Source organism: Theobroma cacao, chromosome 6, assembly GCF_053813885.1.
Source record: "Theobroma cacao isolate CCN51 chromosome 6, ASM5381388v1, whole genome shotgun sequence".
Classification (NCBI taxonomy): domain Eukaryota; kingdom Viridiplantae; phylum Streptophyta; class Magnoliopsida; order Malvales; family Malvaceae; genus Theobroma; species Theobroma cacao.
Genome location: NC_142644.1, coordinates 25,068,316 through 25,209,585, shown reverse-complemented (window position 1 = coordinate 25,209,585; position 141,270 = coordinate 25,068,316). Strand labels below are relative to the sequence as shown.

Here is a 141,270-nt window from a genome sequence, read left to right as displayed (position 1 = left end):
GAGGGATCCCAAAACTGGACAATGGCTCGGAGCATCTGGTCATCGACCGGTACATATAGGAGCCATGCAATGTGTCCATACTTGTTCTGAAAATTGTCTCGGTGAGCACGTCTCCATTGTTCCCAAATTCCTATCATCTCTGTAAAGTCATTCTGCTGAAGATCCAAGTGAACTCTCTCGGGTAAATTTGAGATATGTCCTTGGGTCAAACAGTCTCCTTTTTCCTGTTGAATCTGCCTCATCTGTAACTCTATCTCATAGTCATTTCTGTATATGTTGAGCGGGCCGGTTGATGACGATGCCATGGATACAACTCGGATCTCTTAGGTTGAATGTTGTGTAGCCAATATTCCTCCTATATGCAATTACGATGTATGCAAATGAACATGTAACATGCGCATGACAAGCAAAATAAACTTGAGTTAGTATGGTAAAAAGAAATAATGTGGTGTTAAAAATAATAAGAGAATAACAAGCAATATCATGGGTATTATTGTCTACTCCACGATACTTTATTATCTCGGGGCATAATTTAAAATAGAGGGAGTGGAATAAATTCCTTCATGTGTACCTATTTATAAGGTATGTTCTCACGGGTATGGCTCTTTCTAAGGTTAAGCTGCTCTCGGTACTCTATATGCTGAGCGGGGTTTATAAACAGAGCTAAGGTTCCCAAATCGTTCCTCACTGTTGTCCACATGGACTAGTAAGGCACCCCGGTCCTCACCCATTACAGGCTTCAAACGGACTAGGTTCGATTTGAGTGGGAGTCTTCACTAGCCCGTGCGGAGGTTATCACCTCACGAGAGCGTAGCTACTAAACTCCCTCCTAAAAAGGACATGACCCGGGTGGAGGGTTTATGCATGAATGTAAAATGTGCTGTGTGTGTGAAGGAAATCATTAATTCAAAGTAACAATCTCACATCCCTCTACCTTAAATCCCCACAAGTATTAGAAGCAATAAAGTAATAAATGCGAAATAAACTAATGTACCAAACAAAGTATGCAGTACAAATCATTAATATTAAGAATACAGTGAATTATTTAAAGCCTTGGATAACCTATTTTTTTATGGCTCGACTCTCTAGGGTCCCCAGTGGAGTCGCCAGCTGTCGTAACGTGCGGGTCCGGGAACCCGACCGCTAGACGTGAATGTGAAAACTCACTAAAAATTAAACTAGGAGTCGCCACCAATCTTTTTTTTACTAGGTGTGATTGGCCACCTATTGACTCGATTCTAATTGATGAAAACTTAAATTAATTTTAAGCCCACCGAAAAGAACCTTAAACCGGTCTACAATTTTCTGGATCTAGGTTCGGGAGTACGGTTACGCCCGGGGAAGGATTAGCACCCCTCGGACGCCCGTTCCATGAACGGTACCATTTTTAGATTATCCTATTGGGCTTTAATTTTTAATTTCACTAGATTTCCTTAATTATTATTTTTTTATCTCCTATTTAACCTAAAATGGAATGCAAATGGGTGGTGAGATGAAATGCATGGCGTGAGATAAAAATGCCGGACAAATAACCTTTTATCGAGGATATTTTCCGAATCCGCCCATCATACTGGTGGGACTCGGGATATTCTCTCACCTAAGGAATTATCCGAGAAACTTGCCTTCGCAAATTCGACGAATAATTCCCGTCATCGGGGTCATCGTACGTTTTCTTTTTAAAATAATATTTTGTGCATAATGAACCTAATTCGAGCAAAAGCCTTTTATTAAAGATGGTTCTCGAGCCCTCCCATCATACTGGTGGGACTCGGGGACATCTTTTCACCTAAGGAACTTTTCGAGAAATACCCGCCTTCGCAGGATCCCCGAAAGATCCCATCATCGGGGCTTAGACTCGAAAACAGAAATATTTATGTGCTATGATATGTATGATGCAATACATATATGCTATGCTAATGCAATTATTTATTTTTTATTATCATTAATTATTTTTGTTTTATTATATATTTTATTATCCTATTTCCTATTCTTATTTCTTATTACTATTATTATTATTTTTATACTTTACATTTTTATAGTTTATGCCACTTAATACTCAATGCTTAATTTTAAATTAGTTATTAATTTATTTATTTACTTATTTAATGTCATATATATTGTATTTTCGCAAATTAATTATTTATTATATATTTGAATTGTTATCACTTCATCATCATTTTATTACTTATTATTTATTTTTATCAAGTAATTTTATCAAGTAATAATTTTTGTGGTATAATCAGGCTCTTTATTTATTAAGGATTTCGGGATCTTAAAAACGAGGCCCTCCCATCATACTGGTGGAGCCTTGGTTTGAATTCTGAGCCTAGGGAACATAAACTCGAGATTGCGACTTCTCGCATCTCGATCGATTATCCCATCATCAGCATGTTATACTTATAGCTAACATTATAGTATTTTGTATTTATCTTATTATTCATTATCTTTTTTTATTGAAGAGTTAATTATTTTTTAGATTGATTCCCATATCTATTTTATCATAATTATTTTGATACTTAACATAATATATTTATTTATATTTATTTACATTTATTCATCTATCTCTATTCACTATATATATATATATATATTTTAATGTACATAAATATTTCCCATGCTCTTTTATATATTTTATTTAAGAATACCTCACTAATAGCCTAATAATTTTCAATTTCACTTACTTATTCTATATGTAGCTCTTTAACTTACTATTTATTTCATTCACTTATATATATTTATTTAGCAATCTATTTTTATGTTTTGCATATTTACTTCTCTCACCCTTGCTAAACATTCTCCTACCTTTAAATTTTTTTATTAGCTATATGTATATATTTTTATTTTTATATTGTATTTTTATATATAGATTTATATCTCTCTATGTATATTATCTTCTTTGTCCTAAAAATAGTATCTAAAAGATTTTTGAACCTTATGCTAAAGTAAACCAATCCTAATCTTGAAAGACATTCTTCAAAAATTTCTAGGGGATTGTATTAAAATATTTTCAGATTAATCATATGAAGCTTAAATTGAATTTTATAGATTAAATCCAAACAAATCAAACCATAATAACCTAAGCTATTAAATCATTATGAATCAATTAGGCAAAGGAGTGAAGCTTTCCTTACCTGATCCCACTAAATTAGTTCAATCTGGAGCACCAAACGACGTCGTACGGCTCAGGGGAGACGGACTCCCTTTTCTTATTTTTCTCTCCTCACTTTTCAACTTTCTTTCTTCTCTCTATGCCGGTGGTACCTTCTCTTTTTCTTTAAAAATGCTGCCTTTCTCTTCTCTTCTCAAATCATTACCCACCGGCGGCTAACACTCCAGCTACTACTCCTCTCACCGGCGGCAAACCCTCCCAAGCTGTTACTCCTCTCTCCGGCAGCAAACCTCCAAGCTTTCACTCCTCCTACCGGCAGCAAACACTCCAGATTTCAGTCTTCCTACCGGCGGCCAACCTCCAAGCTGTTGCTCCTCTCTAAACGGCGGCAAACCTCCAAGCTGTTGCTCCTCCTACCGGCGGCAAACCAGCCCAGATTTCTCTCCTCCTACCGGCAGCAAACACTCCTCCCCTCTTTCTCTATTTTTTCTTCTGCCCAGCTCTCCTTGCCGGCAGCAGAACGACTCTCCCTCCTTCTCTATTTTTCTGCTCCTTGGTTGCTCTCCATTGCTTAGAAAAGCTCCCCCCCTCTGCTGCAGGTTCTCCCCCCTCCCATTTATACCCGATTTCTGGGCTTTGGAGGGGGCGCTCCACTACCCTGCCAGACGCGAAAAATTCGCGTCTGGCAGGTGAGAGAGGTGCCTGGCAGGGTGCGTCCGCACCCTGCCAGTCGTACCTCTCTCCTTTTTTCCTTCTTTCATTTTTTTCATTTTTCATTATATTTTTCACTCTGTTTTTTTATTTGTAATTTTGTGTCTACAAGTAGCATTAACAAATTCAAAAGATTTGAAGGAACACTCTAGGACTTCTTCTGTCGCCTTTACATAGGGGGTGGATGAGGGTTGAATGGCCAGTATGTCTTCCTCATCAGATACATTTATCAGTTGGCCCTCAGCTATGAATTTAACTTTTTGATGAAGGGAAGATGGTATGGCTCCTGCCATATGAATCCATGGACGTCCTAATAAGCAATTGTAAAACGGGACAATGTCCATGACTTGAAATTGGACCTAAAAAATGCAAGGGCTAATTTTTATCGGTAGTTCAATGTCCCTTACCACCTCCCTTGTAGTCCCGTCGAAGGCCCTTACAACCATGTGGCTGGTTCTCATATAAGATACATCAACTGGCAACTTGGTTAAGGTAGAGCGAGGCATGACATTTAAAGCTGAACCATTATCGACCAAGACCCTAGGTACGGCATGGTCCTTGCATTTGATGTAATGTGCACAGCTTTGTTACTTCCCCGACCACCTGATGGAATTTTTTCATCATTAAAGGCAATGAAGTTCCCCACTATAATGTTTCCCACGATGTGGTCCAACTTTTCCACTGATATATCTTGTACCACATAAGCTTGGTTCAAGACTTTAAGTAGCGCGTTCCTATGTGCTTCCGAATTCAAAAGCAAGGACAAAAGTGAGATGCGAGCAGGCATTTTGGTTAATTGTTCTACCACACTGTACTCACTGTGTTTGATAAATTTGAGAAATTCAGTCGCTTCTTTCTCGATAACAGGTCTTTCGACCTCATTGTTCGGAGCAACTACAGGTTCGACAACTTGGTCCTTAGAAAAGGTATTTGCTTCCTTCAAGCCTCCTTCTCCTTGTGCGAGTTTCCCTTTTCCAACTCTTTTCGCTATCTCAGGGGAATAACATCGCCCACTTCGCTTTATACCCCCCACACCAGTTATATCTTCAGAAGACGCTTGGGGGGCGGATGAAGTTGTGCCCAAAATATTACACTCATAATTCCACGAGACAGCCTTATCGCTTTTGTAAGGGAACGAGCTGAGGACTTCGATGGTGATACCACTTCTGATCATAGTAGGGGATGTATCATTCATCGGGCTTTTGTTTTCTTCATAGAAGATGGTGAGAGGTTTAGGTTTGTTCACCCTAAATGAACTTGATGCCACTTCAGCTGGGTGTCTTCATTTATGGTTCCGACCAAATTCTCTTTGGCTTCTTCATAAAACTCAATTACCGACAAATCCATTAATTCTTGCAACTTACAGAGAAAGCCATCACAATTTTGAATGGAATGCCCAACTGCCCCCATATGAAATTTGCAAGAATGAGTGAGATCATACCCCAATTCTTTTATGTCTATGGGTTCTGGAGTTATGGCATTTATTTCGATCAACGCTTCAAACACTTTATTCATTGGCATTTGAATCTCATCAATACTTTTTTTCACCCTTCGAATCATCTCTTCATGTATGACGTTCACTGTCGGTCTTCCATGGTTAGGTAAAGGATTCCCATCAACACTTGAACTGTCCTTTTTGGCAAAATTTAAAAGTCTTGCCTTAATAAGCGCTTGAACTTTATGTTTTAAAGAAGTACAATTCTCGGTGGAGTGCCCTTGAATTCCAAAATGGTAATCACAATGCGCATTCGGGTCATACCATTTCGAGAAAGGTGGTCGGAGTGGTTCTAAAGGGGTTCAAGCAAAGAGTCAATTTTCTATGAGTTGTGGCAACAATATAGTGTAAGGGACTGGAATAGGATCAAACTTTGGTTTTTCTAAGGTAGTTTTAGGTCCTCTTTGAACATTGTCAGAATTATTGGTTGAAGCTACCGGTCTTGGTGGTGGAGCTTGTGGGAGAACATTGGTCTGAAACGTTGGTTGTGGGGTAGGTTGGTATACATATGGGTTTTGTGCTATGTTGCCTATGTTCAGATAGAAGGGTTGGTATGGGGGGTACGGGTAATATGGGTTAAAGTTGTGGGTCTGTTGTCTGTCATAGGCCACTACTTGTACATCTCCTTCTTTTCTCTTGGGCATACTCCTTTTCTTTGAGCTAGCAACCTCCTGCCATTCAATTTTTCCACTTTTGATAGCTTCTTCTATTATTTCTCCAGATAAGACAAAATCCGTAAAGTTTTTCGTGGCGTTGCCAATCAAGCATTCGTAAAATAGAGCTCGGAGTGTGTTTATGAACAACACAATCATTTCCTTATCAGTGAGAGGTGGCTGAAGTTGCGCTGCTGTATCCCTCCACCTTTGGGCATATTCCTTGAAGCTCTCACTTTGCTTCTTTTCCATAGTCTGCAATGACAATCGATTATGGGTTAATTCAGCCACATGCTTGTATTGGGCTATGAAGGCTCTTGCTAGATCTTTCCAAGTCTTAATACGATTTCGATCTAGCTGTACGTACCATCGAGCAGCTGACCCAGTCAAGCTATCTTGGAAAAAAATGGATTAGTAGCTTGTCATCATGAGATTGTGCAACCATTTTTCGACAATACATAGTAATATGTGCCATGGGACACTTTATTCGATCATATTTTTTAAATTTCAGAACTTTGAACTTGGTTGGGATCAGTACATCAGGCACTAAGAATAGTTCGGTTGCATCCATGGTACCGAACCTATCAACTCCTTCGATAGCACGAAGACGCTCTTCCAATAAATCGTACTTTTTCTTATCTTTTTCATTCCTATTTGTGATGACTCTTTTCTTAGTTTCTCTTGCTCTTTTGGATCGTCTAAATCCAGGACGTGTATTTGTTCAGCAGGATTTATCCCAGAATACGACCTAAATTGCCCATGAGTTGGTTGATGGCCCATCGGGGGTGGTACATTGTAATAAACAGATGGCATTGCTTAAGGGTGGACCCTTTGAAAGGTTTGGGCATGTGATGGAGTGAACCCTGGGGGATAAGGTGGATCATCCCTTTGGTTTTCAGTGTCTTGAGCTGATGGATTTTCTGACGGAGCTGACTCTTTCGCAACTCTTTTTCCTTTACTTAAGCTTATCATCAATTCCATCATCTTTGCTAATTGTTCTCTCATTTCTTCTTGAGCTCTTTTCATTCTATCCATTCACTCTTTTTGTTCTTCTTCCATGATTCTTGCTCGTCGACACGTATTATGGACACGTTGGTCACTTGGCTTAGGTGATTGAGCTATTTTTGGAACCTTATTGTAATCATAAACATGAATTAGATGCATATTCGATGCATGAATGAAATGAAGAACTGAACCCATTATCTTTATTTTTAGGTGAAAATACTTATTGTCATGAAATGATGATTTATGCATGTATGAATGATTATGCACTAAAAGTATTTGTCACATGACACCCAACAACAAAGTCATCCATTGCATAAGATATTGTCTTTGATTACAACTCAAGAGTCATCTAGAAATATTCACCAATTTTATTATAATGGTTATACACCTCATCTAAATACTTAATCAACTGTTGCTCTTGTTTTTCAACTGGAAAGACCTGGCTCCTTAATATGTTTGTCTTCCAAGCCATGCTTCTCGCCTTGTAAGCCACCTCTCTCATTTGCTAAACCAAGTAATCCATCTGGTCGTGTTTCTCTATGTAAGCTTGTCTGTAGGATTCACCCCATTCTTGAATTTTGGTGCTCTGTTGCTTGAGGCGTTCATATTCCTGTTGATAAGTCATCATGGCCCCTTCAAACTTTTCATACTCCTATCTTAGTAATTGGATGGACTCTTGTTGGAATCGCACTTGATTTCTTAGTCCATCATTGTACACTTGAAGTTCATTGCCTCGATTTTCTCTCACTTGTATTTCCCTTTAAAGTTCACTAGTTGTGGCAGAAAACTTATTATTCAGGCTCTCATACTTCCCTTCTCAATTACTATCTATTTTTCGAACCTTCTTTCTTTGTTCAATTACTTTTTTCTTTATATTCTCACACTCTTTTTAGAGGTCTTCATACCGTTGCTTCCACCTGGCATTTTCAGCTTCGAACTTCTTTCGAGCCAACTCAGTTTCGAGCAAAGCATCTCGTGGTTCCGGATCAACTGGGCCACGCAGTGCATTTTCCTTCAGATATACCACATCTTTAACTCGTTGCTCATGCCATATCTGATATCCGGTAGTTACTTCATCGGTGTACCTCCCTTGGTCAACTCGGCTGGTTTTCTTCCAAGCTTGCACAATCTCCTCAATCTTTTTCAGAAAACCTGGCTCTCCATAAGCAAACTCTAAAGTATTAAGTCAGTGTGTCATTGGTACAAATTACTCTGACCCAAATTGTCTTATCACCATGATTGACGTGTAGCTAATTACTCCCCATGGCCCCATTAACGGCACCCAAGGTTCATCTCCGCATTTGTACGAGATCGGGCAATGAGGCATCCATGGAGCTCTCCACGTTACTTCCACACTTATGAGTTTTCGAAGCCTTGAGATCCATTGTTCCTTAGTCCTATTTTTTGGCCATTCACTCTCACAAAATTCTCTGATAGGGCACTTTGCGGATGAAATGACTTTCTGAACTTATCTACCTTGCATTCAAAGTGACTTACTATCCAAATGGAAAAAAGCTGTGCACATCCCACAAATCGTCCTTCCCCCTTTCTTCGACAATAATTCAGTGATCTGAGAGTTTTTGCTAGAATAGAAGGTGAAGGGTTGGCCTTGTTGATGACTTGCTCGAAGAAATCTATAATTTCGACCTTTATATAACCCAAGACTTTGGGAAAGATCACTAGCCCATAAATTCTCAAGGCCATCACAAGTTGTCTTTGCTCGGTGTCCCAATGCTTCATGATATAACTACGTAGAAAACTCCATGGGATACATTCATTGTCCCCCTTTTTCCTTAAGTTTTTGTCAACTTCCGCCGAGGTAATACCCATAATCTTGGCTAACTTTCGCCTGTGTTCGGTCTTTTGTCCTCTCCAATATATCTTGTCCGGATTATCAAGATCGATTTGTAGAAGAGTCGAGTACTCTTCGATTGTGGGAACCATATCCACTTCATTAAACATGAAGCACCTGTATGACGGATCCCAAAATTACACAATGGCCTTCAATAACTGTTCATCAATCTGGACCTTAAGAAGTCGGGCTATGTGGTCATATTTCTTATCGAAACTTGCTCGAGTGGTGGCCCTCCATCTATCCCATATGTCAAGCAGATCGGTGAAATCATTCTATTTAAAATCAATGTGGACCCTATCAGGTAGTGATGAGAAGTGATCTTTTGACAAGCAATCTCCCTCACTTTGTTGGGCACTCGCCATGTGCTGAGTCACTTCGTATATTTCATCGTAACTTGAAGATGGCCATGATGACTCCATGTATGCAATTGGATCTACTCTGTCAATGGTTGTCAGGTGACAAATACTTTTCCTATATGCAAAATTATTATGCAAATATGCATATGACAAAAAGTTTAAGTCAATACCTAGACCTGGCAATTCGTGTTTTCGTGTCTTAAACGTGTTAGACACGTTTAGACACGAAACATGTTAAGGCTAAACACAAATACGACACGTTTAATATTCGTGTCTTAAATTTAAAACACGTACACGTATACGTTTAATACACGTGTAACACGACACGACATGATTAACACATTTTACACGTTTATTAAACGTGTCAATATACGACACGACACTATTAATAATACGTTTAACACGATTAACACGATTAAATAAAAAATTTTATAATTAAATATAATTTTATTATTTAAATTTAAAATCTATAATTATAAAAATAATTATAATAAAAAAATAATAATAACATCAAATATAATAAAATTTAATATAAATAACATATATAAAATTCATTATCATATATAAAGTTAAAATACACATCAAATAATTATTAAAAATTATTTATATAAGGTTAAAATAGTTTTTAACTATTAATGTTTAATAGGTTAATAAACGTGTCATGTATACACGTATACACGATTAAATGAACGTGTTTAAACGTGTTTTAAACGTGTTTGTCGTGTTTGACATGTTAAAACACGAAAATTTTCATGTCTTAACGTGTCAGACACGATTAGACACGAAAATTTTCGTGTCTTAACGTGTCAAACACGATTAGACACGAAACACGTTAAGGGTAAACCCAAAACTTTTTTAACCCGTGTTTTCTCGTGTCGTGTTAACGAGTCGTATCCAAAATTGCCAAGTCTATCAGTACCATAAACAAGAATTTCAAAAGATGAATAATTAATAACATGATACCTTTATTACTTCACGGAGAAGAATTTAGAACAAGGGGATTATGAAAATTCCTTCATGTGTACCTAGTCAAAAGGTATATTCTCACGGGTGAAGCTCTACCTAAGCAAAGACGACTCTTGGTATTTTACATGCTGAGTTTGGGTTGAAAATGGAATTAAAAGTTCTCAAATCGCTCCTCACTATCGTCCATACGGACTAGTAAGGCACCCCGATCCTCACCCATTACAGGCTTCAAACAGACTAGGTTTGATCTGAGTGAGAGTATTCACTAGCCCATGCGGAGGTTATCACCTCACGAGAGCGTAGCTACTTAACTCTCTCTTAATTAAAGACAAAGCCCAAGTGGAAGGCTTATGCATGAATGCAATATGTGTAGTGTGTGAGAAGAAATATACTGAAATTTCACACTCCCTTTATCCTAAATTTCTCATAATTATTAAAAACAGTGAAGTAATAATAGCAAAATAAATGAATGCATTAAACAAAAATATGCAAAATTGATCCTAGAGAAGACAACAAATTATTTAAGGCTTAAGATAACTTATGATTAATTAATGGCTTGACTCTCGATTTTCCTAGTGGAATCGCCATCTGTCGTAACGTACGGGTCAGGAAACCCAACCGCCAGACGTCGAAGAAAATTAAATAGTTTAGGAGTCGCTACCAATCTTTTTTATCTAGGTGTGATTGGTCATCTATTAATCCGATTCTAATCGACGAAGTCCTAAATTAATTTTAGGTCCGTCGAAAGAACGAGAACTAATCCACGTCTTTTTTAGAGATGGATTCGGAAGTGCGGTTACGCACGAAGAAGAGTTAGCACCTCCGTGGTGCCCGTTCTACGAACAGTACCATTTAATCTTAAGTTATCCTATTATAGCCTACTTTTGATTTAATCACTGCTTATTAACTAATTCTTTATTAAATTGGCTGACTGAATTTTATATTTGGTTTTACGTATGCACATGATGCAAGCATAAAATGATGTCATGACTTGTTTATTTTAAATAATGGGGTCGACAATCTTTTATTGAAAAATCATTCGAAGACCATCCCAACGCTTTAGTGAAATCTCGAAATTTTCCTCACTTAGAGATATCTCCGGAAGAACTCGTCTCTACAAGCTTTTCGAGGAAATCCCATCATCGGAACTCCCACACCATTTGCAAGATAAACGTGGCATGCTATGACAGGATAAAATGATGATATCTACATGCACGTGTTTATTAACTTAGGTGGTTCATAATTCACCCAATTATGTGTTTAACAATTTATCACTTTGTTTATATGTTTATTATTATTTGTTATTTTTCTTCATGGATTATTTTTTTTTATATTTTTTTGTTTTCTATTTTTATCCATATCCTTTAATTAACGTTGTTGATTAATGTTTTACTCGATTATATAGCTTATCAAATAATTAATTAATTAATTTTTAAATGATTAAATTAACTTTATTTAATAATATTTATTTAAGCTAATTAACTAATTATATTAATTTAAATTCAAATGCAACATTATGTAAATTTATTTTTTAATATGTTATTTTTTTAACAACAATTATTTGACTTAGCGGGTGTTGGAGTTTAGAGTTCGAATTTATCTCGACGCTTTGGTGAAAATCTGTCTCGAACTCTGCACCTAAGTAACCCACTCGAAAGAGGCAACTCTTTACCCTTTTTAGGAGAAATCACTCAAATAACCATTTCATTTTTTATAATATTTGTATTTACATCATGTTATTTTATTTTATTTTTATTTCTATTTATTTATTGATTTTTTAGACCAACCCTAGGAACTCTCCTAAATATTAATATTGATCCCAATTATATATATATTTACTGTTACAACCATTATCGTCTCTTTTTATTATTATTCTTATTTTTTGTTCAAATATTTGTTTATATCTATTTTTTATCAAATATTTACCCATCTTTTAATTTACCACTTTATATTTTTTTGTTGTTATTTTTCTACTTTAAAACATCACATAACTTTCATATTATATTTTATTTTATCCTAAACTAAATTTTAAACACTAAACCTTCTTGGATTACAAATGGACAGGCCCTAATAAACACAATTAGACCCTACAACAAGGATAAGGCTTAACCTGATTTGGGCTTGGACTAGCCCAAGAACGCTTGGCTTGTGAAGGGCCACAGTGACTCACCTTAGCCCCAGCAAACTTCCTTCAAAACGCACAGCTTGGTGCTCCTTCTAAATGACGTCGTTTTGATACACTCTTCTTCAAAATCTTTATCTATGAAACGACACCGTTTTGAAACCCAAAACCTAGGTATTTAACCCCTTTTTCTCTCTTTCTCTCTTCATTTTCATTTCTCACTTTCTCTCTCTAGCAGCGGCACTCTCCACTTTCTCTCTAGCTTCAACCGCCCCCCTTCTTTTCTTTCTCTCACTCCGTCGTCGTCGCTTCCACCATTTTTTCTCTCTCCCTTAAGTCGGCGGCTTCCCCTCTCTCTGATTAGTAATTAGTGGCCCAAAAGTCTTCCCCGTCGACCTCTCTCTTCCTCCTCCCTCATCGCTATCCAGATCGGTCCCCTTTCCCTTGTCGGTGATTGGTATACCGGCCTCGAAAAGCTTGGCTTCCATTCTCCTTTAGCCGGCATTCCAAAGATCCAGCCCTTTCCTAAACGCTCACCAATCTCCCTCACTCAAACGAACCCGAATCCAAATCCTAGCCCACTGCTGTCTCTCTCATTTTTTTGTTTTTGTATATATATTCTTGTACTTTATTTTTTGGTTGTTGTGGTGGTTATGCCAGCTGCTAGAACACTGAGGTTTGTTTGTTTGTTTTTTGGGTCTGATTTTGTGGTTTTTTCCTTTGGTTTGAATCTGTTTTTTTTTTTTTAGATTAGCTCCCTATTTTTTGAATCATTTTTTTTTCTTTTTTTGGCTTTTTGGTTTCTGGTTCTTGCTCTCTGATTTCGGCTTTTTCATTTTCGTTTTGTAGGTTCCATCTTTAAAAGCTGGGTTGTCCAAAAATTTGGACAACCCAGCAATGGGGTTCTAGCACCAAGGAGTTGGTAGCTAGAGCCCCATCACTCATGGTGGTTGGGGAAGGGATGGCTGGGCATACGCCCAGCCATTCTTCTTTTTTATTATTATTATATATATTATTTTATTTTATATTTTATTTTATTAGATTCTTTATTTTTTAAGGTGTCTACAATATGACATCATCATTATTGTCATAGCCTAATTTTTGGGTCATGACCGGCGCAAGGACCCAATAGGCATAACCCACTAAGCCCTAGCAAGCCTTCCTGTATGAACTTATACATTAGTCCATGTATCATCCATACTCCCTTTTTAAGATCTATAAATCATAATATTCAAATAATAACTACATTGAAATCAATTCATAAAATCCAAGTATATACTCATAATGGTATTCATTAATCGGAATATACATAAATAGTTTGTCAAACGATTCCTAGCAAGTTACATCCAGTTTACATGTACACATTTAAAGACTCTAACCGTCAGTGGAGTGACTTTGGGTGGGGGTGCTAACACTTAGTATCATGACAAACTTACCGAACAATGAATAGGGAAGAGCACCTCATCCTAGGATCCAGTCACCTTTAATTCAGATAACCTAAAACATGAAGTTTAAAAATGTGAGTATAAACTCAGTGAGTGAACATAGGAAGGGAACAAGCAATAACAAGGAATGGATTAGAAAACATGATGCACTTGTTTAAAAATAATGCCATTTAGTTCAAGTTCTTATTAAAATTCCTCCATTAAACCTTTGGTTTTAAAATCATTTAATGATGAAATAATCGCATTCAGCATGAAATTAGAAAAAAGGGAAATTTTTAGCAATTATCCAAGTAAGGTAGTATAAACAGAATGTTTCTCGTTGCAATAAAATCAATTTGCAAGTAACGATAAATTTTCAAGATTCATCATGTGCATCTCACACAACTTATGTGCATCCCACCACATCGTGTACATAACTGGACATCCCATCTCACCTAGCTCATGTGCATCCCACCACATCGTGTACATAGCTGTACATCCCATCTCACCCAGCTCATGTGCATCCCACCACATTGTGCATATAGCTGGATAGTATCACTATCCATCTCCCTCACCATCGTCATCACCGGCAAGTGCACACTCACCCCGCACATGCACGGCTATATTTGTCACATAATGGTATCATTTATGACATAGTGTATATATATGTATATCAACATTATACAAAAACATATGGATTAATCCTTTTACACATTTGACATTTCACAACATCAAAATTTTATCAAGGGCTTGTTCCTGGGCAATTTTAAAGCAAAAATTGATTAAATTCCCCAATGATTCATTGAAACACGTAAACATTTTCCTAAAACATTTTGAAATGCAAATTCACTCACAGGTATTTGTTGAACCTTTAATTGACTCTAACCTCCCTAATGGTTCAAATGGGGCTGAGGGGCCTTTTTGGAACCTATCACGCACAAAAACATCACACCCAATCCAATTTACATTAATATCACTCCAAAAGCTATTTCCCAAATCAAGCTTCAATAGTCCTTCCTATCTATCTTCCAATTACCATTTGATTGGCTATTTTGTTTCTCTACTTTAATAACATTAGAAATAGATAAACAATTTCAGCAAATAACACAACTCATAACTCTAATTACTAGCCATCATCAACAACTTAAAATTAGTCCTAATTCATCACTCACCTTGGTGATTATAATGAAATTTCTTCCCAAGAGTCCTCAAGCTAACATGAAACCTCTCTTTCTCTCTCTACAAAGTTCAGCTAGTTAGAGAAAGTATTGAAGAAAGACTTTTAAGGGTTTGTTTAAGGTGAAGGAGTAAAAGAGTATGAAAAACCTTACAACAAGGTGTGTAAAGCATGAAAATTAAGGTTAGTTTGAGAGAGTGATGGAAGCTTGAGACAAGCTTTCATGGAAGATGAGAGAAACGTGAGATGGGAGGAGGAAGAAGAAGAAGTTGTTGGAGAAATGTAGAAACTGCTAGAAAAGATGAGATCTTTGTGGTTAAAGCTTATATAATTTCTTATGCAATTATAATAATGCCCTTAACAAGGCCACTTGTCTTCTTCATTTGCTTGTGCAATCTTGTTACTCTTTTGACACTGGGAAAAGGTCCAAAATCCTCTGAAAAAGATCCCTTAAATAGCCCTCAAAAGCTCTAGCTTCAAAAATCCCATAAACTTATTATTTGTGAAAATTACAGTGAGGGTCGTGGCTCTCAATTTCTAGTGCCGCGGCTCTTAAATGTTTTGCCAAATTCTATTCCTCTAATACAGTACTTTCACTTCAATAAAGATTTTGACTACCTTCTCGCCAGAATTGAGCAAAGTGGTAAACATCAAAGTTGTAGCCCTGCCTCTTAATTTCTAATGGTTTAAAAATCGTTGCATTTGGACTTGTGTGGTGGGAGATATACTTGAAAAACCGAAACATATGCAAACAGAGTAACAGTCCATTGTGCACCTTTCTGCACCAATTGAAATTACTTTTGATCCGACTCCTATAAAAACATAAAATAAATATAAATATCATAAAACTAGTATTGTTAGCCACCATATCAAGGTACGTGGTACTACAATTATTATTAATATGCATTTTTTGTATATCCAATGTCTTGTAAATTTTATTTAATTTTTATATGAGTGATAATTGAATTGTATATAAAATTCTCTTTGACTGTTTTATGTCTTTTTTTGTTTAGCCCCCCTTAAAAATGCTCTAACTCCGGCCCTAATTGTAAGAAATAAAAAATGTTTGATATTTGATTGTTACAATTGAAACGTTTAGCCTTAAATTAACAAAAATTCAAAGATTTTAGCCTCAAATTGAGTATTTAGTCAAATTTAGGTGTTCATCTAAAGTTATGATGGTAAGAGGAGTAATTATTTTAATTTGGTCTTAATCATTTAGTTTTCTAATTTTTCTTAAATAACATTGATCAACACAATATTTTATCACGAGAACAAAATATGCTACCATTTGACTTTTCATGAAATAGTCAGATTAATTTATGGCTTTAACATCACAATAGGTAATTTGTACTTTATAATTTTATAAATTGAATATGGTTATGTGCGACAACATCCTTTTTATATTTATATTTTTAACATTAAATTGTCATACACATATATATTGTCACGAGTCTACATTTCTAATCCAAAAGACATATTTAATAGGTGGTGGAAGATCCATTTTTACTTAAAACCTACCTCATCTCACCCATCTCTTACTGATGTGGGTTCTGTTACATTCTGACCCACCCAATTGTACAATACCCTCGTTGCATTAGTTTTTTACCCATGGAGGAGAAAGATTCTTACACTAGTTTAGGTTTACCTTAATTCTTGTATCTCTCATAGGACTCCACATCAATGAAGATTCGAGTCTACTTTGATACTACTTGTCAAAAGCTTACGTTTCTAATCCAAAAAATATGTTTTTATACTCAAAACCCATTTTATCTCTTACTGATGTGGAATTCATATTTAGTATGATAATTAGAACTTTTTATCGAATACAATCTTAAAATTACACCATTAAAAAGTGAAACATGAGTAATTTATTTCAAAAATAGAAAGAATGCATTCAAAATTTTTAACATTAATTTCCAATCAAACATATTCATCCACATTGCATAAGATAATTGCCTTTTTATCAAAGATTATGCATTTTTATATATTTATATTAGACTAAAAATAATAATTCATACACGTTGCATAAGATTACATAAACTACAATGGTTTATTGACTATTTTACTTTTTTTTTCAATCATAAAAAAGATTTTTTAGCATAATCTTTCTAATTAATTCACTAACTTTTGTTTATAAATCTAAATCGTATTTAATATAATTAATAGTCTTTCACTATATTCTCCACAACTTACTTTATACAACGATAATTGCGTTGAACTACATAACAACTCAACAAAAAATACATGTATATAGTCTGTGTATGTGTATTTATTTATGTTTGTTGTAAAATTCAAACTTGCAAAATAAGATATAAATTCAAAAGATTATTATTCTAAATATCGATAATGAAGTTTTTAAACTCAAAATTAGATGAAAGATAGTTACATAATAGTTCATTAACAGATTAATTTTCATAAATATATACTAATAAGATAAAATATTAACCTCTTTATTAGTAGAATTTACATGTTAACCCTTTAATTGTGTTAAAGTGTCTGTTTGGTTTAATTTTTTATCAGCTTATCTACATTTTAAAAGTAGAAATAAGGTCAAACAAGACTTTTGGGAAGCTCTTAAAAACAACAACTATTTTTCAAAGAATAAAATTAAAAAAAATTTAAAGAAAAGCTCCAAAAAGAGCTTTCTCTTCTCTTCTTTTAAAATTATATCAACTTTTAAAAAAATATCATTTTTTTCTCCATCAATCTTCCTATCCTTTCTCTTATTTTGCAAATCATCATTTTTCAACGTAAAATTGCGATCTCTCTTTCCTCTACCTCTCTCTACAAAGATTACTAAAAAGAAAAGACTTAGCAACAGAATAATCAAATTTAAGATTTTTTTATTCTTATAAAAATTAAAAGAAAAAAACTCAAAATTCAAAACTGTATTCAAGTACTATTTAAAGTTTTTTTTATCTTTTTCATCAAAAAATATAATATTATTACTACTATACAAGTTTGAGAATTGTCTCTTTTGCTAAGAATTTTTTTAATTTTAACATTTAAAATCTATAAAACTTTAAACAGATTTATTCCGTTTTGATTTAGAAGATATCATAAATATCATTTATGATAATTTTAATCAAAATTAAAGTTTATATAATTTATTTTATTAAATAATTTATTAAATAATTTTAACCTAATTTTAAAAATTTTTAAAAAATTAAACCAAATAGAGTTTGAGTATAAGAAAAATTTTCAGCAATCAATGAAAAATATGATAGCATATCAATTATCAAATCAACAATACTATTCCCGCCATACTAAACGGCAGACCCCGAAGTCCAATCCAAAACGGTGTCAAATTAAAGCGTCATTAGATATTTATATATTTTTATATTTATATATATATATTTCTGTGTCTGACAAGATTCGAACCTTAGACTCTACTCCCATCGACTGCTTTCTACCTGCACTCTCAACGACCCCGCCGCTCTCCCTTCCCGCCAACACCTCCATGTCCACCATTTGAATAAAAAAAAATAAAAGAAGAGCGTTTCGACCGTTCCATTCAAACGGAAACCAAGCCGATCAATGGACGCGATCATATCCTCTGCTCTCGAAGAAATCTGCGAACAAGGGCGACATGGCCTCGCCCTATCCTCCCTTTGCTCGAAGCTCGGTCTGAGCGTCGAGCTTAAACGAGCCTTGTGGACCAACCTACTCAAAATCCCAACCGTTCAGTTTCAAGTTCCAAATCGTGTTTACGATCCCGATGACCCTTCGATTCGATGCTTCGAGGATGCGGAAAAGCTGGATTTGATCATTGTTGCTAGGGAGAAACTCCGTGATAACTTTTTAGGCATTTACGATTTCTCTTTGGGAGCTGATGAGAAAGATTTTCGTCGACAACGTCTCGTTCTTGAACGCATTGACAGTGCTAGGTTAATGAACACTGCTTGTTCTTTCTTTTCCTTTTTTTTTTGTGTGCGCGCGCGCTAAGATTTAGCATAATTTCAGTTCAGTTTGTTTAACGAGAAATTCTTTATTGTCTAGGAAATTGTTGATGAATGTCTTTTTTATTTTAATTGTTTGCTTGTAGAACAAATGGGATAACTCAAAGCCAGCTAAGCAAGGAATTTGGAATGGAAGGCAATAAAACTTTCTATATGGTAAGGAATCTTGAGAAAAGAGGCTTAATTGTAAGGCAAGAAGCAGTTGAGAGAACAAGAGGGGCAGACAATCAAGGGCAGTCCACAAGGTTAATTCATTTACACCGTTATGCAAAGCATTTGGGATCTCAACAAAAATTTGAGATTACCAAAGAGGAAGAGGCCGCGGGCAATCAGGATCCTAACATAGAACATATTAAAGAGGGCGTGCTTGTAAAAGATTATGTACCATCAATGAAAGCTATATGTGATAAGCTTGCAGAAGCTGATTCCAAGGTCAGTTATATTATAAACATTAATTGATAGACATATATATATATATATATATATATATATATACTTTCTTTTGAGCATTTTTGCTGATGTTGTTATCTGAATTCTCTTTTTTTATTGATAGGTTCTCGTCATTTCTGATATTAAACATGATCTTGGCTACAGTGGGTCGCGGTCAAAGCGTAGAGATTGGGAAAATGTAAGTACTTTTATTGGTTTTTCTTTTTCTTGAAACTGCCAATTGCATTGAATCTCTTCTTTTCTTTTTCTTTGTATTCTCTCGGTGGTTTATTCTGAATCGGTTTCATCTTATTGCTTACTTTGCAATCTGCTGTTAGATATGTGGCAGATTGAAAAATGCTGGTGTAGTAGAGGAGACTTATGTAAAAGTGAACAGGAAGGTTAGTTTGACAACTTCTGCAACCAATGTTTCTGCTCATTGATTTCACATTTCCCATCTCCATTTTCTTTATACATTTATGTTTACCGTGGAATCCAAGAGCATTCATTTTATGGATTTATAGTATTCCTGTTGTTTGGTTTATACATTATTTTGTTTTCAGTTCATAATCTTCTCTTTTTTCTCTCATTTCAGTCATTATTGCTAAATATGTTTTTTGGCATTGATTATATTTAACTTCAGAAAGAAGCCATTTGGCTTTAACTGGATGGGCCAAAATTCAATCCAACTAATAATCTCGTTTCTTCTTTCTGCTGCATTACTTACCCAACCCCATTTAACTGTTTTTTTTTTTTTTATAAGCCAAACCTTGCATTCCTTCGTTTATGTCGTCATTTTTAAAATTAACAGGAGGTTAATTTCCTAAATATAAATGATCAAATAAATACAATCATAATAGAATTTTGGAGACTATATGCATATGATATCTTTGTGAGATAGCTTTGTTTAAGGTGTTGAACTTCCTTCAAGCAAGTGGAACAAATTTTTTGCTATTTCATGAAGGTGTCTATATTGCTGAAAAGTATGCCTTAGCATTTTCCTACTTTACACAGGATGAGCGCTGCCTACATTTGCTAAAAAAGTTTTCCCTCGTGGATTTTGAGCAAAAACCAATCAAGCATGTTGAAGGCAAAGAGCTGAAATTTGGAAGATGTCAAATAGCTAACCAGCTTGTGGAGCTTCCCATTGTGCATCAGATTTATGACGAAATTGATGCTGCAGGAGTTAAGGGGATGCTTATTAAAGAGGTTTTCCCAAGAGTCTTACATTTACTTTTCTGTACATCCCAATAATGATTAAAAAGTTTCGTTCTTGAGCATCTTCATAATAGAGTTTTACATATTTTTAAATGTTTGGCACTGCACCTTCCTCAAGTAAACGGAAAGGTGGGGGCTGGGGGGATGTGGAAGGAAGAAGTTACATGTTTTTATCTTAATATTACGCACTTTAGCAGCATTATTTAAGTTCTGACTCTCTATGCATATTTTCTTCCTAGAAATTTTAAGGAACCTATCCTAATGCATAATACCTTTTTAATATTCTTCTCAAGTCTAAAATGTCTTATTTTGACTAGTTGGGAACTTGGGGTATATCAAATGGATCTGCCTTTTTCTTTTGAGCAGTCGTGTTTATGCTAAAATAATTTTAGTTGTATTCCAAATATAACTTCCATGAAGGGTTCTGGATTTGTGAAATGTTAGACCTTGATACTGCATTTGGAGAATTTTTCAAAATCAAGGACAGGTTAAGACCCGATGCAAGGCTATCTCAAGGAAAGAATATAGTAATAAGTAAATCTAGCATTTGCATCTGAGTATTTGGTTGTTTAGTTGGTAAATGATCATTTACTTAAAAAGTACGATTCGAATCCCTTCTCCCCAATAAAAATAAATAAATAAATAAATAAATCTAGCACCTTAACTGGGCAGCCCATCTCTTCTGTGGAGCTGATTCTCGAGTGAGCGAAGTTATATTTTTCTGCCTCTTTCCAACTTTGGCAGTACACACACTTAAAAAGGAATGGAAAATTGGCAGAGAAATTTAGTCTTTGGCTGAAATGTGAAAACTGCAGGTGGGGCATTCATAATTCTTTCTGGCTGGTGAGAAATAGGCGCAAGTAGAGGTCTTCAGAAGTAACTGCATTGTTATATTGATAAGAGAGAAAGGCTCATAGCGGGCAATTTCGTAGGAAGTTTGATAGAGTTCTAGTTTTATCTTTGCATTGACAAGTTTATTTTAAAGTTGGTTGAGATTGGAGATGTTTGTGGCCTTTCTTAAGATGCTATTCTCGACTTAACCATCTGAGTCAAGACAGGTCATAAAAGCCGTACACTAGTTTCATGGTTATATTACCTTGTTTAAACTACATTGTTGCTCTTGAAATGCTAAAAAAATTCACATTTTGAACACAAAGAAGAAGAAGGTGGCTGTGTTATACATGTAATACTAGTTTTGTGAAGGGAAAGTTAGAACTCAGTACATAGTGTCAAATGAGCAATGATTAAGTAAATGCATGGTTGGCTTGGTGCACATTGGGGGCCACCTTGAATAACAGTACACCTGAGACCTGAATTATTTCAAGATGATAGGCAGAATCAATATTCTTTGAAATGTTTATGTATATTGCAATTTCCCTTTGTCAGTCTGTTCTGTCACAATTATAGTCCTTTCTAGATCTTGGGAATGCGCATTTCTACAAATGTATAACGCTTCATTCCAAATCTAGATGTCCCTTTTCCATCTCATTCATAGATTTTTCTGTGAAACAGGTCAGCCAGAGGTTTGGAGTCGATATGAAGACAAATTACAAAAACTGTTGTATTATGAGCAATAAGTTTGGGATGCCTATGCAGAGGGAACTTCATAACAAAAACTGTGAATACAGAATTCGGACAGCCAAGAACTGTGAATCATCGGATGCGATTCCAAGTAGATCAAAAGACCTTTTCAGCAAAAATTCTAGTTTGGGTGTTGTCAATCCTGGGTTTTCAGACGGGTCAGCCCAAATTTTAGACCTTTTGAATTCTGAAAGTGATACCCTGGGGAAGACAAACAACAGGGAAACTGAAATAGAGCTTTCGTGTTGCTCTACCAGAGGTAGTGAGGCAGGCGATAGTATCTCCAATACTTGCAAATCACAAGAGTTAATCCATGAAACCAAAAAAGTTGTTTCCGACACAGGACTCCATACAGTGAACAGTCAAACAATGCCACTTAAACCCCGTCAGTATTTGACAGTTGATAACACCCGGAGGGAGCAGAGAATAGTTGAATGGTTACAGGTCTTTGCCTCATCCACTTCACTTGAGACAGGAAATAACTCTTTTTTTTTTTTTTTTTGCTTTCAATAATTTGATTACTCATGAACTACTGTCTTCTGTGTGTTTGTGTGTAAGCCAATGCAGGTTGAAAAGATTGTCTTGAGAGCAGAGCTATATAGGTGGCTTGTGAATCTTGAGAAGGACAAAAGCACAACAATGGGCAGGAAATGTGTAGACCGAATTTTGGACAAGCTTGATAACCAAGGGCAATGCAAATGTGTACACCTACCTGTACATGAGATTATGAATACTGATGCTAACCGTAAAGTCAAGGTGGTTCTGCACCCATCTATTCAAAGTTTATCTTCTGAAGTACTAGGTAGAATCCGTTATAGACTCATGTCTTTCGAGAAGCAAACTCATGGCCAGGGCTCATTTAAGAAAAAGAACATTAACTCAGTTCTTGTATTGGATGGCGTACAAAGAACTCACACTCAAGCTGGTTCGGATGCCCTAGCTCTTAGAATGGCAGCCATGCGTGCTAATGGATTCATATCGGGAAAAATGGTGCGTGCAAAGCTGTTGCATATTTTTCTCTGGGATTATGCATGTAGTTCACCTGCTAGGGATGGTGTCTTCTCATATGGGAGACAAGATCATGATCTACAGAATCCTTATGTCACTCACAATCTGTTTGATGTGAAAGCTGCTATCGAGGGCATTCCACTTGAGCTATTCCTTCAAGTTGTGGGTTCCACTGTTCAAGTTGACAACATGATAGAGAAGTTTAGGAAGGGAGTCCGTTTATGTGATCTTTCCATTCGGGAGTATAAGGATCTAAATGTCACTCCAGCAATTAGGAGACTGTCATCGATTCTATCTATTTTACAGCGGTTGAAGGTAAAATTTCTTGCTCACATTTTAAATTAAATTTATCCTGTGAATATAGGCTTCTAGATTTTTTCATGTACGATATCATTTGAACTGAGCTGATTCAGTTTTCTGAATGTTTGAGTGTCATGCTATATTACTATTAGATTGGTATCTATTGGTGTAGATACCAATCTCTTAAAAAGAGGGCTTGAGTCATCATAAGCCTGATTGGCTTTCTAATAATTTAACCTTGGCCGGGCAGTGAATCAAACTTAGAAACGATCATGACTGGCGCAGTTACAGCTATATACCACCATGGATAATACATTGTTACATACTGCATGCATGCTGCTTATCTTCGATCTTGAAGCATAAATTATCATTTATTTCTGAAGTTTTTTTCTGTCAATTGCTCTGGATGCTCTTACTTTATACATTCCTAGTATCAAGACTAAAATTGACACTTGTACATAGTTGATTCGTCCGGTAACTAGTGAAAGCTCTGAAGATGGAGTCATTGTCCCACATGCCAGTCCTATGTATGTCCTGGAGCTTAAGCCTTGTATAGAGGAACCGCCATTAATTGCAACATGTTCAAGTTCTGGATGTCTTGATTGTTGCCCAGACAGAGATGCCGTTGATGAGATTTGTCAGACATGATTTTATCCTCTCAAACAGAGATGCTATTGATGAATACTGGCGAGTTTTGGAATATATTTATGCAGTGGCTGATCCGAAAGCTGCTTTGCATGCATTCCCTGGATCTACAGTTCATGAGGTATGCGTGCATATTATTTTTCCACTTATGCACAAATGGTAGGATTTCAGAAATCTTTACATGAGAAAATATTTATGCATTGATCATCTATGTGGAAATAGAAATCTTCTATATGTTAATTAGTATGTTTGTTAATTTTGTCCATAACCGTTAAGATTGCCTTGTTTTAGTTCCCATCCAAGATGGAAGGTAATCACGAATAAAACTTTTACAGATTTTTGGTCACAAGTCATGGGCCTCAGGTCGAGGAATGACGGCCAGTCAGCGAGCCAAGGTACTCAAACTTATAGTGAACAGTAACTTCAATCAAAAACTTCCATACAAAGAATGTAAGGAGATCGCGAAGAATCTAAATCTCACCTTGGAGCAGGTTAGATCATGTTTCAGTTTCCAAATGGTTTTTCACTTTTTTCTTTATTAACAAAAATATTGGCCTGAGTCTGGACCAAGGGAAAAGCTTGACATCTTAAAATTTCATTGCTCAATGGTTTTCATTAATTTGTTGAATTAATGTTCATAGTTTACCTAACTTTCACAGAATTAATTTGTTGTTAAGGATATCTCTCCCTTGAAATGTTGCAGGTGCTTCGTGTGTGTTTTGCTAAGCTCCGACATCGTAGTAAAATTCAGGATAATTTAGATGCTGTAGGGGCAGAATGCCAACCAATGAACAGCAGTTCTTTTTCTCGGAAAAGGAACTGCAGAAGCTAGAGCTTTAAAGCTTGGAAAAGTTGATAATGAAACTGGACCATTTTGTCAGCACAGCCTTCCTAGATCAGCTGGCGGTGATGAAGATTTCATGGGGGAAGAAAATCTTATGTTAGCCTCTCCTCGCGAGCATGAAACTCGGGTGCAAGAACATCAAGAGGAAGATCATTGGAAGACTTCTGAAAAGCCTGGAGTAAATAGAGACAAGTGTGACTCCTATACCAGTCGTTCAGCCTTTTCCAAGATGAAGTCAGCACGTCAAAGAAGGTTTCCGTGGACAGATGAAGCAGACAGGTAATGGAAAATGAATTAATTAATGTGGGACCTATGTTTCCAATGAAGTTTGCATAAAATATTTTCTGTGAAAGTTACTTATGGGGAAACTTTTGGGAAGTTTGCATTTATTTATACATTATTATCTCATGCACTGTGGATAGAGTTTTTTAATTCTATTAACGGAGTTAGAGGGTTGCCACATATTTTATTAAAATATATTTAAGAGTAAATAAACTAATATGATAAATAAAAAACATGTAACAATATTTAACTGGCTTAACTCAATAGACGGTGAACAATATTTATTTCTATGCAATTGTGGCTTGACTATTTTGCTATAGCCGAATAGAGTTGGATTAGTTTTGAAAAATAGAAAAATGATACTGCAGTCTTTTTTTTTTCTCCCTTTTTTGCATTTCCCATGAGAGTATAGTTCATACTAATTGCTTCATTTTGTGTAAATGAATGTTTTTCTTTCAGGCAATTGGTAATTCAATAAGTAAAACACCGCGCAGGAGCGAAATTTTCTGACAAAAGCAGGGCCTCACTTTCTGACCTTCCAGCACCTCCAACAGTTTGCAGAAGAAGAATGTCATTCCTAAAGCAGAATAGAAAGTTCAGAGAATCTTTAATAAGCCTTTGTAATATGCTTAGCCAACATTATGAAAAGCACCTGGAAGAAACGGGGAGCAGGTCAATGGATGATGATGATCGTGGACTACTCATACCATGTTCATCAGGGGCAGGTAATTACAGGAGTTTCTTTGAAGGCATTGGATGCAATCAAACTAGAGGTGTCCAGGAAGAACACTGTGACAATTATAATATGGAAAAGATTAATTTAGCCTTGGAAGAGGTTCTTCGTAGCAGGCCGGTGGCTACACTGGAGGCCCCTGGAAATGTCTGCGACTCTCAATTTCCATCTAATACAGGGAGTAGTGCTGCTAGATTTTCTAGCTGGCTTCGTGCACGTGAAAAAGATTTTCTGAGAGGAGGAATCGATCTCAGTCCAGATTTAACGTGTGGGGAAGTTTTTCATTTGTTTGCGTTAGTTTCTTCAGGTGAACTGTTCATTTCCCCATGTGTTCCAGTCGATGGTGTCGGAGAAGCTGAATATATCAGAAACTTACAACACACCCCCCTTTTCAATGACCCCATGGATTATAGCCGAGAAAAAGGTTTTCCTGGTATCAAGTTATCTGTGCATCGAGCACCAATATCAAGAGCTGTTGCTCTAGAACCATCATTCAAGAATTGGGAGAAGTGTGGTAATGAACATTTTGTTGGTGAAAATTATCTAGGTGGCATTTCTGCAAGTCTTGAAATTGGCAGCAATTCATCACATTCTGAAGTTGTTAACGAAAATGTAAATTTCGGAAGCATTCTCCCTACTCCTGGGTATTCTTGTGACTCGCCTTGGGAACTGATGGTTGGTTATGCTACACTTTTGATGCCATTAACTTCCAATCAAGAACATGTTGGTACTTTGTCTCCCGAAGTCTTTAAAACTGTCTACACTGCCATCCAGAAGGCTGGTGATCAAGGTTTGGCCATTAGAGAAGTTTCCAGAGTTATGGATACATTAGGTATACATGATAATTTTTACTAGGACGGACATATTTAAACATGCATTTCTTTCATTACTAGAAAGACCTACATACATGACGTTAGTGCTTATTTCTTGTTGATCTTTTCAGGAAAAGAAATGGCTGAACTTGTCATTGATGTACTCCAAAAGTTTGGACTAGCAGAAAAGGTAGGTTTGATTCTGTCATTTGACCATATTTATTCCTCAAATTTGGAAAAATTTGTAGGACACCATACCTATGGTATACCATAAATCATGGTGAAACATTGCAAGTTGAAGGCTTGAAGGGATTCTCTTTCTAGCCCCCTTTTGGGTCATCTTCCATTCTGATATTTCATTTATGCCTTACTTCTTGTCCTGGTCAATGCAATTAACTCAATGTTGCGTCACATATTTTTGAACCTATGAAAAGAATTAAAACATTTATTCAAAAACAAAGGGATGGACCCTGTTAGGATTTTCTGACCTGATATTCTAGCATCTTGAGGTCATCTGGTCCTATGTAGAAGACGAGGGAATGATACCCATTACATTATCTTTAACTTTTTCATAGATTCACAAATATTTGGGCTGTTTTATGCTTGAACTGTGGAATTTGAACCAGTTTGTTTGATGTCTTGACAAGTGTACAAGTTAAATTTCCATCCTAACAAATGGTTTCTTGTAATGGTTGATGCTTTTATACAGGTCAGAATTAACGGTTCACTTCGTGTCATTGCTGGATCAACAAAGAAGCCCTCAAGCATACACATGGATTACGATGATGTGCAAAAATTCAACATTCTCAATCGTCATGAGCATGTTGATTCATTGCCTAATAAAACTCACACTGTTGATTTGCATGAGGATTCTATGCGACGCAATGTTGTATTACCAGGAGCAAATAATAGACATGGTCTGCCTGAAGGCTGCAAATGTCATGGTGCAGATAGGATCACCAAGAAGAATATGCATAAGAGGATCATAAGGCAAACCTTTCGTATTGTGATGCAAAATCCAGGAATCCTGGAGGTACATGCTTTTTTTAGTTGCTTTATTTCATTTTAACTGCATTATGACTAGCTTTTGGTACAAAATGGAAAATTAAACAATTAGTGCAAAAGAATAGGGATGAGGGTGTAAAATTACTTAGATATCTTGCTTGCAAATTGCTGCTAATTATAAAAGATTTGATTACTTTTTAGTTTTTCTTTTAGACTCGTAGTGATGGCTGCAAGGGGAAGTTTCTGTAGTTCGTATTGAACAATTTTCCTTTCCTCACATATACTTCTTCGGTACTTGCGAAAGAGATGGGATATTTCAAATAAATGTGGTTGAAGTTGTGGTCTACTTAATTAAATCCCCTGAAAAAAGAATATATTATTTACACAGTTATGACTAATTTCTTTATTATTCATGCGTTTTCTTCTCTATATAAATATAAAAATGAAGCGATTGTTTTCTACATGTTCACCACCTTTAGTTTTTTGTTCTTAGGAGTGTGAAATGGCAATTTAAGTGGTTAATGGCCTATTTAACTGGAAGTTATTCTAGTTTGGGCTGGTCATGTCCAGCTACATAGTGGGACTTGTTTTTGGATGTCACAACACACATTCTCATTCTTTTTCCCCACTGTTTGTGCAGGATAATATTATTCGCAAAATGAATTTGCCAAACCCCCAGGTAAGATGCTATTCAATATATAATTTCAAGATTTATGTACCTCTGCTTATTTTGTTACATTCAGACCATAGATATACACTAAGTTTATCACGTATATCTAGCTTATAGCCCTTTGCTTTCGCTAGATGCAAACAAATAATGTAGCCAACAAAGTAGTAACCAATTCCTAAGGACACTGATTATGTGGGTAGATAAATATATTATATGTATGTATGTATGTATATACGTGTGTGTGAGTGTCGATTATTGATTTATTCTCTCTTATTTTTAAAAGGGGAAAGATATTTGTTAATAGCAAATAAAAAACGTAGGTTTATATGTCCTCTCTGTTGTTTTGCATGGATTATTTGAAATGTTAGAACATAGAACTCATAAGACGGGCTTTAACCTTGATGATAATATGGGGATCACATTCTGCCATAACTAGAATTATAAGCTAAAAACTTATTTACTCTTGCTTTCGTTGGAAATCAATTTTTACACTCTTGCTGTAATCTTTACCATGGTGAACATATTTTTATAGCGGCATTCTCTGTACCCTCCTGGTGTGCATGAACACTAATGGATTCATCTGTATTTCTGATGCAGCACTGTAAGAAGCTATTAAGGTTGATGGTTCGGGACAAACACCTTATCATGAAGAAGATGCATCAAAGTCTACCTAGTGGAGTCCCAAGTATTTTAGGAACCCTCAACATGAAAAAATCAAAATTAATTTACCGCGAGCACTTCTTTTACTCAACCCTATGAGTACCTCTCTACTGTAGGAAAAGTTTATTTAGCTCTAATGTATAATAATAATACTGAATAACATTCTTTGATCTTATGGTTTATTTATGGGAGCCATCACAGTGAAAAGGAATTCTGTAATGACTATGTGACCATGGTGGGAGCAGTTGATTCGTTTCGATTCATTGGTTTAATCTGGTATCAGTATCATTATCATAACATGACGGGGTTGCCATCTTGATAATCATTGAATGAAAAGCTTTTACATTTCTAAGGGATTGGGCGTGCCAAATATGAATGATTTTGTATTCAAGCACAGTTTTCATAGGCATAGCATAAATTAACACAGCAAACCAGTTTCTTCGTATGTGCAACTCTGTGTTTGTAAATAACATTGGCAAGAGCGGACCTCAGTCTGAGTATGGAGGTTCCAATAGAGTTGAAAATTGAAACCTCAATCTTCGCTATCCTCTTCTTATTCTTTCTCCCCCTCCTGTTCATCATCTTTTTCTTCTTTTTTTACATTAATTTCGTGAAGCAAATTATCAACATCAGTCCAATGCATTTTACATGGTTCAAAAGGATAATGAGCTGAAGAACCTGCATTGCTCTGCTGAAGATATGTAACCTTAAATCCAGGCCATGCAGTGCTCTCATTGATGGTATCTAAAGGCCGAGGCTCATTTCCAGTGTATTTCACCCATGCGCAATGGACAGAAGCTACCAAATCTTTGTGATCATGACATGCATCAAGGTTAACAGAACCTACATTTTCTAAATTACTCTCGCCATTAACAAGGTTGATTGAAATAGTATTGTCTTCTTCTTCTTCTTCCCCTTCCTTTGCTAGGATGGAACCAAGCAAATCAGCTATCTCCCCCCAATCCATTACGTTTGGAGTAGGCAGTAGTTTTTCTCCATAGCTATAATATTTGAGGGTATAACCAGGCCATACATTCTCAAAAGAAACATCAGCATCACCTTGACCATGGACCTCCTTTTTTGTATACTTTGCTCATATATTTCAGATAGCTTTTAGCAGATGTCCATGATTGGAACACTGGTGAAGTTTGATTCTACCTACTATTTTTGAAGCAGGATTTTGGCTATCTTTCACTGACACCAAAATGACTGTTCCATCTTCCTCTTTCGCCGTTTTTTCTTCTTCTCCATGCTCTTCCTCTTCTCTTTCTTCTCCTTCTTCCTCCTCCTCCTCTTCTTCTTCTTCTTCTTCTTCTTCCTCAACTTCCTCCTCCTCCTCTTCCTCTTCATCTTCTTCTTCCTCAACTTCCTCCTCCTCCTCTTCATCTTCTTCTTTCTTATTTTCCTCTTTTTCTGCCTCATCTTCTTCCTCCCCTTGCTCTTCTGAAGAATCTGAACCAGTGTCAAAGTCTTTTTCTTCAGCTTCTGCTTGATATTCATCCTCTGAATGATCAGAACCATCAGATCCACTTGCACTTTCAATTTTTCTCACATTTTCTTCCCGAAACAAAGAACAGACAAGACCTCTGTCTTTGACAGTATCTATGGATGAATGTTTAAAAGCTCCACTACTCATGTTCCCCTCCTTCATTTCTCTAAATTTACGAGCACCGTGATCGTTACCACCTTGCTTCATATCACAAGTGTAGAGACTTGAGGTAAACTTAGTGAAGGACTGTGGAAAAAGGAAAAAAGGAAAAAAGGAAAAGACAAATCAATTCGGCATATAATACCATGGAGTGAACCTTACACGAGGGAATGGATTTGGAAATTAGTGTAAGCTCAAAAAGAAGAGGCTGAAGCAAGGACTTGAGTAGTTATCAATCCTCCAGACAGACTCTTTGTTTGTCCAATAAACTTAAGATGGTCGTATCGCCACATCGCTTTTGGTAAGGTGATTTGTCCGAAGAAAACAAAAAGTTGCTGCGATTCAACGTCTTGAAAGGATCCATTGAGGTTCTTCACACACACAGTCAAGGTGAACCTCATCCACCTCTCCTTGGGGCAATTGTTGAACATCTCTGTCTTCACAGCCCTCCCAACAACCCAAGTCTTTGAAGCTGGTTTACCAAATTATATATACATGTCAAAACAAATGATTATCTGTAAGTTTTGAGGAAAATAGTGAGCTAAGATGAACAGGGTTTTACCTGATAGTACTAGTACCTCCATTACCTTCTCCACTTTAGCCAGATTTTGGGCATGCGGAATCATAGTAAACTCAACTTTCACTATCCTGTTGCTCTTCTTATCCCGTCTGGACACATGTTCGAGGAGAAATTAATTGAAACAAATAAATCGATTATTAAAAACAGTTAAAAAAATGAGCTAGTAGAAACTAGTGAAGTGTCGGTCCAGAAGACCTCAGCTAGAGAAGAACAAGGCAACAATTTAGGTTTAAACTAATTAACAAACGGAAAAGAACCCTTTAGATGTAGACATAGCATCATGGACAAATCCGAGACTGGGACTGGCCAGGTTTACTTCCGCTGAGCCAGAGTCCTTCCACATCTTCTGTTTAATTTTCTCTACAGGTCGGTTCTGCTTAACAAAAGATTGATTTGTCCTAAAGGAAAAAGGATATATATATATATATAATACATTAATCCTAACTAAATGTGAAAGTTAGTTCAACGCATAATTTGTGAGGGAATCCCAGTGATTAGAGTACACTTTTTCAGTTTTCATAACTTGGACGTGCCTAGTTCAAAGGGCTTAGAATAGGTTTTTCTGAATTGGTATAGGTGGATCTCCATATATATTACAAATAATTTCTAATTTCTAGTAATTTGGGTGAACAGGCTTTAAAAATGTGAACTCCTTTTTGACTGACTGTTACATTTTTCTCTTGTCATTTACGCTCTGCATTCTTAGAAAAATATAGTTCTAGAGACTTATCAGCTCATTGTAAACACTAGTTTAGTTTACTCCTTCCCTCTTTTAGCTCTATTTGGAGGTTGGTCCCATCAATTTTAACTTTTGAAGTTGCTTTTGGTCCAGGATTTGCTAAGACTAAGTAGTTTGGCCGTGATCCAATATTCCTGCTGCGTGAGCTATGTTTTTGCTTTTTCTAGCTTCTGGTTTCTTCCCTTTGAATGCTATGATAACTAAATGAAGGCGACCACTTAACTTGCTTAAAAGACAGTGTACGTAGTTACTAAAGAGAAGAAACACGAAAAGTTAGTTGAATGCCGGTATTTATTATTTTGTTTACCTTGACATAAACCATTTTTGGCCTTGCCTTTCAACTTGAAGTGCTTCAGCCATGCATCTATATGTAACCGAATGCATATAATTACTACACCAAATTAATGGCAATTTGCTCTCAATTCCCACCCAGAAAAAGAAATTGAATATGAACAAAAAAAAAAAAAAAACAAAGGAGCAAAGTAATTCGTATTCACTTGTCCATAAAAAATGAAAGATACACTTGTGTGGAATATTTAATTAGTACGTGACAAGGTCGAAGTAATTAGTAAGTGAAACAGGGAACTTAATCACTACGCCCACTCGATCTGTGATGAGAAAGGGGCAACAGTATTCAGAAGAAAGCAGCCAAATTTGCCCGCAAATCTTAAAACAAATTAAAAGCCCCTGGCAAAGGAGCTGCTACATTTCATGCATCAATATTCTTACAATTCTGAAAAGCATTGAATCTTGTAAGCAAAATGCTGAAAAACATTGAACCTTGTATACAAAATGACGAGGACCAGATCATTAGATGACTTAACTTGCTTATTGCCAATGGCAAATTTGGTGTCAGCACCATTAAAATGTACCTGCAACTAGCAACAATGCTTTATGGTGAAGTTAGTTTTACCTTTGGGTTTTGGCTTTAAAATTATTGAAGCACTAATATTATTCCGTGAAATATCCAGTCTTGAAATGCTTTAGCAACTTCCTAGATCCCGCTGCACTTCCTTCACTTTGCCTTGCTAAAAAAAACAATCCTTGTAGCTTATTATAGTTGGAGCTAGCATGAAAAAGATATATTCATATCACAGATATTACCAAGAATACCAATGACCTCCCAGACCTCATCGTAAGAAACCTCAAATTCAAATGATTAAGATCATCACAAATTTATAAAAGTTGCCAATTTTTTTTAACGAAACAAATGGTAATATGGTTTATGAACAACAAATTTGTATCTAGCTAAGTTATGAGTTAAGCTTATTTGAAAGAAATACACATTTCCTACATATACACTAAAACAAATCACAGGTAACTGGAAATTACATGATTTTTTTTTTAAAAAAAAGTTAACTTGAAATAACATGATGAATCTCTTAAATCCTTCATCTGAGTCCCTGTACAACCTAAAAAATCCTTCTGCAACCGTCATTAAAAGCAATTGCTAAAGGACTCAATCATTGTTGCATCATTGAAAATAGCAGCTTGCTGCCAATAGCCAACCAAACACAAGCAAAGGCATATATCTATGGAAGTTTATCAATTGTATCCTCAACTTTTAGTTCTCTTGTTTCCAAATTGCACAAAAACAACATATTCATCTATTTGCAAGAACACAACATCCATAATAATATTTTTTCGTACAATTCTTGTGGTAGTGTTGAATAAGTGTTGGTGAGTTCAGGTGAAAAGATGACCAAGTTTATCGATTGCATCCTCAACTTTAGTTCTTTTGTTTCCAAATTGCGTGAAAACAACACATTCATCTACTTGCAAGAACCCAACATTCATAGTAATATTTTTTTCTTACAATTCTTGTGGTAGTGTTGAATAAGCATTAGTGAGTTCAAGTGGCAAGATAACCATTAATAAATAATTGTTGAAGACAAAAAAATATATTAAGATAAAAGTGTTACGGATATAAATATAATATTTTTCATAATTTAAAAATTATCTTGTAATATAATAATTAAGTAAAAAAAAAGTAGATAATTATTTAAGGTAAAGGAGTTAAATTTTAATCCAAATCGTTTAACTTAAAAAGAAAGTATAATTTAAGTATTAAATTTTTTTTGTTATAAGGGAGTGGGAGTTAAATTAATAACATCAGTCGTTATTAGAGTAGCTTCACATCCCAAAAGATAGAAGTTAATGAAGACTGAAACAACAAGGTTATAGCAATACTTTATACATGAGTTGGCATATTTACATCACAATACCAAGATTATAATGCCACAAATCAAAATCTGAAATTGAATTACAAATACTTGAAGGAAAATAACAAAATATGAAATTACAAACAATTGAAGGAAAATTAACAAAATCTCATAAACTGAAGGTAGTTCTTGACTGCAATGGTTTATCAATACTATAGAATATCACACCAAGACTTACTTAATCGAAGTAGGATATGGATTTGGAGGCCGCTGCAGAGAATAGTGAATCCTTTTTTGAATCCTTCACCGTATCCTTCACAGTACCACACTTTCTCAAATCCTCCTTCGAGTGCTCGACTATCATATCCTTCACTGTCACTGTCAGAGAGGGTGGGACAACCTCTTTTGAGTCTTATTTGAAGATTGACGCCTTCACCTTCACTATCGCTACAAAACATTAATAGAATGAATGCGTCAATATTAAATTATTTTCTTTCCAATTTTCACTATATTTTTAGCAATTTTCGTTGAATTTTCGTCAAAAAAGTTTTGACTCTTTGGAAAGACAGATTGAGAGTGGAAGGGAGAGGAGGAGTGGCCACAGTATTTTTTATCCAACTAAGTCTTGAGTTAAGCTTAGAATTAAGACATCTCATACATATAAACTAAACCTAGATAGTATTAATCTTTCTCACAATACTTGTGATAGTATTGAATTGTTGAAGTGGATGATTGTTTAGCAAACAAATTGGCGTGAAATGTTTAAATCAATTTGATAAAGTTGAATAGTCGTGCCTTGCATGTGCTTTTTTAATTCTGTTTGATAGTTACTGTTTTTTGTTTTGTAAAAGCCAAGTGACACTCGTTTATTTGGTTTGTTTGTAAAGGAAACTCACTAGTCTATAGCCATGCACTATCCATTTTGCTTATTTTATGTTATTTGTTGTTTTCGCTTATATTTAAATATTTAATTAATTGTTTTCTTTCTTCCTCGAGCATTTTCTCTCTTTATTGATTTTCTCCATATTTTAAGTTCTCTGGCTTTTTCAATTTTTTAAGTTTATGTTTTGTTTAGTTATTTTTATAAAATTCAACAGGAAAGGAAGTTGGCCAATATGAAAGTTCAAATGAAAAGGCGTATATCTGTGAAAGTTTATTAGTGGTAGCCTCAATTTTTAGTTTTTTTGTTTCCAAATTGCACGAAAACAACATATTCATTAATTTGCAAGAACACAACATCCATACTAATATTTTTTTTTTCTTGCAATTCTTGTGGTAGTGTTGAATGAGTATTAGCCACCATGGGAGTGGTAGTGTTGAATGAGTATTGGCCACCATGGGAGTTAAAATGGAAAGACGTATATCCATAAAAGTTTATTAGTCTATAGTCTCAATTTTTGCTCTTGTTTCCAAATTGCATGATGTTGCTGATTCTACACGCACGCAAGCGTACATGTCGCACAAATAATATACTAGTAAGTAAGTATTATCTCCACAGGGAATTGTATCTAAACTCTTGCTAATTATTAAAATTTAGCACTCTAATTTTATCTAATCAAATCTAATTTTAAAATTAAATTAAAACTTTAAAATCCAAGTTCTTCGCTGGAAGAAAGAACTTGGCTAAAAACTTTTGTGTAAGGTCGTCCCAAGTAATGATGGAGCCGGTGGGAAGAGAGATCAACCAAACTTTTGCCTTGTCTTACAATGAGAAAGAAAACAACTTTAGTCGTATAGCATCGTCGGTGACCCCATTGTGCTTGAATGTGTCGCAGATTTTCAAAAAGTTAACAATATGAGCATTGAGGTCATTGTTGGGGAAGCCTCCAAATTGCACTGATCTTTATATCATTTGGATAATAGCCGGCTTGATCTCAAAGTTGTTAGTTTGAATTGTCGGCCTCCTAATACTTGAATGAAGGCCTTGTACCAATAGAACTCAGTAATCTCTCAAGGATCTATGATCTGCTACTACATGCTCCTGCACACGTTGTTCCTTTTGATTTCTAGACATGTTTTCAACTTGATCACCATCTTGGGGATTTTGTCTTAGTAATCTTTGAAAAGTTTTTCCTATTTCTGGATCATGCAAAACCCATTCCAAACTTCGCACTTTTCTCATATATTGATGGTTTTACGTACTTAAAAATAAAGAAAACTAAAGCTTGAATTAAGATTAGCCTACTTGGTATTAATATTAGAAAAAGAATAGAAAAATAACTCCTCGGTAAAAACTTGTTGCTGATTCTACACACACACAGCGTACGTGTCGCACAAGTAGTGTAATACGATTTTTTCATCAAATATCCCGAATATGTCATAAAGCATGGTTCAATGTCTACTTATGACATTTGATATTAGTTCTCATAATTCATGACTAACATTATGAATTTAGAAAATTAACTTTCCTCAAATTCATCATACTTTGGCCCAAGACTTTATATAAGTTAATCAAGAATTGAAAACAAGTGAGATACATTCCTTCATATTACTTGGGGTGATGAATCCTTTCTTGACCACTCATTCACTTTCGTATGCTTCATGACATATCCAAAAACACCTTGTTTATGTATCTGGTCACCTCCAGACCCGTAAAGGTGAAATTAAAATATGTCATTCCCCATACAAGATGACCTAATGTCTCAAGTATGAGGACTAGTTGCATGACTATCACATGAGAACATATTCCATAGATGCTTGAGTGAAATACCAAATGAAGTTCTCCTAGCAGGTCATGTTCAATGAACTTATTCTTTAACAAGCACCCACCTGTTATCCTCAAGTATCTCATATATTTCAATTTATAAGGTCGATTGCTTACTTCCTAAGTAAAAAAACTTAACATGTATCAGTCTTTAAGCATTGTCAATGCCCTATCTTGACAATACAATGACTAGGAACAATTTTAAAAATATGGCTTTATTGCATAATGATCTCATAATTATAACAACTTTACAATTCTCTTGCAAGGCCTTTATGTTCTATGGACTTTATCCAATTAATACTTAATAACTCTTTATTATTGTACTAACATGAAGAAAAACTTCTATCACTTATTGTTATGCGATTTAATATGAATTAAATGATAATATATATTCTTTGACCAATCTAATTGGCTCAAAGGCATATACTAACATTCTGCAATGACCTACGACCTCCGAATTCAACTTTGACCCAGCTCCGACTCCAACTTCAATTAAGTAAGTTTGAGAAAGTGATATTCCATAGCACTGATGAACCATTGCAGTCAAGAACTATCTTAAGAATTTTTGTTTAAGAGATTTTGATAATTTTCTTTCAAATGACGTGATATGCATAGTTTCCACCTTTGGAAAGTTTTCGAACGGTGACATTGTTGACATAGTTAATTTAAGTATTAAAATTAAAACTGATATAGTATAAAAGATGTACCCTAAGAACTTGTATAAGATAATATACATAATTTATTGTTTTTTCAATTTTTAAGTTTTCAAAGTAATTATAAAAAATATTAAAAAATCATAGTATAAGTGTGTTTCTACACGTTATATTAAAGTAACAAAAGTCTTAATGGATAACTTGCAAGAGAGTTTAATTTAGGCCAAGAGTTGAATGCTTGTCAAAAAAAAAAATTAGGCTAGAGAGTATTTAAACTTTATTACACTTTACATATATATATATATATATATATATATATATATATATATATATATATATATATATGTATATAGATTATAACATATAGTACTATGATTTAATTCTTAATTTCTGCAAAGTAAACGAAAAGTTTTAAGTTTAGTTTTTAATACTTTCAAATATAGTACTAGTACTAACTAATTATCAAAGAAATTAAGGAGATCGAATAGGCTTTGTACAGTGCTGGGGAATAGCCGAATAGGCGTTGGCCACCGTGGAAAGGCAAAGTTTAGCCTGGAGCCAGCCATTACAGGCAATATACCAGGAGTGAACAATTGGTCGCTCCGACTCAAACCTGGCGTCGTTACTGTTTTGGAACTGGTCCACCCTCCAGTCTCAAAAGAAAACACACCTCAGCAACCAAACAATCTTCATGAGCGCACCACCTTGTACCCCACTAAATAATTCCAATATTATTAGCATCGGCATGATGATCCCCTGATTGAGTTTTCTCTGAATAGTGCAAGTCGCAGGAGAGCAGCTCGTAAGACCACACAGTACAATCGTGTTTTGGTGCGCGAGCAGGGACGGTTTGCCATCGCAATTCGCATAGTGAACGGATTGCAGACAAAAAATGGGCCAAGACAACCAGCTGGCATACCATTTATTTATTGATACAGCACAAAACTAAATTATTGCACGAAGCTAGTATGCTAAGAGAGCCAAAAGGAAAATCCCTTAACCATGATTATCCAGCTGATGGGGAGAATATTGAGAAGTGCTTTGGTCCTGTGAAGTGAAGGTGGTCGTCATCACTGTTATTGTAGTGTGAAAACCGCTTCCAACTAAAATAGTGGGTGGAGACCAGGGAGAAGCAGACAGACTTGGAACGGCTGATTGTTTCCGTGCAAGGGATTCGATGGAGATTTCTATCAACAGAGAGCCATCGAGACTATCGATCAACGATGGTACGTACTACGTAGTGATGATGATTGGAGCAGCTGTTTTCCTTTAATGGGAAACATGAAACAAGCCTTCTGGATTCTGGCTGTGCTGGATCCAGCAGATATGTGCTGGTATGCGAAAGAGAAGCAAAGGTTAAAGAGATACAGAGGCAAAATTGGTAGAACACGAAAAAGATCGAGAGACCTATACAGTTTATAGGGTTTAACTCTGGAGTTTTAAACTCGGACGGTCGGACCTGGTAGACTGCAGGAAAATCCACCCAAAAGAAAGAAATCTGGATATTTCATTTTACGGCCCATGAAAGCCTTTTAAATAAAATATCATTTTACAAACGTAAACTTTTAATCCAAGTCAGCTAAAGATTTATGAATATCGTAAATGCATTATGGTTACAAGCATGTCTATATACTATTAATAAACTTTGCATTTCCTGCTAGCCCCTACCACTAAATTTTTTATCTAATTTTGGCTTACATTGATCAATTAAAAGGAGTTAAAAATTATAACATTATCACGTGTCTTTTTATTTCTCAAATTAATTTATTAATTTTTAAATATATTTTAATGGAATGAATCTACTTGTAAATATTAAAATTTTATCAATTATGTATAAGATAATAATCCATATTAACTTACTATCTACTAGTAATTATTTGGTTATAATTTATAATAAAAGGTTTCTCATTTTTTTTATTTTGATTTGATTTATTCTTTTCAAAAAAATCAAAGTGATTCTAAAAAAAATAAAGGATAAATGTCAAGCTCTACTCTATTATATACTTGCCATGTCATTCATGTACTTGATAGCATGTTTGTATACTTGGATGCCTCGGAGAACCGTTAAAAGTCGGTATCGTACCTAGTGGTACAATTAAGTCGATTAAAACCTCGAACTAGTTTGAATAGAGATTTTAGAATGTATTTGAGAGTTATTGAACCATAGAATGTTTTAATATGGTGATTCGGAGTTCGAAAATTAATTTGGAGCTAAATTAGGAATTTTCATAACGTAAGGGCAAAATGGTCATTTTGTCACCTGAGGGTAAAATTGGAATGTTGCACAAAATTTTTGACCAAGATTAACTAATTAGGGCATGATTTGAATTTGAGAATTTAAAAATTTCAATTCAGAGCATAAGGGCAAAACGATCATTTTACTTGCCCATGAGGACATAATTGGAATTTTTAGAATTTTACAGCACCATGACACTTGTCAAGCCCATGAATTTTACCTATTATCATTTTATACTTTGGATAAATGAGACATTATATGTGGTGAGAATGAAATGCTTAATTATTAAGTTTTTAAACATAAACCAATTAAAAGGTGACAAGTGTCAAGCTTTAATATTATTTTAATTGCCTATATAAACTCACTTAAAACCCTCACATTCACACTCTTATAGCCGGCCAAGCAAGGGAACAAAGAGAAAAAGAGAAGAACAAACCCTAGGAAGGAAAAATCTAAGAGAAATTGTTGGATTTCAATGAATCAAGCAAGTAAAGGTAAGATTTTTTTTTTTATTTTAGCTTGTGATCTACCTTTTTCATGTATTTTTTTCATTCTCTATGGCTGAAATTCAAGTTTTTAAGAGAGAACCTTTGCTGGCCAAACCTAGAGAGAGAAGTTTTGGTGATGAATTTTGCTAGATTTCATAATATCCTAGTGTTTTTAGTCATTTTGTGATATTTGGAAGGAAAAACAAGCAAGAAAATCACATGTTCTTCAATCACCCTCATTTGGTCGAATTTTCTATAGGGCATGTTGATGACGGATTTGGTTGTATTTCATGTTATTTAGTTCGTAATTGATGATTTATGGTATCGGATATCGAAATCGGAATGAATTTTGATTACGGTGAATTAAGTCACAATTAAGCTCATTGAGGTACTTTGGTGTATTCAGAATATTGGAAGTGTAATGAAGATATTTGAAGTTGAATTGGATGTTTTGGCTAATTAAACAAGGCATAGTGCGAGTTAGGTCGAATGCCAATTCATTCTGATCATAATTGAACCCACGTAGAACACCGTCTTTAAGTGATTATTCGGACAATTCTCATTCAATGTCATGTATTCATATAGAGCCTGAAATAGTTTTATAACAATTTGGCATAAATATATTGAATTACGTGTTGTGTATTATGTATAGGTGGTGAGCCCTCTGATAAGGGTAAAGATATCGTACCCGAGGATCGAGAATAGGAGTACTTATACCACTCCAAACTCCCTTTATTGTGAGTAATCAGATGTTCATCTTAATTATCTAAAGTGGTTTATACTTGTTTTAAGATTTTAAAGAATAAAGCACTTAATTTACAAATTATTATGTTTTACATTTTAAATGTTGGTTAAATGAATGAGATTTATAAATTATTCTGAAACAAAATGTTGATTTTCGAAATAGAGTAAGTGGAGGCTATACATTTGTATTATATATATACATGATTTGAATTGATGGCTTATGAAATTGTGGTAGCATGAATGGCTGAAATTATGGTTTTGTGAATTATATAAATTGTTTTGTCTTACATTGACAGGTTGGATAGTACTATATTAGTCATGTTATGCTGTCGAAATTTTGTTGATTTGGTAGGTTATGTATTTAGCTTACTGCAGTGGGCCGGTTTTCGTGGACTAGTCTATTGAGGGGCACGGTAAATCCTGTTATATTTATCTTAGTACGAGAGGCGCGAAGGGTATCTCCTAAGGTAAGTTTAGAGTTCACTTCACGTCGAACCACCACGTGAGGATAAAACTCAGCCAACGCTAATGAATTGCTATATTTTAAAAGTAAAAACATGTTTTATGGGTATATGTTGTTTTAACATTCTTGACGGACTCTGTTGGATGCCCGGGCCAAGGTGTCACCGAGTATGAGTTTTGGCACAAGCCAAGTTTTTAAGAGAATCATAAGCCTTGTTGATTATTTTGATAAAATGTAATTGTTTTATGAGAATTGAAATGAGTTTTGAATGTTATGAACTATATTATGATGGGATGATTTAACTGTCTCTATTTACTCGGCTTTAGATGTTATAGATGAATTTTGTTTACACACTGGGTTTATAAAAACTCAAACCCTTCTTCTCACCCATTTCAGGCTCAGGACAGTCTGTAGACGGCCGATTTTGTTTGGATCTGCATCCTTAAAAATCGAAGGTCTACAATCTTGCAAATTTTCGATTATATCGGGGCACACATGTCATTGTAGAATATTTTCGTATATTTGATTTAGTGTGCTATTATATATGTGAATTTATTTTGCTCTTACACTACAAAAATTGTTTATTTAGGATTCTATAAATATTGTTTTATAAGAAAATAAAATATTTTATTTAATATTTTTATTTTGTTTGATTAGCCAAAATTTCATTTTAAATGGATGATTTAGATTACTAAAATTATTTTTAGATAAGAAATGTATATTTTTCGATCATATGCTGTATTTTCACCAGGTTTCAAAATTTTTAAGTAAAAATGACCAAAATACCCCTATGTGGCAAAAATTACTTTTGTTTGTTTTTTATTTAAAAATAGTTTATATTCCCTTAAAACATGATATTAAGTAACTGTTGCTCACAGAGGAGACGTAAAATTGATGTAAGAGCCTTATGAGATTTCGGTTGATATTTCGGGTAATGAACGTCTATCGAGAAATCGCGGCGATTGTCACGAACTCGAAGGGAGTACCAAGTCGTGACAATAAAATACCCCAAACTCTCTAAGGTTTAATCGAAATTATATAGTAGTTTTTTAGTTTTCAAAATGGACATTTTACCCTAAATGTCTAAACAACATTAATATTAAATATGAAATGTCTAAAATACCTTTTTTCTTTTTTTTTTATTTCTTTCTCTTGAGTTGGTCAACAACGTCCTTTACAACGACCGATCACCCATGAAGAGCACTAGAGAGCATCGGAACCTTGATCGGGCTCCCCAAAGGGAACGCTGAAGCTCCCAAGGGAGCACTAGATTTGGTGCTCTCGTAGGAGCCTCGATTCTGTGCTCCCTGAGGGAGCCTGATCGAAGCACTTTTTTTTTTAAATTAATAAAAATATATAATAATAATTTTTAAAATTAATAAAGGGTAAAATTATCTTTTTAATATTACCACGTCATCAAACTAATGGAAACACTAATAGTTGACTAATAGCTAAATTTATGTGTCTAATGAATACTATTTTTTGAATAAAATACCTAACTCCTTAAGTTTTGATCAAAATTACACGGAGTTCAATATTTTTCAAAATGAACACTTCACTACAAAAAAATATATTTCGCTGGACACATAAATCTAACCGTTAGTCAACCATTAATATTTTTCGTCAATTTGCTGACGTGATAAGGATAAAAAAATAATTTTATCTTTAATTAATTTTTATAATTATAATTATATAATTTATTACTTTTTATTTTTTATTAATTAAAAAAAAACTCCCTACTAGGGAGCACTAAGCGAGCCCCAAACAGAACTCCCTAAGATCGGGGCTCCCCTTTTTTGGGGAGCACAGATCTAATGCTCCCCTCCCTTGGCGATGCACCCCCTTTTTTGGAAACACCGATCGATGCTATTTATTTTTTTTATTTTTTAAAAATATAATAATAATTTTTTTAATTAATAAAAAATAAAAAATATTTTTATTTTTTATTATTTTTATTAATAATGTTTGTAATTTTGAGGTGAAGTGTTTATTTTAAAAACTAATAAATTTTTATATAATTTTGATCAGGATAAAATATTTTACCCATTTCTTTTGGAATGGAGCCCAAAAATAAATATAAATACTTCAAATTGTTAAACTATTATATATTAATAATAAAAAAATATTATCCCTTTGTTATAGTAACTGATGAAAAGAAAAAAAAAAAAGGAATGGCCGAAATTGAGGTGAGAATAGGTGGACTTTTGGTAGGCGGGAGCCAAAAACAGGATTTTTTTTTTTTTCCCCTTTTTTTGTCATTCCCTTCCAAAAAGAAAAACCCTCCACAAAATTACAAACAGAGATCTTTAACTCAGCAGCTTCACACCAAAATATAGTTTTTTTTTTCCTTGGTGTTTTAGCGTTGTAGCGAGGGAGATACACAGAGCGAGAAGGGTAGAATGGGAAATCAGAAGCAAAAATGGACGGCGGAAGAAGAGGAGGCGCTTCTCGCCGGAGTCGCCAAACACGGCCCTGGCAAGTGGAAGAACATTCTTAAAGATCCCGACTTTGCCCCTTACCTCACTCACCGCTCCAACATTGACCTCAAGGTTCTCCTTTTTTTTAATAAATAATTTTGTCCTACCGTCTCGAGTTAATTCTTGGATTTCAGTGTAGTTGTAATTTTCCTTAAATCATATTTGCTCTTATTTCTTGTTTGGTTATAGGGTTTATTTTGTGAATTAGTAGTAAATTTTTCTTCTTGATACTGTTTTAATTAAGATGCTATTTACATTAAGAAACCCTAGCTGTGTGATTTTGACTGAAATTGAATTGGTGACAGATTAAATTAAAAGAAATTCTGGAATATTGTCGAATGCACTTGTGTAAACTAGATAACTGTCAACCATAATTTCATGTTAAGCGAGGCTGCATATGATAATTTAAATGCCTCAATGAGAATAAAACTTGTGTCCTAAACGTTGAGGGCGATATGATAAATTTTTAAGCTTTTTAGTTTTTTGGAAGAATTTAACAAGTTGTAGTGGGTTTGTTGATGTGTTAGGCCATATCAGGTGACTGGGGCCTTAGTAATGAAGAAAATTCAATCTAGATAACTGTGGTGAAAGATAAAAGATGTCTGTTAAAACTCAAAACCATTGACAAAATGTTTGTCTAGTACCAGTCATCCATTTTAATATGCTTGATGTTTTATTTCAGTGAATTTTAATTTATCCTTAGCCTGCTCTTTTATGGTTAACTAATATGGTTTTTTCATTTTTACTCTCATTTGCAGGACAAATGGCGAAATTTGAGTGTTAGTACTTCTGCTCAAGGCTCCAGAGATAAATCAAGAGCACCTAAGGTGAAAGCCATTGTTGCTTCCCTTCCCAACACTCCCAGTTCTGCTCCAGCTGCTTCACGTGCTCACATTGTAACTACTGATGCTGTGGTGGGTGATGCTTCAAACAGCTCCTTAGATGGGAAGAATGCTCCTAGGTTTGTATTTCTGTTCTTTCTAGTCCATATTCAATTGAGTAAAGACATCTGTGTTGGTGACTAATCTTCTTGTAAGTATGATGTGAGGATGGGAACAAAGCAGAGGACATCCCAAAAGCTGTTTGGATGTCAAAAGAACTTATTATATTTGATTTCGTTTTACATGGTCAATTAGAAATTTGAAACATCTCATGCTATGAATGAAGGTTTTATATTCTGGTTTGCTTTACATTCCTACTTCCCCTTTTCTATTGATAAAAAAGATTAAGTCGAAGTCTTAGATACTTAAGTTTGATGAATGCAAGTAAGTTTAAGTTGAATTTTCACTTTTGGTTTTACATAATTTCTTGTATTTTCCAATGATGCTGCACTGCCTTAACTTGCAAGTTGACTGGCTCACCATTTTTTGTGATTAGTACATTCTCTTTCATTTTTTTCTCAGATGCAGAGAGTCTCTTTTGCTTTATGTTGGAGTAGCTTGGATAAATATTTTGTTCATAATGTTCTCTTGTCATTGGGTACTTGATGCCATTGTCTCTTCTTTTAATTTTCACTTTACCAGGTATAACACAATGATTTTTGAAGCCCTTTCAACCATTAAAGATACAAACGGGTCTGATATTAGTGCAATTGTAAGCTACATTGAGGTGAGATGGATTTTGTTTCTTTTGTTTTTTTTTTCCCTCTTTTTAGTTGCAAATCATGTGTATTTCTTATGTTTTATCAGGCATGAAATTGCTGCTTGAATAGAATGTTTCTAGCTTTGTTAGAGGACCTCCTTGAGGTCTATTGGTTAGAAGAAAGCCAAATTTGGCTTAACCTAGAAACCAAGAAGATCAGAAGAGATAGTTACAATATCTAAATCCTAGCAAGCAACCATTATTGAGCATCAAAGTTTAGAGCAGGTTTACAACATGTTAAAATTTCCTCATAAATGCTGATTGGTCGCTGAATTTCAATTTATTAGATGATTTCATTGCATGACCTTAGGTAGCGTTTAGTATGAGGGAAGTGGGAGCAAATTCCCTGCAATGTGCTCAATTAAATTACATTATAGTGTTTGTTTTACAACAAATCATTGTAATATTTGCAATGCAATTACATTACAACCAATGGATGTAATTAGACCTGACACTTCGTGTTTTCATGTCTTAAACGTGTTAGACACGATTAGACACGAAACACATTAAGGTTAAACGCGAACACGACACGAATACTATTCGTATCTTAAATCTGAAACACGTACGTGTATATGTTTAATAACCGTGTAACACGACATAACACGTTTAGACACGTTTATTAAACGTGTCAATATATGACACGACATGATTAATAACACGATTAACACGATTAAATAAAAATATTTACAATTCAACATAATTATATTATTTAAATTTAAAATCAATAATTATAAAAACAATTATAATAAAACAAAATAACAAGAACATTAAATATAACAAAACAAAATTTAAAATTAGTATTTGGGCATGACATAATTGCATTATTATCTTTATAAAATTTAAAAATTTTATTAAAATAATTGTTTAAAATTATTTAAGTAAGGCTAAAACAGCTTTTGACTATTAATTTTTAACAAGTTGATAAGTGTGTTATGTATACATATTTAAACACATTAAGGCGATTAAATACGTTTATACGTTTAAACACGATAACACGATTAACACAATTAATTAAACGTGTTACTCGTGCCTGACACGTCAAGATACGAAAATTTTTTTGTTTTAAACGTCAGACACGATTAAACACGAAACACGTTAAGGCTAAACACAAACCTGTTTAACCCCGTGTCTTCTTATGTCGTGTTAACGTGTTGTGTCTAAAATTATCTGATCTAGATATAATGTGATTACAGTCCAAAACCAATGCAATTAGATTGCATTGCACTGTGTAATGTTATTAAAGATATTTTTTCTCTTCAATTTTGTTACTTTGTTAAAGATATTTTGCAATGTTATAATTATATATATATATATATAGATTTCGAGAGATGTCTCTTTGTAACTCTCAGTAGTCATTCTCTATTGGGTGGCGAATGGTGATTGTCAATAAAATTTATATTATCTTTCAAAGAAAAAAGAAATTGAAATAAAATATATAATATAGGAAATTATTTTAAGAAATGAAAATAAAATATATAAGATTATAATAAGAAATAAAAATAAAATATATGACATTAAAAATATTTTTAAAAGATGATATTATATAAAAATTAACAATAAAAAATACTAATATATTAAATTTGCATTTTAATAAATTGGGGTAATTCTGTAAATTGACATTACATTTACAGCAAAGTATTTTTAAACCAAACACTGCAATGTTATCTTCTTTGCATTTTAATCATTACTTTGCTTATGTACCAAACATTGCAATGTTATATTCCCTATAATCACGATGCTTGCAATTTCATTGCTTATAATTACATTGCATTGTAAGGTACCAAACGCCACCTTAATGCTACATGTTAAATGGCAACAACTGTGTATGTCCTATTATTTTAAAATAAAAAATAAGATATACCAATTTTTTTGGTGTATTTTTTCTGCATTTGGGTATTCTGTAGCTTGTAGCGAGTATCAGGTTGTGTTTAGAAATGTTAGAAACATCTTTCTCAATGCTTCATTGTTGCATGGGGATTTCTGAAGAAATGGCATTAATCTTCTAAACACAGAAAATTTTGATAACTGACAAGTGCGATTTCAACGAGACCTTTAATTAAATCCTTCCTTACTCTTTAGGTATTTCTCCTTCTTATATGATAGCTGCATCCTAATAATATGAACTTTGATCTTCAAATGTCAAGTACAGTGTAATAAATCACTTTTACGGGCACATCACATCCTTCTTTCCTTAAAACTATGAAACTGGATATGTGTGTTTTTATCTTGGGGTGCCTTTTGTCTTCTTTGTGTGTGTTACTGTATTTGAACCAGTTATCATTCTCTATTTTTCAATGCATGTTGGGAAATGTTGATGTTAACTGTCTTGATTCACATGCTGCAGCAAAGGCATGAGGTTCCACCAAATTTTAGAAGGTTACTAAGTTCAAGGTTGAGAAGACTTGTTTCTCAAGGCAAACTGGAAAAGGTAATTATGATGCTACTAATGAATAACATACCTTACTTCATGAATGATGGTTTCACCTTTTCTTTTGTCAAACAATCATCTGGAGTATGCTAAACATGATGACAATTGCTTCCAATGGATGATATGTTATTTGAGTTTAGACTTTGAATGCTTTCATGCTGGCATTTTCCATGCTAATCTAAACTGCTGAAATTGCAGGAAACAGCTGAGAACATCATTATATTATTTGAGTTTTATTTTTTCGTGCACGTTCACATTCACGTTAGTTAAACTGAGTAAGAGCGACTACATTGACCTCCAGGATTATCAGCATGACATTTACCACCTTTTCACAGAATCTGTAAATAGATTTTCAATTCTCCAATTTTTTTAAAGTAGACAAAGCTTTTGACTTCACTTTTGAAGCTCTCCTATCATTTATATATTTATAAGATCATTGTATTTTATCAGAGTTCTAGTTAGTCCTTAGCTAAATTCATTTGAATAGCGTCTTTTCATTGTTGCTTATTTAACACCAGCAAAGCCTGGGAGATTGGATCTTGTGTCTCCATTGTAACTACCAAGTGCATACTGGCAAAGCTTGCTGGTGCTTTTCTGATTTTAGGCAACGTTGAATGATGCTTAAAATCTGGATGATGTTTGTTTTCATGCTAACAATGATTTTTAGCAAATCAATCTCTGGGGAGGATTTGCTAGTATGCTGGAACTTAGGAGATGCGATAAGTAGTGATGATATGTGAGAGTCATTGATGTTGTATTACATTATAGAATAAATTAATGAAAAGAGTGATTTTGTGATTGATGTTTTTAAGCTTACATGTCTGATAGCATCTTCTCACCCATGTCAAAACCATCCAATGTAGATACAAAATTGCTACAAGATCAGAAAAGATATCTTGATGGGAACGAAAACACCTACCCCTAAACAAAAAGATATTAGGTTACGGCAGAATTCTGGTGTAGTGAGTTCTGGTGAAACAATGGAAGAAGCAGCAATTACAGCTGCCTATAAAGTTGCTGAAGCAGAAAATAAATCATTTTTGGCTGCTGAAGCAGTTAAGGAGGCAGAAAGAGTATCAAAAATGGCGGAAGATACAGATTCAATGCTACAGCTAGTGAAAGAAATCTATGAACAGTGTATGTGGAATTACACATGCCTACTCTTTTTTGGGCTAATACCTATTTAAATTAGTAGCGTATGTTTTTATTGTATCCTGCTACCTAAATATATTTTTTATTTTGCTGTGTTGTTGCAGGTTCGCGTGGTGAAATTGTTCTTTTGGCTTGAGTCTTAGCTTCCTAGGATGTAACTGATAGGAGTCTTTCCTCTATAATTTTTGGAATCTGTATCTATGTAAATTCATTGATCGTGGGGATAAATGCCTCGGCATTTTATTGAAATGCATGGGAAATTACGCCCATCCAAAGATCAATGATGAATCATATAAAATCAATGTACAATTAGCCCATCATATTGAGAGCGGAAACTAGTTTTGAGTTTTGGAAGCAATGCATTTAGGGGAATGTACATTTTAGAATGATATACTGAATAAACATCTTTAGACCTTGGCTTGGTGCTGCGTAATCAACGGAGAACCTATTTATCATGTAATCGTGAAAAGGTGCTGAAAGGAGAAGCATGCTCCATTTGTAAAAGCAGCCTTTTGCCAGTTTTGTGGCGCACGTTGAACCGACCATTTGTGGGCCGTGGAACATCTCTTGGTAGCTTGAGGGAGAATTGATGGTTGAATGTGGCGAGTAACGTTGTATCAATTCTAACAAGTTAAAAAGTTTGGTGGTCTAACTTTAGTTGTAATTCTTAAAGCAATTGAGGTTTAAAGGTTCAACTCGTTTTCTCTTTATGGCTCCAAGAACAGTCTGACCAGTTGGTTTGGTCAGCAACATTAGCTAAGGACGTGGATGCAAAATACCAACGGTACTACTAACTATGATTCCCAAAACAAGTCATCACTGGATGAATACACGAAAACCGAAAATGACAGATATACCCATCCCCACATATTATATAAATATTAAACTGCACAGACGGCTGCCCCGTTTCCACGCTTTCCACTATTTCCAGATGCTATCTCTCTCTCAAGGCGACGCTTCAGAACTCTCTCTCAGATCTCCTCTTTAATTTTATTCATTTCCAGAAATTTTAGGTAATTATTCCCCTTTTTTTTTTCCTACTTTAGGTAATTATCTTATTTCTGTTTGGTGTCTGGATTTGCATGGTTTTCACTTTCCGGGCCCTTTTCGGTCGATGAGAAAATTAATGTAAATTAGAAAAAGAATTCACATGTGTTTGATTCCAATGTGTCTTTTCTTCACTTCCTAACTGATAATTGTATACAAATTTTTTGTTACGTACTGTTTGGTTGCTGAGAACATTGAGTATAGGAGAAAAATGGAAAAGAAAACTTGATAATTATGTTGTTGTTTGATTTATAAATTACTAATGTATAAGGGAAAAAAGAGTAATTTTAGGGAACTTGGTTGTCCTCTACACTTTTTCTTGATGAATTGGGAATTTGTATTTAAGATTAATCCAGCTTTAAGCTAATTTCTTTGTTCCCCTATTATAATTGGCTTGGCTTTTCCATCTTTTATAGATTCATTTGGTTGCTAAGAAAACTCAGGATAATAAAGAAGATAAGATGTGGAAATATTATGATTTATTTTGTTTTGATGTCTGGGAAATGAAAAGCTTTGTTCTCGTCACTGGGAAAGGTAAAAAAGAACATTGTTTTATTCTTCTTTTGGTCTCCTAGAAAATTCAAAGAACATGATCTTGGAATGGTTTTTCCGGGCAAGTAAAATTATGGTCCTTCCTATCATGTATATGCTTTCATGTTTACTTCCAATTATGAAACAAGAAGAAAGTAGTTTAGTCAATCTTCATTATTTTTCCTATAGGAGAGAAACAAATGCGATATGCACAGTCAGGTGATTGAGAACTTGTAAATTTTGTTACCTTTCAGGCTGCCTTTGAAAATTACTCATAATGGTTGATAGCAATGCATCTTCTGGTTCACCTGAGGATACCCCAAATCCTAATCCTGATGGAAATGCACCTTCCGAGAGCGACCTTGCACTTGATGCACTAGCTCAAAAGGTTCAAGAGTCACTTGGCCTTGAGAGGAGACACAAGTTTTGGGAATCCCAGCCTGTTGGGCAGTTCAAAGACTTGGGAGATTCCAGTTTGCCTGAAGGCCCTATTGAAGCTCCAACACCTTTATCTGAAGTCAAGCAGGAACCATACAATCTTCCAAATATGTATGAGTGGGTCACTTGTGATATTGACTCTGACGAGATGTGCACCGAGGTCTACAAACTTCTGGCAAATAACTATGTTGAAGATGATGAGAACATGTTCAGATTTAATTATTCAAAGGAGTTTCTGCACTGGGCTGTTCGGCCCCCTGGTTATTTCAAGAGCTGGCACATTGGTGTCCGTGTCAAAAGTTCAAAGAAGTTAGTTGCTTTCATTACAGGTGTCCCAGCAAGAATCCGGGTCCGTGATGACGTTGTTAACATGGCAGAGGTCAATTTTCTATGTGTTCATAAAAAGCTCAGATCAAATAGGCTTGCTCCTGTCATGATTAAAGAGGTGACAAGGAGAGTTCACTTGGAGAATATCTGGCAAGCAGCGTATACTGCTGGAATTGTTATTCCAACACCAATAACTTCTTGCCAGTATTGGCATAGATCTTTGAATCCAAAGAAGCTGATTGAAGTTGGGTTTTCTAGACTTGGTGCAAGGATGACTATGAGCCGGACAATTAAGCTTTACAAGTTACCTGAATCGACAGTCACACCAGGGTTCAGGAAAATGGAGCTTCGTGATGTTCCTGCAGTTACAGGACTACTCAGGAATTATCTGAGCCAGTTTGTGGTTGCACCTGATTTCAGTGAACATGATGTGGAGCATTGGCTTCTTCCTACTGAGGGTGTTGTGGATAGTTATATTGTTGAAAGCTCCGAGACCCATGAGATTACTGATTTCTGCAGTTTCTACACACTTCCTTCATTGATCCTTGGAAACCAGAATCATTCAACTCTGAAGGCAGCATATTCATATTATAACATTTCTACAAAGACCCCTCTGCTTCAACTGATGAATGATGCTCTTATTGTGGCAAAACAAAAAGACTTTGATGTTTTCAATGCATTGGATGTCATGCATAATGAATCTTTCTTGAAGGAACTGAAATTTGGGCCAGGCGATGGAAGTCTTCACTATTATCTTTACAATTATAGGATAAGGAATACACTGAAACCATCAGAGCTTGGTCTTGTACTCCATTAGGCTTGTTTTTCTCCTACAAGTTAAATGGAAATTTTGCTGTTGATTGGTTGTAAGGTTGAATCATGGCAACCCTTTGTTAGTCTTTAGACCTCCTCTTACCATTTAAAACAAACAGATGTTTGTGAATTTTCTTTTGCATAGAGGATTTACAGGCATGGATCCTTAAAGCCTCAAACTCTTGGAACAAATTTGCTGTATATTTAAATATTTTGGTCGTTTTTTCATCCATTATTTATGAAATTTAGAAACAGGGTAGTAAAATCAATTACAGCACGTTTGGTAGGGGGAATAGCCTCTATTCCCTTGCCATTCCTCATCCCTTGTTTGGTTGTCAAACAAGGTGAGGAATAGGAATTCCTAAGGAATAGAAATTCCTCATATTTGTCTTTGGGGTGGGAATGGCTAATACCACTCCCTCCCTTGGTATTATCTATTCCGTGAACGGGGAATAAGTTTGAAATATCATTTGACTAAAATACCCTCAATTGATTCATAATATCACGATTATGTCCCATATAAAACCTACTTTGTTTTCTCTCTCTTTCTCCTTCCTCCGTCTTCCTCAGCACTTTCAGCCGCCCTTCCCCCGAAAAGCATCTCCTCTCTCAGCCGACCTTCCCCTGTCTTCATCTACTCTCTCAACCGATCTTCCCCTATCTTTCGTCCTCTCTCAATCGATCTTCTTCCTCTCTCTCAGCCACTATCTCAGCTGTGGGTCTTCCCCTCTCTCTTACCCGTCTTCTCCTCTCTCTCAGCAAGTTTGCAACCGTCCTCCTCCACAATCGCTGTCGTCCTTCGCTGTGGTGGCTCCATTGGCCAGATCGATGCTTCAACGGCTAGATATAGCCAGGGCCAACGCCAAATTAGCTCTCCAACGTTTGAAGAGAAAAAGGAAAGATGAGAAAAAAAATAAAAAGTGAAAATAAAATAAAATAAAAATTATATCAATTAATAAATTATTAATTTTTAATGAAAATAAAAATTAAAAAGATTAAAAAATAAAAAATACAAATAGAGAAAAATACTCAAATAATGAAAGTAAAAATTATATAACTAATTTAATATAAATTATTTAATAATTTAATAATAAATTATTGATTTTTAATGAAAATGTAAATTAAAAGGTTAAGACATGAAAAATACAAATAGAGAAAAATGATTCAAATTGTTAAAATTAAAAATCATACAACTAATTTAATAATAAATTATTGATATCAAAAAACATGATTTTCTATTTCTACTAGTTTTTTCATTTTTTTCCTAATATTTCTTCTCCAATATTTTTTTTAAACACAAGTGTAAATGATTCATAATATATGAAGAATTGGCTAAAAAAAAAATCTATACACAAATTTAATTGATTATTATAGATAAAATATAATATAATTAAATTATATTTTTAAATAATTATCTATTTTATAAAAATATGTGATTAAATTATAATTATTTTTAGTAATTGGGAAAAAATATAATTATGATGGATAATTATCTTTTGGGATAAATGTGTATTTAAATGATAATAAGGATAATTTTATTTTTTTATGAAAATAATTGTTAATATGGTCAAGGGTATTTTTATCTTTTTATCACCTATTCCTTTCTTATTCCAATCTTATTTCTACCAACCAAACACTGTGATAAGTCATAATAGTAATTCCTACTCTATTCCATTCACAATACCAAATAAAGTAATAATTATTTTATTTTATTCTCACATAATAACAATTCTATTCTATTCCTACCTATTTCGCGAACCAAACGTGCTGTTATAGATTAGCTATCTACACTTCACGATGGATTGAGTCCTCATCGTCTGGGTCCTGGGTCCAAGAAAAAGCCCAATCAGCCAAACTCATGGACTGGTTTTGACTTGGTGACAAATGGGCTCAAATAAGCCCACTTGAGGTATTCAATGAAAATATTGTTGGTGCATGTAGCTCCAATGGTAGACAAGATAGAAAATATATATTAATGAAAAAGCATAGTTCTATGTGGTCTGTCACGTTTAATAATAAGCATAATAATAATAGCAATAATAAAATAATATAATGAATGGCCCAAAGCAAAGCGATAAAAACGCTTGGTAGGTCTCCATCTTTTGCTTTCTTCGTTTAGAAGAATCCTCCATTGCTGAGTAATCATATTCCATTAACAAAGCCAAAAATAGTGTAACGTAGTACAAATGTGAAACTTTATAAAAATTATCCATTGCATGTAGACCAAAAAGGTCAACTCAATATCAAAAACCCAATTTAAAAGAGTTTGTGCCTAATAAGTTTTAAAATTAATGCCAAACTCATTTACTTTATTCTTATCTTTTTGAGCAATTACATGTTTTATTGGAATCTTCATAATATGCTCTTCTGTTTTGTTTTATTTTGTTTTTTTTTTTTGTCTCATATGAAGTTGAAATATGCTTGCTTTTTGAAGTCTTGGATTAACTTTGCTTGACTGAATGTGAGATTAGAAGAAAGAATATGCAAAGGGCAAAATGTTTTAGGGGTGTACACTTGCCAACTAAGTTCATACTCCTTCACCTTATTTCCATTAATTTGTCCAATACTTAGGGCCACAAGGTTAAAGTTATCATGTAGGAGACTGTTAGTACAAAGATTATTTTTGAAAAAATTTTTGAATTATTTTTAAAATATTTAAATAAAATTTTATTTTTATATTCATTTAATCAAATTTTTATATTTTTATTTTAGGTTAAGTTGACTCATATGTTCAATAGTTTATTAATTGTTATTAGTTAAAACGTCAATTATTATGTTAATACCTGCATGACGTTATTTTGATGATGCCATAAAAAGTGAAAATGTCATATGATCATGTTATAATATGACATTATAATTTATTATAACATATCAACATATTACGTTAGTGTCATATGATCATAGAATAACAAGTGACATTTTATCTTATAACAATTAATTAACTAATAATTATAAGAGTATACTTGATTCAAAATAAATCGATAAAAGTTTAATTAAATGTAATAAAAAAATAAAATTTTATGAGAAATTTTTAAATAATTTAAAGGCCCTTTTAAGTATTATACTCATTTAAAAATGCATCTTTATATTTTTTGCCAATTAAAACATGCATTACATTTATGTATAAATATATAAAAAAATCACATTAAGGGCTACTTTCATTGAAACAAAATAAATTTAAAAGTTCATTAACTTCAAACAAACAAAGATTAGTACCAATTACTTCCAAATGATGGGAACATTTTCTTTTTTTTTTTTTAAGAATTGAGAGCATTATTTCCAAGTTTTTATTTTTTTTAAACTGTGCATATAACAAAGTAAAAAAAAAAAAAATATATGGGGCAGCCCAATTAAAAGTTACTATTTCATTTTTTTTTTATTTCTATAAAAATCAAAACATTTGCTGAATGAATTTTAGGAGAAGAAATCTTAATTGTAATAAAGGTAGAAAAGGAAGGGCAAAAGGGGGAAATAAGGGGAGAAAGGAAAAGGGTTTTGGGTGGGCGGAAGTAGTAGTAGTAGTCCTAGTAGGCCACGGCCACAAGTAGAAGAGGATATAAAACCTAAACGCAATTCGATACGCAGTTTATTGCTATCAACACTAAACAGCGCTCTCTTCTCTCTTCTCCTCTTTTTTTCCTTTAAACTCCACGGCGCAGATCCGAGGAGTCTGGGAAACCCTAACTCTCTCTCTAAATCTCAACCGAAAAAGCCTCCCGAAAACTACCCCTTTTCACCTCTCTCTCTCTCTCTGTCTATCTCCTCAACAAATCCACCCACTCCCTAAAACACTTTCTTCTTCTCTTGCTCTAGCTATCTTCATCTGCTTCAAGGTTGCTATTTTCTCTCTCTCTATCTTTCTATCTTATCTTTCGTGGGTTTCGTCTTTCTTTTTCTGGGTGTTTGTTTGATTGTTTTCCTTTTGGTTGGATTCGATTTGATGTTTATTGGATTTAGTTTTACTGTTTGGGATCTGGGTTTTGATCTGTTTTCTTGGTATGTTTTTGGGTTTTCGTTTTTGAGATTGATTAGTTCATGTTGAGATTTTTTAGGTTTTCCTTCTATTTTTATTTTCTAAAGTTGATTTTTTTTTAGTTTGAGATTTGGGAAATTAACAAATTTAAGCTTTGCCAGACTAAGCTCTCTTATAACCTTGCTTTATTTATTTCTCAATAAATAAACTTTATTGGAGGTTGAAGCGGAAAAGAAGGAAAAAAAACTGTTTTTAGGGTTTGTATTGTAGATTCCAAGTAGTAGGAATTTTAAGGTTATAGTTATATGAGCTTCTATGGTAGAAAAGTATTGATATGCTGTTCTGATTGTAAACAGATCTTAACTGTCAATGTTGTAACTTCTAACTTGGGCCCAAAGTCTTATAATTAGCTTTTGTTTGGTGGTTATTCTCTGACTAAGCAAATTCTTGGTACTTGGTATTGGAAAAACGTTATGATGGTATATAAAAAAACATAATGATGCTAAAGTGTTTGATGATAGTTTAGTTTTAATGTGTTGCTTCGCTGTAACTCTGAACTTGATAGATGACAAGTTTGGAATTTTTTGGTCTGAGTTGAATGTGTAATCACTGTCACTGGTCAAATGGATGGGAGTTTGTGACCTAGCTTTAGAAGGTAATTCTAGGAATGATTTTGATGCCTTTTCCAACTTTTAGGATTAATTAACTTAGCTAATAGTCAATCATCCATCAACCTGTGTACTCAGCAGGATGAATGTATAATAAACAAAGCAGGTTTGCGTATTTTCCTAGAATATTAAAACCCTTTTGTGAACTACCCAATGGTGATGAGTGATGGTTATGTGTTCCTAAGACAGTTTTATCAGTATGTGTCTTATGTAGTACTATTTAAAGATTTGGTGATAACAATTTGTTAAACTATCTCCTTTGAAGTTCATGGCCCTGGGTGAATTTTGGAGAGATGGGCAATGGTGTCTGGTAAAGGATTCTTGTCCAAAATGACAGATACCAATTTCCCCTTTGTGTATCTTCTCCAGATACTGAATCAGAAGTTAATGCTTGTGCGCCTTGTTCTCTGGTGTGCAAGTTTGGCTCTTCTGTTACATTTTTCTCAATATGAAAAGGCTCTGACTTTTATTTTTTTGAAAATTAACATCTTTCAAACATCAACCGTCAGATTATATTTGCTGGTATTTGTGTATAATGCAACATCTTGATTACCTATGATATCTTTAATCTTAAAGCTATAATCTCCATCTACAGCTGAGCTGAACTTTGCTAACGAAGCTTATTCTTTGTTTCCTCTGCACAGTCATGGCAGGTTTGGCACCAGAAGGATCCCAATTCGATGCTCGTCAATATGATCAGAAAATGACTGAGTTGTAAGTTTTTGTTTGTGGACCACGTGCTTTCCTCCCTTTGCATGTGTCTTTCTTTTAAAGCAAAAAAAGAAAAAAGAAAATACTATTTGCTTTACAACTTGGTGATGCTTATATGTAGTGAAAATTCAAATGGAACAGGCTTCAAACTGATGGAGATGAGTTTTTCACAAGTTATGATGAAGTTTATGACAGTTTTGATTCAATGGGACTTCAAGAGAACCTTTTGAGGGGTATCTATGCATATGGTAGGTGGGACTTTAAAAAGAAAATTATAAGTTCTGTCAGCTTTTATAAATTCTTCAAGTATCCTAGCGTGCTATTTGTTTGGACTTCTATAATTTTTCAATGTTCTAATTTTTACTGAATCCATTGTCCAAAATATTTTCCAAGGTTTTGAGAAGCCTTCTGCAATTCAGCAAAGAGGAATTGTTCCATTCTGCAAGGGTCTTGATGTAATTCAGCAGGCACAGTCTGGAACCGGGAAGACAGCAACTTTCTGCTCTGGAATTCTACAACAACTTGACTATGGTGTAGTCCAATGCCAGGCTCTGGTTTTGGCACCCACTAGGGAGTTGGCGCAACAGATTGAGAAGGTGATGCGGGCACTTGGTGATTACCTTGGTGTGAAGGTCCATGCTTGTGTTGGTGGGACAAGTGTTCGAGAGGATCAACGCATTCTTCAAAGTGGTGTGCATGTTGTTGTTGGCACTCCGGGTCGTGTCTTTGACATGTTGAGAAGGCAGTCACTTCGACCAGATTATATTAAGATGTTTGTCTTGGATGAGGCTGATGAAATGCTTTCTCGTGGTTTTAAGGATCAGGTTTGTTATTTCCATCATGTCCTTTTAATGATTATGAGGTTTGGAAGCTCTGGTTTTGAGATTTTGTGCTCTAATAATGTTGTTATCTCTGTCAGATCTATGATATTTTTCAGCAGCTGCCGGCCAAGATTCAGGTTGGAGTATTTTCTGCCACAATGCCACCAGAAGCCCTTGAGATCACTAGGAAGTTCATGAATAAACCTGTGAGAATTTTGGTTAAGCGTGATGAGCTCACCCTCGAGGGTATCAAGCAGTTTTATGTGAATGTTGAAAAGGAAGAGTGGAAGCTTGAAACTCTATGTGATCTCTATGAGACCCTGGCCATCACCCAGAGTGTCATTTTTGTGAACACCAGGCGCAAGGTTGACTGGCTAACTGACAAGATGCGAAGTCGTGACCACACAGTGTCTGCCACCCATGGAGACATGGACCAGAATACGCGTGACATTATAATGCGTGAATTCCGTTCTGGTTCTTCTCGTGTTCTCATCACTACTGATCTCTTGGCTCGTGGTATTGATGTGCAGCAAGTCTCTCTTGTCATAAACTATGATCTGCCGACTCAACCAGAAAACTACCTCCACCGTATTGGACGAAGTGGAAGGTTTGGAAGAAAAGGTGTTGCCATTAACTTTGTGACTAGGGATGATGAGAGAATGCTGTTTGACATCCAGAAATTCTACAATGTGGTTGTTGAGGAGCTGCCATCAAACGTTGCTGATCTCCTTTGATGAGATTACCCTTTTTGAAGATTGTTGAGGCAAGGGGTTTTGTTGTTTTGCAAGTACTATTTAACGTGCTCCTTTCTTTTTCTTTTCTCATTTAGTGTCTTAAGTTAATGTTGTTCTTAAACATATCTGACCATTTAATGATATGGGTCTTGCACAATTGCTACATAAAGATTGTCCAGTTTTGCCCACTCCGTGATGGTGGGTTTATGTTATTTCAAGTTTTGATGCGGTTAGGTTTTTGGATTGTATGTTGCTATTAGTATTTCATCCTTATATATAAATTATTAAAGGCTGTTACTGGTAGTTGATTGATCCTCAGCTCCCTTTAGTTTTAGTAGCACATTTCTTTGAATGGATGTTCTTGGCTACCGTTGGCCTGATGAGTAATGTATTTCATTGCTTTGGCGAGGGTTGTAACAACTCATAGAAGTATATGTTCTCCTGCATTTTCTGAGAAGTCTGTGAAACTCGTTGTATTGAAAGCTCAGGCAGGCCAAACCGCTTCTATTATGCTTACAGGCATTGAACGCAATGATAGGCTTTTGATTGGATTGGTTCAGTAGGTTGATCGGTTTAACGGATGAGACTTGGCTCCTTTTAACTACATTCAATTAGTGAAGAACGTTGTTTGATTGAAATTATGAGCGGGCCGGGGCCACTTACTCTTTTTTATTCCCTCCCCTTTCTTCGTCTTGTTATTCTTTTTTGCTTTCCCTTGGGCAGGATTTAGTTGGTAGTTTAAGCATGCCTCTTTTGCACTCCAGAGGTGAGATTAGAGTATTCCATGTTTAAAAATTGATTAAATTCGAAAATATAATAGAGATTAGAGTCACAAGGTGGTTAAATAATCATACTAATAGAGCAATTGCGTCACGCGTAAGCATTTATCAAATGAAACTGCTCCCAATTTTGCATTACTTAAATCCTTGGAAGTTTCATATCATTGAATCACTGATCTCTGTCTTTACCTCTACGGTGTTATTTGATGACTTGGGCAGCTTTCCATATGCTACGTGGTCGGTGCCCTTTAAATTCCATATTCAGCTAATCTTGTAAGATATAAGATTAGACAATGTGAAACATGCCATGACCTAGAGGTCCCCTGGAACAGCTGTTTAGATGCCGCCTATGAATTATGATAGTGTATAGCATTTCCCTGGAGAGGCAGATACGATACAACCCTTTTCATCAACTTGGAGAGTTCATAATGGGAAAAAGGTTGGGTTGTAAAACTTCAGATCAACAATTCATATATTCTGGCACTTGTGTCTTGATATGGGTCGGTTCGGTTGTACCAAGATTGTAGCCCCATGTACAAATATATGGTCAACACTCAACATTCCGACCTAATCTTCGTCACTAGCATCTCTAATTTGCAATCTAGTCTTCTGTCTGTCTATTCCGACAACAGAACTTACTTTCACCCTTCACTTTCTTTGGATGTATGTGGTTAAGTTAGGTATCCACCGGTGAAAATTTTGTGGTCTTTGAAGACTAACCTTGACTAATCTCTGAACAAATTATTTCATCTCTTTGAAGACTGGTGTAAATATTTCAGTTCCCTTCTCCAAGAAGATGAGTTCTAGTTTCTGCCCGTTGGTTTGGCCCTTGCTCCGTTTCCAGGAATCCATCATTCTACTCACTTTTCAATGAGGTTATTCTAGAAAAGTGAGGGATTCTAGAAAAGTGAGGGACAGGGTGAGATCTACAAGTAAAATTTGGTACGACCACCATCGATCAGATCTAAGAGGTAAAACATGACAAATTTCACATTGGAACTGTGATGTAATTCTTGCATAATAATTGGCAACTTCTCAGCAGCCTGGACCCACAGCAGCTCTGCAGTCAAAAGCCATCACCAGGGAGAACATTGATGGTTGCAGAAAATTCATAAGATCAAACGGTCCAAAATTTTATGCAATCTAAATTAATTTTCAACATAAAAAAACACCCATTTTTCTCTCCGCCTACTGATCTAGACGCTCCTAATGTATCCAGTTCTGGTTTTTCAATTCATTTTACCAGGTCAAATATTAACCAATACACGTGGCAGATACGCATCAATGACCATTCAAAATAAGCTGCCCCATGCAAAGTGCAACTGCCTTGCTGTGTGAATCTAAAGTAGAAAATGTCACATCTCTCCACAAACTCTACCCAAGGAAAGACTAAAGGCACCCACTTGAGCTCTTTCCCTTACCCCAAAGAAACCCCAATAAAAAAAAAGAAGAAATTCATTTCAATAAATAATACGACTCCATAACATCATCAACAACTCCACAAAAGAAAGGCAAAAACCCAAACGGTATTGATCATCTCCTTCTCCACTCCCACATATTCATCTTCATCCTTGAACACCTTGCAATCGTTGTCTAGAATTCATACAACCTTTTTTCTTATGGAGGATTTTAGATCCAAGTCATATAGGGATGGAGGGATGCAGATGGGGAGTTACTATGGAGGTAGGGAGGGAGGGCCAAGCAACATGCAAGACCTTAGGTGTTACAGTGCAAGTTATGCAAATTCTGTTCAGCCAAATCAGCTTGGCAAAGAGATTAAGATCAAGAAAAGCAAAAGCCCGTTTGGGTCTTCTTCAAAAAGCTGGAGCTTTAATGATCCTGAGCTGCAGAGGAAGAAGAGGGTTGCTAGCTACAAGGTGTATGCAGTTGAAGGCAAGATGAAAGGGTCTTTGAGGAAGAGTTTCAGGTGGATCAAAGACACTTATACCCAAGTAGTCTATGGGTGGAGGTGATCCATAGGTTCTCCCTCTGTTTTTCTTTTTTTGTTTCCTATTTTTGTTTTGGCTTTGGGGAGTTTGTGTTTTGCTTTGTTGGTGAATGTTGGAGGGGGAACTTGGGGAAATTGGGAAGTTTCCCTGTTGTCTAAGAATCTTGAATCTGAAAAATTTCATAATCTTATATAGCATAACATGAATTATCGTTATAGAATTATAATTATGGACTGTCGGTGTACTTATTTGGCATCTAGGCAAATCTAAATATATGAAATGTGGAAATTTATGTTCAGTCGGTTGAGTTTTTGAAGTGGGTGTGATCAAGATCCATAGCAAAAATTGTACATGTCAATGATTTCTCAGGTTGCCTTCCACTTTCAAAATCGGGTCATTCGGCATTGTGACAGTCTGGTGATTGAGTAGTATAAGGTTAAGGGCTAAGTTGAAACTTGGAATCAAGAGTATCTGGTCAAGATTTTCCAAGTTAGACTATTGTGAAAGGAACAGATCTGTCGTTTTATTCCAGCTGCCGTAGCACAAGAGGAAAGAGTTGTTTCCACAATGTCAATTTCAGCTCTAGATTAGAACTGGGAGGTTCAACTTTGTTTAAAGTGATTTCTGATATTTCCTTCACTTAAAACAATCAAAGCCTTTTTGTTTTGTTTTTTTTTTTTTACTAAAGTTATATCTTACTTTCTGGTATTGCCTTCTCCCTTAAGAATCAGTCAGTGGTCAGTATTGCATTAATGTGATTGGCCAGAATGAATGAATGCTTACCAGAAGCCAAAACAGTACAGGACCACAAGCATTAAAGTTCTCCTTGTAATTGAAGTTCTATTAACGTTTTGACAAGAGATACTAGGTTCCATCTTATGTATACAAACCATTGGCTTGGCTGGTGTTTGTAGAATAGAAAAAGATGATAGAGCAACGTTGTCTACCAGTTTCATGTTTTAATGCTGGAGATGGGACCTGTTGAGTCATGTTGGAGATCTCCTTGAGGTATGATGATTGAGGCACAAGCAAGAGCTGAATCCTACACCAACAAGAAATGATAACAAAACAAAGCAATAAATTTTTTTATAAAAAAAGGCGACAACCAACGCAACTAGCTTAGTTCGTTTGGACCGTCTTTTACTAAATTCAAATGGCAATGGTGATAAGCACAGCGTTCAAAATGCAACCACCTAACAATTCCAAAACAATACAAATAGCCTGGCTTTGAATTTTACAATAATACTTACGTCCACATTATGAAAGAACATCCAACTCAAATATTTTAAACTGCATTTAGACAACAGCCTCTTTACCTGGATATTTTTGATACCTAGGTTTGACATCATCGGGCATCCCACTCTTCCTGTTTCTTTCTTTATTGCTACTTACAGTTATGATTCCCATCTTAGCTTGTGCTTCTCATCTCGGATTTTTTAAAACACAACACAAAGACAACATCTTCTCCACTCCGACTGCATTAGAATGTATACCATCTTAACATTTACAGGAGGCAATAATTTCACGTCAGGTGTAGCCTAATAATGTAACCTCTCATCATTGCTAAAATGCAGGCCTTCAATGCCCCTCAGAGCAGACTCTATATTCTTCATATTTGAGGTGTTTCTACCAGAGGATGAGCGCTTCACCTCCGATGATAAAACAGGTGAGCTTCTTTGCCCACTAGAGATTTTTGGCAGTGATCCTGCACTTGTGTCGATGCTGCGAAGGCGAGAGGGTTCAGAGTCACTCCCCATTATTGCTGCATCACGACTGCTAGAGACAGCAGCTCTCCTTGAAGATCCACTTGAGCGCAAGAAATTAGAACCAGACAACTGCACAAGTCAAGCCAGAAACATTAGTTAGAAAGGGCAGTCGAAATCACACACCATCATATGACAATTTTATACCAGAAAAGGAAAAAGACAGGAGAAAGGGAAGAGGGAGAAGCTGGAAGGATGAGATACTTCTAATAGCACGAAGAAAGCAGGTTTATATATCTACTATATCTCACTTTTTGATATCTAACTACTGTGCATTCAAAAAATAAAACTACACTCAGATTGCATTTGAAAATCACCTTTCAGAAACCAAATTAATCCAGGTCACTATGTCAAAAACAGATACTGGACAATGAGAAACAGGCCTAATCCATGGGAGATCTATACGTCAGGGAAAAAAAAAAATTACCATTGCCATAGGATCTTTAGCTAGAGGAGGATCATTTGCTACTGGACTTTTTTGTTTTGCTAAGTTTCCAGAATTTACAATTGGGCCAGAGTGTCTCCTGCGAGTCGGATCTGTTGAAGACCAACCAGAAGGTCTACCATCTTCTCCACCTGTGCACGGTTATCATTTGCTCGAGTTACACAATGGACCATTATCTAGAATACTATCTTACTGATATTATGCATAAACCAAAATCAGAAAGAATCAAATAAAAAGATACTATATATACACACACACACACATATAAGACTTGACAAAATATGAGCCAAACAGATCAAACAAAGGTACCTGATTGCCGATCAGCAATTGCACCTGCAGGAGGTATGCCAGAGCTTGGTCCAGCACCAGGGCCCTGGAAAAAAAAAAATAAAGTAATGCAATATACGATTAATATCTAATTAAAGGTGTGAAGATGCTAGATCCCAATAAAATACCTAGTTTGGTAAACCACTTACAAGAGCACGGGTAGGAGGATTGGCAATCTGTGACTGCTGATACTTTAATATTGTCCAATCAAACACGTAATCAAACTGAAAACCTGAAATAAGAAGAAAAATAACAAACCATGGTCAAACTTTATAAAATAGAGGTTGCTTCATTGCTTATTTAAAGATTTACAATTTCAGTCATGTATAATATCTTCATCTTTGAACCAAAAAAAAAAAAGAACTTGTTCGGTTCTAACCTTCACGAATAAAGAGGTCACGAAAGAGGCGCTTCAGATAAGAATAATCTGGTTTATCATCAAACCGCAAGGACCGGCAGTAATGGAAGTAAGATGCAAATTCAGTAGGATAACCTCGACACAAGGCCTAAGAAGAAATGAGTAAGATTTCCACTCAGTTTAAGTTGATGAAAAGGTATCACAGGCATCAGCTTTAATCAGAAATTGGTTTACCTCAATAGAAGTTGACACTTTCTTTTCACTAATCTTCTCATACTTCTGCTTCTTAGTTCCTGCTTTCAGTCCCTGCCAAGGAAGACTACAACAACATTTGGTTATAACTGAATCATCCCTACTGCTTTGCTCTATGTAAGATAAAAGTGGCGGGCAGTAGTTACCTTCCTCTTAAGAAGTACATAAGAACATATCCAAGTGACTCTAAATCATCCCTACGGCTTTGTTCTACACAAAATGAAAAGAGTTAGTAGTCCAAACTAGTATGAAATATTTATCAATCACTCTCCAGGTTATCTGACAAAGGAAAACGAGGTGGAACATAATGTCCTACCAATTCCAAGGTGAGTATTCATGCTTGCATATCTTGCAGTTCCCGTCAGATTTTTATTTTCTCTGCAATTAATAGAAGCATGTCAAAAAATTTTTAGTCCAAACCAAGCATGTCACAGATTTATAATATACACTATAAGTACACAAAGGTTGTGCCGACACAACCTTTAAGTTCGTTTAACTTTCAATATTTAACAATTAAACAAACCAATAATAATAACTGCATAAGCATCATGCAGTATTTATAGAGAAAAGCTATGACAAAAATTAGAGGGGCTATTAAACCTAAGGGGGGATCTAGTAGAAAAAGGAAACGAACTAAATAATACTCTTAACTAGGATTGGCATGATACGAAAGTGGAAGAAAAATAATGAGAGAAACTAGCTCTTAAAAATTCTAATTCATTCAAAATTCATAACCTCCCATTACAGCTGTAATAAGCAGCCTTAGATAAGCTTATGTCTTAACAGCAAAGATCTTAGAACACCACTAACCTATAACAGTAATAAAGCAACCATGACAGGACCCCGAAGAAAACCAAATCACATAAACAACCTTCTAAGAATATCAAAATACTAAAATCCACATGTACTGACATGACTTCAGATGCAGCATTCAACTTAAACAAATTAATTGAATTCAAGAGTTATGAGCACTCAAGAGGACTGACCGATAAGGAATATGCTGATGAGTTGAAGTATCTCTGTACTTCTTAGCCAGACCAAAATCAATGATGTAGACCTATATGCAATTAAAAATCAAGTAAAAAGTCAGTATATAACATGAAGTTAAAGATCCACCATAAACACAAGTTTTGAGATGATACCTGATTTGCACGCCTTCCTAAGCCCATGAGGAAGTTGTCTGGTTTGATATCTCGATGCAGAAATGATTTTGAATGAACAAATTCAACTCGATTGATCTGATGGAAATACAATAATTACCAAACGAAATTAATGAAACTCAAAGTACACAGTACCAGAATAAATGCACATAATGCAGGAAATCCTACCATCTGATCCGCAAGCATGAGAACAGTTTTAAGTGACAGTTTCCTACTGCAGAAGTTGAATAAATCTTCAAGACTCGGCCCCAGTAAATCCATCACAAGGACATTATAGTCCCCTTCAACACCAAACCATCTTACATTTGGAATTCCAGCTGCCAAAGATAGAGAATAGTAGCATTCACTATTAATATAAGATAAATACGCAGAATAGTGCACTCCGACCCTTCCCATTTCAAATGCACTACAAGCAGGAAAAGTGGTCCTTACTTCCTCCCTGGAGTATTTTATACAACTTCGATTCATACAACAATTGGGGATGCTTTGTCTTCACATTTTCCTGAGTAAAACAAAATTATCAACATTTCTTTGCATAGATATTAGATATAATTGGCGGCACAATCCATGCCACTGACAATAAAGACAAGAAACAAAAGAAAGATGCATGGTAGATCACATCACAATAGTGTTGCTGAATAAAATTGCACTTATCCATGCCTTATATGGGAACATTTTTCAATACACTCAATAGCAAGATTTTAGTCATGCTAGTTGAATTTTTTAAGACAAATGCTATTGTTGAATCATAGTTTCATTATTTAATCTCTGACATGTCAATAAAATTGCTTTAACTTGGACAGCTCAATATGCTATCATGCAATTCAGGTAGTGGCAAGCTGGCTACCAAAACCACTCAAATCATTTTAATTTAAAGACCACGTATGACCAATGCCATGAATCAAGCTCCCATATTTTAATGATCTTCCGAAAATTGCTCCCAATACCCAAAGGCTTTAAGTGAAATGGTGAATTCAAGACACAAACCTAAGCCAAGTGAATCGTTTAACCAACACGAACTATAACCGTAATAGATCTAAAAACATTCAGGGTTATAGAATAAAAACATTCTCCAACTAGACAATAACCATAGTTAATCATCCAGATTCAAAACAATCAGAAGCAATCAATGTAGTTAAGGTCTACTAACCACAACCCCACTTTTCATTGTACACAAATCCTAGCTTAAAACCGGTAAACTAGAAATTACTTAAAATAGAGTAGTATTATCCAACACTGGAGCATTTAAAGCGGTAGAAATTAAAGATGCTCCTCTGCACTATTTTTCAAAAACACAGTTCACTAAGCAGAAAAGGTAAGGCCGGTTTCGTTTTGGACAACCTTTTTCATTTTCCATCAAGGCTTTTATTCTAAACATGGTCAATAAAATAAGGTAAATAACAAAATTTTGAAGTAAATAATACACTTTTTTATACTTTATCAACGAAATCATTACTATACTTGGAAGTAAAATCGCCATTGATAATAACAGCATTACGTGGCGAATTTGTACTGAAATAAATTTCGAAGTAAATAATTGACACTTTCCTACTTTATCAATGAAATCATTACTATACTTGGAAGTAAAATTACCATTGATAAACCTATTTAATAACAGCATTAGCCGGCGAATTTGTACCGAAAAAAACTACCAATCATTGAGCTGGTTAACTAATCATCTTGCAAGTCAAACCATAGCAGATATTTCATTCATCATTCTTCACTTACTAATATAAAACATTTGCAATGAAAATACAAAAATTTAATATAAAAAGGCGCAAACTTCATTAGAAGGAAATTACTTACAAGCTTAATCGCAACCTCCTCATTCGTTTGAATATTAGTACCTAAAATTAAAACAAACGTAACAAAAAGATAAAAATATAATAAATACTTCAAAAAGAAAACAAACATAAAAAAGAAGAAGAAGAGTGAAAAAGCACAAACCGAGATAGATCTCTCCAAATGATCCGCTACCGATCTTTCGACCGAGCCGATACTTGTTCCCAACTCGCGGCTCCATAATAGCCGAATAAACAAAATGAAAATTAAAATCAAATAAAAAAACCTAGTTCTCTTTTTCTCTTTCTCTTTCTGTAACGCTCAATTTAGATTAACATAAACAAAAAAAGGAAAGAAAACCCTAAACCTTAAATACCATTTCACCAAAAGAGAGAAAAAAGGAAAAGGAAAGAAAATAAAAGGAATTTAAGGGCCGTATAAAGAAGGCAGTGCTGGAGTAGAAGGGGGAGGGAGAGGATGTGATGATTGAGCAGGAATCAACGGCGTAGAAGCGTTGTAGGGGTGGGGAGCGGGTACATGGATAGGAATAAAGAGGGGAACTTCCTCTCTCTCTCTAAAAGGGAAGAGAATAACGAAATTAGAGAGAGAGAGAGAGAAAGATAGCATTATTATTATTATTGTTCCTTCTTAGTGTAGCAGGATAACTGATCTTCAGCGTTGATCCAATCGAAAGCCCAAGCTTTTCCGAGGCTCGAATGGAGTATCAAACGCTGTCGTTTCTCCTTTTCCTTACATTTCGGCAGGTGCTCTAACTTTTACTTTTTATTACGAAAGAGGACAGAAATCATGTCTTCAGATGCGAATCTCGAATTTTTTTTAATATTTCTATGTATATCACTTTACATTTTTTATTACTTGTTTTTTCCCTTTTATGTCATCCCATTTTGCTACAGATTAGAATTAAGATTTATAAACCGATTATTTTTTCCTAATATATACATGTCAATTAGGGCAAATTACATTTAATCATTACAAACGAGTGTAAGAAAATTAATATATTCAATTTTGAGTTATGATCCTATATATATATATATATATATTATCACAATGTTTTCTCTTTTTAAGTAAAACTCAAAGATAATGGGATATAAATGAATTAGATATGCTTAGATCCTCATTTCTTAGTGCAATGCAAATAGAATAACGACTGGGAAGATGGGAAAGGGATCAAAGCCAGTCCAGTAGTTGCAAAATATAGCTTAAACATGCAAACTTTCATTTCTAAAATCCTGTTGGATTAGGTTTGGAACAAGAAAATGAAAGCTGAGACCTAGTCCTACCAAATGGAATCAACCCAAACTCATGGAGTTAGGAATGAGTCTAAGATTGGACAAGAGCATAAGTAAAGACATACAAGTAAGCATTAAAGTCAATGAACAAGACAAGACCAAAACTTCAAACAGGTTTATTAGTTCAACATAAGGAAGATTGACTTGCTTCAAATCCTGCTTTTTCTTTACAACAACAGTTTTAACATTGTTACATTGTACAGAATTATACAAACAAGCCGAGATAAGGCAAATCGTAAATAATGATGAAGATATCGACTATTTTCACAAGCTACAACTCTTATATGTGTGTCAAGTAGTGTACATACAACAGCACCCAAGGCCTTTGTATAATGAATGGGACTTTAATCTAATAAGGATCAACAAATGAATTAAAAAGAAAAAAGAAGAAAAAGGCCTCAAAGTAAAACTGCAAACGGCTGAAACAAGAAAAACCTAAAAATCTTCAAAAATAAACTAAGTTCATGAGCATTGTTATGATGGCGACATTGGACTATGCGTTTCCAAAGATGGTTGTTTTCTTTGCAATCTGCCTCTTAACTGCCTGATCTTTGCATCTACCCGTGCTGTGAACCCGATCTTAGTTTTCTGTCTTGCCTTCGATCGCTCCCTACTCCACATGCGTTGATCCTCAACATCTTTCCTATAGTACTTGATCTCTTGGATGATATGATGATCCAATGGGTGGAAACATCTCTGGAAAGATATATGGGCCATGTATGGGAGATTACAAGCAACTGTTACTAAGAGGGTGGCTGACCAATAGATGGGTGCAGGAGCAAGAGCTTCCACTAGAATTTGGTAGGCATTACCAGAAATAGTGGGAGATACCATGCCATAAACTAGGAGAAACAAATACCAAGTGACAATGCTGCCCCATATGAAGAGGTGTTGGATCCATGTGAAGTGGCTCATTGTGAGTGCAATCTGGCAATTGAGAGCCCAAATGATGCAAGTGAACATTGTCGTGCCCAAGGCAGCCATATCAGCAGTCTGGCCTCCAGCACGGAAAGCTTGGTCATAGAAGATGATAATATTGAGGAAGAAAATGATGAGAGAGGAATATAGACCATTGCCCATCCACCCAAGTATTCTATACCAGTCGAAAAACAAATTTCTAGGTCCTTGCTGATATAATGCAGGAAACTGCAACATGAATAGGCATGCATAAGTCTTGTAATAAAGTCACCAGCAATATGGATGAATTGCTAAAAAAGAATTGTTTACAGACTAACCTGTAAGCAGACCTCGGAAGAAACATCTTGCTCAAAAACTCCTAGTGAGATTACAGGCAATGAGGTAAGAACGACATTGAACAATAACATGTACCAGTCGTCGTAAACTGATTGTCCAGAAAAGCCTGTGAACGCCTCAAAGTAAAAGAGGGTGAGGCCAAATGCTATATTCTTGTAGAAGAAATAGCAAACCTGAATCCAAAATACCAAAGTTTAAATGGTACAGCATTAGAGGAGAACGAAGCATAAAAAATGCAAGAAAATGAAACATTCTTGCAGACAAATCCCTACTAATTACCATCTGTGCAATCCTCTTATAACACCAGTGTCCATGGACAACAAGAAGTCTTTCCAAGAAACGAAATTGGGCAACAGAGAAGTCACTGGCCATTACAGCCTGCAAAAGGGAACAAGTTGTAATTCACTAACATGCAGAGACAACTTGTCTTAAGAAGCATCACGTCAAGATAGACAGCTAAAGTCTAAAATATAATAATTAAATACATCAAACAAGATACAGAAGGAAACGATTATCTGCACTTGAGAGAACGTAATACTGAACATTTTAATAAGTCACTGCTCCTAAACATTTCTGAGTACAGTCAAAAGAAGCCTAACAATATCTTAATCTCCCTATGAGGATGGTTGCATATAAACTGCTAAGTTTTACATCATTTACTAATTAAATAGAAGAGCAGCTGACAAAGAACCATGAAGCTAAAAAACTTGACTACATCTTCCTCCAAGAGAGAGATATATATTATAAATGCAGAAAAGGACCAAATGAGCAAATTCCCATCTAAAATCCAACTCTAATGAGATAGTCTCTCCTTTTCTACAGCTCATAAATATGAATATCCTTAATATAAAACTACATAAAATTTGCTACTACCAATGGAGAAATGATATTGCAAAAAGTGAAAATGAAAATTGACAAACAACCTTGAAGCCTTCTTTTTTGAGGCAAAAAAAAAAAAAAAAGGTTAGTATTATAGCTGCATTGTGTAGAAAGAGAGTTAGATATGTTACCAACCTGCATACCTTCAACACCACTGATGCCGACTCCAATGTCAGCTTCTTGAATCATTCCAACATCATTTGCACCATCGCCAATTGCTAAGGTGGTTTTCCCAGTTCCTTCTTTTACTAGTCTTGTTACCTGGTACCAAAAATAAGTACTAAGTAAGTAGACTACAAAATAATATTTCCACTGTCAGGAATGTCACCTGATTTCATCGTCTAAAAGCTTAAAAAAAGCTAGGAGGAAAAGAAAGGAAAAAGAAATCTTACTAGTGCCTTCTGCTTGGGAGACACACGACAGCATATGACAGATGCACAATCAACTGCTAAGCCTAAGAATTGCTGCTTCATATCATCCCCCAAGGCATATGCTAGAGTCTTCCCATCAATGATCAAAGCAAATGCAGCATGTGGATCTTTTTCTAGTTTGATCATTTGTGAAGCATTGGTAATTTGCATCAATATATTCTCCTTAACTACCTGATCGGTAACAAAAAGCAACGCAGTCTAACATCAAATGAAACAATTTCCTGAAGAAAAGTTCCTGTCCTATTTCACAAAGAAATGCATACCTCTTTGGCATCTGAACTAATTGCTGTAATACAGATCTGCTTCATGCCTTGTCTCAGTAAACTGCAAGCATATCTGCATCACACAAAGAAACTTTCATTAAATTGCTTTCATTGAGCATCTTTCCATGAGAAATCCAATTTCAGGTACCCAAGAGAAGTAAGAGGTACTGAAAAGAGCCTAATATTAAATGGTAAGAGACAGACCCTATGTTTATAGCAGTTTCCATCTTGTCCCCGGTCAAAACCCAGATCTTCAGACCAGCTTGTGCAAGTTTATCTATACATTGTGGTACCTGAAATGAAGAGAAGTTAAATTAGGTTGAAGTAAAGAAAATCAGAAATATCTTAGAGCAAGCAAGCAAGGATAACACATACCCCCTTTTGCAATTTGTCTTCCACAGCAGTAGCACCAATGAGAATCAACTCCCTCTCCATCATATCTGCCACCTTTTCAAGCATTGTCTCTCTATCAGCCCCAATAGAAGTTTTTGCTTTCTGAAATTCATTGTTCCAAGCAGAATACTCAGACTCTTCAAGCTTTCTATAAGCGAGCGCCAATGTACGTAAGCCGGCTTCTCCATACTCATTCAAATGCCTAGTGGTATCTTCCTCATACATTCTTCCATTCTTTGATAACCGATCAAAAATAATGCTGCATAAGCCAAACAGAGAGATAATTAATCAGTCAAACATAAATCATCAGGCCATTTAACGTACGGATTGGAGTAGGCTACCTTGTTCATCTGTTAAAACCTTTGAAGAAGTCAAAAGAGCAATAAAGAGACTAACCTGTCAGCACCTTTACACAGGAGAAGAATCTGCCCATCTTCATCCCTCACAATTACTGTCATCCGCTTTCTTTTGCTCGTAAATTCCAACATATTTAGAATTTTGAACTCCCTACAAGAAACCAAGAGGACCATTAAGATGCTTAAACAAAAGGAATTCAAAAGTGATTAGCAAAGAGACATTGTGGATTTGATCCAACCTTTCAATTGGTTGTCCTGAAGATGAATATCTTTCATGGATAAACACACTTGATTGTGTTCTTTTAAAAAACTCAAAACCAAATTCTCTGGCTGCAACAAGAAAGGCTCCTTCATCAGGTGACTCTGCTTCATATGTATAACTGCCGGTCTCTTCATTCAGCTCAGGGATAGCAGTGTGACAAATTGCTAATGTTCGGAAAAATAACTTAATGATGTCTGCTTTAGGCTCTTTCAACCAGTTCCCTTTCATGATGCGGCTGTCCTCAAAGCTAAACCCTTTTATGGGAGATTTATAATTCTTTTCATCTTTGGAAGTAACAACAGTCTCCAGTTCAATTTCTTGTTGTTTGCCTTTTTGCCTGGAAACAGTTGATCTTTCTACATCCTGATCCTCAAGGTCAATAGCCATCTGTTGTGCAGCAGCAAGTTCAACTTCACTAGAGCGCACACCATATGCAGTACCAGCAATGGAACATCTAAGAAAATCCATCTGATTGCAGGTCAAAGTGCCTGTTTTGTCCGATAGGATTGTATCCACCTGACCCAACTCCTCATTTAAATTTGATGTCCGTGCTTGAGCAGGATTCCCTGTTTCTTCATCATACATTTGTATGTCTTGATTAATAAAGGTTGCTTGCAAAACCTTCACCACCTCAATCGAAACATAAAGTGAAATAGGTATTAAATAGCCATAAAGCATGAGGGCAGTGACCAGATGGGTAACCCCTGATACAACAGGCTTTTCTGGATTATAATAATCATCTGTACTCTGGGGTTGCAGATACCACCAGTCTGGCATGTAGAACTTTGTTTTCACAGCAAAGCCTATGGAGCTCATCAATGAGATCACCAGAAGGAGGCTGAAAAGAACATATATTATATAATCCATTTTCCTTTCTATTCTGCTTCTCTTTGAAGGGGACTTCGTGGCATTCTGCATGACTTTGCTATCATGACCAGTGAAAATCACAACACCGTAGACAAAAGCTGTATTGCGCAGCTTTGAATCTCTAAGGAGAATCTGGCTAGGGTCAAGAGGATAGACTTGACGTTCGTATTCAAGATTACCAACAAAGGTGTAAAGGCTGGGGTTTGGATCTTCACATTTAATTGTTCCTGTGAAGTTCTTGAAAGCCTCATCATCATCCAAAGGCAAGGTTACCTCCAAAGCTCTCTTTACCTTCAAGTTTGTCTCACCATCTAAATTCATAGTCTCCACATAACAAATTCCGTCCTCGTAACTTGATGACAAGAGTAGTAAATCTGCTGGAAAAAACTGATCCTTTTCCACTTTCAGCACATCTCCAACCTGAACCTTCTGCCACGACTTATTACCAAAAATGCCTTCCTCTTTATGAACTTTTCCTTTCCGAGTATTAACCTTCATATCTTGCATAAACCTTCGCCAATCCTCCAAAGCTTCCTTTGCCATGCTAAGCCCTACAACAAAGGCCAAGGGGGCTATCATGCTCACAGCAGAAAATGGCGAAAGGGGTGTAACTGAAATAATTGCAGCTCCAAGGAAGTACAAATTGGCAACTCGGTGGAATTGTTCATACAAAGCTTTTGGCAAGAAAGTGAGAAAATTATACTTGGTTGTGGATATGTAATTTGACCGGTAATTTAAAGGTTTTTTCTTGTGCATAAGAGGTTGGTTGCAATGCACAATTCTTGAGTATCCAGGCCCTTCGATAGAATGTGGCCCCTCTTCAGTAGCACTTGGCCTAAGACATGAGAATGTATAGAGATGACTCCGCCGGATCCGTGCTCTTATCCTACCCCCTGCCATCTCTTAGAATCAAGCTTTAAAAAGCAACCAGCGCACAACTGTCAAACAAAGAGAAGCTCCAAACCTAGCCTTCCCTGGTGGATATTAATGCAGCCACTGATTCACAGTTCCTTGCTTTAGGACCTGATTTCACAAAACCAAATGGAAATTAAACGTAAGTACATAACTTATATACACAAATTGAAGCTTATAACAATTAGAGCTCCATATAAAACGCCAAAAATTCTAAAACACAAACATTCTGAAAATGTGATATTTAAATTACATTCAATATTCTTGCTTTACCCAGATTTGAAAGTCTTACGACCGTTAAAAGTCTAGGAAGAAAAGAGAATTAAGGGAAAGATGAGAACAAATCTACATTGGTGAAAGCTACAAAATTGACCAAAAAAAAAAAAGATGTTGACGTAAAAATTAACAGAAAAAGCATCCATATGGCCAGTCCCAACGTATCCAGAACTCAACATTAAAAATACCAAATTTTGATAGCTGGAATAAAAATCCCATACCCAATTCCGCTTTTCACCTCAAATATCCAAATAAACAGCTAACATTATTGAAATCATGAAATCAAAGAGGAGGTGGACAAAGGAGACAATGCCCAGCTAAAACTTTAAATTTTCAACAAATGAGCAGATCATTGATATTTGACCCAAAGAAAGAAACCCAGATAGTAAAAGTTTTGAAAATTTAACCAAAACAACAATTTATAAAACCGACAAGAAGAAAAGGGAGGCCAAAACAAAAAGGGGTACCTTGAATCTGGAGGCTGGTTCATCTTCAATTCAAAATTAACAAACCCATCTGCGAAAACCATTGAAAAAGAGTAGACAATATCTTTTGCAGATCAAGAAATAGGGAGAGACAAGCAAAAAAGGAGACGAGTTTTTATTTTTTTTTAATTTTGATTAAGGGAGGAAATCTAGAGAGAGAAAGAGCCTAGCCAGGGTTTTAGGCTTAGGAGAGAGAAATTTTCTCTCTCTCTCTTTGAACCAATGACAGGAATTCCCGGGGTCCCCTTGCCTTCTATAAATAATACTTTAAAAATATTTATAATATATATTTTTTTCTATTTTCCAAAATTCCACTTGTATTTTCTCTTCGAACTTCATTCAGTTTTTCTTTTTTGAAATTTATAAGGTTTCTTTCTTTCTTAAATTTGAACACAGATCAACTTTTTGATCGGTTCTTCTTTGTAAAGAATGACCTGGCTGGGGATCAACTTTTTTTTTATTTATTAAAAAAAAAAACCAGCCAAAGGAGAACCAGTCTTTTCTAACGTTTTGTCCTTCGTGGGGCCCCTTTTTTATCCTACGTGGCAGATGCTCCCCTCAGTCTTTTACTCGTTTTCTTTTTAATTTTTTTTTTCTTGTCCCTCCTGTCTCGGTTTGGCAAAATAAAAAGAAAAATTTAGTATACATATCCCTACTAATAATTTCGTGTATTTAAGTTTTCCGAGTGAGGTTTTAGACAATTTAGACAAAGTGGGACCCACCTAATATTGAGTTTAGGAACTCCTGGACATTAAGCATCTTTACCTCTGCAAATGTTCTCCGATGTTACTGGGATGCAGAGGAAAGAATGAATGAATTTATATTTGCATAATTTTGATTTAATAATTAAATTTACCTAAACTTAAATTGAAAGCTTAATTTTAGTCAGAGGCTGGAAATACGGGCATCTTGAAATTGTCTTTGTGGAAACTGATATTGAGTTTTTTCTATTTATGCCGACTGAAATTGTCCACTACACTCTGATGGTAAAATTGTAAATAATTATTCATTTCTTTGTTCAGTTGATACTATTAAAACGACGTCATAAGTCATAACCGTGTTTGCTACCTGTTTCCAGAATGCACGAAGCCGTGATTTGTTTGATTGCCGGTCAACATTGGGAACACATGGGGAACATTGGGATCAAAAAATCTGTTTTCCCACGAGAATTCATCAAATCGGACGGTGGTGAATCGGCTGGTGATTAAAAAAATGGTAAAATGTGGGACACCACAGCAAGTTCTCCCACTCCTTCCCTCCCGTCATGATCGATTATTTAGTCATTATTTAGTCAACTTAAATGATGCAGGCTACATCCTGCTTCTGGAAAAAAAAAAGAAATACAAATTAATATTGTTAGGTATACAAAAAAAGTGGTATTTTAAACCCATTTTTTACGTTGGTAAAATTGAATTCTCTTAAGTTAAATTTTCTTGGTCAGCTCTTTGTTATTTTAGCAAAATATAATTAAATTAAATACTACATCTTACAGAAGAAAGAGAATTTTGCTTGCTTTTACTAATATATGTTTTTCTTTCTTATGTACTTAAGCTTAAGAAATGGGTTTGAATTGAAGCATTCTACTTGGATGACCCTTTAGGCCTTTTTACTATTTTTTTAAACAGCAACTAGGATATTAACTTATTCTTTGATCTAAACAATGATTTATAATGCACATACAATTTATTTTTAAAATGTCACAACATAAAATATTTAAAATTTTATAAAATAAAATCTTTATAAATATTTTTAAGACATTAAGGGCGTGTTTGGTTTGAAAAATGAAATAGTCATTCCTCATCGATTATCATTTTTGACATAAAACTATATTTGGTTTAATAAAATAACTATTGTTTAGAATAATCATTTCAAAAGGGGCTTGAATAGCCATTATCAAGATCCCCATGACAATGACTATTTCAAATTATTGAAAATAAGAAAAAAAGTTAATTAGATAAAAATATTTTTTATAAATAAAAAAAATTACCTTATAAAATAATATTAAACTTATTTTTTTCTCTCTCTTTCTCACTCTTTTTCTCTCTCTAAAGCATAGAAGATACAAATTTTTTTAATTCATTTCCCAAAAAAGGAAATAAAAATATTTTAAATATTATTTAATATATTAATATTATTTGATTATAGTAAATATTATAAGGAATATTATTTAATATTATTATTTGAATATAATAAATGTAATAAAGATTATTATATAGTATTATTTAAATTTAATGAAGAATGTATTTTGTCTTTTAATATTAAATATTATTTAATTATAATAAAAGGTTTAATAATATTAAATATTCTTAAATTATAATAAAAATACATTTGTATTTTGGTGAAAATATTATTTAACTATAATAAAAGGTATTTTGATTTTATTACTTAGAATATTTTTATATTTTAACAAATAAATTCTTTAATTTTAATAAAAATGTATTTTTATCATTTACCACTTATTTCTTAATTATTCCTCAAACTATTTCTGTCAACCAGTCATTAAACATTCTTATAAACCAAATTATATAATAGCTATTCCGCTCTTATTCTATTATTACAGAATAACGATTCTATTTTTTCTCTATTCCATTATACGAAGCAACTGATTGAAAAAAATTCAAAATTAAATAATAGCATGATTCAAATTAAAACTTTTTTATTAAATAATAAGTATCATTAAATAAAATACTATTTATTATTTTATATTTGTTGACATTGATATAAAAAATAAAAATATTATAGATTTATATTATCATGTCATATAAATATATGACATCGTTATTTATTACGACATAATTACATATCATATCAATATCATATAACATAAAATGACGAATAACAATTTGATTTATAATAATTAATTAACAGTTAATTAAAAAATATTTAATTTAAAATAAAATATAAAATATTAAGATAAAAATATATATTTATTTTAATTTTTATAAATAATTTATTTTTTTCAAAATATTATATCATTTTATTATCTATAAAAAAAAAAAGTGTCGGAAGCAATGCAGGACCTATTTCTCGTTCTAAAAAATTCAATGCTGCTAAGATATTTTAGTTGATGATGTAAAGGCATACGATACAAGGAGATTTCAACGGCGTTGGCCATCAAGTAACTACTCCTCTTTCCTATGAAAAAGATTATTAAATGCCTGGCATTGATATTTTATTTTTAAAAGGTAATAAGGCATTGATACCTAAAAGTGAAATAAATACTTACTACTACTTAATTTAATAATAGTTAATTAGTCATATCAGATATGGATCATCTCTTTTGTGCATACTAAAGTTAAATCATTATTAGGTTTCGCAATGATGATTTGTTAAAACTTTGCATTCTGTCTACAGATTAAGATTTAAACTATAATTTCAAAAAATGTGGATAAGGCAACTAGTTTTAATTCATGATAGTTGTATCTTACCTATCCCAATTATCCAAAAAATATGTGGTTGGTTTTGATTACTTCGTTACCATCTTGCTTGATAAAACCAGCAACAGCAACAGCAATAATATTTTATTTGAAAAAATAAATAAATTTAAGATACTAAATCAAATTAAATTTATATGTTGAAATAAAATATATAAAAAGAGAGGACTTCCTCCAATATTAATGAAAACCAAATGCTATACTAATGATTAATTTGTCAAAAATGGCCACTATGATATGAAGGATTAGAATCTTTTTTTTAAAAAAAAATTAAATTTATATTATTTTCGATGTGTACTTTTGCATAAGAAATAATGTTGACCACTTAATGTTTTCTAAGTTCCCCAAAAAGGGCCAATAGTCTGCAAATTAAATGATATTTAAAGCGGTTCGTGGTTGATGGGCTCCACTACATTAACCCCCTTTTATCAACATTATACTCGATTTACAATGCGAAAGAAAAAGGGCTACGGTCCAATCATATTGTATGAATAAAACGTGCCATGTTTTAAAATTTTGGCGAACAAGCTTCTCGCTTTGTGGGTAAAGGCTGATCATTTACTTCCACAGGGAGATAAGGTCGGATCAAAGCTAAGCTGTAAATCCCACTATCTAAAGCAGATCAACTCGGTTTGCTCAGACGTGTTAATTTTATTTTAATTCATAATATAAGAAAAGGAAATTCGAATATTAAACTTTTTTTTTTCCATTTTAAATTATGAGTGATATTCGATTATTCTTAGTGACTTTATTGGTCCATGGGACAGCAATTTCTCTGCAACATCCTTATGCTTTCTTTTACGTTTTCCTAAGTTAATGGTTTTTTCGGATCTGCCGTAGACTTTCGTGGAAATTGATGTAAATGGACCACAATGATTCCAACTTTGATTTTTTTTTCCTTTATTTTTTTTCTTTGGGGTGGATTGGACCTTGGAATTTAGTTTCAGCATATGATCTTCTAGAAAAATGAATATTAGGGTCAAATTAATGATGCTAATTATACAATTAATAAAAACATAGACATGAAAATTGTATATACTGCAACAAAGAAGAAAATGGAAGAAAAGACGCCAGGCTTGGGTCCATGGTATTGGTAAGCCGCAGCATCCAACCCTCAAAGACAGGACAAGATGCTGCGATCTAATGCTTCATTGACCCAACAAGACTTGTGTGATAGCTATAGCAGTAAAATACACGGCTCTTTATCTATTTTGCTGAAAGAGCCAAAGAAGTGACATCCCACCCATTAAATGTGCGATCCCTTGTCAGTCCTAGGCATAAAGAAATTCAAAGAGGGCGGGCAAAGGTTTTTTCTTCTTTTCCAGCTTCTTCAAGGGCTTGTAGCAATCAACTTTTTCTCTAGTAGGCAAAGGAAAGAGGAGTTGAAATGATGAGAGCCGGTGGAACAGATAAGATTCATCAAAGATTTATTTCCCCTTTGGTGCACGCTATGGTCCAAAATATTTGGCATTGTAAATTAAGCCCGGATCAATAATTGAGCAAAAACTGACAGAATTGCTATCTATTTCCATTATTTTGATTGATTGGATAGAAATAAAAGCCCACAACACATTGGGGGGCGGTCATGTTTCAAGCTCAGAAAAGAATAAAAAGGAATTACATATAGAAGAACCAAGTGCCAACTGCCAAAATGGGATTAAATCAAAGTGAAGAAGGCTCTGGGAACACAGATATCATTTTAGAAGTGTTCTTGTCAAGTGTTCACGAGCTGTAGCCAATGCTTGACTTATTGTCTGCAATGTTAGAATAGAAATATAAGCCCTATAATTGTCATCAACAGTTCAGATGACTAAGATGGGCATGGAATAGGCATAAATCACTCTGTTTAGGAGCATATTTGAAGTTGATGTTAGGCATCTCATGATAATTAGCAAATTTCAAGGATTTGAGATCAGTCTGTTTTGGCAATCTCGTCATTTGAACACAGAAAGCAAGATTAGAATAATGTCACCTGCTCAGACAATGGTGCTGAAACTTCCATGTTTTGGATTGCCACCTTTCCTGCTAGAACATTTGCATCCGTTTCGAGTATCATCCTGCTCCCCACAAAAAAGGAAAAATCCATGATTTGTACATTTTTTTTTGCTGATGAATGAGTTGTGCCTATCATATTTTCATTGTTGATAAAAGATAAAGAAGCTTTCTTATATACATAAATAGTGATTATAAATTGGGGGAGCTGTTCAATGATGACATTGATATTGGTGGCATTTTCATAATGATCTTGGTCTTAGTGATGTGATGCTTGAAACTAAGAGAAAGGATATTTATAATCTTCCATGAATTATAAAGGCAACGTATTGCATACCCTTGATCAACAATTTCATCAATGCATAAGAAGATGAGATCTAAGTTCTCAAGTGCCTCCCTTTTATCAATAGTGTTCCTACAATGAGGGCACAAAAAATTGGTGATATAGAAGCATAAAATTAGGCATTGAAAATCAAAATTATAAATTGAAGGCTCAAGTCACGAGCTAAAAGCAAAAGCAAAACCTCACAAGAAGAGAAATTGCATCATAGAGCCCCTGAAGCACACCGGCTAGTACGAGTTCATTTTCATCATCACCCCCAGTTACAAAGAAGTGGAGGTCCTGGACAAACTTATAGATAACAATGTTGCTATCAAACATTGTGATTTCAGCTGCATATGAAATAGAACATATCAACAATGCAAGTCTCAAGCTTAAAAAGAAAGGGATTGATCAAGATTTCAGTATATACCCACCAAGAGGTTCCTATGAGCTGATTAATTAGATAATAAATTGCACTCTAGGATTAGCCAGAGGTATCTTTTAGCATATGAGCACTGCATAGAGCATAAACTCCATGCAACTCAAATTTTGCGTTAACTTGATAGGGAAAAGGAAAATGTTGAATGTGATTAAGGAGTAATAAAACCTCATGTCGATTACCTTCCGTACGAGCATTTGATTTGAGTGTCTTTGTGAAGAGAGATTTTTCAAAAGCTAACTTGGCACTATTTGTTGGCCATTCATCCGAGTAGTACTTAACTGCTACACGTTTCCCTTCAGAGTCCAGAATAAGAATGTTCTTTACTGCAGGGCATGAATCCTATAAAACAAATAAACAACAATAATTGAATCATATTAAGATAGCATGATCCTACAAGTTCACCATTCAGTTAACTTTAAATTACGCCCAACATTTTCAGATCCACTCAAAAAAGCATTCCCAGAATCACATTGTGCAAACTACTAATTACTGTTAACATCCATATCTTTCATGTAATAATTACAACATGCAGATCAATGAGAAAAATACAAGAATATTTACAATCCAAATGCAGCCAAAACAAACACAAAGGGGAATGCAAAGCATTAACAAAGAAAACTGAATCATGGGTAAGGACTGAGAAAGAGAGAAACTTACGTACCCTAGAGGAAAAGAAGCGAGCCATGTTTGAATGAAGAGAAGGTTGCGGTTAGTTGGGCTTTCAGTTATATGTATGTGCAAGTTGTTTTCATTTTGGTTGAGGTGGATAAAGAACCATTTTGAATGGCTAAAATAGCCCATTGGAGAGAGTTTCATGCAATATCTGAACATGTGGTCAAATTGTTTAGCTAAAAGAAAGGAGAGGGAATAAAAGAACCGTTCGTCTTAAAATTTTAATTTCACTGACAACACCAATTTGTGTTAACATTGTTTAATGTGACATGGAACTTTCCAAAATTGCACTATGGTATAACTGGTTATACAACACCTCTTTTACACTTTTCTGTCCAATTCATGATGGACAATGAAGGTTCTGATATCTGTTCTTCCAATGAGGGTGACTCTTATGAAGATGAACAAGTTCAAATTGTTCATTCTTTGCCTTATTTTCTATTGGAGTTAATCGCTGCTGGTGCTTCAAGCTCCCTTGCAAAAACTACAGTTGCTCCATTGGAGCGAATCAAGATACTTTTGCAGGTTAAATATGTGAATTCTCTGTTAGTTACTCTTTTTTTTTTTTTCAATGAACCATTTTTTCAAGATTATAATTGTTACATCTTATAAGAATTTTGTTCACCTATGTGTTGATCTATGTCTTATTCATTGGTCCTTATGGTTGCTTATAGCATTGGATATCAATCAAAGTCTGTTGTCAGGCAGTGTTGATTTGAGCCTTTTCTAGTTGTTACAATGGCGATTTTTTCCCTTTAATTTCTTCCTAGATTCATGAATCTTAGTTTAGTTTTGAGATGTTAAGAATATTTAGGCAAAAAAAGAGAAGATATTACCATATATGAATTTACTTACCTATAAGAAATTTTAAAAACTGATATCCTGGTTGCATCAGGTGTAAATGATACAACAGCAGGTTGGTTAATTTTTACCAGTTATCTGGATTGAATGAAACAATTGGCATGGTGTAATGAAATCTTATCATTTGATTCAATATCTGTTGTTTTCCGAGTACAATATGAAGTGTACGACTCCTTTCTATCTAAAGCCTAGTTTTATTATTGGCTGGCATTGATAGACTAAGGCAGAAGGATTTCATTCAGTTGGGGTGTATGGATCATTGAAGAAGCTAGTGAAGTATGAAGGTCTTAGGGGGCTATACAAGTAAGTTCAGCAGTGCAATTTGAGTATTGCTTTCTTTGAAACAACCCATTTTTTAGTATCAAAATTTTAATAATTTATATTAATAACTCCTTTTCTTTCCAGAGCAAATGGTGTTAGTATCCTTCGAATGTTACCCCATTCTGCATTTCAATACATGACATACGAACAATATCGGAGTTTGCTGCACTACAAATGCCCATCTGTAGGAACAGGGCCTCTGTTAAATATTTTAGCTGGCTCTGCAGCTAATGGAACAGCATTCTTATGCACTTATCCCTTGGATTTGGCTCGAACGAAGTATGCTTATCAGGTAGTTAGTTTAAACAAGAGACCAGGTATATGTAAGCATTTTCTTCACTAACCTGAGAATCTATGCTACGACAGTAATCAACAATCTAACTTGTAGACATTGCAAAGTTTTCATGTAGAACTCCAATTTCAGCCATCAACTAGAGGCACTGTGTTTGTTGGATAAGTCTCTTGATCCATGAGGCTAATTCTCTCAGTGTTCATTCTAAGCTGATGTTAATTTCAATATGATTTTCTTTTCTTTGTTAAGGTGGTGGATCGAGGTCAAAGTGGCAGTGATGGTCTTAGATGTATCCATTCGGGTCATCCTGCACACCAAGGGATAAAAGATGTCTTCAGGACTGTCTATAGAGGAGGTGGAATGCTTGCTTTCTATCGAGGTGTAGGTATGCGAGGCTTCTGTTCTTACAAAAATGTAAACGTTGAATAAAGCTTCTTGACAGATTCCATCAATAATCATTAAATTTTAATGATCAGGTCCAACACTTGGTGGAATCCTCCCTTATAATGTTATAAAATTCTATGCTCAAGAAGAGCTCAAGAGATGGGTTCCCAAAGAACATCAAAGCTCCATTGCATTGAATCTTTCTTGTGGAGCTTTGGCTGGCCTATTTGGACAAACTGTCATGTATCCATTGGATGTTGTTAGGAGACAGATGCAGGTAAACCAATTTAATTTGCCTTCTTTTAAGCTAGAGAATACTAATTATGTCTAAATTTCTTCTGTGATCTTTGCCAGCGATGTCACTCTGTTGACTGTAGGTGATAATCATACATAAGTGTTTTAACTGGCTTTTTATGTTCAAACTTCAAATTCAAAGCTGTTTACATCGGTGATCAGTCTGATTACTACAGGTTGACATTCTGAATCAGAGTGGTGCGCGGTACAATGACACCATTGAAGGTCTCACAGCCATTATTCGTAATCAAGGATGGAGACAGTTGTATGGAGGCTTATGCATTAATTACATGAAGGTAATTTCAAGATATCCATCACTCTTTCTTAAGGGCATAGACTTGAATATAAGGTAAAAAACCAAGGCTTTAAGCTATCAGTTTCATAGTGCTTTTTAGGTAGAAAGCTAGGAAATGTGGAACTCAATGACTAATTCATTTGGTTTATAACTATGTTCTCCTAAAAGAAAAGTTTAATTGGATGAAAATGCAAGTAGGCTGTTCACTTGTTTGCATAAACTGGAAGATCTTTTGCTAGATTTGAAAGTAACATGAAGATGAATTTAGCAGTCTAGCACCCTATCACAATCTAAAAATCACTCTGTTGCAGGTTGTTCCTTCGGTAGCCGTTGGTCTCGCATCATTCGATGTTATTAAGTGCTGGCTACATATCCCATCCTAGCAGTTTTTGATCAGTATCAGCTGCAGAAAGAGAAGGTTTTCCATATTCCCCTAGAGAAAAGTAAAGATTGTTCGAGGTGAACACCATCTCAGGCCAGCTAGGTGTGATCTGCTATGGAGTAGAGCATTTTAATAGACTAAGCAAACAAAATGTCGATGTTGCTAATACAGGATTGTCTAAAAGAGCAAACCGCAGCTTTCTGCAGTCGATGTTGATCTGCTTCTTGCTGGATTAGTTGTTTTGAATCAAAATCTGAAAACGTTCTTGTTCATAATATAGTTGCACAATATTGCAGTTGCAGTTCTATTTCAAGAACATTTAATTATTATAATCCATTCACCATTATTCACTCTCTCGAGTCCGTAACATGGTCCAAAATTTCACACGTTTTAGATGAGAAAAGTTTGAGAGGTAAGAAGAAATGGGAGGGGTTACTCCCAATAAATAATCCATCCAACCATTGGAATTGGAAAGAGATAAAAGCGAAAAAGAAGTGCATTTGTTTTAAACAGAAAAGGGTATTATAACAGCTAATTACTAGTAGCAGAACACATTTCTATAGCTAAAAATGATTCTCCACACTCTAGGGCGTTGCAACAAAAGACTACCTTAAAAACAAGGTGAATTTAGTTTTTGTACAAAGGGATGGCTAAGGGATTTTTGATCCTAATCAAACTCTTTAGAGAACGTTGTGAACACTGAGCATTGAGCAGCTTATATCAAGGCCTCTGAGGTTTATAGTTCAAGGGCTGTAAATGGAAGGACCACACTTGCATTTCCAACTCTCAGGCTCATAATTTGCATACTGCAGACCCACATGGCTGAGCTTGCTAGTAGTAGGCACTTGAATGGCTTCACATGGGATGCAGCCATAGCATTTGTGTTCACAGCTTGGAGGACTTGATCCTATGCCCTGTTTGCTCTCCCCTTCGGCATTTGCTTCTTCATTTGTGGCAGCCGTTCCTCCCTTGCTTTCAAAACTCTGCATAGACACTTCTTTTGAGCTCGAACTTGGGCCCGAGGTATCTTGTAAAGACTGTGGTCTCTGGCCTGTGACTAATAAAAGTTAAGTTGGATTAGTACAGCATATTTGGATGGCTATTGAACTCACAAAACACACAAAATGACTACAGCTGAACTGGCGGATGAGAAAAGAGAGGCTAATGCCAAGCCAAATGGTAGGGTCAAAGGTTGGAGACTGTTGAAGATAGCTAGCAGAGAAGAGAAAGTTCTAAGGGGAATTTATTTTGGAACCGGATTGATGTCAAAAGTGCTGACATGATAATTAAGGTAGCTTTAAGGTAGCTTAATAGACATAATCATTGCAAGAAAAAGATTGAGGACCCTATTGTGATGATAGAAAAGAAAGCAAAGGCAGGCAAGTAGCTTAGCTAACCTGGTTGATGAACACCAAAACCATCATTTGGTGCTAAAGGCCTGCTGGCTGCAGAAGTCCAGCTTACTATTTGAAGAGCTAATAGAAAACAAAACAACCTTCCCTGCATTTCTTCAAAACCTCAAATGGTGATGTTGATTGACTAATTATGATGGCAATGTGAGAGATCAAGGGAGCTAGAGAAAATTAAGCACTTGCACGCTTCAAGAGGCCATGCATGACTGTTGGAATATAAGGTGGTGGGAAAAGCCTGGCAACCGGAAATCCCATTTCCCAACGTCAAGGATCAAGGCAAAACCTCTAGTATTTCTTGGGTTTTTCTCTACTTCTTATCTTGCATTGGCATGGAGATATTGCTTCACAAGCAAGTGATTCTGGTTTCTTGTCATATGGTTAAAAGTGCCAGTAATTTCAGTCCTCATTTTTTGTTATGACAACTCAGCTTGGAAGCCTTTTGATTAATCTGTTTCTCCCTCTCTCTCTCTCTCTCTCTCTCTCCTTGTAGCCTCTTGACCTCTTGAAGACTTGCTTCTCCGCACAAGCTAACTTCTGTCTCCACCCTTCGAATCAATCTACTAATATAGTACTCTTTGAGGTGGTGCATTGGCCCCGGATAACAGCTCTCTCTTTTAGATCCAAGGGACCTAAATATCAGAAGAAATCTTAGCGTTGCCTAGACTGCAGTGCCTTTTTACCTCTGATAGTTTTATTCTTATTAAGGGTAGGAAAATCCAGTGGCAGAGTCCCATTTATGTATAGAAAAGCATCAACGTCTGAGACATCCAGGACTGCAGCAATTTTAATGAGTTGGTTAAAAAAATTACTACTTGGGGTCAACTTTTCACAGATTGGTTGGTGGGGAGCACACAGGGTAACGCACGCTTGATCAAATCCTGATCGTCCATTTGGACAATCAGCCAAGATGGCAATTAAGAAATTTGTGGTCCCTGATTCATTTTTAGTTCTCCGGATGTGCACATTTAATAAGGAGTCGTAAATCCTACCAGACAGTATCACCATCTTATTTCATTTTGAGTTTTCGATTTTCTTGAAATGGTGGAAAAGCACCAGGAGCTACCCAGTAAGAATGCAAATAGCTCAAAAGGGCGATTCCATTCATTGAATGTTCTATCTGAATGTTAAACTTTGAGGTGATAGCTGTGAAGCTGAGCCATGGAAGCAAAGCTCGAAATAAGGCAGTCTTGATTGCACCACTCAGTAAACCTTTTAACTCTCTAGTTGATAGTCTGGGCGGTAGGCTCTGCTGCAGGCTAATTTTCTATGAGCTTACGAAGAACTTTCCCACAATGAAAGGCTGGGGCCCGGGGACTTTAAAAAGTACGTCAAATAACCATCAATGAAATCAAAGTAGGCACTGGCAAACAACAAATGCTTTTTCTATGTTTTCTATGGATTTGTGTCTGGCTACAGTGATAAGATCTTTCAATGTACTGTACTATCCCCAGTCAGTATCTTTTTCCATATAAATAAAGGTGAAAGAGATCACTGCTGATTCCTCAATTATCACTGGAGTATAAAGACAAGTCTCTGCTCTAAAGCATCCTGGCTCTTGCAGACCCTCCCACATTAAACACCGCTTTGTCCATGCAAAACACAAGACACCAACACAAATTGACTTATGGTAAGGAAAACTTTATTGTTTTAACCTACTGGTAATCGCAAAAAAACTCATGCTCAGAATAATCTTCCATATCATTCATTTTCTCCAAGCACACCCAAAAGCATGATACACAACTTTAACTTGGCTTAAGTTGCCACACCTGTTTCTAATGGTATATTGCATTTACAGACTTCGAGGCCATTGAGTAAAAATTAAGCAAAGAGTGCTTACAGATCAGTCATCATTCTCTTCATATTCCAAATATCCAAAAAAAGTTGTATTCCATAGGCTACAGCATTCAACCTCATCTGAAAGACAAATCTGGATTAGGTGCAACTGAGCTGACATTATTGAGATAAAAGGCTGAGCTTATCATTTTTGTGTTGATTGTTGAGTGCATCTCATAGTTTAAAGGCTTCTTTACCATTCTTGGCGAGTGTTTCCAAATTTGGGCTTTACCACAAACACTGTCTAGTGCCTGCCTAGTTTAGTAGTTTAGTTTGAAGGTGCAGAAAGGTCTCATGTCCGTCCCATAAAGGGCCCCTCGAAATTATACAATTTATCTTTGTTTGTTAGTTTAATCATTATATTATTCATGAAACATCTGATAATGTTTAATTGCTATGATCTCATAAATTGTTGAACTAATATGGGTATTCTAGATCCTATTGACCATAAATTTACAAACTTCCACTATACACGAACAAAGAGACCAGACTTCTTTTCTTTTTGTCCAAGAAATTGGAAAAGTGAAAAGGCATACTAAAATCCACCTGCTCATGACTGAGTTGAAAGAAGCAAAGGATGTTCTTAAGCAGCTTGTACTAGTAGTACTTTTTGATAGCAGTTCTAAAATGCTAGCCTTTTGGACATGCCCTTAAACTCCTAACAATTAGTACTAACTGCTAAACAAAATCTAGCTGAAAAATCTAGGATCTGACAAAAATTTCTTAGCCATTTGATCCCTAACTAGTATTTCTGCAAACCTTAAACTTCATTCCTTGTACACATAAAAGGACCACCTGTCCTAAGTCTGAACCCAGTAAAAAAAAGACCACCTGCTCCGGGATAAATATAGATTCCTAAACGACAAATGTTATCCAACAGGATAACCACATCCTTAACTGCTTACAAGACACGTTACCATTACAGGTGTTCTACAAAACCATCAATGAAAAAGAGATGACCGAGATATCTGTCTCCATTCCAGTGATATTGCCTAATTTCCTAACTGGAGCATTTGAAGGCAGAATATTGCATACAAGTTTTAAGTCGAAATGACCCCAACCATAAAAATGAAAATAATATCAGAGCCAAATGCACATAATTATGACAAATTGGAGCTAAATGTTGCAGTTATATGTTTATATCAGTAGTCTCAAAAATGAAACGTATTAATATTGAACGGAAGTCCTCAGGTGTATGTACATGCAATAACAGCAGAGCAATAAGCAGTTGCCCCGTTTATGACATGTATAAGTAAGGGCAGTAACCACAACTTGAACTAACGTGCCTCATCTAATAGAAGTGAAAAAAGAAGGCTATCACATCACCACATCTGTTATTCCCCATCTTCCAGATGTGAGTAATATATGCATTTTATTGAAACTAGCATAATAATCGCCATACTATTTATGATTTATGCGTTTTCACACAGGTAAAATCAGCTCTTCTGTTATGAGATTTCTACAAGATTATGCCCTAATTGATTTTTGGAAGTTTGAGACATCTGTTTATGTTTCAATTCCATGTACGCAATATTTTACCCAGATGATAAGTTTAGATGCTGATGACTATAGGGAGATTGTGTCACATAGACTCTGTCAAAGAACACTGGGCACCATTAAGATAAAGAATTCCTAACCTAACGGGAGGAAGAGAGGAAAAAGAATATTGGGAAAAGACAAGTTACTTGTCAAACGCAAGAATCAAATTCTACAAAGCAAACAAGGACTATAATTCATAACGTCTCAGTTGAGTAAACAAATTAAAGCAATTAAACATCCTAAAAATATACAGTTTAACTTTCACAACACGATCCTCATTGAAAGCAAATTTTACAATATCTTTCTCATGGTAGAAGTCTCAACCCACCTCTTACTTTGAAGATGACTCATGATCCTTTAGATTCTTTCTTAGGATGAATTGCTCCAACAATGGCCTCCACTTCTTCCTTCACTCGTTCAAACACGTTAGGGCCTTTAACATCATGTACGGGGGTGTCCTCATCGATATCATCGTTCCTTCCATGTGTCTCTTTGTGATGGTGTGGTTTTTTATCAGTGTGGATTATGGCCCCAATCTCTTCCTTAGCTCTCTCAATTATGTTGGGTGCTTTAACATCTTTTTCTTCCATAGGAAAGCAGAGAAGACAAGAAAATTAGGGGGGAAAGCCCATAAAATTGCCAGTTATTTTACCTCCAAAACTAGAATGAACAAGACCAAAATACAAAAATCTAAGGACTCCATTTTTTTCCATGTAAACTGCCACAAGCAAAGGGTTCACATTTCTTAAAAATATCGTCATCCTCTTTCCCACCCAATAAAAGACACAAAATAAATAGTTCCTAGGGAAAGATTAAAGTGAGAGATGATTAGATTAGCCTTAAAATCTAAGTCTTTAACTAGAGAAACCCATTTTCTGTAAAAAGCTATATATTCACAGATCAAAAGCCATATATTTACACATAATTTGGCGAAGTCCACAATCAGGCATAATAATAAGTTCAATTTTAAAAACCAAAAAACAAAAAAGACAAGAAGAAATTGAGACAAAAACATAGTACCTGAGCGATGATCCGTTGGATGATGTTTTGGTTCAGACATTTGATCTGAAATTTCCAAACAGGAAACCTTTAGCGAGATTGATTTAGAACTTTGAGAGTTGTTTGGGAACTTCTGATTATGATCATGAGGGCGGATTTATGTGGGGCCCATCATCCTGATGACGTGGAAGGATCAGATTCACAATTGACGTACTGGTCTGGGCTTCGTGGCCTACGTGGGTGCCTGGAGGCTGGAATTAGGCTCGAGGAGTAGCAAAAGCCTAATTAATAGTTATACCTCCATTTACAGATTTTTGAGGAAATGGCTGATACTTTTCTTTTTTAACCTTAATCTTAAGTTTGAATAAATATATTTTTATGTGACTCAATTTAAAATAATTTTTTTATATTTTTATTTTAAATTATATTAATTTTTATAATTAATATTTAATTAATTTTTATTACTTAATATATTACTTGTCATTTTATATTATACAATGTTGACATACAAATTGATATTTCATAATAAATAATAAAGTGATATATTAATTTGACAAAATAATATTGATACATGATATTTTTTATTTTTCATGTTAATATCATATCAGACATTATAACTAATAACATTTAATTAATTATTAATTTTAAAAATTTATTTAACTAAAAATAAATATTCTTTCGCTAGCTTGTTCTTCCTCCTTGTTCTTTTTCTGATTGATGTTTACCCTTTGCTGGGTGTTGAATTTTGATATTTCTTCTCCAATTTACCCAGGCTTGGTTGCAATTAATTAATTAGTACTTATAAAAAATAATTAATTAATTAGTTCCTTCTTAGCAAACAGGGGCTGTTTTGTTCTTCTCCACCTCTTTTTTATTGGAAAAAGCTTTCTCCGTTACCTTGCATTTATCTTTAGCGGAAAAAACAAAGTGAGCGGATAAATTAAGAAAAAGCAATTCCCCTGTGTTTTTGTCTACTGGCTATTTAATATTAGAAACTTTATGATTTACTTAATTAGTGATAATAGAATTAATAGTTAAGAGTTAATATGGCACGAGAGAAAGTATGATATTAGTTGCAGATTTTTAAAAGAATATAATGTAAAGGGCGCCTTATACAAAAGTTCATTTGTTTCAGATTATCTTATTATAATATAAATTCATAGGTTTTTCACTGTTGAAAGTACATCAATGTGAATTTCTCTATTAACCCTTGCTAATACCGACGTGGGATTGGCTTAATTGCTACTTTTACCTGCATGCATGCCACCATAGAAATGATGATCCTGGGCTTAAATACTAACGTTGTTATCCAAAATTCAAACTTTTGGAAAAGAGACAAGGAGGAAAACCGTATATATGCACCCTAACTTAAAAGTTTTGGATTACTTTATTGTCTTTGAATTTTTTAAAGAAAATTATGAGAAATTTATAATTCTCTTCATAAGTTCAATTCAAAAATATTTTTTATTATAATTTTAATAAATTTTAATTAATTTTTTACATAACTTAATAATAATAATACCTTTCAAATAATTTCAAACAAATTAAAATGATTTTGATTTTCTTTATCCCGCTATCCAAATAAAAATTTCAAAATTAAATTATGACATCAATGTATGTATTTTAGGTTCTTTGGTGTATTGGTTTATTTATCGAACCCCGAAGTTGAGGTTGAAATTGATTAGATATATTTGTAAATTATAACATTGTATGATTTTGGTAACTTAAACTTGATTGCGAGCAGGCAAATCAATTAATTATTAGGTATTGTGAGACTGATTTTTAAGCATTGCATGACTTAATCATTGCTTCGCTGATTTTAGGTATTACGTGATTAGTTTTTAGGCATTGCGTGACTGATTTTTAGATAATGTCTAAGTCACGTAATGCCTTACTAACCAGTCACGCAATGCCTTATTAACCAGTCACGCAATGCCTATCAACCAGTCACACAATATCTAAAAATCAATCACACAATACCTAAAAATTAGTAATACAATGTCTAAAAATTAGTAATGTAATGTCTAAAAACTAGTATTCTAATGCCCAAAAATTGATTATGCAGTGTTTAAAAATTACAAAAACTACTGAATTTCATTTAACAAAATCAATAACTTCAAATAATATAGCTTATTTCATTTAACAACATAATCAATGGATATGCCTACTTGGTGAAGAATGCTCAAAATGCTCAAAAATTTTTCTTTATATATAAAAAATCATTACAAAATGTTTAAAAATACTTAAAACGCTCAAAAGTTACTTTTCGTGTATCAAAAATCACTTCAAAATATTCAAAATGCTCAAATATTTTTTTTTTTGGTAAAAAATACTCCAGAAATGAATAGTCTGAAAAGGAAAGCTCAAAGGATACGAGTCGATTTGAGGCGTTGACCTAAACATATGAATCGGTTTCATTAAGGGCAATTTTATCCAAAATTAATTTTCTTTGATTAAAAATAAATAAAAATATAAAAAGAGCTATTTTCAAAAATACTTTATATATGAGGGATATTTTTGAAAAAAAATCCAATTTGACATTACCAAAAAAAAAAAAAAACTATACTATTCACTTTGAACAAGACTCATTGATTGCTAGGAATGTCTTTTATCAGCGGCCGATTTGCACATGTGTTTTATGGAGTTTTCATGTTCAAACTTTGGCAATAATTAATTTGATTAGAGAGGCTCCACTAACCACAACAAAGATAGTTTTTTTGTCCTCGCTGGTCGCCATGCACATGGAGACACAACGAACAATTAGAAACAAGAAAATGATGTAAAGCGGTCGATAAAAGGACCTAGCACACGTTGGACTGAAAGGAAATACTATAATTAATTGTCCTTCTTATGTCAAAATGACTGGGCTGAGGCGAGAAATCATGGAGGTTTTGTATGGGGAGCAAGAGGATAAGAAAGTGCATTGACAAGGGTCAATCTTTAATGATGATATATATGGTCCGAAATTCAATCGTACTAAAAGAGACAGAGGAAACATGGGTCACTAGACAGAAGCTAGGGATGTTTTTCCACAAGAATAAAGAAGTAATGATCTAGGTCTTCACTGCCCTGGAGCTGGAAGATAGAAGGGAAAGGACATGCTAAGGAGCCAATGGCCTCGAGCATTGGGGGTGAGAATTGCTATTTATGATTAGTTTTACTCGGAGTATGGGGCTTGAGAAGGGGAGTAGAAAAGAGTTGTGAGAATGGTGGTTAGTAAAGTAAAATCAGAGTTGGTTTCAGGATCGGTTCTTGGTAAGGCCACATAAGTAAGGGGTTTAGGTTTCAAATTAGAAGAGATTTTATATTTTTATAATAATAATAATATATTTAATTATATTAAAAATATATAAAACTTAAGATAGTTAATAAAATATTTATTTATTTTTTTATGCCTAATAAATATTTATTTTCTCTCACTTCCATTTTCATATTAATCTTGAACTAATTATCTCATTTCTTATTAAAAATATATGAAGAATAAAAAGTAAAAAATAATTAATAAGATAACATTTTCTCCTGTTTCTTTAACTATATGTCTAATAAATCTTAATTGTTTATCACTCTCTAATTCCTAAAATCCTATTAATTCCCAACTATTTCTTCTATTTGTAATCAACTAAGGGTAATATGTATTTCATGATCTCCAACAACAATTTTTTCTCACCTATTTCATTTATTTCCAATCTACTAACGATAAGATGTATTTAATAATTTCCAACAACTATTTTATTTTCTATATATAAAACTAATTATCTTTTTTTTTCAATTTATAATATTTACTTCTAAATTTTTTGTGACACCCAGTACCCTCGTATTGTGAAACCTGGACCTTCATAGACCCGTAACTAGAAGTAGACGCAATAACACGAACCAAGGGTAATTTCGTCATTTCTCATGGTGAACTCTTGGAAGTAGTTTTCTAATGTTATTATAGTCTAAGTAAGCCTAAGGAATAAATGAATGATGGTAAAATAAATGAAAAAGATAGAAACACTGATAATTTCCATAGTAGGGGCAAAATGGTCATTTTACATCTATGATATAAATTTTTACGTTTTCGTGAACCCGAGTATTTTTAAACTATTATGGACTTTGTCTCAGTGTCAAAAGAGTAAAAAGGTTGCACAAAGGATGGGAGGAAGACAAAGTGACCTTTTTAAGGGCATTTTGGTAATTTAGATGAGGAATTGGATAAACTTTAGATATAAATATCTAAGTTCCAGCAACTTCCAACAGCTTTTTCTTCCATCCATCTCTTCTCTCCATTTCACGTTTTCTTCACCCTCCATGGGAAGAAAACCTTGAATCCTCCATAAATCTATCATAGAAAGTCCAAGTTTCATGCTTTTGTCCACTCCTTCATAGGGTTTTTCATGCTCTTCCACTTTTACACCTCAACAGCCTTCAAAAGTCTTTCTTTAGTACATTCACTCACTAGCTGGACGTGTAGAGAGAGAGAGTGTGAGTGATTTCCCTTATTAGCTTGAAGAATTTTGAAAGAGAATTCAACTACAAAGACCATCAAGGTGAGTATGAGTTAGGGTTAATCTCTTTAGTTGTTGATAATGTCTAGTAATTAGATTAGTGAGTGTTTTATTGTTGAGGTTGTTTATTCATTTTTTGTGTGACTAGAGTAGTGCAAATAATAGCCATTTAGTAGTAGTTGGAAGTTAGTTAGGGATGACTAGTAGAACTTGATTTAGAAAATAGCTTTCGGAATGGTATTAATGCCTAGTTGGGTTGATGGCGATGTTGTTGTGTGTGATAGGTTTCAACAAAACCCCACACCTCCATTCGGAACATTAATCGAAGTTAGAGCCCATCAAAACATCAACAAAGACTGGTGAGTGAACTTACATTTCAAAATATTTTGGGAAGTGCCTACATGTTTAAATAAATCATTTGAAAGTTTCATTTGTTTTTACTTTAAAAATATACTTAGGGAACAAGCCCTTGATGAAATGTTTCTATCTTGTGAAATGTGTAATATGAATAGTTCAAGCGTTATCACATTATATTGATATGTATATTATGCTTTGGATGCTCCTTTTGTGTGATAATGATGACCCAACTATGTGTGGTGTGGGAGTGCACATGAGCTGATGATGACCCGGTTATATGTGAGTAAAGAGTGCGCATGAGCTGAGTGTGGCGGGATGGTATGCATGATGATGTATATATATGTATATATGTTATAGAAAGTTTATGAAAATAATTGTGATTGTGTTGTATGTTGATATTGTTAATTGCTCCCAAATTGCTTTTCATTTCAGCAAGAAAATGACTTTTTGATGTAACAATACCCCTTTTAAATAAATTGCTCTGTTTCTCGCTGCAGCGAGATTCATTCTCTCTGCAGCGAGAAACTCTCGGGTTGGGGAGGGGGGGTTACATTGGCCTGGTTCTCGCTGCAGCGAGAAACTCTCGGGTGGTTCCAAAATTTTAGTGTAGTGCTTTCATTTTTACAAAGATTTTGACCACATTCTGATCAAAACTGGGCAAAGGGGTAAACAAAAAAGTTGTAGCCCAGCCTCTTAGCTTTCTAATGACTTAAAAATCATATCAATTGGACTTCTGTAGTTGGAGATATGCTTAAAAACCAAAACATATGCAAACAAATAATACGTTATCGCTGCAGCGAGAAAACCCTCAATTTGCTTGTCTTGCTTGGTCATTGCTGAAACTTGCATTCTATTCAACTTCATGGTTTATCATGGATCTTGTAACATTAAGGGATTAAATATTCAAAGTTTGAAATGAGGGGTTTTAACCAAAAATTTGATTAAATTGCATGGTTTTATAGTAAGTGCACCATGTTTTTTAAAACATTCCTTGTCGTTGCTTGTTCCCTTCTTGTGTTCACTCACTGAGTTTATACTCACTCTTTTTAAATTGCATGTTTTCAGATCCGTAGCTAGTTGGGACCGAGATTAAGGAGACCACTTGTATTCACCCTTTAGTAGGTATATGGCATTCGGTAGCTATGCCCTCACCCAAGTCACTCCGTTGGTCGTCAAGAATTTTGCATGTGGATTTACACTCGATGTAAATCGCTAAGATTTAGGCTACAAACAATAGATGTATATGTGATATGATGATGCCATTATGAGATGGCAATGAATGACAGTATTTTGGATTAGTACAAATATAAATATTTGGTTGTCTTGTTTATTATCGAAATACGTATAGTTGAGAATAAAAATTTTGTGCTTAGAAATGATGGCGGGAATGATGAAATAGAATTTCATAAATAGGCTTGCTTGGGCTTAGTGGGCTATGCCCATTGGGCCCTTATGCTGGTCATGGCCCGAAATTTGGGCTGTGACATTCTTCTTCCTTCATTTGTTTTTTTTTTCTTTAATTTCAATTTTCTTCCAAAGAATACGGAAGTTTATTGTGCTATTATCTTTATAAGGCTGTCAACCTCATTCAGCAATAAGCATTCGACAATTAAGTACTATTGTTCTAATTTTTGCAGACTTTTTTACTTTAATTTAAAGTTTATATTATTATTATTATATTATCTTTATTTTATGTGATAGTTAATTTATTTGAATTAGAAATTTTGATTGTTGATTTTATATTGGCCATTTAAAATATATAAAATAATTATAATAGTTAAATATTTTTGGTACTTCATAATAAATATTCGAATATATCAAATTGAAAATATAAATTTGATTATTCAAAGTTAATTTTTTTTAATTTCAACAAAAAAGGTCTCATTTGAATATTTTACTTTAAATCTTTGAAGTTATTGAGCTGTCCCTGGTTTGTTTTCTTTCAAGAAACTAAATTGTAAATGGTAGCCAATGGAGTGTAGGAATTGGTACAGGGAAAAGGCCAATTTTTAGAGTCAAAGGGGTAATAAGGAGCCTGATCACTATTTGGGAAAATTCCTTTGAATTTGAAAATTGTGTTATGAAAAAAAAATTACATTCTTGTGATTGAAAAGATTAAGAAGATAAATCAATATTGTGGATTTGGCAACATCTAACTAAAAAGAAAACAAGAGTAAGGTATTATGTGAGGAATTGGTAAAGGTAATTAAAGGACTGGAGGCCTTGTGGTGCTTGGGGGAATTTCAGTAATATGAAGAGCATAAATGAAAAATAATTAAGCTATTCTCCCTTTATTTTCATATATTATTTCTTTTATCGTTTGGTTGACAATTTGGTTCAAGGAATAGCTATTTTCTTGTAATAGTTAATTTCTAAAATCTCTCGAAAAACAACATTTAACTAATCCCAACCCCTCATGGTATTTGTTATTTCATGATTGGGGGAATAGCCTCTAAAATTGAAAAGATTAAAATGCCCGTTATAAGTGTGAAAAATTACAACCCTACTTATATAAAAACATTCTTTTTTCTCTCTTTCTTCTTTCGCTCCCTCCATTCCACTTTCTGCATTTCTCCTTCTTTCTCTAATCTTTCACCCACCATCAAAGGGGATGGCAACTGCGAAAGTGGTGTAAGGGTCGAATTTGGCCAAATCCAACTACAAAAAGTGTTGATCTGGTGCCCTAATGGCTAGATTTGACCACAAGGAGCACCAGATTGGCACATCAATACGCCAACCACATCTTCAATGGCTAGCTAAAGGAGAAGAAAGGAAAATGAGACAAGAAAAAAATAAAAAAAAAGTTTAAGTTTCTAATGATATATTATAACAATTAATATTTTAAATTTAAAAATTAATTGAAATTATTACTATTTTAATCATAATAATATTTAAATTATAAATAAAATATTAATATTTAAAAGGTTAATATTTAAACTATTAATTATTAATATTTTAAATAAATGATAAATTATTAATATTTATAAATATAAAATAAAATAAAAATAAATAATCATATATTATAATAAAAGTTATTTTTTGTCTTTTTATCACTTATTTCTTTGTTATTCTAAAATTATTTTTACCAACCAAACATTATAATAATTCATAATAGTAATTCCTACCTTATTCTATTCCGTTAACCAAATTATATAACAAAATTTTCATTCTATTGCCATAGAATACTTATTTTATTCTAATCTATTTTATTCTACGAATCAAACGTGCAGTTAGTTCTTTAGAGTTTACAGAAGAATTGAGACTAGTGGATCTTCAATGTCTGGGAACAAGTTCACCCAGTCTAATAATAGAGAAAATGCTACCTTCAGCAAATTGGACACTTTCCTTATTAATGTGAAATTGTTAAGGTGCTATCCAAAACTCCACAAAAAATGCTTACTTAGCTCCTTCTCGGATCATAATCCTATTCTATTTGGGATGGAGAAGTTAAATTGGGGCCCAAAACTATTCAAATTTTTTAACCATTGGTTAAAAGAAAGCAATTTCCATGACTTAGTAAAGAAAAATTAGGAGAATGTTGAACATGAATAGACAAGGAGAGAAGGTGTTTGGTAAAGGCTTAAGAAATTAAAGTTCGCTATTAAAACAAGAGCAAAAAAGTTTGGACACATCAGAGAAAAAATTATCACTTTGGAGGAGGAAATCCAAAATATGAATAGGAATGGCACGAAAACAAAGCCGAAAAGGGCAAAAAGGAATCCATTATGAATAAAAGGTCGATTTATGTGATCTCATTATAGAGCAGAGAAAAATGTGTGATAACAAAAGGCGAAAGTAATATGGATGCTAAAGAAATATCAAAATTCAAAATTTTTTCGTTGAATGACATAAGCAAGGAAAAGAATTAATTGTATCGAGAGAATCAATGTCCATTAGAAGATGGTTAGAAACTATAGATGATGAATGAAGAGGTTGTAAGATTTTTTTTTTAAGTACTCTATAGAAACAAAGATGTGACAAAGTTGAGAGATAGAAATCGCAATTTCCAAAAATTGAGTGAGTAATTGGTTTGATTCCTTAAGAAACTTTTTACAGAAATGGAGGTATGGGTGACTGTTTGTAGTTGTGATAGTAACAAAGCACTTGGTCTCAACAGTTTTGACTTCAATTTTTTTCAAAAGTCAAAGGCAGGGGTTAAAGGCACAATGATGAACTTTATGATAGAATTTTTCAACCCTGGTAAGCTCAAGGATATATCAACACTTCATTTATAATCCTTATTCTAAAGTACACAAATTCGAAAGCTTTGAGTGATTACAAGCCCATTAGCTCGGAAGGTAGTGTGTATAAAACAGTAATTGAAGTCTTCAAAAATTGGATGGGACAGGTGATGCAAGAAGTAATAGGTTGCAATCAATTTGTTTTTATTAGAGGATGACAATTTATGGACTGTCCCCCAATCGCAAACGAAATAATCGACCTCATGAAAAGGGGAAGCGAAAAAGGAATTATACTCAAAATAGATTTTGAGAAGACAAATGATAGTGTAAATTGGGTCTTCATGGAGATGATGTTGTCCAAATTGTGTTTTGAGAGCAAAGACGAGGTTGGATAAAGGAATTTATTCTCTTCCCTAATCTTAGTAATACCTTAATGAGAGAATTCAAAATGGGAAGGTATTTGATACAAGGTGGCCCCTAAAATATATATATATATTTTTAACAATGTGGTTGAAGCTTTTAGTGCATTGATGAACAAGGCAATTGAAGTTTGGCTGGGCAAGGGTATTTCTATTGGGAAGAATGGGTTGATTATTTCGCATTTTCAATACATTGATGACACCAAGATCTTTGGTGAACCAAAATTTGAGAGTTGGCTTTAAAATATATTATTAAAAAAACTGCCTCCTTGGGATTGGACTAGATGATCACATGACAACCATATTGGCAGTAAACATTCTCATGGAAAAGTGCAAACTCCCTTCTACTTATCTAGGTTTATTCTTACGATCTAATCAACAATCATTGAAGATCTAGAAGTCGATTATGGAAATATTTGAGTCTATATTAGCAACATCAAAGTCTAAGTTGTTGTTCATTGGAGGGAGAGTCACTCTGCTAAGGCATGTGCTTGTAAGCCTTTACAATTTTTTCAAATCTTTATTTTACGTGCCACAAAGGGTGAAAGAGGTGTTGAATAGAATCTAGAGAAGACTTACATAGAGTAAAGCATCATCCATGCTAAAAATTCATTATGTGGATTGAAGAACAATTTGCAAGTAGAAGGATCACATGAGCTTCGAGATTATTGATCTCTTGGTAAAAATAGGACTTTATTAAATAAATGAATATAAAGGTACGAAAATAAACAAGACTACTTTTGAAGAAATGTTATAGTGGAGAAAAATGACATCATTTCTTGCAATTTGCTCTCAAAAATCCAAAACAACTATTGGTGCTTTAAAATTTGGAAAAATATTGTAAGTCCTCTTTATCCAAATAAGAAATATATTTTTTTGTGTCGTTAGGATTTGGTTTTGTTGTAATCAATGAAAAAATGTTTTTCTTTTGTTTGACAAATGGATTGAGGTTATCATCCTCTAACTTGCTTTCCCAAGAATCTTCACCTTTCCAATAAAAAGAGGGGAATGTTGAGAGATTATGGCCCGTGGGTGAACAATACTTGTTTTGACTGGTAAGTAGTAAAAGAAAAAAAGGGAAAATGTGGTGTGGAAGAATTTAAATGGAGGCTACCTTAAGTTTAATGTAGATGAAGAGAGGTTGCTAAGGGGAAGTTTGTATCAAAGGGTTGCTACACGATGCAAACAAAGCTGTCTAAGTGATATTTTCAAAATCTGTAGGCATTAATGACTCTAATTTTATTGAACTTCTTGTAATGAAAGAGCTTTTTCTGTATAGTTTCAAAATGGGCAAAAACACATGTTTTGGTGGTGGAAAGCAATTCATCAAAAGTGGTGAAGTGGATATCACTCTTAACTTCCTCCCGTTGGAGGATGAGGAAATTAATGTTGTAAACTAAAAATTTGAAGGCGTAAGTAGGCCGATGGCAGATTGTATATATGCCAAGAGCTGTAGATAACCTAGTAGATAGCCTTGCAAAGGCAGGAGTGTAACATGATTACCAATTTCTCAACGTGTTTGCCTAGACAATTCAAACTTTCAAAGACTTTAGCACCTCTGTTTTTGTTGTTTCTCAAGCCTTTTAAGATCTGTTGATGCTATGTGTCATGACCCTCGTGTGGACATGAATCTTACATCATCGAGATAATGCTCCCCGCAGGTAAAGCCACAAAGTCTCACATTGAAGAGAAACTCCCAAAAGGGTAAAGGAACAAAGTCTCACATTAAAGAGCAACTCCCAGCAGGGAGTAAAGGAGGATGTCATGGTCCTAGAGAGAGGAGCCACGAATCTCACATTGATATGTACTAGAGTGATACTAAGAATATAAGGGTTCACACCACCTTCAACATGTGAGACGCCTTTTGTGGGACAAAACCTTAAGGCTAGTAGGGCCAAAGTGAATAATACCTCATAGGGGTTGGTGTGGACCATGACACTATGGGTTGATCAAGAGGTCCTATTAGATGATTTGGTTTTGAGAATGTTTTTGGTTGATTACAGTCAGTGACGAATTCAAGATTTTATATAAAGAGTGACTAAAATGTAATTATAAGAGTAATAATATTATATATAATTATATATAAAAAATTTTATATTCATAGTAACAAAGCAAATTAAAAATTGAGGGATGACGGTCGCCACCACATGCCACCCCCTTAACTCTACCCCTGACTACAAGGTTGTTGTGTTACCTATTTTATAGCAGGTACTCTTAATCTTTTGTTTTTGCTAATGGATAAATTTTTTGTTGATGTGTTTTGAGATGAGGTTTCTCAAATATTTCATAATTGTGAATGAGGCTAAACATAAATTATGGCGAGATTTTGTGTGGATGGTGATGGTTTTTTTTGCTCTTGTTAACATCTGGGGTGCATCTCTTTGTCCTGCAACTAATAATGGCAGGGTTTGCCAACTCCAAACTGTGAGCCTGTTAAACTGTATAATATATGTATATGCCTCTTTGTTGCTTTTTCAAAAAAAAAAAATCAAATGAAGATTCAACCCTAACCATTATTATGACTATGAAAGTGTACAACGCACATATCTCCTTGTTAATGAAAATGAATGCTTTTTAAAAAAAAAAATGGACCTAATATTCTTTTGAAAAAATAAATGTATTTCATAAAGTTTCAAAGTCCCACATTGCCAGATGATATTTTGTACCTTGGTGGTCAATTTTATTTTTTACTTTACCTTGACTTAGTCTTTTTAATATAAAGAAAGAATTAGTCTTTGATATGCATTCTGCCGTTATAAATGTTTTGTAACGTTAGATAGAATATTTTATTTTGATTTAGTCTTTAATTTTTTCAAAATATTTATAACGTTACATAATACTTTATTTTTTATTTTTTCTTGATTCTCTCAATCGTTCCTCCCTATAAATGTAGCCTCCATGTTGATTCTCAATATACTTCACTTCTCTGCTTCCCTCACTTCCTTATTTTGATGGGTTCTTTCTTATTAGTAATTTTTCTATTATTTCTAGTATCTCTGATAGTTTGTACAAACTAATCAGGAAGAGTCTGTTGAATCTTGAAGGATAATCACTGCAGTTCTTTTGCACTGAATTTTGTACTTCGAAAAGATGAAAATTATCTTTAAAAATAATGATATTATGTCTTAGATTTTTTACTGTTTTTACTTACCTTATTTTATTTTCATTTATTTTCCAGTGTTTTTTCTAACATATTCAACGCTAACCATTATGAATATGAAGAACGCAAACACATGTTTAAATAGGAGCTAACAGCTCCTCAAAATGGAAACCCACGAGCATTTTGACCCACAGCTTGAGCTTCATCTGTTTAGGGCAGTGTTTTTTTGGTCGGGGATCCCTCACATCACATGAATCTCCTTGTTTTCTTTGATTCTCCAAAAAATATGAAGAAGGTGACGGCCCACAAATCGGGCTGAAGAAGTCAAGGGATTAATTTGGTAAGGGTCCACTGCTCTTCAATCGTGTCTGCAAAAGCGCGTGGAAAAACAGTGCCGTCTGCTTCAAACCGTCCCCGATATTTCTTCGTTATTTTACTCAAGGAATTTATCGCAGAACTGACGGTTATGGCTTTGCTTGCATTTAAGGAAACATTTTTAGTCATTATTTTTTTATAATTAAGGTAAGAAAATTTTAATTTTACTCAAAAATCATACATCAATTAATAAATCAAATATTCATATGTATTTTTAATTATTTTTTATTACTTTAAAATTAAATTTATCTTAAAATATATTTTTTCTATCAAATGCATGAGTACCTTACATTGATAGATGCAGATAGTATTAAAATGTGAAATGCTAAAAGCTAAAAGGCAAGAACGGGACGTAAAGAGATTATGTTTGATGAATTTGGGAAATAAAAACTTGAAACAGTTAAGCAATTGGTTCAAGTTCTAGCCAATTTTGCTAGAACTGTTTCAAGCTCTTGTGAAAACAAAGACTTTTTGTGAATCACACCCCATCCCATATTCATCTTTTATTTGCTGCGACCAGCGATTTCATTCAGTGAAGTCAAGTTCAGAAGGAAAATGACATGTCTAATTTCTTCCCTCTTTGCAGGCAGAATATATTATATTAACTAAAAATATTAATTGATTAATAGTAATATGTAGGAATTTAAAGACAGAGAAAAGCTAACCCTAGTCATGGTATGCATTTTTTTTTTCTTTTAGGGCATGTCCCGCATGCATGAATAATGACTAAATTTATATTGACCATGACATATCCTAGAAATTCTTTGTTGAAGTGTTTGACGTGTGAAATTGTGGTAGTTGGTCGGTAGTTTTTTTCTGGTTTTCTATTCTTGATTTTTTCTAAATTTTGAATGGCTATCTTATAATATATAGGTAACAAAGAATATAATAATAAATTTATAAATGAATTTAATTGCCACATTTAAATCATTAGTTATGGGTTAAATTATTTCATTTGACAAACAATCTTGTTAAAAAAATGAACTCTAATATATGAAAATGCATATAAATACATCCATATATATATATATATATATATATAATTTCTTTATTTTAATTATGCATTTGAGGCTAATTTAACAAATAAAAAGAATGAAATCGGACCAAAGTTAAAAGATGGTCACATCAAAGCATATCATAAGAAGCTAGCTAGCCTTTTCTTTTTGGACGAATGAAAAAACAGCAAAACCTTTCTACATTGGAACAGAGCTGCTCCTTTGACTATCCTCTTTGTTTCACATACATATATGGAAGAAAAAAAAAGGGGAAAACATCTTAATTTAGAGCATGAATTAGACGGTTCACAAGTTCACTATAGTTAGTCTCCTTTTCATTTCCAATTCCAAAGCAAGTACAAAGATAGAAACATTTTGGAAACTTTATTTGAAGATTGAAGTCTTCATCTTCAAACAACTCGTGTTATATATTTTCTATTCAAACCACCAGGGTTTGATGGGTACAAGATTTCAAAAGCGGCTCTCATTTTCCTCATCTTTACGTATTTGAAGGTACCACATGCATGTTTACTAAACTTCATTTATTTTCCGGTCTTCTTAACCTTACATGTTTGCAGGATATATAAAGGAGGTCTCAGTCATGTTAAGAAACACTGGACTCAACATTTTAACATTAATAAAACTTTGTAGTATTATTATTTTATAGTGAGAGTGTAGATTCCGGTTTCCTACTTTCATTCAGGTACGATTGATTAATCTTCTTCCTTCTTTCAGGCATTTGTTATAGAGATTTCAATTCATCCTTGATTGTTATGACTTGCAATCTCATGACACGGTCAATTCGTTTTATAGAGAAGACGCAGAGATGGTCATGATGACATCCGTCGACTTTGAGAGGATGGGGAAGGCGACATTGAGAACAAGCAGCTTCAAGAAAAGGGATTCGGAGAACAGTGCGTATGTATCCGATCATGAGCAAGATAATGTCCTTGTTGGAGAGTCTATAAGCTTCAAGAAAAAGAAACCCGGGAAGCTAGAGCTCCAAATGACTATTCCAGCACTGGATATCATGAACAGAAAGATTTCTGATTTAGGTGGAAATGATGAATTGGTTAACAAAGCAAATTCTATCACATTTTCCTCACCAGAGCAGGAAAAATTCCTGTCTTCCAGGCCGGCTAGCGAGCTTCATGCAGCTGCTACTAAGCTGCAAAAATTCTACAAGAGTTACCGGACTCGAAGAAACCTTGCAGATTGTGCTGTTGTTGTCGAGGAGCTATGGTTTGTTCTCTTAACTACGATCATTTCTTTCTTCCAATGCAATTATGGGTCATAATTCTTATTCTTCTTCTTCTTCTTCTTCTTCTTCTTCAGGTGGAAGGCATTAGAATTTGCAGCTCTGAGAAGAAGCTCTGTATCGTTCTTTAATTCGAAAAAATCAGAAACGGCTGTTTCCCGTTGGGCACGAGCTCGGACAAGAGCGGCCAAGGTATGCTTTATTTTTTTCTTGTTTTGTTAATGTAGTGAGTTCGTTATTTGAATGGACAAGGTTTTCTGAAGATAATCAGACAAAGTCTTAATATTCGCTGTCACGTGTTTCAACTTTTAGACCAAATCTAATTCTGTGTCTCTTAAAGATGGAAATTGCTGTGAATTAAGAAAAATGTCGAGCAAATCCCTTCTTTGACCAGGTCCAGGACCCTATTAATGATGACCCTATAAAGTATACCAATAATCTTCTTGCTGCAAACCGATATTCAATCTCAAATTTGTTGCTTATGAACAAATTGTATAGGTTGGGAAAGGCTTGTCAAAGGACGTGAAAGGTCAGCAGTTGGCTTTACGACACTGGCTTGAAGCTGTAAGTCAGCGCTGGAGTATTCTTACTTCTACTTTGAATTCATCTCTATTATGCTTCCAATATTATTCACGACTTTATCATTGGGTTTGATTAAGTTTGGATGAATGATGATATACTTGATTAAACGATGTATTAGCATGGGTTCTGCTTGTATTTAATGTATCATTTATTCTGCAAAAAATGAATGGAAGAAAAATATACCTCCAAATTTATTATTTTAAACTGAGGTTTTTGTTAAGGAGACACGTCCCCTCATTCCCTTAACTATTTTTGGCATGAAATTATGAAACCTTTATTTTCTTGTTAGAATAAGTTATCATGGGACTTGCATTTAAATGCTTTGTTATTTAACATATAATTAAAAGAAATTTTACTATCTTTAATTAATCGTTTGATTTTATTGCACAGATTGATCCACGTCATCGTTACGGTCACAACCTACATTTGTATTACAATATCTGGTTTGAGATTGGGAGTTCTCAACCCTTTTTCTACTGGTAAATTAAAAAAAATCACAAAATAAAATTTCCAAAGATTTCATCTGGAATTTGAAAACTTTTTAAGTTTGTCAAATAGTTCTTGAGTTAGTTAAAATTTTCATTTCATCAAAATGAAGGTTGGATGTTGGAGATGGCAAAGAAGTTAATATTGACAAATGCCCAAGGACTGATCTACAGCGTCAATGCATCAAATATCTTGGACCGGTAAGGCCTAAGGGGCAATTTAATACCTAGTTACCTACCATTGGCACTTGCATATATTGGTAGTAGTCTATTCTAATTGAAAGAGATGGCATGCCATGCCATGCCATGCGCAGCTGTTTCCTTTTAGTCAAGGCAACAAGGGACTTTTCTCCTTCGTTACTTCAGGACAGTGACCCTGATTTGCATGATAAGTCTTACGTTAGAAAAGCAATTGTTTTTGTTTGCAGAATAAGTCTTGCATATTTTGGTTTAGGTTTTTAAGGGAATGTGTATTTAATGCTCAGTTTCATTGCTTGCTTTTGTAGAAAGAAAGGGAAGCATACGAAGTAGTTCTGGAGAAAGGGAAGCTGATTTACAAACAAAGCAAAGTGGCAGTTAACACCATAGAGGGAACCAAGTGGATCTTTGTTCTTAGTACATCAAGAATCCTATATGTTGGGCAGAAGGAGAAGGGTCTGTTTCAGCACTCGAGTTTCCTAGCTGGGGGAGCCACCATTGCGTCTGGCAGATTGGTTATTCTTGATGGAACTCTTGATGTATGTGAATTCCTTCGTCTCATGAACGCGAAAATAATACTTGCACGCGTGCACGATATCAATTTTTGAACATAAGATTTTTAAACGTTGATTTTTTTTTCCCCTTCTTCAGGCTGTCTGGCCCTACAGTGGTCATTATCGCCCGACCGAAGCAAATTTCGCGGAATTATGCCGTTTCTTGGAGGAACATCATGTTGACTTGACAAATGTCAAGGTAACTCGGTTGCTCTTCAGCTTCCTTTCATTGACCTGAGGCACCATTTCAAGACAATTTTGTTGAGCTTACTAGATTGTTGAAATTTATTTATTTATTTTTTATTTTTCTCTGCAGAAATATGCCATGGATGATGATGTGATCCCCAGTCAAGTTAAAATTCACGAGGAACTGAAACCAGAGTCCGTAAAAGAAACGACTGAAAACATGCCATCCAACAATGGCGCCGAGCCAATTCATGCAAATGGGTGCACCAAAGACCATATAATTGGAAAAAATGAGAATGAAGGAAATACTGACAGAAGCAGATTAGTTGACAAAGCTGCAGCGCATGACTTGGGGAAGCCTGTGAAATCCAAATGGTGTACAGGAGTAGGTCCTCGTATCGGTTGTGTCAGAGACTACCCAGCACAGCTACAATTCAAAGCACTGGAACAGGTTAATTTATCACCAAGGGTCAAGGCAGGGCATCCTTCGGTGCCTTGTGCCCCAATTCCTTCTCCCAGACCAAGTCCAAAACTTCACTTATCTCCTAGGCTTGCCTGTATTGGACTCGTTAGCCCAAGGGTCCGGGTTCCTGCTTCTAATTAAGCGCAATTCACCAACTCACTAAATGATACCTTCTTCTTTTTTTAAGGTCCATAGGCCCTCTTTGAGTTTCACAGGAGTAACTCAAAATTTATTGTTCTTACATATAATTTTTACTTTTTTTTTACCTCGGCTGTGCAGTGCGTTGGTATTTTCCTTTTTAGATTAATTTTTCTTGCGGAACAGTTTCTTGAGAAATTGTTTTGCAAAGCAAGAGTTGGTTTATCCAAAGCTTGTTTTTTTTTTTATAATTAAAGGAGGAGAGATTCGAACTCTGCTATTTAAGTAGAGAGATTATACACCAACCAATGAAACAAATGCTCGAATATATCCAAAGCTTGTTAATTGTACTCACATTTCAGAATTTAATGCAAATAAGTTTAGAAAATCTCTCTCCTTCTTGCATAAACCAATAATTGAAAGGTAGATTAACATTTGACTACACGCCTGCATCAAATATTTGAACAAAAAAAAAAAAAAACAATACGTTTCAATTTATTTATACCGTAAGTTCTTATGGTACATAGAGGGGAACTTCTTCCATGTCTATTCTAATCTGAAAGTTATGTTTCAAACTTTTAATGGCATGTCGTCCGAAATAAAGATATTCACATTATGCTTAATTTTTTTAAAGTTCAATTTTGCAGTTATACTCTTGTAATTAATGAGGGATTAGAGTTGTAGGCAGGCGCCCAAATAATCCTGGTCGATTCATGCAGTCTTTAGTCAAGTACTCTAAATTTATTTTAATAGTTGAAAACAACCTTACTGATTAAAAGATTAAGGTCAAATTTATTTTTATGTTGTGATTCAAAGTTAAATATTATCACTATACTTCAACTTCAGTAATTTTACCATTATAGTGTCTTTGTTGATTTTAAAACAAATAAATAACAGAAATGAACAAAAATATGCACTTGCTTCAACAAACTAATTTGTACAAATGTTCAATTATTTTTTTTTTATTTTAAAAGTTTATAAAATTGAAAATACGGAGATAAAATTGAATAAGATTGAAATGGAAGGAAAGACTCAATATTCAATCATAAAATGCTACAGTTATAAATTTGACTTTAATCTCACTAATCAATTTGAAAAAAATAAAAAATAAACGCAAATCAAGGTAACTGATAAAACTTGCAAAAGGAAATAAAGAAGGAAAAAATAAAATCGTAATTGCACTATTTATTTATTATAGGGTCGGGTCTACATTTATCTACGTCTTATTCGTGATTAGACACACACACATAAAACAAAACAAGTAGTTCCCTTGCCTCTTTCCCAAGCGTTGTTTCCACGCTGTTTGAACTAAGAAACTTTGTTGAGATAGAATTTCCTTTTAGTTTGTTCCTACTGACGCAATTTCTTTATGGAACACATTGTGCCGAATCCCTTATTTCGTAGTCTTAATACGTTTCCAAGTAGAAAACGACATGTATTGAAGCAGTTCCATTCTACTATTATTTGATTTGCTGCTGCCTTTGTTTCACACTCATGAATGATTTTTGGGTGCCACGAATCTGAATGCAAGTATGCCAATTTCTTTATTTAGTCTCCTCTTGTTTAGGGCAATCTGGCCTAACAAATTATCAGATGATAGAGGAAAGGCAAAGACATCAGATACCTCATGTGTTGAGCACAACATTTTTGAATTTCTTTGGGGTCACAATATAATTAGTAGAAGAAAACCTGGCCTCAAAAGCAACGGGGTCCATTACACCTCGACAAGCAACATTTCGAGTTTTCTTCTTCTTTTTTTAAATGAAGATAAAGCAATATTTGGAAATCATGGCTCCTTTTGATATAGTATTACTAATAATATTTAATTGTCAAAAAAGAAAAGATTTAGTTGCTTTTAAAAAGGTTACAAGGTTGCTTTGCCAAAATTGGAACTCAAGGGATCCTAATTCACCAAAAAAGAAAACGGGAATTCAAAGGCCAATGCAATTTTGCTTCTTTCTATATATGCATGTGGATATATATATTAAATATTTCTAAATTTTGTTTCGTTAACTCTCTTTACTAATATGAAATCCTCAGGATAGAAATCGGCCAGCAAATATGATGCTCTCCTAAGAAAAGAATGATTTTACATCCTTTTTTATTTTTATTTTTTTAATTTTCAATTTGTAGATATGTCCGAATATAAAGGTAGACAACCTTGTAACAAAGAGGGGGAGCGTTCAGACCATATCCAAAACCCAAGAGTCAATGTATCCGTTATGACTATTTATTACTACTTTTTTCGAATTTCAAAAATTCAAAACGTGTCCCTCCCCGATAAAATGCTCACCCCTTCCTCAAAAGGCCAAACTCACTTCTTAACCAAAAATCAAGTTCCCCTCTCCATCTCCTCCTCCTCCTCTTAAGCTTACTTGCTCTGATTCCAGCAAATTGAAGCTTTCTAAATACTACATTTCTTCCAATTCCTAAAATGGGTGCTTCAGGAAAATGGTTCAAATCACTTATAACTCTCAAAACCCTTCAAGCTCCCAGTAACCAAGTAATTTCGCCAAGACCAAAACTAGGAATACCACTTTTCTAGCTTTCTTCTTCTTGCTTCCCGGATTTCATTTTCTTTTACTGGTTTTGTAGGAGAAAGTGGGAGATAAAGCCAAGAAGAAATGGAGGCTATGGAGAAGCTCATCGGAAGGGTTCGGATCCTCCTCATCCAAGGGTCTCAAGATGCGCACCGTGGCTTCTTCAGAGGCTTCCGATTCTTCTTTCATGGTGGATGATGATGTGCTCGCTGCAGCTATGGCTACCATTGTTCGTGTTCAACCCAAAGATTTCCGAGCTGTGAAGCGAGAATGGGCCGCGATTCGAATCCAGACTGCATTTCGAGGCTTGTTGGTATATGGGTTTCTACTCTCTCTATGGTTGATACGATTTTTTTTCCCTTATATGCATAATTTTAGCTTCTGCTATAAATTTTAATATTTCCTCGTGAATCGTCAAACTTTGAGGTTTAGGGTACATGCCAAGGCTCCTTTTAGGGCTACGTGACTTTGATCTATGGGTTTGATTTCCTTGCTCTTTTTTCCAGACAAGTTTTGGCTAAAATATGTAACGGTGAGCACTGAACAGTGTAGGCCAGTTAGTGAGATTAGTTTCCCTAAGAATGAAAACAGCGGTGGTGTTGATGGTTGAGATTGAGAAATGTAAGGGTGAGATCGAGAGTTACAATAAGAGATTGAAATTAAGGGTCAGATAATATTAGTAACAGTTGGTTGCTGTGAAGTAAGATGTGATAAGAAAATAAAATAATCATTAATGACATTAAAGTAAAGTTGATATATTATGTAAATTTATATTATCTTTGACATTTACAAAGTTAATAATATTTAACACATAATTATTATTTTTTAAAAACTAATAATATAACATATTGGAAAATAACAAAGTAATATTCATTTTATTAATTACTCGTATATTTTTATTTTACATAACTAATTATATGTGTTTTTCTTTTTATTTATTCATCTATTTATTAAAATAAACTGATTATATATTTCCTGGTTATAGTCACTTATTTATATAATTATTTATTTATTTTTATACTTATATTTTGTTTTATTTATAAGATTAATATTTGATGCATTGACAACTAATAGATACTGTCACCTCATTAATGAGGTAAAAATCAAAGTTTACAAAAGCTTAATAATAAACATTAAAATACTTTTGCCGATTAATTAAAAAATAAAATATTGTAGTTTTTTCTCCAAATTCAGTATTAAGATTTATATTTCATTTTGCTTCTTCAATCTATTCTCTACTTCAAGATGTTGTCTTTATGATGTAGAGAACAGACCAGAAAGCAATCTAAAATATAAACATTTAAACTGAATTAGGAGAAAAAATTAAAATATATATTTTTAATTAACATGTAAAAGTTAAAATATTTATTATTAAGTGTTTGTATGTTTTAATTTTTATCTCATTAATGAGATGTCAGCATTTTGTTTGTTGGCTGATAGTGTATAAAAATTAATCACGATCAATGCTTCAAAGATAATAAGCTATACCTTATTAATATCACACATATTTATCATCTATATAATAAACTATATTTATCTATTTATTAAAATAAATTAAATATGAACTTGGGCTAGGGTAATGATTGGACCATCGATGCGTGGGCTATACTAATTGCACCATATAGGCTCCACTCGTGATGGACCTTTGATGTCCAAATATGAGTGGGGTGTTTTCCATGGATCATCAGTGCGCTGGCTTGACTCAATGATAGCCCGCAGCACGAGTAGATTAAAAAATGCTCAAACCGCACCGTGTTAGTTTGCTGGCGATACGATCCATGTCCAAAGCCTTAAGGATAATTAATGACCACAGTTTTTGACTGTTACTTTCCTTGTTCCAATTTTTCGTTTATTTTATTTCAATCTTACTTGGTACTTGCTGCTTTTGCTTCTATATTTTGCTGTTAAATTTATGCTGTTAAACATAATATATATTTTTTAGAATGTATGATGTCTTCTTATTTGTTGTTTTTGGACACATCCAGTGTTTAATTGTGCAATTTTATAAGCAAATTAATAAATAAAAAGAAAATTAGAATATTCAATTGTGAATTTTAAAATTTTAAATATCCAATCGAGTATTTAACTGTAAATCAGGTATCACATATACAATTAACTCACTCACCTAGTGGATTCACGAGCTCATGAAGAGATAAATGGGAAGAGACAATGGCAATTAAGTATAACCCTTAACAACTCATAAAAGGGATAAGCCATTGAAAGTGTTGAAGGGTTTAAACACCGAACAGAAATCCTTTGCCTTTATCATGTGTTTTTTTATTTTGTTCTGTTTATATTTTAATACCACATGCTTCTTGCATTAAGTTTATTAAAATTATTTAATCCTATGAAAATCATTAATTAACGGCGGTAGGTTTTGCTATTGGGGTTTCGTACAAATTTTTACTATCCATTTTATCTCCTGTAATTTTTTTCCATTATTTAATCTCAATTTGTGACTTTTGTTCCCTTTTAAATAGATTTTTTTCCTCTCTTTAACGTTTTTATCTGATTAAATAATATTAATAAACTTAATGCAGGAAACACATCACATTAAAATATAAATGAAACAGGAAATTAAGGGAACACGGGTAAAGACGAGGATTTCCGTTCTTAAACACCACTTATCTTTGTCATATCTCTTATTCACATAGTTTTTCATTGTGTTAATCTTCTACGAGAGTGGAACTGACTCAACTGAGTTAAAATTTCAGAAAGTCTGTCCTGGATGAAACTTGGCTTGATATGAACTTGCACAGCTTATTTATGCTTTTGATGTTGAACAAGCGAATAAAAGGAGGAAACTAGGACTCTTGATCTTAGACTGTTCTTTTGCAAGCATGATTTTGGTAAATTCAATTGTGACAATTAGTCTTTTAGGAAGAATTGATCTTATGGTAAGTGGCCATAATTATGCTTTCTCCTCATTTTATCTCATCTTAAGGCATAACTGTCATTATAGTTAATGGAAACTAGAGCGCATTTGGTGAAAATTGTCCATCTACTTTTTGATGCATTCCTTCTATTTCATGGAAAATATATATGATTCATTAATAAGGCGATGAAATGCTGTCAGGCAAGACGAGCTCTTAGGGCCTTGAAAGCAGTAGTAAGGATTCAAGCTATATTCCGTGGTCGTCAGGTCCGAAAGCAAGCTGCTGTGACATTAAGGTGCATGCAAGCACTTGTAAGGGTCCAGGCTCGGGTAAGAGCACAATGTGTGATATCTACAGAAGGACACCCTGTGCAGAAACTAATAAATGAATACCACAGCCAAACTGATCCAACCAAGAATACCGAGGTTAGATGGGTTACTTGTTTTTTGTTTTTTTCCATAAGATTTTGTATGGTTACCTGTCATCAAGATATAATTGTATATATCATTTTACTTTTAACTTAGACGATAACGAGATGCTGATACTGTTTGCTTATCTTAACAATTTTCAGAGAGGATGGTGCAACAGTCCAGGAACATTAGAAGAACTAAGCGCAAAACAACAAATGAGGCAAGAAGGTGCAATAAAGAGGGAGAGAGCAATAGCATACTCTTTCTCAAAACAGGTAACAGAGCTTGAAAACATAGACACTTTCATTAACTTCCTGTTAGCTAGATAATGGAAGGGGATGCGAAAGTTGTGTTGAATGGTAAAACTACAAGACATTTCCCTTGATGTTTGACTTCAAATAGTTTAATTCTACTTTTCAGCAATCAAGATCATATGCCAGCCCAAATTCAAGAGCAAACAAGCAGCCACTGCCTAGCAAACATCAAAGGCTAGATAGGAATAGCCCAGATTGGAATTGGCTAGATCGTTGGATGGCAATCAAGCCCTGGGAAACCAGGATGATGGAAGACATTCATACAGAGGCATCAGAGATGACCACATTTTCTCGGAACAGTCACTCCAGCTGTTTTGAACATGACTCCCTAAAAGTAAAAAGGAACAATGTGACGAGCAGAGTTCTTGCAAGACCCCCAATTGCCAGTCAAACTTCTGGTTCATTGTCTGCCCCAAGTTCTGAGTCTGTCTATGACGAGGGCTCAACATCTACTTCATCTACATCTGCATCTCCAACCACATTGTCTAGCAACACTCTTGTTGCCGACACATTAGATGATGATCGTACTCAAAAACCCAGCTACATGAACCCTACAGAGTCTATTAAAGCTAAACAAAAGGCTTTCAGGTTTTCCTCAGATAATATGCCAAGACATGCCGTTGATGATTTACATTTTCATAAGAAATTGGTGACACTTCCTTGTGAGGACACCAGGAGCAGTGCTGGCTCTAATGCATCAATTAGTATCTCCAGGGAGTTGTACCGACCAATACAATTAGGTAGACATGATTGCCTGAGGAATCAGTGGCGTCAAGGTAGATGAGATGAAAATTCTGTTGTTTAACTATCACAAGTATTAATGTAACCCTACAATGAAATCCTACAAAAGACTTTTTTGTAGTATTATGTAAGTGAAACAAGTTTAATTAAGAAAACTTTTAATTATTCCCCCAATCTCAATGTTACATACAATATTTTTGTTGATGATAAAAATAAAATTTATTTAGTGGGAGTGCCTTTTGCCTTACTAATAAATGTCATATTTCCATTGAAGTCAAAACCAAAATACAACAGAGCTTTGACAACACAGACAGACAAGCAAAACATGTCGGAACAACTTAGGATTTCTCTGCTTATTGTTTTGGAGTAGTGCCTTAGGGCCTCAAGTTGGTCCCAAAAGCTTGGTTTTAAAATTATTCCACCACAGATTTATGTTTGGCTTTAGCCAAAAGCCTTCAATGCCGGATTCCTGTCAGTGCATGCCGAAACCAACACTTTTCTTAGCTCAAAATCCAATACCTCCGAGTAATGTTGGAAAGTTCAGACAACTTCAAAAGGAAAGAGTTTCTTCTCTTTTTTTTTGTCACAACTGATTTGAAAGAAACGTTAATGAAACAAATTCATTTTATTGGTAAAAAGAAAGAGATAGTGTAAGCAATTAACAAACAAACTTTATTGAATGAAAAGCCAGCTGCTAAAAGTTCATAAACTGGAGCATCACCAGAGTGCTTACCAAATTAAGTATAATTAAATTAACTAATGAGATGTATTCCCACTTTTAGTTTAATAATAAATAAATGTATCTCTCGTTAAAATTAAAATAAAATTAATGTTTTTATTCATATATTTAACTTATTGATTAAAAACTCTATACATATATATTCATAATGTTGATTCATGCATATTTATCATATTAAGACTAATTTTAATAAAAGATTAATATTCTTTAAAAAGAGTTAAATAGCTATACTATACTTGTATATGAAACAATATTGCATACAAGTATTTGACTCATTGATTGGTGCTTGATCTCCATTTTAAAGAGTAAAATTCAAATTCACTTTCCTAATTAAAAAAAATGATAGAAAATTAAGTCACTCTAAGATCAATAGATAAGCAAAGCTTTCATCATGAGGATGACGATTTACCACAAGGGATTAGCAATAATTAAGCTTGATGACACATGCCATCATGTGGTTAACCTCAATCATTATATCAACAACAATTACTTATAACCTTTAAAAAAAACAATTAATTATCATATGCTGATCAATAAAAATGTGAAAACCATGGCCCGTTATTCACGCTCATTTTCAAAGGACCACACACATCACCATCATCGGTTCCTTCCCTCCATACTATGAATCGCCTAGTCTTTCGTTCTTTAAGCAATATAAAGATATAGAAAATCAACCCTAAAAGAAATATCAAAAGGTATTGAAAATCCGTATCATGGGTTAACCTAGTTAGACTGGTCGGCAAGTGAGTCTTATCTTAATTTTTTTTATATTACTTTGAATCTTCTCATCCGTTAAAGTAAATAAGTAAAATTAAGTTATATAATCTTAAATTCAACTTAAAATTAATTGGTAATAATAGAAAAAAAATTAAATTTAAATATAAAAATTACGAGTAATCCAAAATTTAAACAACATAAAATAATATTACTCAAAAAAATAATTTATTTTTTAATATAAAATTTTAGGATATCAAATAGATCAGACGATGAGATGGTTGATCGGTCATCTTCAAAAACTGAGTGAGGACATATTTTGAGAAATTATAGACAGTATCTCCAATTCGTTAAAGGTTGTCTTGTTTGTAATGATGCATGGAACTATGTCCTCGCAAAGGAACACTGGATCAATTCAGTTGCTTCCGTGTAGGGATGTGCACTAACAAAGGCAAGAAATCAGGATGCTACCAAAAGCTGTAAAAATTTCTTGGACGTCAACTTGATAAGATTCTCAAGGTGAAGGGGCAAAAAAAAAAAATAAATAATAATAATAAAGGTATGGGAAAGCTTTCTTCAATTTTGAGTAAACAAGTGGACTTTCTTTCATGGGGGGGTTGCTATGAAGAGAAGGAAGGCAGTGTGGGGGCTAGTGGGGTCTTAATAGGCTGCCTGTTTTCTTGAATAATGGGGTACACTGCATAGCTTGTTTTCACTACCGTTTATGGTTTAAAAGTTTCTTTGATCTTCTTCACCGCATCTACTTTGTATAAAGGGGAATGCTATTGATATAAATATGTACACTCACATCTATATATAGTTTGGTGAGATAGGATTGATTTTATAAAGAGAGATTCAAATTTGGATTGAACCCGTTTTTTTTAATCTACTGTCAACTGCTGTATCTTTAAAGGATTGAATGCAAGTGTGTGTCAAGGTGAAAAGATATTGGGTACTTGTTTATTTTTATTGGTAGCTAGAGTTGCTCAACATTTTCCAATTTCCTATGCCCAAAAGTTTGATTGGATTAAGACTTTGTCAAGTTAGGTAGAATAGAGGCATTGATTTAATTATGCATGGATAAAGGAAGTTAATTTAATTATACCCACTTTTAAAAAAATGTTCAGTATAACCCAATGAAAAATGATAATTACTTGTTTCTTTCTTGTAGATATGTGATTGAGGTGGGCCAAATTTATGATTGCCTAGTTTTCCATGCTTTTCATGTATAAAGTGATTCTTTTGACATTTGCAACTCCATTGGAGTTCCGGCTCCCCACCTCTCTCATCTTTTATGGCTTTTATAAGAGTCAAGTTGTTCTTTATGAACAAGTAATTACTTCATCTTGATGAAGAGGTAAAAGGGAGGTATAAGGAGAAATGCTTTTTTTTTTTCTCTTATTTATAATACTCTTCCAACCGTGATTCTTACATAGAGTAATCTTAGGTCATTTGATGATCAGTTGGTTTTATGAGTGAAAAAAGAAAATGTTGAGGAAAAGTATAGAACAAAGAGGAAGGGTTAAATTTAGGTGAGAAGTTTATGACTTACTGCAAAAATCTACACTCCCTTTCTTATGGTTTTGGGGCATTTTTAGTATGGAAAAGGATATTAGTGCCCTCTCTAAAATTTCAATTGTGATATTGAAAGCAAATTTTCTAAATTACTACTTCTTTTTATTTTTATTCGAAAACGAAAAAAAAAAATTGAATGAAAATGACCCATACCAAAACCAATTCTCTTTCAAGACAGGGCAAAGAATTACCTGGTCATTCTTTCATGTGTACTTCTTTTGATGGCTCAGTGAGTTGGGAAAAAACAAAATCCTTCCACAGGTTATGTCCTCTGATGGCTCCACAAATAAAGCAAACGAGGCTGGGGCTATTAATTGTTGCATGTGCAACAATAAATCAAGAATCTCGTTCGGTCCTATTTCTTCCATTACAAGCATTCCAATCTCTTTACCTTTTTCTTCCGGAAGCAAGACTAAAATGTAACCTAGATACTTTGCACACCTGTTTCACCTCAAGAGAGCATTTGCTTTAAGGATGATTTTAGCTTTTACGTCTTGCATATTTTTCATATGGGGAATTGCATTAGCCAGGGAGATGTATATTTATGCATGCTTATAACCTAATTTCCAACACTTTCTAGGATATGGGTTTCCTTTTATATACCCAATTGCTTATTATAATCCAAATGTTTTTTTCTCAAATTCTTGATATAATCTTCAAATTAAGGACATTATCGATCAATCTGACTTAACTAGCACACATAGTATCAAGTATCTACTATAAGTCCCTAACCTAGCTAGATTAGACAAGAAGAACACACTTGGCTGCAAAAGCCTGTATTTGCAAGTTATATTGGTGTTCATCATTTACGAAAGTCAATGCAGTAGTCCACCAGGAATAATGCTAGCTAGTTAAACACATATCAGGACTCACCCCTTTTTGCATCAATCCCTATTCATTGACGAATTGCTTTGTCTATTCCTCCTTGTGAAACACGTTTAGACTCATCTTAATGAATTAATGTTAGCTACACTGCAACTTTCAGTGTAAATCATTGTTATTAACCAACTTTCCAATGTTGACACCTCAGCTTATATAAATATTCATAGATATTAAAAAAATGATGATAAATTTAATTAATGATCTATGTGATTATGAACGAAAAGAGTCCAGACTTCTACGATTATTCTCGCAGTATCTTCTATTTTAATTTGTAGCTAAATTCGTAATAAAGTTTGATTAAGTTAATTATTCAATGATGCCAACAGATTTAGTATAATCATAACCTCTGTCATTATCTAGTGGCTGTACCGGAATGTCAAGGAAAATAGATGTTGGTCAAAAGGAGAGAAATTTAGCCCAAGTTCCCATCGAGCTAAATTTGGACGTCAAGCATCAAAAGGAGGAAAACAACACAATTTGGAACCTTAATCTGTTTCAAGTTAAACACTTTGCTAAATCGAGAGCAATCTGATTGGAATAACGACGCCGAGAAGCACTAAAACCAATCCATATTAATTCTTGCGTATGAAAGAATAGAGTGCTTATCAAAAAATTTCAGATTCTTTCTTGGAGAATATTGTAGTATAGCCCATCTTTTAGTTTTACTATAATTAGTCTAGATTTTATACTAGTTGAAGAAAAGTGATGAATTTGACGCTGGAGGGTCTTTTATTCATTGGAAAAATAGTTATGCATTTGCCAACTAACCTAGGTATATAATTCATCATTTTTTTCCCCTGAGAAAAAGGATATAGAAAGGCCACTCATATTAATTGAATCTACTTTTTCCCATAAATGTATATATATTACTTGCATTGCAAGAAGAGGCAAGGAGCAATATTACTCGGTGAAAGATACCTTGCTCAACAAAGTTGCGAGATGTGGTTGGGACTTTCCTCTACAGGAATTGATAATAATGAATTAATGATAGTACAGCACGTAATGGGTAACGCATTAATTTCATCTAAACAAAATATAATATAATATGTACACTTTTTACGTCATTTCATATTTAATATTTTTTTTTTCATTTCATTTGAACAAATTACAATACATATTTTTTTCCTCCATAGTATTTAATACTTTAATATTCAATTTTTTAAAAAATCTAATTTTGTTTTTTTATTCTAAAATTATAAAGACGATGGACAAAATAAAATTAATTAAGATATTCGACTTAATTAAGACAAAGCTGATGATGTACGTTTGCCATGTTTTTGGAGATTGACAAAAACGTACAGTAGATCATACTATACTCTAGCTCCCAAGGGGTTTTTTTTTTTTAAAAAAAAAATTTTATTCATATGGCTTTGAAGGTGGTTTTCGTTTCATGATAAATTGTACCAAGGAGGAAAGACAAAAGAAAGTTTAACTTTTCAACAGCCTCACCCTCGTTTAGAAGAAAATGTAAGCGTGATGATTATTCTTTTATATATAATATATATTAAATATAAAGCAAAACAACTCTGTTTTGCCTTTAAGTGATCATGCAGAATATTGTCAAAAATGCTTTAGATTAAGATGAACAATTTAATTTCTAATCGTGGAAATTTGTCTAATCGAATGAGCAAAGATTGAATTAGGAAAAAAATAAAAATAAAAGAAACGCCCGGCAGGCATATAGAGGTATAATCACCATTTCCATGTCCTTAATCATAGTCTTGTAGAACATCGCATTTGCTACCATCAATTAGCACAATAATTATCAGAACATGAAGCATTGCTAATCATTGAGATGCATCTAAACCAATTAATTACTTTTGACTCTAGCCAACAAAGAATCAAGTTTATATGTTTCGATATAATTAAATTCTCTACTTGGAAGAAAACATACCTAAACTTATGGGTCTATTAAATTAATACTTTTGATCCTAACAACCTAAATTCAAGTAACGTTTATATTTTCATGGAATGTTGCAAGAAGTTGGATTTTACTTGCAGAAGGTTTTCTTTGCCATCAATTTAATTCTTGTTCCCAATATCATTTAGCCTTTGTTTCGATACTCATTAATAAGTATTCCCAATATCGTCCGATCTATAAAGATAAAGGCCAGCATTCATTCCATGCCAGACTTGTCCTCCCCTTCTTTCATGTTACCACAAAGAAACCTGGCTGCTAAATATGGAAAGAGCAAGCATTTGTGCTAGCGACCCTAGTTCAATCATAACCAAACCCTTGCTTAAAAATTCTTTTGACTCTTTCATTGATGATCATTGCTAGTCATTTCTCTGTCCATCTCTATATGTGCCTGAAATATCTCATTCAATCAGCCAAATAAAATTTTTTTACACATTTTGGATTTTTATATATATCAAATTCCTTATGACCCCACTAATGAAAATTAATAATCTAGCTCAAAAGTAAATTGATTTCTGCTTTACTATGTGTTTGCATTTTTCATGGTAGGGGTGGCCACTCTTGTCCGAAGATATAGCCATCCAATCGAGTCCAATCCAAGAAAAGTTGGGAAAAAAAAAACAAAAACAAAAACAAACGGATTTGCATTGAAATTTTTTGTCAACAATGAGCCCTAGATGTTAATTAAGCAATCCATTGCTTCCATCAAAGTAAAGAAATTCAGCAATTGCTAGTGTAATGTGGTCCCCAAAGAGGAATAATTACTTGAGCTAGTTTGGCTGTCTTCCATTGCTTAGATGCCAATCAATGATTTGGCTTTCAAAGTGTTGTTTCAATTGTTAATTCATAATTAATACTAATTGTCTAGTTCTGATTCATATAATTTAAAGCATGATGCAAAAATTGCAGAGCATATTGACTCTAATAAACAACATGGAAACAGAAAATTAAACACCAAGAATAAATGATGGAAAGAACTCTTTGATATTGTTAAAACATTTCAACTCTTAGTGATTTAGAACTTAAATTTCAAGAATTTATTTTACTAATTAAAATGTAAGAATGGCTGATATCCACATCTTCGAATCTTTAAGTTTCTGAACTCCCCTTTCATATCTAAAAGAGAAAAATGAGGTGGAAAATATTTGTATATTTAGATTTACTTGTTTTTTTTTTCCTCACATTGCATGACTTTAAAAGGGGCCTTTTTGCACTTGATTACATGCAAGTTCCATAAGAATTCAACAGCAATTAATTAATCTTGCTTTAGAACAAATAAAAGTATGATGATAATAACAAGAATATGATGATGATACTCCATTTTCAACAGTTAAAAATCTACTTTTAGCAGAGAATAACAAAGCATCTGTGGTGGGACAGTTGTATAAACCTTGCTGTCAATTTGTAAAACAAAGAACATATTTTGCGAAGGTTTTCAGTCTGCAAACAGGGACTGTTTACTGTTGCAATGATCCAATCAAGACCCACACTATCACATCAAAACTTTCATACCATCACAACCGTCAGATCAGCTGACCTCATTATTATTTGATGTTGTTGTAATTATCAATCCTTCCGGTGAAGGTTAAATTTTTGAACCATTGCAACAATGGAATTGGCAGGTCAGAGATCAGAAAATTTTTCAGCCAGTTTCAAGTTTGATCGTACATGAAGTCGATAAGTCCAAAGTGGGACCTGTCAAAACAGGGGACCCACAAGCCTGCATGTGTGCCATGTGGACAAGGCAGCCCCATCTCTGAAAGAACAGAGAAAGGATCCCATTATAAGCCATACAGCCCTTACAGGTTAAGACTGCAGATTTTAGCCTTTTGCCCGCAAACCCTAACTGGGCCACCATGGTACAGCTCCCTACATTAAATTCACAGCCTCAGTGTACTCTGATCAGTTTCTCATATCACCCCCAGTTCAATGTTTTTCACATTTTCTTGTAAACCAACTCCTGGGGCTTAGGTCTTTGATCATATAGAAACACTACTCTCTCTCTCTCTCTCTCTCTCGCCCTTTTCTGATCTGCTTTTCTTTTTGACCTTTTGAATAAACAATTTTCAGCACTGATTCTGGCCTGCCATTGGCTGCAATATTGAGAGAGAGAGAGAGAGAGATGGGGCACCATTCCTGTTGCAACAAGCAGAAGGTGAAGAGAGGGCTATGGTCACCAGAGGAAGATGAGAAACTCATTAACTACATTACAACCTATGGCCATGGTTGTTGGAGCTCAGTCCCTAAACTTGCAGGTTCTTCCTCTCTCTCTCGATGGTTTCTTGACTCATAACCATAATTTTTTGGTTGTTTTTTACCATCATCTCCGTTGCTCTAGTTTCTCTAACCTTTTTTTCGCAGACTAACTGCAACTACCAACTACATTTGATGCCTGTTTATTATCTTTTTCAGCTTGTTAATCCTTTTTGGCTTGTTTTATGGTGCAGGCCTGCAGAGATGTGGAAAGAGCTGCAGATTAAGATGGATAAATTACCTCAGACCAGACTTAAAACGTGGGAGTTTCTCTCCACAAGAAGCAGCTCTCATCATTGAACTCCATAGTATTCTAGGCAACAGGTAGTTCAACTATTATAGACATGCTAAAATTATAATTTTGACTATTTTCCATCATCATTGTTACTAGTACTATGGAAATTGGTTAATTACCATCATCATAGTAATCATCAATGTCTCTTTTTTTTTTATGATCATTATATGTATCAGTATTTACACATTCGTACTTAGATCTTTCATTTTTCTTTTTTCACTTTCTCTCAAATAGATGGGCACAGATAGCAAAGCATCTACCGGGGAGAACAGATAATGAGGTGAAGAACTTTTGGAATTCAAGTATCAAGAAGAAGCTTATCTCTCATGATGTTCCACCTTTAGCATCTTTCGCTGATGTTCATAATTCTACTCCTCCAGAGGACGGTTTTATCTCTCTAAACGCAAACCCTAATTTGATCTTAAGTACTCAACAAGACCACCTCTACCTTTTCCCGGCAGCACCAGTACTACAAAGTTTTGGTCATGGAGATTTCAAGCCAAATTCGAACAATTACAATATCGATTTGGTTCATCATCATTTTCCAACTCCAATGCTCCCGCCCCCTTCAAATACATCTTCTTCCTTTGACCCAACATGGCCATTGCCGCCCTTTGTCCCTCAACATCTTGATCATCAAAACCAAGAAGACGTTCAAATTTTCAGCAATGAAGTAGTCCAAAATTTTGTTAGTGATAAGCTTATCAATCCAACCACTGCAGTAACTCCTTATGACCAACCGTTAATGGCCCCAACCGTGCCCAAACTCTGTGAAATCCTTGAAGGAAACATCTGCAGCTTGCCACAAGCATCTGTTTCACTAGAAAATATCGATCCAGTTTCCAGACTTTCATCGTCATGTTTTCCGTCAGCTGGTTCAACCTACCCACATGACATGCACGTGCCAACAAGCCAGATGGAGTACATGGATACCATCATCACGTCGCAGCTGCCATCATCTTCATCATCGTCATCCTTATCAGCATTATCCAGCGGACAATATGTTACAAACCCTAATCTTGCTTCAAGCAGCTGGGACCCCTAGGCATGGCGGATCACATCTTACATTATGTTGGGTTGGATTTAGCGAGGTATTGTCTACGGGCTCATTCCATACAAAGCAATTATTTTCTTTTAACATATATGCAGAACATATTAAGTTCAGGTCTTATGAGAGAAAATTAAAACCTAAATGTTACTAGTTTCAAATGTTCAGAATTATATATAATGCTGTCTGATGATGTTCCATAAATAAATGTAGGTTCTTAATTAATTTCACATGTTAATTACTCGTCGAAAATATATATATATATATTTGTATACCAGCTTATATATATAGTTTTCTCTAGTGAAGTTCTACTCTATATTTCTATATCATTTCCTCTATTATATAGCTTTCTCTTTCTCTCTCATTTTGTAGGTGGGGACATATAAAACAATGGAAAATTCATATTCATACATTTTATGTATGATTAATAGAAAGTTGTAGCAAGGTGACGGCACTAAAGATTAATGTGCAGACCAACATATTTAGTAGCTGGTAATGATATAGGGTCTTATGAGAGATTTCCATAATTTCCGTCGGAAGTTTCCGAAGCTATTTTAATTTTCATATATGCACTTTAATTTGGGATTGGGATGGGACAGCATGAAGGATTAAGTTGGAAGACGAACAAGTTACATGAATCAGACAAAAATATTACTACCTAGAATTATATCCTACTTTAAGTACCGTACTGCATGACTCTGATATAAATATTCTTTTAAAATAAATAAAGCAGACTTTTTATTCACCTTTTTCTATCCCAGATTAATCAACGTCGTAATCGTCGTCCAGGGATAACATTAAAGTTCTCAATATCCCTTAAGAATAACATCTTGGTTCCAACAAAATATAGATACTATATATTATATTACTAACATACTACTATATTTTATGTTCCCTGGAGACCCCTTCGTAAAGTTGGTAGTTGGTATAATTTTCAGCATTTAATCTTTTTCTACAATGCGTTGAGTAAAAAATAATTATTCTTAAATTAAATAGTATGGAAGATATATAATGTCTACATTACATATGTAGACAGGCGATGTTCCAATAGAATTTGAGTTGAGATTGAGAGGCACAGGCCCAGCTGCTAATTAATTAGTGTATGCGCCTGCATTTTCTTCCTCCTAATTAATTGGATAAAACTTTGAAGATAAATTTTTTTTTTCTTTTTGGGCCCATCGTAGCCAGGGGGCTGTTGTTTAAAGCCAAAATTCTGATAAACTAAGCATAATACGAGAAAATGTCATGATGAACAAGTTGGGTGAATGGAAGGGACTTTCAATTTTATAAAGTAAATGGCTGCAGGCTGAACAACGTAAAACAATGAGGACAAAACAAGCACGGGCCAACTTCCCGACTGATTCGGCATGTCATCAATGTTTGACACTTGACCAGTGGTTAGTTATCCGGAAATCGGGCTGGTTGGGGCCCAGAAGATATGCCCTTTCACTACACCCTAATGCTAATGACCCTTAACAGTAAACCACTAATATTAGATCATGATCCATGTCTGCTTTCTATGCTCGAAGACCACAACCTCAAGCAAATAAAGGAGAAAAAAAAATTAAGCAGCATTTGCTTTGCTTGCCTCTCGTGATGGAACCAGATGACTGCAATGTAATCTGTAAGGGGACTTCGTTTCCCCACTAGTACTACCGCCTGGAGGCCGCCTTCAAGGGCAATCACTTTCAGCCATTGGGGCATGCTTTGCTTCGGGTTGGACAACTGAGGAAGAAAGTATCTTGGTAATTAACACTATAAAAGTATGCTAGTTCCTGCTTAATTTATTGAGGAAATAACTCAAGAGTTCCATCCATATGGACCGGAGAACTGTTTGACGCAAGAGGCCATAAGGCCACCAGCTTTGTACACTTAACTTGCAAACTTGGGAAAAGATTTACCAAATGGAGTACAGCCTTATCTAGCTGATATCTCATATCTGGCCGTAATTGAACTCAGTATTTAGTACCACTTCCCACTGTACCGCAAGAAATCTATGATCCAGATGGCTACTAAGATTTGGCAAGAAATCCTGGGCATTTCGTCGTTTATCTATGAAATTTGAATATTGTCAGCTTTAGACACCATGCATGCTGATACTGAACCTTGCACTAGACCATGAGAACGAATACATACAGGAAAAAAATCTACACAGAAACATAATATATACTTACATTTTTTTTTTGAAAAGCAATAGATACTTACTTTATTCAGAGAACCGTAATAATATGCCAAATTAGATTATTAAGAGTTTACAATGGTAGAATATTGTTCCACGCTCATCATAAAACTTCATCCAAAGACTAACAAGCAGTTGCACTGTATGTATTAGGAAGAAAAGAGTTGGTACACATCCTTTTGGAATCAACAAACGCAATTTGTCCTTCCTAACACAATCTTTGATCTCTAAATCAGACTCAAAATTTCAATTGTTCTAAGCAGACAAACAGAGATCAAATCAAATGCAACTACACTTCCTGATAATGAACTACAACCATTTTCATAACTTTCTTAGTCAGTTAATTCTTGCAAACACTAATGTATTGAAAGACAATCTAATAGTCAACATATCAGATATCACTAAAAAAAACATCTATCTGAAGAAAGAACAATACTCCTCCAAGGTGTCACCAGGACAGGCAGAGCCAACAGAGTTGAGCAAAAGTGTTTTGAAATTGCTTAGTTGTACCACATTTCAGGGAGCATTGAAATTTGATTCTGATCAAAACATTACCAGTAAAAGAGATGTTAAGCAGTAATTCTCGAACGACCCTTTGCTATTCTTCGAGCAATGACTCGTCGGCCACCCTTTGTTGCCTTGCTGTCCATGAAAAAGAAAATAGTATTTGATTTCGCAGATCTACAGACTTCAATGAGTTTGAAAAGGAAAATTCATTTGAAAGGCCCCCCAAAAAAGTCCTTTCGTCATGTAGCCAGGAAGAGGGAACTGCTCTAAGGAAAGCCCCACTAAGATGTGGGTGGTAATTAGCCTAATCAAAAATAATTCTAGTCTTAACCAAAGCCACTGAACCAGCCATCCTGATTTTTCAAATGAAACTATATTTCAAACAAATTCACCAACTACAACGCCGATTTCGAGTCAGAGGAACTACCAAAAGTTAATGATTCACATTATAAGAGAAGAAAGAGAGCTATACCGAGCAAAATATCCATGAGTCCTTTTGCGCTTGATATGACTAGGCTGATATGTTCTTTTGGGGAATAAGAGCATTGGCTCGCTGGCTGAATCCACTGCAATAATACGTAAGAAACACAGTAACTGTAAACAGAACTCATAAAAGGGAGCAATCAAACCAGTTAACAAATTATCGACTAGACAGCCGATGTACCATTTAAAACATGCAATAACGGGTTGCAGGCAAAATCTAGAATCTGATGAACATCGGAATTAGTGCAATCATAAACTGTTGACACTGGAAAACAAATATTATTATCGACTAAAATAATGAATTTATTTTGGGGGGAGCAGCGGCATTCATTCTAGTTGCTGATGATTAAAAGGAAGTTAAACATAAAAAAAAAAATCAAAATTTCTTAAGAACTACTACTAAATACCAAGATTAAAAGCGGTAGAATTACTACAATGCCACTTAGTTTCAAAGCAATCAAAGAGAGAGAGAGAGAGAGTACCGTCCGGCAGGAAGAAGCGGAAAGAAGGGAGGCCAGTCGGATAGAGAAACCCTAAAGAGGAGACTTTAGAGAGGGAGTCGGCATCGTTTTGAGGAAAATGGAGAGAGGGTTGTGGCTTCAAGAGAGACGGGAAGAGCTGAGGAGTGATTTGGAAGCCTTGATTCGCAATTCGGTGGTTGGAAATCGGCTTCTGCTTGAGAAGCGGATTCGCTATCAGCCGGTTCATCAGCGACGCTCCGGTTCTAACAAGGGCTTTAGTCGCCATTATTTTTCTTCTGTTGAAGAACTGGCTTTTGCTAAACCCTAGAGAGTGGGATAGAAATGAGTGACGAATTGCAAAAGAGGAAGACAAGTTTGTTAATGGGTGTAGGGCCCAACTAATGTTGTCTAACAAGGCCCAAGTAGTTTACTGGGCCTTTTCCATAGAATTTCATTATGTACTTAATTTTGAAATTAATATGTTAGCATAAAAGAAGGTTAATAAATCATAAGCACCTTTTTACACTTTAAATTGATGTTCAAAAAGGGAAAATTTTGAAAAAAAAAAATTGAATAGATAGAGAAAGTTAGAGATAAGAGTACAAAAATTAGAAAAATGAAATTTGAAGTTGTAAGTAGTAGAACTTTTTTATAATCATACTTATAACTTGAAATTAAATACAAATTAACAATGGTTTGTAATATGTTTGGGGTCCGAGCACCATTTACCTAGAATTTTTTTTTCAAATAATTTCATTAATTTAAATCTTACCAATCACATTTACAATCGATGAATATAGCGATCCTATCGATTCAAATCATTTATACATTTATCAAGACAATCATAATAAAAGCCCCTTGATCCTTGATGTTCTAATTTAAGATTCAAGTCTTAACAATCACATTCATGTATAATATGAGGTGCTATAAGCATAATAATCTCACAAACTCAAATCATTGATATTTTTGTCAAGACAATTATAATCAATACCCCATGGATCCTCGATGTTCGCATCAAAGCAATCACAATCAAAACTCACTCTATGAGAGCGTGTGGTATGATGTAAGTAGAGAAGATTTTCTGCATTTTAATTTATTGTAATGTGCTTATAGTGTTTGGTTAGTAAAAAAAATACGAGAAAGTCTTCCCATTACAAAGTGATTGCAGTGAGCAAAGGGAACATCATTTTCTTCTCTCACCGAAGGGAAAGTTAAGTTATAATTTTTTTTCTCCCAAACAGTCCTCACCATAATCTAACCCTCTCTTTTATTCTTTTTTCAAAAACAATCTTCATACAAAATAGTGGTTTTACTAACAATATCAAGATCCACCGTCAAAATAAGCAGCTCCTTCTGGGGAAAAAAACGGCTAAAAAGCTTTATAAATGTCAACACTATCTATGTTCTTCTCTTTCTTGCCCAAAGCACTTTATGGTGTGTTTGGAAAGAGGATATGATCTTTTACTTTGCAGTGCAATAGCTTGAGTTATTTTTACTTTGCCGAGGGCAAAACAAAGTAAATCAATAAAAAGAAAAAACACTGCAATGTTCCGTTTTCAATACCCCTATTCGTTGCTTTTTTTTTCTTTTATTTGATGTTTTCATTTTTTTTCTTATATTTTGATTCACCATTTTAAAAAATAATTTTATATTTTTTTACTTCAATCAATTTTTATAAAAGAAATGTAAACTTCAAAATTTATATTAAAAAGAAGAAAAGTACTTAATTGTATATTGATATATGTAAAGATAATTTTGTAAATTTATACTATATTTCCAATAAAATCCTTTCAAACCAAACACTACGATATAATCCCCTACCAATCACATTCTTTATGATATTACTTTCTCATGTTATTGCAAACGTTACAAAATTATTTTTTCAACAATCACATATCCAGTAATCACATTTTCAATAATCACATTCCTAACAAAATAACAAACACCACCCGTATGATCCATGCCTCACCAACGAAAATTAAAAGTCCACACCACGATAGAACATGTTCGAATATCAATTGTAATGATCTATATCCAAACACCATTAACCCAACAACAATTCGACCTTAAATCACGTGACTATTAAAACTTACACTCGTTACTAGTAATGATTAATTTAAATCTTTAAATATATCTTAACAATCACATAAGTAATTGGGGAAGCTTAACCATTGAGGTTGAGAGAGGTTTTGCTTAATGGCCAATAGTTAAAAGGTTAATTCAATACACTTGAAATCATCCCAAATAATTCAATAAATACAGTAAATGTGATGGCTTATGATAGTATTGCTCAATGATTAGTCAACCACAAAAGTAAATTGAAAAAATTGATTAATAATCATGAACACCATCTAAGAAATCAAAGAAGAAATTACATACAAATCCAAAGAACAAAAAATGAAAAAAGTGGTCAGGAAAAAAGAAACAACAACAATAATTTGGGGAAAGCACATGGTCATATCATTCAGACCAAGGCTATTTCCTTGTATCAAGACCTAGAGGAAACCAAGACAACCCCAAACCTGATGGTGTTTAGAACCCTTTATAAAAAATGGAAAGGGAAATACATAACAAAGAGGAGGGAAAAAAGAAATATCATAACAAAGCAGATCTCAATTGATGACTAAATGTATATCGCTCCTGTGGCTTTATACAAATGACTGATTAAGATTTTATGTTGGTACCCAAGGTTCTATTGCTCCCCATGAAGCGCACTGGAGATCCAATCTGATGCAGCCGTTTGAATGTCTGATTCCATTTGTGGAGAAAGTGATAGGGGAGTTACTGCAACCTATCATTTCAAGCAAAAATGAAAGAACCAAATCAACTGCTGTTTTATGGTGACATAAAAGGAACCATTTAATATTACATAGGTCAATTTCATGACCCTCACGAAAACGAAAATCAATCATTCAAAACCAATTTCAGGGAAAAAAACAATAGGGTTTCAACTTACAAATCCGCTATCGAGTGCCCTGAAATCCAAATCCTCATCTGTATCTTCCTGTTCTCTATCAACAAACTGCAAAATATATATACCCATATCAACAATCAACTATAATTACTCGTAACAAGATTAAAGTATACGTGGATAAGAAAAAAGATTGATGAAGAGCAAGCAAAAATTAGTATAAACAAAAAAAAAAGGAAGCTTTTAAGCTTTTGAGATGCACATGCAACATGTATGAGACAACTAAATATTCCATTTAAGAGATTCCTAAGTAGGCAAACCCTGATTCTATGGAAATGTTCAAATATATTATTGAAATAAGAAAAAATTTTAAAATATAATATTTATTTAGAAAAGAAGATGATAAGAAAAGGATTTCTCGTTCTTGGTTTCACCAACTACAAGAGCAATAAAAATCGGGATTTATGGCAATTAATAACTTCTAGATTTCTTAGATGGAATTTTCAATACCTCCAATCGAAAGTACTTTTTCACTTTCTTGGTATCAGATTTAGCAGCCCCAACAGATTCTATCTCCACGTTCTTCCTTTGTGTGGTCAAGCGGCGAGCAGCACCCTGTGGAAACATATGCATACATTATCAAGAGTGAAGAGTGACAAAGATACTGATCCTACAATTTAAGAGATTAATATAAAGAATGCAGACATGTATAAGGGGGTTGAGGAAGGGGAGTGAATGATGCAATCTTGTTCAATAAAAAGAAACTTACAGCAGCTGATGCATCTCGGCTAAGCTGTGCAAGTTGGATACCAAGGCTTTGTTGATTAGACATGAAATGTGCAGCAGAAGGATGCCGATTAGCTGAAACAGCTTGCCAACTTGGAGCAGATCTCCAAAAACTTTGCTTGGTCAATTTAAAACCCTGTCACATATGAATAAGCAAAAATATATGAAGAGACCAGATAAAGTTACGTGCCGAAAATAACTACACATAACAGTGGGCGGAGCATGCAGCTGATGTAATGAAACAATAGATTGTGCTCGAAGAAAGATAAGGAATATAGAGCTAAACAGTTTTGATAAAATAATCTGATAAAACAGATATAGCATCAAAGTAAAAGGTCATTAAATGGATCAGCTCTTAGAACAAACAACATGTTCAAAAAAAAAAAAAAGGCAAGAATTAGTTGATGCAGTTGCCAGATAGAGTTATCCCACAAGAACAAAAATAAGCAGGAAAAAATTAGCAGTAGAAAGATCATAACTGAAGGCAACATAGCAGATCAATTGTGTATGAAGCATCAGCCATCAAGAACAATTTATGAAGTCAAATAGGGACTCATGTTCCATTAGCATAATTTATGTGTGAAACATTAAAAAGAAACAAAAAGGCACAGCTACAGAGGTTATCTAAAGGAGTAACACTGAACAGATCAAAAATTTTAGTCCGAATTATGTGTGACAAGACACAATGACATGTGTGAAATTTTATCAAACTTCAAAAGCCATTCTTTTGTGTCTAGTTGGACACAACTTGGATTCAAATATTTGAGTAACTATGCTGGTTGGAACTTGGATTGTCGAAATGTACTTTTATATAGAACATCCAACCACCATAAGGAAGCTTCCTTCCAAGGGTGATTTAAAGCTTTCCCCTGTTCAAAGAAGCTTCCATTCAAAAGTAGCAAAATTGGATGTTTTCTACTTGAAGCTTCACATAATCAATTTTCCAAAAATTTTTCTGCCAAATCACTTGGGGTGCAGATCTTTTAAGAGGGACATTGCATCAGGGAAATTTCCATTTCATCAATAAAGAGCATGACTTGAAACTTCCTACCAGATCATATATTATCATGATGCTTTCTAAGGATTTTAATTCTCTTAAAGAAGACAAGGCATGAACCTTGTATAATAACCTCTAAAAATGCTGCTTTTAGGCACATCCAACTCTTTGACATGACTAAAAGCAATGAAACTTCACCCATCCATAACAATTTAGGAAGTAAATCATATCTCACTCAAATCTCTGCATCTAAGAAAATTAAAAGAAGAGATAGAGAGCTTCGAAAAGTTCCAAAAGGGACATTTATGAAAACAATTCCAAGATTACCTAATAATTTGAACCTGATATGACTATATGAGAGTTCCCACACATTCATGCTATAGCCTACAAACAAACAAATGAATACGAATAGATGAGCAGATTGATTGCTCTACTAAGGCGTAAGCAAGGATCTTCCACATTAGCTCTAACAAAAGATCGTTTTTATGATGATAGTGACCTCATATATTTTGCCTCTCCTAACATAAGAAGCACAACAGACAGTTTAAAAACAGGAACACTCAATACCCACCCTAGAAAATTATTGTCACCATCAGCTACAATGAATTGTCTAACAGAATCCAATTGGCTTTTAAACAGTTGTATATAACAAGATTTCATGAGGGCATGACAAGGAAGCAATTATATGCAAATATTCATCATCAGTTGATATCCACAATTTAAAGACCAAAACCACTATCATATCTCATTTAAAACATGATAGACATCAGTACACATCACATAAAAGTTATCACAATCTTATTTTATTAATGTCCTTAAACTAAGGAATCCAAACCTTGTTTGCTGAAGGAGAAGTAGGGATTTCTATACTTAGAAAGCAACTTTTAGGGAAAACACCCTTTTCAATATCTCTGATGGCTGCATTGATTAAAGGTAAACAAACAGCAACTGCATCCTTAAAATCACTTTCTTGGCTTTCTTCCCTCTTCCTGCAATAGTATCCAACATTCAAAAGAACATTCAATTATGAAAGTGAAAAGAAAATAGTAGAACCTAATCCCCATAAAACAGGATTGTAAGTCACCAGTTCAGTGATATTGACAAAGAGGGTACACCACAAATTAATGCTTCTCTAGCGCCAGCCACAACACCTGAGTAAAACCTGGTATATTACACATTATAAATACACTTGGCATCCAAACACGAGCAAAAAAGATTATCGGTAAACTAACAAGATCTAAAAACCATAACACATGCATGAAGACATGCAAAGCTTTATCATCAGCAGATAAAGCTTCAAAGGAAAACTTATAGTATCTTTTATAAATATCAATTAAAAGGGCACTAGTCCCACCTGTTAAAATCAAAGCAAAATTCAATTGGTATTATTGTGCAGGCATGTTCAAAGACTTACATGTGATGACCACAGCTTGATCCCCGATTAATTCCACTAATTACCTGGAAATTTACATCACATACAGTAGTCAATAAATGCTTAAAACCAAACTTATGTTTTTAATTCATTGATTAGAGGATGAATGCCTAACCAGTAGAGGCTTTGACCATGAGAATAGTGCCCCAGACAAGGCTAAGGAGACGCAATCCACAGTAGTCCCTGAAAGCATAGAATCATGATTGAAGCCAATTATGAATTATAACTCAATCCACATCAAATTTACACAAGCTTGCAGACATATATTCACATGAGCATCTGAAAAAGGTAACAAATAACAGTCAGGAAAAAAAATTAAAAGCCAAATTTCCATCATATAAAAAAATGATGGTTCTTAGTTCTGACACACTATACTTGGCTTACTATAATAGTGTGGTTTCATATCCCAACTCAACAAATACTTATAACTTGCCCGAAAAAATTGAATAACATTAATGCAAAATCCAATCACACCTGATACTTCATAAGCTGTGGCGCCATCAATTTCGGCTGGAGTAACAGCAATTGTTTCTCGGAGAGTTACTGAATGACCCGAAACAGATTTGTCCCTGAAGCAATCCATTCAGAAGCTAATAAATCACAACAAATTACCAGATTTACTTGCCAAAATGTTAGAAATTAAATATTTTTAGACTAAATGTCCAAATTAATATAATTAAAAAAAAGCAGAACAATCATAATTCGATATAAGCGACATTTCCAAAAGAAAAAAAGAGTTAAAAAGAATTATGAAGAAAGAAAATTTGCATATTTGCCAATTCTGATATCAAGACCAACTAAAAAGAACATAACCAAATTTGCTAAACGATTAAAAAATAAGAGAGACCCGCATATCCTGGTAAATAAACAATGAGAAGCAAACCAAAAAATAAAAATTGGGGAGAACCCAGATGAGCAAATGCAAAAATTACGACGAAACAAAAAAGAAATCAGAAAATTTGAGAAATTTCAAGGAAAGACCCACGATTGAGGAGCGCAAACATGGACATTGTAGAGGCCTAAACGGACCAAAGCTTGAACGAGATAAACAAGGCCAAGGGAGTCAATCCCTTCCCCGTTGGTAAGCAAAACGACAGGCTTGGAGCTGTCGTTACCATCAGCAGCGTCTTCATTACAAGTAGAAGTAGATGGCTCAGTAGAATCAGCAGCAGAATCATCCTTTTGTTGTTCATTGTTGTTGTTTCCTCCTTTTCTGCTAAGGAGAACTTCTTGCAGATTGTTAACCAAACCAGGAGGTAACATGTTCTTCTTCACAGAAGTAGTCGTCATATTTATTTCATTAAGAATGATTGAATCAAAACCCTAAACAAGAGAGCCAAAAGAGAGAGATAACAATAAATGAGAAAAGGAAAATTTGCTGCAAAAAGGAATCGGAATGGATAGATAAATAAGAGAGAGAGAGAGTTGGATAGACCGGGTCTACCGGGAGACCGAGAAAGAGAGAGAGAGAGAGAGAGAGGATTTTAAGACGGTGAAAAAGCTTTTGAAGACAGAGAGAGAGAGAGAGAGAGAGAGGACTTTTTGATACGAGAGGAATAATAATTAAGAAGGGGAGGGGGAAGATGGAATGGAACACTGTTGTCTAAATGGAGGATGTGGTTTTTTTTTTTTCCCCACTGTTTTTCCTTTTTCTTTCTCTTTGCCTGACACTGCTTTTACTTTACAACTAGTTCGAGATTGGTCTTAAAAACATGGTACCAAATCATGTTATGTTTCCAGCTTAAATTTGCAGAGCAAACAGCAATTCTGCACCATACAAAAAATATATATAATATATATAACATAATTAAAATAATTAAAATTGTACCAAAAATATCTATATAACTTTAATGTAAAACATTATATACTTAATTAATAATATATATATATACATACATACAGTAGAATACGCTGTTGTTTTTATGGACTATATTTTCTTTTTCTTTTTTCTGTTTTTTCTTGTGGGTACCTTGATTGATTTCCAAGGCTGCCCCTTGATCCGTTTCATGATGTGGGTATTTGGTACATGAAGTGAGAGGAGAGGCATGCTATTGGGGTACTTGAGAGACCGTATCATACCCAAACATTTAATATCATTAAATTTTCATATTTAAATCACAATGAAAGCAAGCATATGTCGTTTAGTACTTGTGTTATTGTACCATACACCACTCATATGACTAATTCTTACATAATTTGTCTAATTTATGACATTTATAGGATTACTTTAGATTTTAATATTTGGGTTCAGATCTCTAATTCTTAACTATATATATATATATATACACTTTTTTATCATAAAATAATATTTATGATGTTTGAACTTAACACATAATTGATTATAAGAAGATTTCAATTTTGAAACTTTTTTAACATTAGTATGTCAATTTTCTTTCAAGATCTAAGAAATCAACTAACAATAAAATAGATTTTATTAGGGACAAGAGCAGAAAAGTTTTTTTCACTTACATTGACCTTGACAAATCAAGATACTGTCAAGAAAAAAAATTAAAATAAATAATATCTATGTAAAATAATTTAACAACGTTCATGACCTTGAATAACATTTGGGCAGCCCATGAAGTCGTGGCAGCCACTTTTTTGATAAAAATAGAATTGAAGTTGCGATCTCCACGTTTCCTTCATAAAGGTACACGTTTAGAAGAGATGAGCCATGAAACAAGAGTCAAAATTATATATTCCCATTGGTTGGAATTTTGGGAACTCTTTTTTTTTTTTTTTTTTTATCCCCTAATTTGTTCATATTATTATGCACCCATTTGTAATGATTTTGGGTATCGCCAACTTGATAAAATACTAAACCAAGTTTTCTCATGAATCGTGTTAATTTGTGTAACTGCATTTCTCAAAAATTTAAGACGAAAAAAGGATTCAATTAACACTATTTAAATTATATTATGTTTTCTAATATGTAAGATGACAGATGAATAATGAATAAATGAACTTGTATATAAATTAAAATACAAGAAATTCATGAAAAAGGTGAAATTTTCAAGATTCAAACACCATATATGTTACAATGTTCCAATTTTAATTAAGGAATTACAAAATCAAATGTATATATAAAAACAAAACCTTAAAGATAGATTACTCCATTGTAACCGCTAGTAATTAATTCATGAAATCTCCAACAAGTTTCTCTCCATTTTTCTTATCACCCCCGAAACGTACAATATCATCGGCAGTTGTCGGCAGCCAAAGAAATGTCACAACAGTGGCAGCATAGTTCAACACGTATGATTAAATGAATCATCACTGTGTTGGTTGCGTTTCAAAATCAATTCTTAATAATTGTTACATATGTCTATATGTAAGTGCTAAAATTGAACTTCAAACAGACCCATACATATCCAGTGATCAGTTCCTGACCTCTTGCACCAATACTCTAAAGGGCAGCATCTAACATCATTATATATGTTGGTCCCTTGTACAAGTAATACTATATTAATGTAAGTAGGAAGTTGGTTTATTCAAAGTGGCTCCAAATCTTGAAATCTTGCCCCATAATTCACTTTGAAAGGAACGGTTTTGTTTGTTTTTGTTTTCTTTCATATGATTTGATTTCTCAACATGAATTCATGTTTTTTCCTGTTAGTGTTTGTCATATATAATTAGAACTGCTCTTATAATTAATTTGTTGGCTAATGTCTCAAAATTTGGAGTTATTCAACAATAATTATATATTCACTATATTTCTAATGAGCATCTAATAGTGTCAACGTTTGGGAAACAAGCCACGAGCTCATAATGAAATACGCAGATAGCTAGAATATTGGAGAGAGACACGGAATGGGGGCGTGGGACACCTGACAAGAAAGAAGGGATCAGACGAAGCATCATCAACGGAGAGAAGGGGACTACTGATCAGCTTTTTACGTGAAAGCAGCTGCTTTAACTACAATTTTTTATATATAGTTGGGTTAACTTTTAATGATAGGTAGCATGTTCCCCCCATTTTCTTTTCTTTGAAAAATATCAAGTCAAAAAGTCTCTCGTTTGGCGACTGCTAACTCCATCTGGCTTAAATAATTAAGAGGACATCAGCAACAGTCGCAACCTTGGATCTACTTCAATCTCTACACTTTTCTTTTTTTCAATAATGTGTAAGTAATTTGACAACTCAGTGGTACTCAATTACGTTATCCAAGACTCCACAAATCAGAGTTGTTTAAGTATCGAATATATTACTTGGCCCTCTTATAAGATCCACTTTTACAAGTAACTTCATTAACTGCAATGGCGTAGGAAACTTAAACACTGAATACTTTGGTTTTTTTTGGGGAAAAGTTATGCTTTAACCATGAAATTAATGATTAGCTTAAAAGGTAAATTACATTATCAAATTAATGAAATTTCTGCAGTAATTTCTACTTCTAAACAAATTTTCAAGGGTGATACGTATGGCCTTAAAAGATTGTAACAGCAGTGGCCCCAAAAGGATGATTGGATCCTAGACAACCCTGCAAAGAAAAAATGAACTATATACCAAGTTTAGACAATTTCTGTTTGATCAGGTTAATGTCTTGTACGAAGGCGTTTTAGAAAATACTAGCCTTACTTAGTAATGTACATATTGAGGAAAGTGATAAAGTATTATATGTCTATTTTTATAATGGAGGCTGAATGTCGTGAAGATGCTCCAATTGAAGAGATAGAGAAGAATAGTGCACGTGCATAATACAACTGGAAATTGAACAGGGTCTCACTGTCATGTTCTTGCCTGGATCGAAGAGCTTTTGAGAAAGCAGGAGTATATGCCAGGAGAGCAGCGGCACTAGCATTAGGGCGCTCGGCAACTGTCCCTTGGATCTTAATGGAACATGAGTCGTCGTTTGATTCTATGGACCTCCAAAGGTTAAAACGAAGGAGGGAGTGTGATGGAGGAATATATTATTAATTATTATTATATAAATCTCGCATAAGAAATACTAAAAAAATAAATTTTTCTTTTTATTTAATTTACGTGCACTAGAATTTTAGGTTAGTAATTATGTTTTATTTAAGTATAAAACACTTATTTTATTTAAAAATGTTATTAACTACTATAATTGTATTAAACAACTAAAGTAGAATTTTATTAGAATTTGAGCTGTCACACTATAAATAGCATAATTAGCCTTAGTTACTATACAATCAAGTTGGGAATAAATAAAGCATATTTTCTTACATAAATTGTGCTTATTTTCTTTAAACTCTTTCTAAAAGAACAAGAGTTTCTAATATCTTTGGTTTGCCTTTGACTAATTTTCACCTTAATGAGATTTTTAATGTTCACCTTGGTGGGGTTTTCTAATCGCGCCAATATTAGTGTCTTTACGACGCCTTTACGTTTGAGTTCTCGATATATTTTATCTCATGTTCTGATTTTGTTGCGATCTTCCCTTTCTCGTTGAAGTTTGAGATTTTTTCACCAAATAGAGGCATACTTATTCAATTTAATTGCAATAAACTTTACACGTTTTTCATCGAGAATATCTTTGAGTTCAAAAACTCTTTTCAATGTGTAGAGCCAGTCAAAAAGTTATCAAGGTGAAACCTTCATTCAAACTCAGGGATATCTACATTGATTCCTAAATCTCTATTAGCAGCAGTTCTTAGGCAACTTATAGGTACTTCTTCATCAAAAGACAACAGTTCTTAGGCGACGTATAAATACTTCTTCATCAAAAGACGATTCTTGATAAAAAGGGTTGGTATTATCCTCTCATCATTGGAGTTACTGTTGTTGATTTGACCAGTATTTCTTCTTGCGAGTTGTTCTTGCAATTCTTGAACTTGGAGACATAGTTCCTCAATCTCTATGTCATAAACAATTCTTTAATGATTTTGATGTCTTGGCTCATTTTGTTAGCTAAAGAATATTTTCTTGAATAAATAGTGCTTATTTTCTCTGGACTCTTTTCAAAAGAGTAAGAGGTTTTAGTATATTTAGTTTGCTAACCAATATGGGAGTTTGACTATTTTTCACCTTAGTGGGGTTTCTAACCTTACCAAGATTGATATTCACCTAAGTGACATTTTCTATTCTCTCTAATATTGGTGTATTCATGATGCTTTAGTGTCAGTTTAGTATTAGAGTGGGAGGATCATTGTTCATTATGTAATTCGGGTTCTTGTCGCTATTGGGTTTCGACTCCCCTTGTTCGGGTAATTTTATCTTTTTTATTGTTTTTATAGTTACATCATCATCTTTTTTTCTGCGTCACCACATCGCCATCACCATGTTATCACCA

General features: G+C 34.4%; 15 protein-coding genes, 1 non-coding gene and 1 pseudogene across 21 annotated transcripts; 10 read left to right on the top strand and 7 right to left on the bottom strand.

Moving 5' to 3' along the window:
- The first annotated feature begins 18,386 nt into the window (after positions 1–18,386).
- On the top strand, positions 18,387–29,138 carry LOC148762224 (uncharacterized). The gene is given in 18 exon segments (XM_088807618.1): positions 18,387–18,763; positions 18,922–19,267; positions 19,389–19,463; positions 19,603–19,665; positions 20,279–20,473; positions 21,995–22,507; positions 22,631–23,386; positions 23,834–24,007; positions 24,009–24,137; positions 24,352–24,507; positions 24,720–24,826; positions 24,828–25,139; positions 25,602–26,707; positions 26,819–26,877; positions 27,397–27,720; positions 28,333–28,371; positions 28,960–29,106; positions 29,109–29,138. Coding segments are annotated over 18 exon segments (4,881 nt in total). The 5' UTR covers positions 18,387–18,413.
- A 14,484-nt stretch (positions 29,139–43,622) lies between these two features.
- On the top strand, positions 43,623–49,570 carry LOC18596170 (telomere repeat-binding factor 4). Its single transcript, XM_007024477.3, has 6 exons — positions 43,623–43,988; positions 44,675–44,877; positions 45,440–45,524; positions 47,902–47,985; positions 48,849–49,122; positions 49,242–49,570. The coding sequence occupies exons 1-6, from the start codon at positions 43,839–43,841 to the stop codon at positions 49,271–49,273; spliced, it is 828 nt and encodes a 275-aa protein (XP_007024539.1). The 5' UTR covers positions 43,623–43,838; the 3' UTR covers positions 49,274–49,570.
- A 447-nt stretch (positions 49,571–50,017) lies between these two features.
- On the top strand, positions 50,018–52,521 carry LOC18596169 (glycylpeptide N-tetradecanoyltransferase 1 pseudogene; annotated as a pseudogene). Its single transcript, XR_016027050.1, has 2 exons — positions 50,018–50,150; positions 50,970–52,521. The product of XR_016027050.1 is annotated as a glycylpeptide N-tetradecanoyltransferase 1 pseudogene (transcript).
- Positions 52,522–55,871: 3,350 nt separating this feature from the next.
- On the top strand, positions 55,872–59,503 carry LOC18596168 (eukaryotic initiation factor 4A-14). The gene is made up of 5 exons (XM_007024473.3): positions 55,872–56,126; positions 57,579–57,648; positions 57,787–57,893; positions 58,039–58,469; positions 58,565–59,503. Exons 2-5 carry the CDS (start codon positions 57,581–57,583, stop codon positions 59,198–59,200), a joined length of 1,242 nt encoding a protein of 413 aa, XP_007024535.1. The 5' UTR covers positions 55,872–56,126; positions 57,579–57,580; the 3' UTR covers positions 59,201–59,503.
- Positions 57,263–57,374, top strand: LOC148762223 (small nucleolar RNA snoR98). Its single transcript, XR_016027314.1, has one exon. It is a non-coding gene; the product is annotated as a small nucleolar RNA snoR98 (small nucleolar RNA).
- Positions 59,504–61,328: 1,825 nt separating the features above from the next.
- On the top strand, positions 61,329–62,226 carry LOC148762222 (uncharacterized). The gene has a single exon (XM_088807254.1). The coding sequence runs from the start codon at positions 61,599–61,601 to the stop codon at positions 61,950–61,952; it is 354 nt and encodes a 117-aa protein (XP_088663380.1). The 5' UTR covers positions 61,329–61,598; the 3' UTR covers positions 61,953–62,226.
- Positions 62,227–62,989: 763 nt separating this feature from the next.
- Positions 62,990–68,634, bottom strand: CKL2 (casein kinase 1-like protein 2). The gene is made up of 14 exons (XM_007024471.3): positions 68,181–68,634; positions 68,040–68,080; positions 66,666–66,735; positions 66,402–66,550; positions 66,216–66,311; positions 66,060–66,130; positions 65,390–65,451; positions 65,220–65,283; positions 65,056–65,140; positions 64,843–64,969; positions 64,613–64,695; positions 64,446–64,509; positions 64,119–64,267; positions 62,990–63,763 (listed from the first exon to the last, which is right to left on the bottom strand). The coding sequence occupies exons 1-14, from the start codon at positions 68,254–68,256 to the stop codon at positions 63,467–63,469; spliced, it is 1,434 nt and encodes a 477-aa protein (XP_007024533.1). The 5' UTR covers positions 68,257–68,634; the 3' UTR covers positions 62,990–63,466.
- An 835-nt stretch (positions 68,635–69,469) lies between these two features.
- On the bottom strand, positions 69,470–75,963 carry LOC18596165 (putative phospholipid-transporting ATPase 4). Of its 2 annotated transcripts, none has more exons than XM_007024466.3 (11): positions 75,686–75,963; positions 73,141–75,053; positions 72,942–73,052; positions 72,528–72,804; positions 72,357–72,445; positions 72,153–72,225; positions 71,851–72,087; positions 71,594–71,719; positions 70,859–70,957; positions 70,561–70,752; positions 69,470–70,471 (listed from the first exon to the last, which is right to left on the bottom strand). In XM_007024466.3, exons 2-11 carry the CDS (start codon positions 74,928–74,930, stop codon positions 69,800–69,802), a joined length of 3,666 nt encoding a protein of 1,221 aa, XP_007024528.2. In that variant the 5' UTR covers positions 74,931–75,053; positions 75,686–75,963; the 3' UTR covers positions 69,470–69,799. The 2 variants fall into 2 exon arrangements, with proteins under 2 accessions (XP_007024528.2, XP_007024529.2); XM_007024467.3 differs by having other exon boundaries at positions 71,851–72,060.
- A 4,474-nt stretch (positions 75,964–80,437) lies between these two features.
- On the bottom strand, positions 80,438–82,578 carry LOC18596164 (coatomer subunit zeta-2-like). The gene is made up of 6 exons (XM_018123817.2): positions 82,555–82,578; positions 82,073–82,232; positions 81,654–81,801; positions 81,467–81,544; positions 81,110–81,194; positions 80,438–80,891 (listed from the first exon to the last, which is right to left on the bottom strand). The coding sequence occupies exons 1-6, from the start codon at positions 82,576–82,578 to the stop codon at positions 80,832–80,834; spliced, it is 555 nt and encodes a 184-aa protein (XP_017979306.1). The 3' UTR covers positions 80,438–80,831.
- A 332-nt stretch (positions 82,579–82,910) lies between these two features.
- LOC18596163 (mitochondrial carrier protein CoAc1-like) lies at positions 82,911–85,395 on the top strand. The gene is made up of 7 exons (XM_018122830.2): positions 82,911–83,090; positions 83,644–83,729; positions 83,832–84,039; positions 84,289–84,424; positions 84,516–84,700; positions 84,894–85,013; positions 85,324–85,395. Exons 1-7 carry the CDS (start codon positions 82,911–82,913, stop codon positions 85,393–85,395), a joined length of 987 nt encoding a protein of 328 aa, XP_017978319.1.
- A 534-nt stretch (positions 85,396–85,929) lies between these two features.
- Positions 85,930–90,172, bottom strand: LOC18596162 (EPIDERMAL PATTERNING FACTOR-like protein). The gene is made up of 2 exons (XM_007024463.3): positions 86,792–90,172; positions 85,930–86,451 (listed from the first exon to the last, which is right to left on the bottom strand). The coding sequence occupies exons 1-2, from the start codon at positions 86,898–86,900 to the stop codon at positions 86,138–86,140; spliced, it is 423 nt and encodes a 140-aa protein (XP_007024525.1). The 5' UTR covers positions 86,901–90,172; the 3' UTR covers positions 85,930–86,137.
- A 133-nt stretch (positions 90,173–90,305) lies between these two features.
- LOC18596160 (uncharacterized) lies at positions 90,306–91,358 on the bottom strand. The gene is made up of 2 exons (XM_007024460.3): positions 91,199–91,358; positions 90,306–90,761 (listed from the first exon to the last, which is right to left on the bottom strand). Exons 1-2 carry the CDS (start codon positions 91,236–91,238, stop codon positions 90,526–90,528), a joined length of 276 nt encoding a protein of 91 aa, XP_007024522.1. The 5' UTR covers positions 91,239–91,358; the 3' UTR covers positions 90,306–90,525.
- Positions 91,359–105,752: 14,394 nt separating this feature from the next.
- Positions 105,753–109,093, top strand: LOC18596159 (IQ domain-containing protein IQM1-like). Its single transcript, XM_088807481.1, has 9 exons — positions 105,753–105,794; positions 105,905–106,333; positions 106,427–106,541; positions 106,848–106,913; positions 107,322–107,410; positions 107,530–107,617; positions 107,923–108,153; positions 108,266–108,367; positions 108,485–109,093. Exons 2-9 carry the CDS (start codon positions 105,918–105,920, stop codon positions 108,956–108,958), a joined length of 1,581 nt encoding a protein of 526 aa, XP_088663607.1. The 5' UTR covers positions 105,753–105,794; positions 105,905–105,917; the 3' UTR covers positions 108,959–109,093.
- Positions 109,094–111,274: 2,181 nt separating this feature from the next.
- Positions 111,275–116,001, top strand: LOC18596158 (protein IQ-DOMAIN 6-like). Its single transcript, XM_018122502.2, has 5 exons — positions 111,275–111,458; positions 111,551–111,808; positions 114,572–114,796; positions 114,943–115,056; positions 115,202–116,001. The coding sequence occupies exons 1-5, from the start codon at positions 111,390–111,392 to the stop codon at positions 115,877–115,879; spliced, it is 1,344 nt and encodes a 447-aa protein (XP_017977991.1). The 5' UTR covers positions 111,275–111,389; the 3' UTR covers positions 115,880–116,001.
- Positions 116,002–123,538: 7,537 nt separating this feature from the next.
- MYB26 (myb domain protein 26) lies at positions 123,539–125,470 on the top strand. The gene is made up of 3 exons (XM_018122708.2): positions 123,539–123,919; positions 124,112–124,241; positions 124,447–125,470. Exons 1-3 carry the CDS (start codon positions 123,787–123,789, stop codon positions 125,255–125,257), a joined length of 1,074 nt encoding a protein of 357 aa, XP_017978197.1. The 5' UTR covers positions 123,539–123,786; the 3' UTR covers positions 125,258–125,470.
- A 1,052-nt stretch (positions 125,471–126,522) lies between these two features.
- Positions 126,523–129,236, bottom strand: LOC18596156 (Ribosomal protein L34). Of its 4 annotated transcripts, XR_016027069.1 has the most exons (5): positions 128,912–129,236; positions 128,419–128,512; positions 127,995–128,081; positions 127,162–127,312; positions 126,523–126,985 (listed from the first exon to the last, which is right to left on the bottom strand). XR_016027069.1 is itself a non-coding variant. In XM_088807418.1 (4 exons), exons 1-3 carry the CDS (start codon positions 129,174–129,176, stop codon positions 128,009–128,011), a joined length of 432 nt encoding a protein of 143 aa, XP_088663544.1. In that variant the 5' UTR covers positions 129,177–129,236; the 3' UTR covers positions 126,523–126,985; positions 127,995–128,008. The 4 variants fall into 4 exon arrangements, 3 of the variants coding, with proteins under 3 accessions (XP_088663544.1, XP_088663543.1, XP_017978052.1); XM_088807418.1 differs by lacking the exon at positions 127,162–127,312; XM_088807417.1 differs by lacking the exon at positions 126,523–126,985 and having other exon boundaries at positions 127,004–127,312.
- A 1,951-nt stretch (positions 129,237–131,187) lies between these two features.
- On the bottom strand, positions 131,188–136,696 carry LOC18596155 (uncharacterized). The gene is made up of 10 exons (XM_007024455.3): positions 136,002–136,696; positions 135,491–135,585; positions 135,132–135,199; positions 134,999–135,042; positions 134,669–134,746; positions 134,420–134,573; positions 132,571–132,723; positions 132,312–132,416; positions 131,847–131,912; positions 131,188–131,681 (listed from the first exon to the last, which is right to left on the bottom strand). The coding sequence occupies exons 1-10, from the start codon at positions 136,304–136,306 to the stop codon at positions 131,583–131,585; spliced, it is 1,167 nt and encodes a 388-aa protein (XP_007024517.2). The 5' UTR covers positions 136,307–136,696; the 3' UTR covers positions 131,188–131,582.
- Between the last annotated feature and the right edge of the window lie 4,574 nt (positions 136,697–141,270).

What these genes read in the sequence shown, in the direction of transcription:
- LOC18596162 (XM_007024463.3), bottom strand. Translation starts at nt 86,900, where the DNA reads ATGCAGGGAAGGTTGTTTTGTTTTCTATTAGCTCTTCAAATAGTAAGC. An exon ending in TTTTGGTGTTCATCAACCAG is followed by an intron (nt 86,452 to 86,791) that starts GTTAGCTAAGCT and finishes AACTTTTATTAG; the next exon opens with TCACAGGCCAGAGACCACAG.
- LOC18596170 (XM_007024477.3), top strand. Translation starts at nt 43,839, where the DNA reads ATGGGAAATCAGAAGCAAAAATGGACGGCGGAAGAAGAGGAGGCGCTT. An exon ending in GCTCCAACATTGACCTCAAG is followed by an intron (nt 43,989 to 44,674) that starts GTTCTCCTTTTT and finishes TCTCATTTGCAG; the next exon opens with GACAAATGGCGAAATTTGAG. An exon ending in GAAAGAAATCTATGAACAGT is followed by an intron (nt 49,123 to 49,241) that starts GTATGTGGAATT and finishes GTGTTGTTGCAG; the next exon opens with GTTCGCGTGGTGAAATTGTT.
- LOC18596160 (XM_007024460.3), bottom strand. Translation starts at nt 91,238, where the DNA reads ATGTCTGAACCAAAACATCATCCAACGGATCATCGCTCAG. An exon ending in TCCAACGGATCATCGCTCAG is followed by an intron (nt 90,762 to 91,198) that starts GTACTATGTTTT and finishes TTCCTATGGAAG; the next exon opens with AAAAAGATGTTAAAGCACCC.
- LOC18596158 (XM_018122502.2), top strand. Translation starts at nt 111,390, where the DNA reads ATGGGTGCTTCAGGAAAATGGTTCAAATCACTTATAACTCTCAAAACC. An exon ending in TTCAAGCTCCCAGTAACCAA is followed by an intron (nt 111,459 to 111,550) that starts GTAATTTCGCCA and finishes CTGGTTTTGTAG; the next exon opens with GAGAAAGTGGGAGATAAAGC. An exon ending in CATACTCTTTCTCAAAACAG is followed by an intron (nt 115,057 to 115,201) that starts GTAACAGAGCTT and finishes TCTACTTTTCAG; the next exon opens with CAATCAAGATCATATGCCAG.
- LOC18596168 (XM_007024473.3), top strand. Translation starts at nt 57,581, where the DNA reads ATGGCAGGTTTGGCACCAGAAGGATCCCAATTCGATGCTCGTCAATAT. An exon ending in GATCAGAAAATGACTGAGTT is followed by an intron (nt 57,649 to 57,786) that starts GTAAGTTTTTGT and finishes CAAATGGAACAG; the next exon opens with GCTTCAAACTGATGGAGATG. An exon ending in CTCGTGGTTTTAAGGATCAG is followed by an intron (nt 58,470 to 58,564) that starts GTTTGTTATTTC and finishes TATCTCTGTCAG; the next exon opens with ATCTATGATATTTTTCAGCA.
- LOC18596156 (XM_088807418.1), bottom strand. Translation starts at nt 129,176, where the DNA reads ATGGCGACTAAAGCCCTTGTTAGAACCGGAGCGTCGCTGATGAACCGG. An exon ending in CCGCTTCTTCCTGCCGGACG is followed by an intron (nt 128,513 to 128,911) that starts GTACTCTCTCTC and finishes GTATTATTGCAG; the next exon opens with TGGATTCAGCCAGCGAGCCA. An exon ending in ACTCATGGATATTTTGCTCG is followed by an intron (nt 128,082 to 128,418) that starts GTATAGCTCTCT and finishes TTTCATGGACAG; the next exon opens with CAAGGCAACAAAGGGTGGCC.
- CKL2 (XM_007024471.3), bottom strand. Translation starts at nt 68,256, where the DNA reads ATGGAGCCGCGAGTTGGGAACAAGTATCGGCTCGGTCGAAAGATCGGT. An exon ending in CATCAGCATATTCCTTATCG is followed by an intron (nt 65,452 to 66,059) that starts GTCAGTCCTCTT and finishes TATTAATTGCAG; the next exon opens with AGAAAATAAAAATCTGACGG. An exon ending in CTAAAGATCCTATGGCAATG is followed by an intron (nt 63,764 to 64,118) that starts GTAATTTTTTTT and finishes TGACTTGTGCAG; the next exon opens with TTGTCTGGTTCTAATTTCTT.
- LOC18596163 (XM_018122830.2), top strand. Translation starts at nt 82,911, where the DNA reads ATGGACAATGAAGGTTCTGATATCTGTTCTTCCAATGAGGGTGACTCT. An exon ending in GAATCAAGATACTTTTGCAG is followed by an intron (nt 83,091 to 83,643) that starts GTTAAATATGTG and finishes TGGCATTGATAG; the next exon opens with ACTAAGGCAGAAGGATTTCA. An exon ending in TTGTTAGGAGACAGATGCAG is followed by an intron (nt 84,701 to 84,893) that starts GTAAACCAATTT and finishes TGATTACTACAG; the next exon opens with GTTGACATTCTGAATCAGAG.
- MYB26 (XM_018122708.2), top strand. Translation starts at nt 123,787, where the DNA reads ATGGGGCACCATTCCTGTTGCAACAAGCAGAAGGTGAAGAGAGGGCTA. An exon ending in CTCAGTCCCTAAACTTGCAG is followed by an intron (nt 123,920 to 124,111) that starts GTTCTTCCTCTC and finishes TTTATGGTGCAG; the next exon opens with GCCTGCAGAGATGTGGAAAG. An exon ending in CATAGTATTCTAGGCAACAG is followed by an intron (nt 124,242 to 124,446) that starts GTAGTTCAACTA and finishes TCTCTCAAATAG; the next exon opens with ATGGGCACAGATAGCAAAGC.
- LOC18596155 (XM_007024455.3), bottom strand. Translation starts at nt 136,306, where the DNA reads ATGACGACTACTTCTGTGAAGAAGAACATGTTACCTCCTGGTTTGGTT. An exon ending in CTTCTCCTTCAGCAAACAAG is followed by an intron (nt 132,724 to 134,419) that starts GTTTGGATTCCT and finishes CATATGTGACAG; the next exon opens with GGTTTTAAATTGACCAAGCA. An exon ending in AAAAGTACTTTCGATTGGAG is followed by an intron (nt 131,913 to 132,311) that starts GTATTGAAAATT and finishes TATATTTTGCAG; the next exon opens with TTTGTTGATAGAGAACAGGA.
- LOC18596159 (XM_088807481.1), top strand. Translation starts at nt 105,918, where the DNA reads ATGGTCATGATGACATCCGTCGACTTTGAGAGGATGGGGAAGGCGACA. An exon ending in CTCGGACAAGAGCGGCCAAG is followed by an intron (nt 106,542 to 106,847) that starts GTATGCTTTATT and finishes CAAATTGTATAG; the next exon opens with GTTGGGAAAGGCTTGTCAAA. An exon ending in TACGACACTGGCTTGAAGCT is followed by an intron (nt 106,914 to 107,321) that starts GTAAGTCAGCGC and finishes TTTATTGCACAG; the next exon opens with ATTGATCCACGTCATCGTTA.
- LOC18596164 (XM_018123817.2), bottom strand. Translation starts at nt 82,578, where the DNA reads ATGGCTCGCTTCTTTTCCTCTAGG. An exon ending in GCAATTTCTCTTCTTGTGAG is followed by an intron (nt 81,545 to 81,653) that starts GTTTTGCTTTTG and finishes CCCTCATTGTAG; the next exon opens with GAACACTATTGATAAAAGGG. An exon ending in CAGCACCATTGTCTGAGCAG is followed by an intron (nt 80,892 to 81,109) that starts GTGACATTATTC and finishes CTAACATTGCAG; the next exon opens with ACAATAAGTCAAGCATTGGC.
- LOC18596165 (XM_007024466.3), bottom strand. Translation starts at nt 74,930, where the DNA reads ATGGCAGGGGGTAGGATAAGAGCACGGATCCGGCGGAGTCATCTCTAT. An exon ending in CTCCCAAGCAGAAGGCACTA is followed by an intron (nt 71,720 to 71,850) that starts GTAAGATTTCTT and finishes TTTTGGTACCAG; the next exon opens with GTAACAAGACTAGTAAAAGA. An exon ending in ATAAGAGGATTGCACAGATG is followed by an intron (nt 70,753 to 70,858) that starts GTAATTAGTAGG and finishes TTTTGGATTCAG; the next exon opens with GTTTGCTATTTCTTCTACAA.
- LOC148762222 (XM_088807254.1), top strand. Translation starts at nt 61,599, where the DNA reads ATGGAGGATTTTAGATCCAAGTCATATAGGGATGGAGGGATGCAGATG.